Source organism: Schistosoma haematobium, chromosome ZW, assembly GCF_000699445.3.
Source record: "Schistosoma haematobium chromosome ZW, whole genome shotgun sequence".
Classification (NCBI taxonomy): domain Eukaryota; kingdom Metazoa; phylum Platyhelminthes; class Trematoda; order Strigeidida; family Schistosomatidae; genus Schistosoma; species Schistosoma haematobium.
This window is the reverse complement of record NC_067195.1, coordinates 49,850,736-49,983,591: the sequence shown is the minus strand read 5'-3', so window position 1 is coordinate 49,983,591 and position 132,856 is coordinate 49,850,736. Positions and strand designations below refer to the sequence as shown.

General features: G+C 31.3%; 4 protein-coding genes across 4 annotated transcripts; 2 read left to right on the top strand and 2 right to left on the bottom strand.

The window, feature by feature from the left end:
• Window positions 1-14,030: 14,030 nt before the first annotated feature.
• MS3_00003788 (uncharacterized protein) lies at window positions 14,031-18,224 on the bottom strand. Its single transcript, XM_051211649.1, has one exon. The coding sequence runs from the start codon at window positions 16,174-16,176 to the stop codon at window positions 14,101-14,103; it is 2,076 nt and encodes a 691-aa protein (XP_051071734.1). The 5' UTR covers window positions 16,177-18,224; the 3' UTR covers window positions 14,031-14,100.
• Window positions 18,225-48,779: 30,555 nt separating this feature from the next.
• On the bottom strand, window positions 48,780-50,778 carry MS3_00003787 (uncharacterized protein; the record flags this gene model as incomplete). Its single annotated transcript, XM_012938723.2, has 1 exon — window positions 48,780-50,778. One exon carries the CDS (start codon window positions 50,776-50,778, stop codon window positions 49,516-49,518), a length of 1,263 nt encoding a protein of 420 aa, XP_012794177.1. The 3' UTR covers window positions 48,780-49,515.
• Window positions 50,779-56,933: 6,155 nt separating this feature from the next.
• Window positions 56,934-72,971, top strand: MS3_00010413 (uncharacterized protein; the record flags this gene model as incomplete). Its single annotated transcript, XM_051218779.1, has 6 exons — window positions 56,934-56,936; window positions 57,910-58,205; window positions 64,600-64,791; window positions 65,871-66,289; window positions 71,771-71,995; window positions 72,943-72,971. 6 exons carry the CDS (start codon window positions 56,934-56,936, stop codon window positions 72,969-72,971), a joined length of 1,164 nt encoding a protein of 387 aa, XP_051071733.1.
• Window positions 72,972-78,080: 5,109 nt separating this feature from the next.
• On the top strand, window positions 78,081-132,635 carry MS3_00010412 (uncharacterized protein; the record flags this gene model as incomplete). Its single annotated transcript, XM_012938732.2, has 13 exons — window positions 78,081-78,325; window positions 86,669-86,701; window positions 89,863-90,073; window positions 94,201-98,727; window positions 100,459-100,681; window positions 101,155-101,231; window positions 113,296-113,530; window positions 117,326-117,501; window positions 119,118-119,507; window positions 125,419-125,554; window positions 126,555-126,742; window positions 127,930-128,223; window positions 132,564-132,635. 13 exons carry the CDS (start codon window positions 78,081-78,083, stop codon window positions 132,633-132,635), a joined length of 6,807 nt encoding a protein of 2,268 aa, XP_012794186.2.
• Between the last annotated feature and the right edge of the window lie 221 nt (window positions 132,636-132,856).

The following is a 132,856-nucleotide window of genomic DNA, read 5'->3' as shown; positions in this document are numbered from 1 at the left end:
TCAAATGGCTCATGATTCCAACCAGTGAACTTTCTAAAATCTTCACAAAACCCCCTCTGATAATTAATCATAAACTAATATTATATGACTATTACGTAATTATATTATATGTATATTCATATTCCCTTTATTATAAGCTTTTATTGGACCGATTGATTATTATCATACGATTTACTATTTTCGAGATATTCCCAATTTATTAGTCACGATCTCCTACGATCATAGACACTTTTTGTTAGATTTTGTACATGTTATTTTCTATATTATGATGTGATGTGGTCTGATTTGTTTGTATATAAACTCATTATGTTTGAAATATGTGATTCATATCACGAAGTCGGAGATTGGTGTTCTGGACTTAAGAGGAAAAAACACCAATCGGAACTTCATACTACTCGTAATGGTGTATACGTCATTAGTTTGGTCGTGTTAATCGTATAAGCTAAGAACGGAATATTTATCTTTTCGATGACATTACAATTGGCACTACAGATAAATATAATTTGAGATGGTTAGGGGGAGTTTATAAATTAAAACTTCACTCGATGATCAGAATTTGTGTGTAGTATAGGATAATTAGTTTAAAAATAATCACAAGGCAAATATTTGTACAAATCATTTCAGTTTGTATTGTTTAAAGGCTGCTATGGTTAAACGTTACTTAATAATTGTATGAAATTAAAAGTTCCTTTACATTAATCTCTGAGATTTATGTGTGTTCTTTTAAATTGACTATCACCTTAAACATAGTTAAATTTTCAATTAGCGAAATTCCGAAATAACAAAAAGTAGTGAAAGCAATAAAGTTTTCTTATTTGACCTAAAAAAAATGGAGAAGTTTTACTAGGTTTTAATGAGTAATTGGTATTGAGAAAAACTATGATTACAGTCAATTAGGTACAAAGTATTTTTAACATTTGAAAAGGTTTTATTAATAAAATAATGGTGAAATTTTCTAAGTAATATGTTATGTAATTACTGAATTTGACCATTTATTTTTCCATTCATTAGGTTTCATTTTTAAAATTTATTTACATAATGGATAGTTTTTTCATATATGGACTAAAAATTTATTCGTAACTATAATCCTATGCATCAAGCTAAGGTATACTAACATGTCCATAAAAGTTAATTGTTGATAACCGTAGATGTAATGAAGAGTTTGTTGAAAATTACACACTAATAATATGACATTAAATGAAGGAGAAAATGGTTGAAGATGCTATATTTAATGAAGTACATGAACATAGAAAACATAATGAATGACCTCAACTTTCAGATATTAAATCTGATAACTAATTACTGATTCCTTTTTCTTCCTCTTTTCACTGCTAAAAGTTATTACTACCACTTATAATGAAAGGTTAACTGACTTAAAAACTAAGTCAGGTATACATACTATACATTCTAAATATTTCAACATTTACAAACACTGAACTTATTAATAAATGTACGATCATATCGTGTTTTCTAGAAAAAATGCATTTAGATTTAAACTTTACAATGACTTTTGATTAGTAAATTTAATTTATATCATAAAAACATGATGACAATATCTTAAAATGAATATTTTTCTCTCATTTAACTGCAAAACATTTTTTACCAGAAAAGGGTTTTGTGGATATTATGGTAATTTAGAGATTTACTTCATGGGTCAATTGAAGTTAGACCTCGGAGCACTAAATAACCTTTTCGTCCTAATGTGGGACTCCTCAACAATGCACACGGCATTCGAACGCAGGACCTATCGGTCTCGCACGCGAACGCTTAACAGATAGATCACTGAGCCAGCATCCAACTGTGTTACTGTTTAACTCCAACCAATCCACGAAATTGAGTCACCATCCACCTATTTCCTTCAGTGAATTACTATATCACAACAGATACGGCTTAGTGGCCTAGAGATTAAGCGCTTGCACTCGTGACTGAAAAGTCCTGCGTTCGAATCTCGCTTAGTAGGATCGTGGATGCGCAGTGCTGAGAAGTCCCACAGTGAGACGAAACGGCTGTCCAATGCTCCCATATTTTTCATAATGGTCTCGTTTAAATTGACTCATGAACTTAACGAAAACTTTTACAGATAAATTTTTATTTTATTTTTTGATTATTTTTCATTACCAATATAGTCATTAAAAACCCTCCAGACTATTGCAAACATTGGTAAAATTTTATCTTCTCAAAAAATCATTTCCCTTTTTCAAAAAATTTTAATTGATTATAAAATGGAATATAATGATGATTTACGATTATATTTTGGGCAAATAATTGATCATTTTCGATGTGAACAAAATGTAGATGTAAGTTTATTTTAACTACTAATGTTTTTTGTTGTTGTTAATTTTCTTTACACAATTTTTCTTTCGAATACCTTTTTCTGTTATTCAACATGGTGTTTTCATAAACGAATATTTAATGTTCATTGGATTGATAATAAAAATTTATGATCAGATAGGGGGTTAGTGGATATTATAGTAATTTAATAGTCGAGTTGATGCGTAAATTGAAGTTAGACCACCATGGAAAACCTGGAAGCACTGGATAGCCATTTTGTCCCAGTATGTAACTCTTCAGCAAAATGCATCCCCTATCCCGCCTCGCCAGACTCGAACACAGGACCTATCGATCTCACGTGCGAGCGTTTACTTTACAATAAGACAATAACGGCCATCCAGTTTTTCCAGGTTTTCCATAATGGTCTAACTTTATTCGACTCACGAATTCAACTATTAAATTGCTTAGGCTTCAATCCAACCACAGCACAACTCAATTATTTATTACTTACTTACGCCTGTTACTCCCAATGGAGCATAGGCCGCCGACCAGCATTCTCCAATCCACTCTGTCCTGGGCCTTCTTTTCTAGTTCCATCCAATTCTTGTTCATTTCTCTCATGTCTATCTCCATTTCTCGGCGTAATGTGTTGTTTGGTCTTCTTCCTCCCCTTTGGACTTGAGGATTCCATGTGAGGGCTTGTCTTGTGACGCAGTTCGGTGCTTCCCTCAATGTGTGTCCTATCCACTTCCAGCGCTTCTTCCTGATTTCTTCCTCCGCTGGGATCTGGTTTGTTCTCTCGCACAGTAGGTTGTTGCTAATAGTGTCTGGCCAACAGACCTGAAGTATTTTGCGTAGACAGCTGTTAATTGATATGGAATGTCCTAATAAACAATGAATAAAACCTGCCGTATAGTAAGACATAACTTTTGATAGAATTTATTACTTTCAATTTATATAAAGTATATTATGTTCAATTGAAATAACTCAATATCCCGTTCGTCAATCGAAAATAATTAATATTTTAGTTGATGAAAAACTGTGAGCTCATCATAATTCTTGTAAGTGTTTCGTTTTATTTTATGATTCACATAGATTCAACATTATTATTATTACCAGTATTAGTATCATTATTTTCTATGAAATAATCAGTAAAATATAAATTAAAATAGGGGGTTAAGTTATTCTTAACAAAATAATTTTCTGGAGCGGATTCATTTTTTTTCTCTTGATTAAATAATGCATGAAAATACAAACAAACAAACTACTCAGTTTTGTTTTAGCTTAAATATCTGTCGTTTTGTTTTCTCTTCTTTGCCCCTCTCTCTTTATATGAAAACAAAAATTACTAGAATATTCTATGGAATGTATTTTTGAATACTACTGAATCAAATGAATTAAGAATTACAATTTTTAATTCGTATATTAAATGTTTAACGGATGAAAAAATGAAAAAAATCATGAAAATTTTAAATAAATCTTTAGATATTCAAGTAAGTTTTATAGATTTCAATATAGATTTTGTTGTTTTTTTGTTTAAACTTCTAAATTTTAAGAAAATTGAAAGAATTTAATTATTGAACTCATGAGTCAATTAAAGGTAGATCATCATTGAAAACCTGGAAGCGCTGGATGAAAGTTTCATCTTAGTATGGGACTTCTCGGAAGTGTGCACTCACGATCCTGCCCCGCCAGATTCGAATAAGGGACCTAACGGTCTTGCACGCGAAGGCTTAACCTCGAGACCATTGAGCCGATATCCAACGATGTTAATGTCTAAATGCAACCAATCCATGAAATCGCGACATTGTCCATCATTGTTTTCAGTGAATTACTATCTCATATCAGACCCAGTTGAACTCCACTGGTCACTGCTTCCCACCAGAACTCCAGGAAATACCTCTTGAAGCTTGTCACTAGTGAGCATATGTTGATCAATATCAGAAGGGATTTTTGTGGATATTATAGAAATTTAATAGTTGAATTCATGAGTCGATTGAAGGTAGGCCACCATGGAAAACCTGGAAGTACTGGACGACGAACTTTTCATACTTGTATAGGACTCCATAGTAGTGCTCATCCAAGATCCCGCCACGCGAGATTCGAATCCAGGATCTATCAGTCCTGAAATATTTTTTTAAAAACTACGTTTGGTCAAATATTTTGAGATATCTGAAATGAAACTAAATCTATCGGTAATTAACAGAGAATTATTGTTCTGTCCTATAAATTATTGATTAACATTAACATTTACAGTTTTTCTATTGTTGTTCAAAAAAATCTGTTGGTTGGGGCTTTAGAATATAAATCAGTTTTGGCAGTGAAAAAGAAACAGGAAGTGATGAGATTTGGAAACAGATTACCAGTTTTGTTAACAAGTGTGAACCATATCATTATTGGAAAGTGCTTAATGAAATAAACATTTTAAGAGTTGCTTTCTATATAACATATTAAATGTCAAAGATGTTGTGTAAGCATGAAATTGATATTTAAACACTCGCATATTTTATTATTCGAATATTGGATATTAGTATACATTTAAATGTGACAGACCTTTATAGTTAATTTATGTCCAGTGATTTATACCTGTTACTAATGATTAATTGTACCTAAAATGTTTTTCATAATTCTTCTAATTGAACGCTAGATTCGGTTCCTTATCTCTTTCATTAACCTCCAAGCTACACAGTGACTTGAACACGAGAAAAAAGGAGCTAAATATAGGAGGAATGCTTCACTCCAAGTTTTTTTCATTTACAAAAAATCTAGGGTTTTTATAGTATTTTTGATGGTCTTGAGTTTCCGGAAAATTATATAACGCTACTGAATAGAGTATAGGTAATCATCCAATCAGAAACTCGACATTTAATGTTTCACTTTCTAGATGTTCCTGGCAAGACTTCTAGTGAATGCTGATTGGATAAGATGCTTCTCAGCGTTTTTAAAGCCTTTTTGGCTTTTTTCGAGGAGTTTTCTTGATCTCGCCAACAGTTTTTTTATTTCAAAATGTTCACCATCATTCTGATCAGAGACAACACACTAATTTAAAAGAAAATGAATTTCGCAGCTACAAAATAACTTACTTCATTAATTTTGATAATCTGTTAGTGTCTAGTCACGACTGTACATTGAAAAATATGTAGCTGAACCAGTCAACAGACATCTTCTTCAGATCCTAAAATAAAGATTTAATTTTGTAACTAGATAAGACTGGGATAAGTAAGGACTTTTTTATGAGATTAATCACGCATTTTGATAATTTTAAGGCAGTGACAAGTTCTAGTGAAAAGTCATGACCAGTGGAGCTAATCCGTGTTGAGTAGAGACAGGTATCTATCTCAGTAGAATGAAAGGTGGTCGCACAACTTCGTGGATTGTTTGAAGTTAGACACTATCGCCGTCGGATGTCGGTTTGGTGGTCCAAAGTTTGGGCGCTTGGGCACGCGAGTCCAAACATTTTGAGTTCGAACCCCGAGCGCGGAATTATAGATGTGCACTGCTGAATAGTCTCATACTAGAACGAAACGACCATCCAGTGCTCCCAGGTTTTCAATAGTGTTCTAAAGTCAATTGGCCTATGGTCCAAATTAAAAAATAGTTTGGGTAAAATAGAAGAATAGGAACCACAGTGTGCATTATTGTGACTGTCAACTTGTAGAGGAGTAGTTTTAAAGGTTATTCTTTATCTATTTTTCACTCTCAAATAGTGTGGCAACTAGATATAATAAATGAAGTTGAAATAGATTATTATTATCAGTTTGTTAAACTATGGATTGAATTCCGATCAGGCTGAGTAATATCAGGGTATTTGTTTACTTTAAGTTAATTTATTGCGATTGATTTAAGCTTTGTACCAATTATCATTTCATCGGCAAAACAATTTTATACTAATAATTGTCCTGAATTTTAACAATTGAGGATGTTGCTGTTCAGCTGTTAGGATACCAATATCGAGTATGAATTAAGTGAATATCAACTGGTATTCTCAGCTATTGATAGAGAAAATTTTATAACTCGGTTAATATTTCTATATCTTCATTCATTTTGAAGACCATGTTTAGTATGAACGGGTTTCGGGACATTGTTTAATTTAATGGCTTACATCATCAAATTATTTGAGTTAGATAGCGACTGAATATCGGGAAACATTAGACAGATGTTTCGCCATGGCATAGGAATCACTGATAATATGCACCCACAAGCCAGGGTCTTCGATAGCGTATGCGTACGCTTTAGATTAAGACCACTGAGCTGACATCTAATGGTATACACGTCTAGTTTCAATAAATTACTCATACTGAATGACCAAATTTCATTACCTGCGAAGGATAATTGTCTCAAACACGAAATGGTTCAACTCTATCAGTCATGTTAGCCACGAGTCTGTGAGTCCTAGGTTCGATTATCGATTGGTTGATGATGTCCTCTGATAAGATTTCTTATATGGGAATGAGACAACTATCCAGTGCTTTCTGAATTTTATTAGTTATCTGACTAAAATCAGTCTCTGATTTAAACTATCAAAAAACCATTTTTATTATTGTTGTTGTAATGTTTTTTTTGTCATTGAAACCAAATATCTATATGATTTTATATACAGTTTCTAATGTTAAAATAACAAGGTAAGAGTATATTTATGTAATCACAAGTGTAAATGACTTAAATTCTGTATGTTTGTATTAATTAAATAGGATTAGAAACCCAACAACAACAAAGAACACAAAAATACTTGTAACATATAATGCATAGAAATGTTACATACTGTCTAAGAAATATGATTAATTCTACCTAAGAGATAATTAATATTTATGAAGATAAGAGATCTAGAAAATTAACAGTATCTTAAATGACTCTTTTCTGTTCTATATATTTCATAATTTAAGTTATCTGTTATAATCTTGAATAAGTATGTGATTAATTTTGCCAAGAATATTGAATTGGATTGTTGTTATGACTACTAAACAATGTTCCTTTCATAATGACTGAAGAGTTTAACAAAAGAAGGTATTTCCTGGAGTTCTAGTTAGAATCATTGACCAGTGGAGTTCGACCGGGTCTGCTGTGAGATAGTAACTCATTGAAGACAATGGTGGATGTGTCGCTCAATTTCGTGGATTATTTGAAGTTGGATATTAACATTGTTCGATGTTGGCTCAGTGGTCTTGAGGAGAAGCGTTAGCTCGCGATACCGATAAATCCTGTTTTCGAATCTGGCGGGGCGGGATCTTGGATGCAAACGTCTGTGAAGTCCCACAATAGGACGAAAAGGAAGTGCTTCCAGGTTTTCTATGTTGATCTAGCTTCAATTGACTCATGATCTCAACTATTACCGAGATTTACATAAAGCCAACGGAATAAGAGCATATTTGAATAGATAAATATAAGAGATTTATGTTGATAATAGATTGTGTTTTATTTTTATCTGATAACCAAATCCACTCTCAACAATCTTAACAATTCTGAATCAACCAGAATAATGTTCCAATGGATGAATGAAATGTATGAAGGGTCGGCGTGAAATATCTCAATCCAATCTAAATTTTATTAAAATATACTGGAATAACTTGATCTTCCGCAAACTCTTAGTTACTCATTAATAAGCAATTCCTATAGACGGACTAAGTCGTTATTCTTTGTTCATAAGCTTTTATTACTTTGCCAACTGAAAGCAATATGACAAAATGCAACATATGCGTATTCGCAAATGTTGTTGGCTGAATCAGTATGAAATGTTTATATTTAACCGAAACTGAAATAATGACTCAAAACATCAAAAATATCAAAAAATGATTTGATTAGGCATGTAAACCTTTATATCTATACAGATCAATCATATTATAACAAATAAAAATCAGTCATTTAGAATATTCTCATTTGTATAGGACAGGGGTTTTCTTGAATCATTCATTTTTAGTAAACAGTTCTTAATAGTCTGTTTTTCAAATAGAACAATTTCTAGTGTAGAGTATAAAACTGATGGTTACCGTTTGAAAGGAAAATCAAGAAATTTGATACGTGATAATACGTAAATAGGTTTCTCGATTTTTAGTCAGCTTTACTGATTTTTCAAACAAATTAATGACTTCACTCTGATTTAGGATCAAATAAAACAGTGATTAACTACCTGTACATGCACAGTATGCACATAAGTAAATTTTGTTTAGAATTTGTTTATTTCAGAGAACAGCTCATAGTGAATGGAAAAACCCGCTTCTCACATGCAAAAAATTAGCTAAGTTTAACGTCTCACTGAACGTATATTACATTATCTTAGTTTTAATCTTATCTTTTCTGTTCATATTAATACTAGTAAACATTCCGTTTGACAACATATTTCTCATCTAAATTTATTTTTGAATCCACTTATGCATATACTCATTTTTAACCTTAATCCTAACATTTCTAGCCAAAATGAATTTTAACATTTGTCTTTCCTACTTTTACATCTTCATTGAAGAAGTTTAAGTGGTAGTATTTTGAACATTCTTATATATTTCTGCCATCAGTGAATAAACTAACAAAAAAAATAAGGAAAAAAAAGAATTGAAACGTTTTGCCAGTATTACAATAGTACTTACTATATATTACTATATTTTCAGAAACACAGTATATTCTTATGGAGTAGTACAACTATTAACATGCATTTATGTGAAAATATTGTTGAAAAAACCCCATATTGTTAGTTCAATTATTATGGAAATCTACGTCAATTTATATACAGAATGTTTTCAAGTGTTATATAGTAAATTTACAATAAGAATGATTTAAAAAATTCTCTAAACCATTACAGTTATTCGGTTAACATTTAAATGGATATAATTTCTGATAAGATGAATGATTGGTTTGAATAAGTTATTCTACTACTGCTTCATTAAACAAGGAAGCTAACTCAAAATATCTGAGTTATCTGTTCCTATCACCAGAAAATTTCAACAAGTTATCTGTTTTTCTTGTTTGTTTTAACACATCTTTATGCATATTAGTCCCATAAACTATTCAAGAGTGTCTGTGAAAAGTTGACGACACTTCACTGTACAATTTACATAACAGCCCAATTAAAGATATTGTGGTTGCTGACAATATGCATCGAAAAGAATATACATTATTCAGATGTCGATTCCTGAACTGCTAATATCTAACTGGTGACCACTCAATATTTGTCTCAAGGACCGATCATGAAATAAGAAATAGAAACCTGTTGAAATAATTTGTGCTGAAGATTCCGTTTTACACCAAGAATATAATACTGAATGAGACCACTAATAATAATAATAATAATACAAAACATATATATATATATATATATATATAACTAAAGCTTTGTTTTCATTCAAATCTCATTAAAACTTCTATATTGGTCACTATTTCCACTAACTAGTACAAAAATTTTGGCGGTAACTTTATTTCAGCAGTATATTGGAAACATTTTCAACGTCGTCTTGATATCTTAATGAGATGACATGAAATTTTAGAACATACCATTTAAAGTTGAATTCACCTTAAAGAAAGCAAGGATATTTACATAATTGCTCTGCTGTTCCAGTTTGATAATTGCTGCACTATCAATAAACACACAAAAGACCTAGATAAATTTATTGTTTAAGAATAGTTTTCAGTTAACAAATATATTTATCATGATAGTAAACTTTACGACACATTATTGTAATACCAATGTAATATACCAATAACTCATGATGTATATCGTTACATCATCAGCTGCAAATCTCAACTTACTAGTGATTTTTTATAAACTATTAATTTATTAGTAACATATAGATACATAATAAAACTGATTATAAGCTAATTAGTAACTATTCTACCATGAAATAGAAAAGGATGGCCAGGTAACTGTGTCTGTTGTTTTTATTTATTTATATTTTCTCTGAAAGTAAATAAAGAAAGTGGAATATCAAAATTATTTATTAATGTTTTCTAAAGAAATTGATTTCCTGAAATTTTCTTTAAATCTTACTTCCTTTCAAAACGTCATTCATTTTACCGATTTATTTATTTATTTATTTTCATTGTTCTCAGATTCGATCATATATGATATGTAAACTGGTTAGTTTATTCAAAACACATGATCCTTCTAAAAAGCATTTACAATTAATAGTTTATAAATATGAAAATGAAATTATTCAATTAAATAAAGATAATGGATTTCTCTTTATCATCAGAAATTCTGGATATTATGAATGGATTCAAAAAACCAAATATGTAGGTTCTTTTATATTATATTTTTATTTCTGAATTTGTATCTATCTATTTAGCAAACTAAACTCTTGGAAATAATCAAAATAACCCATAGTGTCATTGAATAAGAAAAAGAGAATTCAGCGGAGAAAGTTTTCTTTTCGACGTAATCATTTATTTAAGCTGTACATTGGTGATGCAATTTTTTTCCTATCCTCTTATAGACATACATTTTCCATAAAACTATATATACGAATGTTCAGCTTAAGTAAACGATTTTGTCGAAAAGAAAATTTTCTTCGCTAAACTCTTTGAAATAATCCAAATTTAAATATTTTGTTTTATGGAAAAAAAAATCTATATGATTACAATATTAAAACAGATAAGATTCTATATCTAAACATTCATTAAGTACTTTAGTGTACTAAACGTGTGTAACCTATGCAGAAAGTATTCATCACTGCTATGATGGGAAGAAAAGTCAAAATTCGATTGATTTACTCATTATGAGTTTTGTTCAAGATTACTCCCGTTTTGATTCAATGTGACGATTATTCAGTGTAGTATTTCATTTGTTTTCTCATATGATACTTTATTCTGTATAATATACGATATACTTGGATGTCGGCTCAGTGGTCTAGTGGTTAAGTGCTCGGGCGCGAAACCAGTAGGTCCCGGGTTCGAATCTCGCAGGGGCGAGGTCGTGGATGCGCACTGCTGAGGAGTCCCACAATAAGACGAAACGGCCGTCCAGTGCTTCCAGGTTTTCCATGGTGGTCTAGCTTCAACTGACTCAGGATCTTAACCATTAAAATTACTACAATCTCCACAAAAACCCATCTGATACTTGTATTTAATTGACATGAACTATGCTCAGTATGTGATTTGTTATAACTGAGTATTTTTCATATATGTGACTTCATCCTAATTAATAATCATCAAAGTGTGTGTACAATCAATATATAAATGAATGTGCTTTCGACTACGGTTGTCGTCGTTGTGTTTTGAAATTAATAAATCTTCACTTATACCAGTCCTGATGTTCTTACTTTTGCGTCGTGGGAATTGCAGAGGTCCCTCGTTCCGAGTAAAAGTGATAGGCGTTTCCGACACAGTCAGCGACGACCAGATATAACAAGTAAGCATTCCATTCACAAGTTATAACAATTACGAACTCTGATAAGTAAATAACTTAATAGTAATTCATTACTGACTAAAATACTTATAGATCAATCAAGATAGGAGTATATTTCAGAGACAGGTGAACTTTTCTTGAACAGTAAAATATGATTTAATGTTATTTGTTGATGTTGATTGTACATATTTTATCAAAAACGAACTGTATTATATTCAGTAATACAGTGAACTTTAACTTATATTAATCTATAAAGAACAATACTAACTATCATAGAATAATAACTAGTTTATTTCACTGGCTGTTGTTTTCAAAGTGCATTTTTTTATTTATAAATCAACTGTTAGACAAATTGATCAAAAATATATTGAAAATTGAAACGAAATTTTCGCGATTTCGAATTACGGTAATCACTTAGCTTCGTTAAGACACATCAAGACAAAAGCTATTAATAGGATTCGAGTACATATGTACATAGGGAAAAGAATGAATCGACGAGTGATATTTTAACTATCAACATTTAAGCTAGAAGGAGATATGTGCGTAGGCTGTTACATGTGATCAAGCGTACATGCTTATAAAAACAAGATAGTGATCATAATAGTACAAAGAAATAGATGAATTGCTACTGATCGAATAACATTGTCTGTTAAGTTAATAAAAAGGCTTAACAAAAAATTAACCATAATCGAAATTAATTTTGGGAGAGTTGCTATAGTATTACCGCTGTTTTAAAATACTGAATTCGTTATTTAAAGATCAACTGATTAACTGTCGAAATATATTTTTAGATAACAATTTCTGAGAAGGTAATCATCACTAAATTGACTTAATAATTATTTTAATAAATGAATACACATATTTACTAGGGTTTTGTTGACGGAATTATAATCAGAAAATGGTAACTTATGGCATTTTGATGCTCTGAATGTACAAACAAATCTTTAATCCAAACTTATATTTCATACATAGCATAAGTGTTGTATTGAACTTTTCAAACTCATTGCTAAATGTAAAATATTTCATCAGTTGCTTTGAACATTAACAGATTAATAAAGAACAGCTTATAAGTGATTTCTATCGCTAAAAACTTCTGTACAAGATTGATTTTTGTATTATATTCTACTTTCTAATAGAACACACCACTGTCACATTGGATCAAATTATAGACATTTATGATTGACTACCTTCAGTGACAAACTATTCTGAATTCAGTGACCACTAAATAAGGTTTGAAATTTACTATTAGTTATTGATGAGATAGGAGGAAACAGTAATATCTATTTCTGGTCGTTTCACTTAATCTTTATTCGGTGTTTGAGTGTCTTACCAAATATTTTCTTTACAAAGTAATGAGTTCATTTAAACAGCTTTTTAATGAAACATTCCTTAAAACATTCTAGTAACTTTAAACTGTGTAGTTCACTGTACTTTATTATTGAAAACTTTTCTGGACAAAACAGTTTTTCTAATTATGTAGAAAAGCAAATGTTCTGAATTTATATATCTTACAGTAAATACATTTAGAAACTTACAGTTTATTTTGTTACAATGATAATTACCAATAACGTTTCTATATAAAATGACTCCAGTTCAAAGTTTCCAAGCAAAATATTACTTTTCTGTAATGATCACAGACGTCAAATGAAGATAAATATTTATATAACCAATGTTTATACCAGATCGAGTATACAAAAATTCCTACTAAGTTATGCATTCTTCAGGACAAACTAAATCCCATCGATTATACTGAAAGATGAAAAATCACTATCGAGATGTTCATTATGTACTGTTTAATAGTTGGATGAAATCTGCTATTAAAAAAAAATCCGTCTAAACTCTTTGGTGAACACTGAGGACTACAGATAAACACTACGAAGGAGTAAATGTTTTTCTTCACACATTTACTTCAGTTGTCGTACTATACTATTCTACTTGAAATGGTTCTTTTTATTCACTAAATCTTCTTAAGCTACTTATTTGCATAAAACTTAAAATCATCATAACTAATATTGAGTGATTCTTATTAAGTACTATAATAACATAAAAATGGGATTTAATCAGTTATTAACCACAAAATAAAAGGTTTTAATACAGGCACTTCTAATCCCTCATTTCTCCTAACCATTTTTTTAAAATGATTGTTCACAGTCGAAAAAACCTTAATAACTATTCATATTTAAACCAATCGAAAAACATACAACATAATAAAATAGTTGAGTTTATGAGTCAATTAAAGCTAGACCACCATGGAAAACCTGAAACCACTGAACAGCCATTTCGTTCCATAATATGGGATCGCTCAGCTATGCGCATCCATAATCCCGTTTGCGCACAAAACCGAAGGTCCTGTATTCAAATCTATAGTATTCTAATTGTCGTATGAATTAGGAATTCCAGGATTAACGCAATTGAATTAAGAAGACACAGGCACAACGAATGTACTGTATTTAGAATTCGAAATCAAACATTCAACCAGTACCAAGGTATCATTGGTTCATTCAAACACCACATCCGCCACAGCTTAAATTGGAGTCTAGGTGTTTGTAATCAATCGTACGTCTTCTTCTCAAATTCATCCTGAGTCTGTCTGACATTGTATTGGATAAGGATTCTGTATTATCTAGAATATGCTCATTAGCACTAGAATTAACAATCGAAATTGGAACTGACTCACCTGGTACCTGAAATTGTATTTGATCTACATGTCGACTGTGTGTACTTAAGTCATCAATGTCTAGAATTCTCACCATCGATTTTCCGACATTCTTCAGAACAATACCCGTAGATGGTCGAAGATCATTTCCTCGATAGTACGTAACTTCTGCAGACTCCAAACATCTCATATTCGACCGAAGAATTCTTCCTTTCAATAGCTTCGCTGGAGTCTCCTTCGTCACCGAATGTTTGGCATTTCTATATTGCAATAGAAAGGTATCTACCCCCCTGTCCAGCTCATTAAATGTTGAGGGGGCTATAGAATCAATAGCAGTCTTTAATGTCCTAACAAAATTCTCTGCCTGACCATTAGAACGCGGATGTCTGGGAGCAATAAATAGATGTTTGCACCCTATACCGTTCAACCAGGTAGTGACTGCATCTGCAGCAAAATGTGAGCCATTATCAGTCACCAACACCAAGGGAACCCCTTCTCGACTAAACACCTTTCTTAATGCTTGTATTGTGAAATCAGAATTTGGTGAAGTTGTGAAAAAAACTTCAGGCCACTTTGAAAAAGAATCAATGACTACTAGTGCGTAGTATTTACCAAGAAATGGTCCACAATAGTCAGCATGAATCCTCTGCCAGGCCTCAGACGATACTGGCCATGGCACCCACTTCGAAGGATGATTTTTCAACTGATGACATTTCTCACAATTGTTTGCCGTACGACATATATCTGCATTTATCTCTGGCCACCAGCATGTGAGCCTTGCCAAGGACTTCATTTTCTCAACACCTAAATGACCACTATGAAGATCTTCAAGAACAGATTTACGCAATGAAGGAGGAATGACAACACGATCATTTAAACACAGAATACCATCAGGAGTAGTAGATAACTCATCCCGCTTTGAAAAATAGATAGGAAATCTCCGTTTCAAATTAGCATTCCAACCTTTCCTTATAGCACTGAGTATACATCCAAAATATCTACGCGTTTCTCTAATGAGATCTGAACGTCTCACTGGTAAAGGTTGCACTAACAAACAATCCGAAGTATTAATAGGTTTATCTTGTAATGACTGTCGAGAAATGTAATCAACATGTTGAATCTGTTTGGCACTTCTGTGCTGAACCGTATAGTCATATGCACTCAAAGCAATACTCCATCGCTGAACCATAGCTGCTGAGGAACGTGCTAAGGATTTTTCAGGATGATAAATAAACTTTAAAGCTTCATGATCAGTAACAATAGTGAATTTCTTTCCGAATAAATATTTATGAAGTCTTTTAACAGCCCAAAACACAGCTAATGCTTCTCGCTGAGTCTGTGAATAACCTTGTTCAGTAACAGTAAGTTTGCGTGAAACACAAATAACTGGTCTACCTTCCTGTTCCAAAACTGCACCAATTCCCACAGGTGATGCATCAGTAATAAGCACAGAATGTACATTAGGGGAGTACGTTCGAAGAACAGCATCACTTTGAAGAAACTTCAGCAGACTTCGTAAGCATGACTCTTGTTCCTCACTCCATTTGAATGAACTGGATGTTAAAATATTAAACAAACAATTTGCACGACAAGAAAAATTAGGAATAAAACGGGAATAGTATTGAAGAGCACCCACTAGTGAACGTAATTCTGTAAGATTTTTCGGAGACGGTGCATTAGTCAGTGGAGCTAGTCGTTTCATATCTGGTCTAAAACCATTACCATCAACTAGGTATCCAAGGCATTCAAAACTAGATACACAAAATGAACACTTATTTGGATTCACTGTTATATTCTTCTCAATTAAACGACGCAATAAAGCAATAAGTCTCTGGTCATGAACTACCTTATTAGAGCCATGAACAATGAGATCATCTTGATAAACTTCAACACCTTCAAGATCACTAACTACTTTATTCATAACTTCCTGAAATATGGCTGGAGAACAACTTAGACCAAATGGAAGGAAATTGTATTTGAACAGACCAAAAGGAGTGTTAATTGTCGTCAAAATAGATGAAGATTCATCTAAAGGAATTTGAAGATAAGCATCGTTTAGGTCAACTTTCGAGAACACTTTAGAACCATGAAGTCGATTTAGAATATCTTCAGCTTCTACCGTCGTGCACGTTTGCTTCAACAAACGGGAGTTCGGAGTTAATCTATAGTCACCGCAAATTCTAGGGGTCTTGCCGTCCGACTTCAGTGGCGTAACGATAGGAGTACCCCATGCTGAAGACTGAATTGGTTCAATTATGCCTTTCACACACAAATCGTTTAATGTCTTATGTACTGCTTCTCGAAGACCATAAGGAATTATTCGTCTTTTAAGAAAGTTTTATAGGCTTAATTTTCATACCTCCACTGCACTTAGCACACATAGCTATCAAATCTTTAAGTAAAGTATCAGAATTTTCTTTAGAAACTAAGAAGGACAACTCCACCTTAAGCCTTTTCAAATTCTTTAAACCCAATATTGACAGTCCTGTTTCGCTAACTAAAAATTCACAAGGTATGTATGAAGAATTATCATCTCTGATTAGCAATTCACAACATCCTCGTATGGGCAGTCTGTGTCCAGTAATCCCCAGTATTGATACTTCAGTGGGTCGTACAACAACGTTAGGATCTAAAGCTTTCAAGTTCTTGAATGAAATAATGGACTCTATACTACCTGTGTCCAGAATAAAGTCATGAAATGAACCAAGCGATGTATATAATCGCTTCTGAATATGAGCATTACCTTTCGAAATAGTGGACAAAGACAAATGATCACTAGAAACATCCGAATTATTGAAATTTAAATTACAAGATTTAGTACAGCTCGAAGCAAAATGAACAGTAGCTTTGCATACTGACTGAATGTGTCCTACCTTACCACATTTAAAACATTTAGCATTACGAAATACACATGAATTGCGAGCGTGAAACTTTCCACATGATAAACATTTACCAAACTTCATCTCACCTTTGTGATTTGCTTTGTAATTCCTCGTTGAAACACCTTTCATATTTACACGAGAATAGGAATCACTGTTAAATGAACGCAAGTTTGATTGACCCTGAGATTGTAGTTCATCACGACGACCAAGCAAAGTATTGGAAATCTTCATCGACTGGATATCAAGTTCATTGACTGCTTCGTAGTTAATACATGCAGTTCTAGCATCTTGAAAGGAACAGTTTGGCATTCTTAACAGCTCTCTTTCCAAACTCGGTATGTTAATTCCTGCAATTAATCGATCTCTCAGTTGCACATGAAGTTGATCACCGAAATTACACTTGGCAGCTTGTTTCTGTAATTCAAGGATGAATTCCCGAACCTTTTGGTCATTTTGACGAACCGTCTTATGAAACTTCGCCCTTTCACGGCATTCAAAACTGGTGCATTTTACATGACTTAACAATAGCTCTTTAAGAGTTGTATAAGGGAGTGAGATAGGTTTTTCTGGATATGCCAAAGTTTTTAATAAGCTGTACGCTTCTCTCCCAATGAATGTCAGAAAATGTGCCACAATTTTCTCACCTTTAACATCTTTCTTGGTCATGCTCCAAATTTCGAACCTTTCCAAATAATCCTCAATAGCTTCAGGAGTTGAATGAATATCCAACTTTTCCATTGCAGGTTCCATCACGACGCCAATATAGTATTCTAATTGTCGTATGAATTAGGAATTCCAGGATTAACGCAATTGAATTAAGAAGACACAGGCACAACGAATGTACTGTATTTAGAATTCGAAATCAAACATTCAACCAGTACCAAGGTATCATTGGTTCATTCAAACACCACAAGATGGATATATATTGGTGAGAAGTCCCACACTAAGACAAAACGGTCATCCAATGCTTCCATGTTTTCCATAGTGATCTACCATTGATTAACTTATGAACTCAACCATTTAATTATTACAATCTTCACAAAATCCCTTTCTTTTAATATAACATAATCATCAAGTGATAAATTGTTATTTAACTTTATTCATAAATGAAATATATGTTAACAAGTCAAATGTGTATAATTGAATCTATCAATTAAATATATTTGATTGTTTGACACATAAAACAAGTCATATTGTATATAAACTTTATTTATATTTCAAGTCATAAAAGTCCTTTAATTAGTTCGATTAAAATGAGGATCGATTAATAAGTTTATATTATTTTATTGAACTTCCTTTTAAAAACTAATCGTTAGATTCAAAAATAAAGTAATCAATATAATAATAATATTAATGAAAAATCAATAAAATATATCGATATTTACTATATAATCTATCATTTTATGTATGATCAATTTACTGTATAACTAACTGAGTTGATGATGCAATCACATTAGATGCTAGAAATGTATTTTATTGTGATAACGTACCTTAGTATAAAAATTCTAAAAAAAAGCATTTTTATTGGGATCAAAATTATACATTGTAGTGCTAAGGAATCTCATATAGTTTATTCTACCTCTAAGGCAAACCACTCGATCCATTCTCCATGAGCTACATTTTAACCTTGTTAATTATTCTCTTATCAACCTTGACTGTTTTTATGTAAGCGTATATATGTGCATTTCTTATCTTACTCATCACATGCCTGTAACTTATTTTTGTGTGACTACAATTATCGATTAATTTTAGTTGGCATACGTGATTTCTCCACCGCGTGTCATTTTGCTTCGCTATCTTCTATTTGCTTCATTTACTTCATTTCTCTGATTGTCTATCCAGATCGATGTGAGTGCAAAATATACGTCTTCAAAAATCTATTCTCGTATTTAATTCCATTATTCACTAACACGATTTAAGCATTAGCTACAGTAATCATTTCAATAACGATCCGAAACGACTTAAACTGGAGGCAGATCCAAAGCCATTGAAACATAGTCGGAGAAATAATGAAAGTCAAAATAACGAATAATTGTTAGTTATATTCAAAAATCAGTTTTCTTATAACAACGAAACAAGTTGCTTAGATATTTTAAGTGAATTTTGATCTTTGAGTATATGATCAATTATACATATATGTTTTGATAGTTGATTCAGGGTTTTAATGTCGGATTTCTTTACAACTGCGTAAACTGTAGTCATTGTTTCTGTAAACATATGTATATATTAGAACAACACATATAAGCGAACAATAGTTTTCAATTAGATCGTCATCAGGCTTTACTCTAATATACATGAATATTTATACGAAAATTTTAAACCAATCAAGGCAATATGGGTCAATAATCACTATGAAATAGAATAAGTCACTACACATAATAGGTAAAAGTACAAGTTGATAGGAACTTGAATTTATCAACAACTCACTGACCGAGATCGGCTACCCCAGCGCGTTCATTAAGAAGTACATGCAGGATATAATAAAGAAGTCGGAGATTCCGACTGTTCGTAAGAAACCTTTATACATGAAAGTGCAATTCAACGGGGATGTGGCTAGTGACACTCTGAAATATAGGTTAACCAAAGTAATCACCAGGACATTCTACGCAGCCAATCTTGCGTTGACCTTCTCTTGTCGACCAGCGATATCTACTCAAACGAAGGATAAGTTACCTGAGTTGGCCTCTTCCATGTGCATTTAGAAATTCAGCTGCTCCTGTGGAGATAGCTATATAGGGCGTACTACCAGGCAACTTAACCAACGAATGAGTGAACATCTACCAACTTGGTACATAAAGGGTCAGAGAAAAACTATTCGCAGTTCTATATTGGCACATCTTATTGATAGCGGTCATGCTGTAGATAAATCGAAATCATTTCGAGTTATCTATCGTATACCTCCATCATTTCCCGACGGAGTTCGTTCCCGCCTCCTACATATAGCTGAAGCCATTGGAATTCGTACATATAACCCCAATTTATGTGTACAGAAGAAATACGTGACTCCCTATCCCTTCCATGGCCAGTTATAACTTAACTAACAATTTTTTTTAAATTTATTTTCATTATTATTATTTTTATTTTAAAATTTTATTATTATCATTATTTATTTTATTCTGTGTTATCGTTAACCTTATTTCCACATCCATTATTTGTTTGTAATTTTCCGCCTCTTTGTATTCTTCACTATCTAATTATTTACACACATCTTATTACGTAATGATTTTTAATGTTTTGTGATTACTATTCCTAGTCTATTTACCCATGTTTATTTGACCTTCTATTTCCAACGATTAACTATTGATAAGAGTTTTGTTATTGCATTTTTATTATTCTCACTATTATCAGTTCACCTGTCTTCCTACTACTATCAACTTGTACTTTTACCTATTATGTGTAGTGACTTATTCTATTTCATAGTGATTATTGACCCATATTGCCTTGATTGGTTTTAAAATTTTCGTATAAATATTCATGTATATTAGAGTAAAGCCTGATGACGATCTAATTGAAAACTATTGTTCGCTTATACGTGTTGTTCTAATTTTCACAATGGGAATCTTTAATACATGCATATATAATAATGACTGGATAAAGTTTCCATTTATTTATAAAGTGAATCCGTTAAACACTATAGTACTGAGTAGGACTTGGACAAAAATATTTACACATTAAATCTTCGTAGTAAATCAGAATAAATTACAATCAATTAATCTGAGAATATTTCCCGCTCTATTTAAGTTTATCAATCATAATAATGCATAGAAATAAAATTGTTGTAATCATTATCGATATAATTTTCGAAATCCATGATCGTATTTCATTAGTATAGTTTTATAACTGAAGAAATATTTCCTTATCAAGTTATGTATACATGACTCAAAGTCTTTTATGTTTCGTTGTTGTCTATACATTTCCAATTATACTCTAAGAATGTTAAAGTAATTAGTATTTTTTTTCGGGGGGTATAATGAAACCAATAATCACTTGTAGTTATTCTTAATTCCATTAATTATTCTATTATTTATTTAAACATGGGATTTGGAGATTTCTTCACGGTAGACCTTGAATAGGATCAGTAATTTATTATCTGTTAATGTCAAACATTATTTAGGTATAAAATTCTAATCTTATAATGTTTCATATATTATTTCCTTAAATTTTTAGAGGCTGTTAAATGTTAAAATTGATTTAATTTTGAGAAGAATGTTTTTTTAGAAAAAGTAATGACGAGCTGTCCAGTTTTATAACTTTTTTTTCATCGATAAATCTATAAATTTTAACAGTTGAGATCATGAGTCAGTTGAAGCTAAACCACCATGGAAAACCTGGATGCACTGGATGGCCGTTCCGTTCTATTGTGGGACTCCTCAGCAGTGCGCATCCACGACCCCGCCTCGCGGGATTCGAACACAGGACCTATCAGTCCCGCGCCAGGCGCTTAACCAACTAGACCACTGGGCCGGCATCCAACGGTGTTAGTGTCTAACTGCAACTAATCCACGAAATTGAGCGACACATCCACCATTGTCATCAGTAAGTTACTATTTCACACCTGACCCAGTTGAACTCCACTGGTCAATGATTCTCACTAGAACTCCAGGATATATCTCTTGAAGCCAGTCACTAGTGATCATATGTTGATTAGTATCAGAAACGGCCTTCCAGTGCTTCCAGGTTTTCCATGGTGGTCCAGCTTCAATTGGCTCATGATGTCAACTGTTGAAATTGCTACAATCTCCACAAAACCCCTTTCTGATACAAGTCTATAAATGATCGAAACAATTATTAACTCCTTCTTTATCCTAAAAACCATATATTTCGAGGAAATATCTAACTGAAAAAGGTGTATCTGTATTTAAAATTTATAAAATATCACGAAACAGTAAAATGTTGATTCTATTCTACAACTTTGTATATAGTCTGCGATAAGCGTTAAAGTGGAAACTCACATAATAATAAATGAGATACTCATTCCATTTTACCCTGATAGTTTTTTTCCTTTTGATATAAGTCATTAAACAAAACGAACTTTCAAGACAATGAATTGAATTTAGCATTTGTATCAAAACAATATATACGTATGATTGAATAAAGTTCGATCAATGTTACCACTATCATTTCTTTCTTTATATCAACTAAATTTTGATTCATTTCCTTAACACATTAACTTAAATGAAAAGGAAATGTACTCGCTTGTATATAATACTAATTATTTATAATAAATAGTATATATAAAAAAAACATAAAATAATAACGAAAATCATAATGATTTGTAATAATTTCTATAAATAAATATTTTTTTATTGTCTTATTGATATTTTCGGTTTGTTTGTTTGTTTGTTTGTTTGTTTGTCTGTTTGTTATGTCAAATGCTTTTCATTAAAAATTAATCAATTATAACCGGAACATTTGAGAAATAATATATTTTCTCCTAGACTAAAAATATTGAAATAAGAAAGAAAAACACAACAATTTATTATTGACTCAAAATAAGAGATACTTTAATTTCTAAATTTAGTGCAATACATCTCTTTTTATATTTACATATTGTACAAATGGACAAGGTAAAAGATGGCGGTATTTGGAATAGTTGAAGATTTTCTTTAAAAAAATTTTATGTAACATTCTTATATGCAGAACAAATTACTATTATTAAATACATAAAACATTGTATGCGGTATTGAACATGTTTTATAGCATAGTTTATATTCTAACCCAAGACCTATCAGTCCTTGCGGGATCGTGAGTGTGCACTGCTGAGGAGTCTTATACTAGGACAAAACGGCCGTCCAGTGCTTCCAGGTTTTCCATGTTTCAACCAGTGAGATTTCTAAACTGTCCACAAAACTCTTTTTGATAGCTTATATTGTTGTATTTGTATAATTGTAATCTGGTCAAACGACTAATTAAGTATATTTTTACATTCTGAGTAAAAAAATATTTAAACTAAGAGATGTTGCACACGAATATTATTATACCTCAAAATATATATACATTAAGGAATAAGGTAAGATGAAAATCAACATCAGAATGTTGTTATATACTCTGTGAATAGCAGTTCAAATGTAGAAACCTCACAAAGTATATTTTGAACAGAATACAATTAGACAAATTTTAATTTGAGTGAGTTTAAGAAACACACTACTAATTATGTTTTAAAATTATAAGACAGTTAGATAAATAACCAGGTTTTCTATGGTGGTCTAGCTTCAATTGACTCATGATCTCAACTATTGAAATTACCATAAAATCCATAAAACCCCTTCTGGTACACATAATTATTTCTTTGAAACTTCATGTTCTGAAGAAAATATGAATGTACTAAAATAATTCAGTTATAAGCTTCAATTTAATCTTTTTTATAAACATCAAAAATAATTATTATTTCTTCGAATTGATAATCCGAAGCGCATCTCATCTCCTGTCGACTAGCTTGACAGTCCAATATGACTAGTGAGCTTTCCAAAAGTGTTTAAAGTGAAAATCCAGATGAAAAGCTTGATTCAATCAGCCTATCTTTATTTCTCAATATCAAGATAAAACTATCATAAAATAGGGCTTTTTGTATGGATTCATTATGTATTTTCTACAGAGATTCGTATGATATCCGAGTTCCTTTTTTCTATCAATGTTACCCTCGAACTATGCTGAAGCACAGTTAATCTCACTAAGCAGAGACGGGGAAATAGAGATTTTGCACATGCTACTCCATATGTATACATGCTTGAATACATTTGGATTGATAGTATGAATACTCACCATTTATTTTTTTCACTGATCTTTCCTCTTTTGGATCCAAAATAAGATTACTAGCTGTGTATTTGATCAGATTTCTAGAAATAGCACATAAACTTTTCCAAAACAATTAGACCTTCATGCTGTTAATTAATTTACTTCATATTGTGGTGTGTGCTACTGATGTCAACAGACATAATAATATGTATCGTCAGTCGAAATTAAAGTGTCTGATGGCAGAAGATTAAGAAGATCGAATAAAAAAGAACGAGAACAGAGAGTGATTGGTGTGAAAACGAAAGAACAATGAAGTCTGAGATGACTGATTGGCATTTTTCAAACAAAGTATTTATTGTATGGATCGCAGATCTGACGAAGATGTTCTGTAATTTTCCATTCAAACACAATCGATTGTCCCCACTTGTGTTTCCGTTCACTACAATGTGACGTACTTCAATGTTTTCAGCAACGCATAACATACATTAAGTGACTTATCACTTCTTATTTTTTTTCCAAGTATAACTTACATTAAGGCTGATTAAAATCTAACTGAAAATTATATTCTTCGCTTATATGTTTTATCAAATCTATAATTACGCGAGAACTTATCACAAATCTTAGTATATATAGTAGCAAATTGTATCAGGATTTGTTAAATCGTAATAGTAATGTATCCACTGTATGCTGTATGCACTTCGTTTTTAGTAAACTTTATTCAAAATCTTTAATATTCATAAAAATACTTCAAGTAAATGTTTACCTATTTTAAAACTTATTAATGATTAACAATACAGCTAATCTTCTTCTTTTGTTATTGAAGATTCTGTTTTCCTTCTTCTATAATGTAGTTATTACAAATTAAGAATGTAGAAAATCTAGATCATTTGTGTTGATTATCTTATTATTCTATAATCAAATCTTGTTAAATAACATTTATTGAATTTCATTATATTTTGATGAAATATTTTTTCTTGTATTTTTTATTCTTTGAACATCTTCATTGAAGTAATACTTAAAGGCGTATATTATATAAGTAGTAATATTTGTGAAGTATAATTTATAATGATTCATTCAGAGGTTCAATATCATAAATAACTTAATTTCTTTTTTTATTTATTACTATTATTAGTGGCTTTATTCAATATTATATTCTTGGTATAATATAGAATTCTCAGCACAATGTACTTGAACAAGTTCCCTTTTCTTATTTCTTGATCGATCCTCGCGATAAATACTGAGTTGTCACCAGTTAGATATTAGAAGTTCAGGAATCGACATCTGAGTAATGTATATTCTTTTCGATGCACATTGCCAGCGACCACGATATCTCTTATTGGTCTGTTGTAATGTCGTAAACTTTTCACAAGTGCACCTGAATAGGTTATGCGACTAATATGCATAAAGATATGTTAAAACAAACAAGAAAGACAGGTAACTTGTTGAAATATCCAGGTGCTAGGAACAGGTAGCTCAAATATACAAACATTTTCAATGTCCACAAATATCAAACAAATCAATTAATCAGTAAAGATAACTGAAGTAACTAAATAATGCAAATGATAAAAATCAATGTCCTGTAACTATGTTTCTAATAATAATAAAAACTGTTTACCATTAATTATCTTTATTCAACCTTTTATTATCGCTAAGTTATTGTTAAAATGTTTATAATTCAATCAAATTATTTTCTTATTTAATATCAATATTAATTGTTTGAATTAAAAGTGTATCGCCCTTTTTTCTTTCAACTTACAATTAATGATGATGATGTTGATGTTGTTGATGATGATAAGACAAAAATAGAAAAAAACAACATTTTTTTCCTAGAATCATTGATAATTAAAAACAAAATATCTTTTATAAAATGGTAAAATAAAACTTAATTAACCTCAATTTGTATAAAGTTTAGGTTGAATAATTTGTTTGTCTAAAAAATAGGAAGTTTTAAAAAGACTAGATTATCTATTAGATAGTCAGAATTAAAGGATGGAAACAATTAATTAATGTTAAATAACGTTAATAAAACACTTATTGACAGATAATTCCTATTTAAACATTAGAAATTAAGAATATGAAGTTCAGCGAAAAGATCTCTTTTTAATGATTTTATTATCAAGCTGTACATATATATATATATATATATATATATATATATACGATTGTACAGCTTGATCACATGATATTCGTGTTGTTCTGTTGTACAACTTAAACTTGGATTAATTTTTATTTGGTTATTTATTCTTCGATGAAGTGGCTTACACTGATTCACGAAACGTCAGAAAACCTAATTTTTCTGTTCATTGGGATATTACAAATACATTGTTTATTTGTAACAATCTACCCAATGCTCAATTTATTCGAAATTATGAAATCAAACCTTGATAATGATACCTACATGTTATGAAAATAATAAGAGAAACTCATAAATTATAACGATGTGAATTATTGAAAATCTTTAAACGAAACACGTCACTTCTCTTTGCCTTTACTTTGAATAACAACAAAAAAGACAAAAGAAAATTATCAGTATAAGTGTTGTGGAGATTATAAAGTTTTTGATTAAGATCATAAACCAATTGACGTTCGGTTCATGATCTCACTCAAAAAAGAACATTATATTAGAACTAATTCAATTTACATCTTATGAATGATCAAAATTATTAATTTCAGTTATTGAACTAATAATAAAACTTTCACTATTGAAGATATAATTTTTGAATATTTAGAATCTTGAATATATGTTAAAATGATATTTGTTTTCATTTTGAATGAGTAATAATGAAATTGACAGTGATGAATCAAATTAATAAAATATGAAAGACTATTCATTGGTATGAATTTTTGTTTCAACAATTACATTCACTTGGGAAGTCGACTAATTGCCTATGTAGAAAGTGACTGATGTTGAATAATTTGAAGAGTCATAGTAGCAATTTTTTTAATAATTGAATTAATGAGTCAATTAAACCTAGGCCACCACGGAAAACCTGGAAGAACTGGATGGCCGTTTTCTCCTAGTATGAGACTTTTCAGCAGTGTGCATCCACGATCCAGCCTCGCGAGATTCGAACACTTAACATTTAGACCACTGAGCCGGTATCCAACAGTGTTTATGGTAATGTTAACTTCAACTAATCCGCGAAGTTGAGCGAAACATCACTCAGGAGTCTCAGTGGTTTAAACATTCATATGCGAGACTGATAGGTCCTGTGTTTGAATCTCGCGAGGCGGGATCGTGAATGTGAACTATTGAGGAGTCTCATACTAGGATGTAGCGGCCGTTCAGTGCTTCCAGGTTTTCCATGGTGGTCTAGCTTTATTTGACTCAGGAATGAGTTATTAAAAAAATACCTCAATCTCCACAAAACCCCTCTGTATTTACAGTAGCATTATACCATGAATTGGTTACAATAATCCGATAATAAAAAGATGTCATGTAGTAATTTGATGGCTGATAAAACATCTCAAGGTGAAAATAAATGTCCACTGGATTAATATTAACAGCAGATTAACTAAACGTTAAAATAATATCTAATTAATAGTTGTGTAAAATAATTGTATAGAATTCGAAAAAGCTATAGATTATGGTAGATCAAAAAGGAGATTAAGATTATGTTAGAATGAAGAATCGAACAGATTTTTTTCGCGTACAAGGTTTACAGTCGAATTGATAGATAAATAGATATAACCTCCACTGTATATAAACATTTCAATTTTATTCCTTTAGAACTGAGTTTTCCGGCTATATGAATGATTTTAAACAATGGTTCTGGTAGGGTTATTGTTGTTGTTGATAATATTATCACTTATCGACTATAAGTGTGGTGTGTGCTAATTACGTCGACAAGTATAAGTAGCATGTAACAACAGTCTGAAAATGAAAATATGGAAGCACGGTCTAAGAAGATCTAGATGAAGAAAAGACAGAAACAGTAATAGAAAGGAATTGTCACTTGAGAGTATCATACAGAATGTAAAAGACAAATAATGAAAATTCGCAAATGAAATATTCATTATATGATTTTCATATTTTAACAACAATTTCTATAATTTTGTATTAAAGAATCTTTGGTTATTCGTTCATTACATTAATAGTCTTCCCACTTTCATCATGTCATTACACATCAAAGTCAAATTAAAACTCTTGATAATTTACTTTAAAACAAATATATGTAGTTCATCTTATTTGAATACTGAGTTGTGATGAAATCACCATTCATTGGTCAAATTCTTCTCTTCTTTTTATCGATAGGGTAACTTCTTTGTAGAATTAACAATAATATACGAATCATACAGTATATTACCGAACACTATTAGGATGAAATTAAAATATCAAAATAAAGCAAAATTATCTAATATTATCGATGTTTTATATCAATATGGCAGTGAAACATTCCTTTACAAATTTCTAATCAATCTAATCAAAACAATCACATCAACTTATGTTCCATGGATGAAAGACTATACAGCAAATATTGATAATCAGGTAAACTATATTTATTGGTTATATATGAATTTTATTAATGCAAATATAAATATTTTATGAGTTCATGATAAACACCTCTATCTTTCATAGTTCAATTCATGTATTGATTGAAGCTAAACCATCATGAAAAACCTTGAAGAACCGGATGGCCGTTTCGTTCTATTGTTTGACTCTTCAGCAATGCACAACCACAATCTCGTCGCAGGATTCGAACCCACGACCTTTGGTCTCATGCGTCAACGCTTCATTTCTGGACCACTGGCATTCAACGGTGTTAATGTCTAGCTTTAACCAACTCACTTCTATCTCTGTTTGTTCAGTCAATTTATTCAAGTCGCGTCCTATATAAAGTATATACACTTGGTACATATAAATTTAAATTGTAAACAGCTGAAGAAAATTCAGAATATTAATGAATCCATATTGTTTTGCTATGAGATTTATTCTTGGAGAGATTGTACAAGACAGTTTATTTGTAAAGTTTACATTGTCATTCCGGGTTATATTACAAATTAAAGTAATTTATTTAAAACTGATTCACCTTTTAAAAATCCTGTCCAAGCAATATAACAATATATATATGAAGACTAGTTTCTTGAAAGACTTATATAAGTTAAATTACGTTTGAAAAAAAAGATTTTAACAATTACATCATACTCATTGAAAAATAAGTTTCATAACTAATCTCTTTTAACTACAGGCAGCATAAAGATTCCAAGTTTTATTTCTCATACAATCAAATATTGCACGGTTAAATAGTCTGAAAATAAGGTAAAAAACATAATGACAATAAGCTAATACGTTCTAGTATTTATTAGTTTTACAGTTGATTTAACTGAACGATCAATAATTCAAAGAAACATATTTTGACAGTCCACTTAACATGAATTTAATTTTTTCATTAATAATGTCATATTAAAATACAAATAATAATTTTACACTTGGAGTAATATTGTTTCTAAGTAGAAAAACATCCTAGTAACTATTGACTAGTTGTTTTTGTATTCAAATATACTTGGTTGTCCCCAACTGTTTTCTCGTTCTCTACAGTAGTAATATTCATTTAAAATAACTCAGTTCTCCTTCACTTAATTGATTCACTTAATGTCAATAAGACATGTTATTTATACTAATTAAGAAACATATGATTAATCACCTATACATAAAATATCTGATTATTTGTAAGATTACAAACGTAATTTATTACAATTTGAGTCTTTTATATAATCAGTCTGCAAGTTTGATATTAGCTCGTATTTACATTTTTGCTAATAGTTTTGAGTACAAGTTATACTCACAAAATGTATAGTTTAGGGTTTTGGAGGTTGTAGAATTTCATTGAAATCATGAACTTATCAACGTTAGACTACCATTGAAAACCCCGAAGCACTGAACAGGCATTTTCTTTTAGTATGGAACTACAAAGCAGTGCGTATCTATGATCCCGACACATAGCTTACTGCTGCTATTTTGTTCAATAGTCACTCATGTCAACCCTATTAAACGATCTCATTGCACACTAGAGTACATAATAATGGAACGAGTATAGAACACTGTAGTCGTCAGTTTGCCCATTGGATTTTTTTATTCAGGATTCTTTTCTAAATCAAAGTATTGAGCACACTTGTGTACATAGTAAATAAAGCTTATCAATAGTAGTGATGAAGTATCTTTATCTTACTATTTAAATATTTATATTAGGAATTCTCATAGTTTACAAACCTGTGAATTGTTAGTAAACTGTACAATACATAACATTATATGTTTATAATGTTCAACAAATGAAACGAAAATCAACCTTAATTACTCGATAAAAAATTTCATGTACTTCAATTTTGAAAGCTTTATTTCACATTAAATATGTTTACTTTTATTTAAAACGAAAAAAACGAATTATTTATCCATTCAATTGTTTATTCGTTGCTATAGAAACGGTTATTATAAACTGATTGATCTTCAAAATGTTGAATCAACCTACACACAAAAATGTTATCTCTGTAAAAAAATAAAATCATAATTACCGAATTACGGATATGTGTTGTATAAAGTTAGCGCCATAAAAAAACAATAACACTGTAAAACCAATGAGTTAGATGACTACATTTTATTTCATAATGATCGTTCTATATCAACTTTGGTGCCAACATTTATAAGGTACATTTAAATCTTTAATAATTTTAAAATAATCGCCAATATTATTAGGAATTAAACGTGTATGGAGAGAGTGATAGTAGCAGTTAGTTTGATTTGATTCTGTAAACCAATAAAGATCTTCGATATCAATGATATTAGGCTCATTTAATCAATATGGACACTTTATGAATAGTTAGATCCTAAACTTGGAACAGATAAGCAAGTAAATCGGGCGAAAGAGCTATTACTCAAATAATAATCACAAAAGTAACCCTTTGTTTTATAATCAGTGAACGTCTCTTTTTTTCTTTTTATAAATAAATCATTTAACATAATGCTTGAAAACAGTGATAAAATTAATTTCAATCCTCAATTCCTTTACTAAAACACGATAAGAAACCAGAGAGAATTTTTGATTGGATAGCTAAGATAAACAATATAATTTTTAGAAAAGGTATTATTAGTAAAAATGTTGTTTTATAAATTATAAAGTGAGTAATGCCATACGAAGAATCTTCCAGTGTCTACATTTGTTAATAAACTTGATTTAAATTTAACTAGTGAAGCTTAACCAAGGATGAAAGATGATTGCGCATTGTCGTGGACTGGTTAGAGTTTGACATTAACACCGTTGGGTTCGGAATCAATAGTCCATAGGTTAAAAGTTCACGTACGAGACCGAAGGTCCGGAATTCAATTCCTTCGTGCAAATTCATGGATGTTCACTTTCGAGCTCTAAGCTAGGACAAGACAATCTCCAATGCTTCTAGATTTTCAATAGTGATCTAACTTATGTCGGTTCATGATATCAATGAACATGCAACCTTTTAAAATTTTTGTGCTGTAATGGCTTTCAGCTTACCTGTTTTGATTAATATGTTACGCTGTTTATGTATTTATCAAACTCATTTTCTCAAGTCATTATAGGTGATTTTACTATGTGGATGGGATTACAGTGCAAAAACTTGATGTTCTAGTGAACTGAATGAAATTTATCTCACATAATTTGTCTGCACTCGTTGTATTTGTAGCTTATTGATGTTACCCAATCACTCAAACAAGTGTTTCTATGAAATATGATATACTGAAGCTACATGTCTTGAATAATAATATAATCTACTGAATGACTTGTTGAATGAAGTTTATTGTGATCAAGTACAACATGATTACCTCACGGAAACTGGATTTATTCACTCATTAATAGATAATGCAAGCTCTTGGTTTATGTTTAAACTTGGTTAATTTCTTTAACCGAAGGCATATTTAATATAGTTTTTTAAAGCTAAATAAATTCAACTAGTTAAATAAAAAATCGATTATTAAACTTAAATATTTAAAACTAAAATACAATATATGCATACATATGTAAACATACTTTTGAGTCGAAGGGAGGACTGAACTATAAAATGGTCATAAATAAATAAGTAAAGTGGTCAGTTTATAAGAAAAAAAAACTTGAACAGGGCAATATTTAATTTTCCATAGTTTCTGTCCATTTCGAATAGTTTATTGAAGCCTTGACTATTCGTAAATTTAGCCTCCCTCCTTATGTGTACAAAATCAATTTATTGTTATTTTGAATTCACTCTGGTAATCCTTAAATCATTTTATGGCTTAGCAAAGTGATGTAAGAAATGTTTCTCTCCCCTTCGTTACGTTTTTTACTTGAACTTCCATTCAATTAACCTTTATTAATTTTCATATAAAATATTTTGACAAGTATAAATGTGACCAGATTGTTCAAATTGGATAGCGCAAATTACATCATATTTTTTCAGATCAACTACGTCTTCTTATTGCTCTATTGAATTTTATTAAAGAGACTAATTACTTTAAACAATATATAATTGTCTGATCTTCAAAGGTTATTCATATTATATCTTTATCTAATTACCGGTTAGTAAATACAGACCGAATCACATTTTAAATTTATCACAGTAAATATGATCAAGTTAGAATACTTAAATGTTTCGATAAATGAATAAATAAATGTCATATTTAAGGAATTTTAGTAACCAGTTACATTCTGAATTAAATAATAATAAAGTATAATGGTGAACAAAGTATATTTACATATTTATAACATTTAATAATATAGTTATGTAACGAAACTGCAAGTTGTATTATATATATATATATATATATATTATAAACTATCTAAATGATAAAGACAATAGACAAGTTAAATGTTGGTCTCAATATTGATTCTTGTATTTAATTCAACATAACGGTACTTTATAACTAGTTTAACATTTTCTAATAAGACAAAACGTATGTCTTTTGTTTTATATCTTAATATAGTAAAAATGTCCTGTAAATGTTTCTATTGCTTTAATGTATATAACTTCTAAAGGTTATTCATTCTGTTCATTATATTTTTTTTATTATCTTTTTATATCATTTATTAGACCTATAGGCTTAAAATATCACTTCATAACTATTGTAGTAAATAAATTTATCAGGGTAATTATGTGGTAAATGTTTATTATTGTTTAGAGATAATCGGTCTTTTGCTTATCATGATCACTGATATCATATAAATACAAGCTAAAAGTCAATAAACATAATAAACCGAAGTGCGATTCAGAATATATCACGAAAGAATAAGTATTTATACTTTTCATAATAATACTGATTATTCACATCTTCATTCTCTTCATATACTTGAAAACTGTTACAAGTAATAACTTCCACAAATTGTTATACCTTTATGATAATATACGTGAGAAGCGAATTACTACTAGGTTTTTAATAAGATATATTCATGTTCTTAATGAAAGTGATACTTTCTACTAATAGAAGAAGCAGATACTGAGCAGTTAATAATATGATACAATGAAATAATTCATGGGAAGTAAAATGAACATTGCACAATGTAGTGGTCGTGTGGACTCAGTAGCTAAGTGGATAGTGCAATGGCGTTTGAGTCTCGGAGTGAACCCCAACTCTGGGATGAAAATATATCTAGTTGACAACTCTTAAATGGGATAACAGGCACGTCCTAGATTCCACTGCTAACCACTATCCACCTTTGCTTAAAAAGCTTTTGATTTAAAGCTATATCGAGGCAATCTACATAGGATGCACAAATGTCAACAAGCAATTGATCAATTACAGTTCTAAATAACATTGGGAAGATACAAGTAAAATAACACCAAGTTCATGTATGAACATATTTTTATTTTCAATCAAACAAATGTACTAACACAATCCATTCTGTTTTCGATTATAGTTATCTCCAGTTTTTTTTCTATTGTTTATATTAACCATGTTATTTGCTTTCATTTATCCTCATAAAGAATGTCATTTTGTTTGTTTGATTGTTTGGTAAATCTGTTAATGTCAACATTCTGTGTTTCTATTGTTCAATATAATCTATCAATCAAATAATTTTCTTGATTTATATATTGACAGAAAACTAGAATAATAACAAACAATGTTTATGAACGATTCTAAGATTTCAAAAATAACCAGGAAATAGTTAATTTTATCACATGTAACTATCAAATATCGTTTTCTATGGAAAAAATGATGTTACATGACATTAGAGTTTAATTTATATTGTGAAAATTAACATTAACCAGTCATATCATGTGCTTTATCTTTGAAATAATTTAAATTGCCTATTACAATATAAATTATATCAAAATAATTGCCATTGAGAACGGAAAACGAGGAAATAGAGTTTTCTAAGAATTGTCATTACTATAAATTTCATTTTACACAGAGATATATACTACTAATTTCAATAGATGTAAGTAGTATGTATCATCAATTGAAAGTGAAATGTCTAATGGCAGAGAGTTAAGAAGATCAAAGAAAAGAGAAAAAGAACAGAAAGTGAATACTGTGGAAACGCAAGAACAATCAAGTCTGAGACCATTGATTGATATTTTGCAAATGACGTATTTCTCGTATGGTTCTCAGATTTTATTAAGATATTCTGTAATTTTGTATTCAATTACATTTCGTTGTCACTGCCTATATTCTTGTTCACTAAAACACTATTTAAAAACTATACAATGCATCACAATAAATAAATTTATGGCTTGACGTTTAGCAATCAAACAGTTCTCAAACTAATAGTTGAATTCATCAGTTAATTGAAGCTAGACCATCATGGAAAACATGGAGGCACTGGACAGCCGTTTCGTTATAGTATGAAACTCCTCAACAGTGCGCATCCACGACCCCACCTTGCGAGCTTTGAACCCGGGGCATATCACTCTCGCGCGCGAGCGTTTAACCACCGGTCGTCTAGTGCTTCCAGATTTCTCATGGTGTTATAGTTTCAATTAACTCATGGATTCAACTATTACATTACTATAATATCCAAAAGGTCCCTCTCTGATTATTATTTTATGTTGGAGCTTTAAAAGAGTAACATATACTTTCACGATTTTTCAGTAAACTAATGATTCTTTTTACGTTTTTGTTTTAAAATATTAACAATAGCCTTTATTTTAAATAAAGTAGATTGATTAACTGGAAAGTGGCAATAGTTACTATTACAATTGTAATAAATATAAACTATATGTTTACAATGATAATTTATATTTATGACAACAATTATTTATCAAATATATTGAACTATTGAACAGGACGAAACGCGCGTCCTGGATTCCACTGCTAGTCACTATCCATCTTTGCTTATAATGCTTGCTTTTAGACTTTATTTTATCCATCTGCTAGAAATTATATTTCTCTTGTTTTCCGTATGTATATTTCCAGACTAATTAAATTACAAACTCGTGTGCCATTAAAAATAAACTGACCATGTAACTAAAAAGGCAAGTCACTAATGGTAATAATAAATCAATTACTTTTATCAGCAAACATGGAACGTATTTATCGAATTGCTTACAGCGGTTTTTTTTTCTTTTTTTAGTTCATATTTCATGATTAAATGTTGAAGATCTGTCTACTTACTTACACGTATTACACCAAGTTATAGTCTCAAGTATCATGACCAAGATTCAAATAAGTTAAGCATGAGAGGATTAGTTATAAAAAAAGATATTCTAATGAATAAAAATAGAATTTTTTATGTTTCATAACTTTGTGTAGTTCGCCTCTTCAGAAAATACATAAAAAACAATTAAATTGACATGATTTTAGATAACAATGAAATAAAGCAAAATATTAAGACTAATCAAAACAATTTTTTCAAGCCAATGTATGTGATAATGTATAGGATGATAATAATTAAGAAATGAAAACTACTTTATTTCGATAATGCAATGAGAAGACGAAGTTTATCAGAATTATGTGATATATTTACGCAATACATTCCGAACAATCTGATCACACATATACTTATTTAGACATTTTTATGTGAAAATTACAAGGTCATCTAGACAGGTTTAAGGTAAGGTAATAATAAGGTACACAAGAAAAATGTGATAGCTACTCTTGGTAATAAATCAGCATTACCAGGGTAGGTTGAGGTTAAGAACAAATTGTTTTGAACACATAAAAGGGGTTTCAGTTTCCGTGTAGCCAAGGCTTCAATGAAGGCTTTAATACAACACTACAAATGCTAACCAGTCTCAATCAAATGTCTCGCAACGGAGGATGATATCTGTCTATCCTGTGATCTTATTTAACCATTGGAATACATTTGCTTCTGCAACCATTTTGGTATGTGGTCACTCACTCTTTGTCTTCTCATTGCATTATCGAAATCTACCAAAGGGACTAACTGTTTTAGTCACTGTTAAAAAATGTGTTACTTTTTAGTGTGAAAGTGTAAGGATCCGAATCCAGAGACTATCAGCCCCGTGCGCGAATGCTTAACCACTAGAACACTAAGACGGCATTCAACGGTACTCATACTATTATTTGTATAAATAATTTACCCAATTTTTTGTTCTTACGTAATATAGAAAAAAACTTTAAATGTTCTGAGATGAATATTCAACAAACAAAGCCAGCTCAGTGGTCTAATGGTTAAGTGCCAGTAGGTCCTGGGTTCAAACCCCGCGGGTGTGGGGCCGTGGATGCGCACTGCTGAGGAGTCCCATACTAGGACGAAACGTGCGGCCAGTGCTTCCAGGTTTCCCATGGTGGTCTAGCTTCAAATGACTCATGATTTCGACCTGTGAAGGATAATTAAGTTTATCCGTGGGTTGAATATAAGCCCATGAACTCTTTGTACGAATTATAACATAAATGATAGCTTAAAATTGTTTTTTTTGTTTGACTAATGTAATTTAGATTGATCATAAATAGAAAACGGTTATTTTAAGGAAATGAAAGAGCTTACAAAATATTTGAATAAATAACTTATTTGAACCACTATCTTATAAAAACTTTAGACATATTGAACTGGTCGATAGACTTCATATTCATGAACACCATATGATCCAATTATTATCAACAGTCCTGTTTAGAATGTACTAACAACTTGTTCTTTATTTCCTACAACTACTTATAAACTAAGATTTAAACTTGGCATATTTGACACAATTGATTAATTACACATTACATTTCCTGTCTACAACTAAACCTAGTAATTGTAGTGTTTTATCATTTAACAGTGGAAAAAAACATCGATCTAACTATTTTATTCATAATAAACTTTTTTTTCATTTTTTTCTTTTTTCTGCACTCACTTTATGGTATGTAATAAACCAAAAAGATGTTTGAATGATCAATCTAACTGCTTTTCAGACAAATATAAACTTAACAAGTGTGAAACACATATTCATCTTTGATAATAAAAATATTTCTATATTATTCAGTGTTGGAAATAGTTTAAGAAGAAGCATAGGGATTTAAAAGGTGATAAATGTTTTTCAACGACAATTATTGGTAAAATCAATGTATAGAAAGGTTCGAGTTAATTATAAAGTTATGTTTTATATTTTAATATCAGAAGGGATTTTGTGGATATTATTAGTAATTTTAATAGTTGGACACTTGAGTCAATTAAAATTAGACCACCTGGAAGCACTGTATGGCCGTTTCGTCCTACTGTGGGGCTCCTCATAAAATGAGCATCCGCGAGACTGATAGCTCCTGGATTCGAATTTCGCGAGGCATGGTCGTGGATAATTACTACTGAGGAGATTAATGGTTGGACGAAATGATCATACAATACTTTCAGGTTTTCCATTGTGGTCTATCTTCAAATGACTTATGATTTCAACTGTTAAAATGTCATCACTTTGACCAGAATTTCGACTTTGAATGAACTAAATTGAAATGAGCATTTAAATATACTAAGCAACCATTGATTTTATAAAAAAAGATATTAATCAAATGGTTGAGCTTTGATAAATTGAAAGAAAGTCTGGACAAACATATGTTCATAGATGAAAAACTAAGAATTTCAAGAATTCTAGAGTATGCGTTTCAACGGATTTTTTATTCAAGACAAAATATTTGAAGAATTTGAAATTTTATTCAGGAAATACATTGGTTGTGATATATTTTTTAGATATTTAGAGACCAAGTAACAAGATAAAAATAATTTCAATATCGATAGTCTTATAAGAAGACAAAGATTATCAGAACTATGTGATAGATTAGCGCAATACATTTCGAACAATCTGATTGCACGTAATATATTTGTTAAGAACATTTATATACAAAAATAAAAGACCGACTAGAAATGGGTTTGCAGGGTTAAGAGGAGACACAAATAATAAGGAAAATAATGTTAAAACAATTTGAAACATCACTCTGGATAATACGTTAATATTATCAGGGTACGTTTATGTTCAGAACAAACTGTTTTTGAATACCCTCCATTACCAGTCTAGTTAACCTTTTGTTCGCACTGCTGAGGAGTCCCACAATAGGACGAAACAGCCGTACAGCGCTTCGAGGTTCTTCATGTTGGTCTAGCTTCAATCGACTCATGATCTCAACTATTGAAGTTACTACAATCTCCACAAAGCCCCTTCTGATGCTAATCAGCGTATGCTCACTTGTGACTGGCTTCAAGAGGTATTTCCTGGAGTTCTAGTGAGAAGCAGTGACCGGTGGAGTTCAACTGGGTCTGTTGTGAGATAGTAACTCACTGATGAAAATGGTGGTTGCATCACTTAACTTCGTCTATTAGTTAAAGTCAGACATTAACACCGTTGGATACAGGCTAGATCAGTGGTCTAGAGGTTGTGCGTTCACTCACGAGAGTGATAGGCCTTGTGTTCGAATCCCGCGAGGTGTGACCGTGAATGCGCACTGCTGAAGATTCCGACAATATGACGAAACGGCCGTCCAGTGTTTTGAGGTTTGCCATGGTGTTCTGGCTTCAATTGACTCATGGTCTCAACCAATGAAATTACTATCATATCTACAAAAACCCCTTCTGACATTTTATATAAGTGTTCTTAACAGTTATATTATGTGATCAGATTGTTTGAAATGTAATGCACTAATATATCACATAGTTCTGATAATAATCGTCTTCTTATTATACAATCGAAATTTATCAAAATGACTGATTGCTTTGAATTTCAATATCGTTTAGATTAATTCACTTTTAACTATCCAGTAATTTTGTGGTTAAGTAAAATTTAAAATCACTAAATTCCTTTTAATACTCTAATATCATGTTTAGTAAACTAGTTGCTGAAGGTGTTCAGGTTATTTCAATAGTCTGTATGACTGCTGAAATAATTTATAAGTGTTTGTCATTTCAGTTATGAGAAAGGAGTAAACAATTCTTATATTAAAGTTTTACTCATTATTTAATCAATTCACTATATATTTCTTAAAAGTGCTGATTAACTCAACGAAAGTACTTATTCATTTGTTACAGTTTTGATTTACACACACAGGCTATCGTTAGATCAGTTGTACCCATAACAAACATCCTTATAAAATCATCTGAAATTATGAGCCGAGGTATATTTGATGAGATAATAAATATTGTACAATAAACAAGTTATAATCTTCAAGAACCATATTTCATCTACATCACTTTCACCACTTTTAGTCCCAGTAGTTCAGATTAATTTTAAAATGGTTTCTACTTAAATGGAGAGAAATGAAACAAAATAATCTTTTTAATAGCAAGTTTATATTCCGTATCGATCTAAATTATGGTAACTTAGAAAGTTAGTGATTTTTGACAGTTAACGCTTAATGTTTGAATAGCTTTTTATAGTAATACTACAAATACAACTACACAATATACGTATGATATACGGCGTTAATAAAGACATTACCGTTAGAAACTGTAGTTCATTTGATTAGTTGTTATAAAAAAAATTGACGTTTGTTAATATCATTTCATAAAACGTGAACTATACACATGTGACATTTGTAAACGTGGAAATTATTACAGAAAATTTCCCTTCATTATGTTAGACAAAAATAGATTCAGTAAAACATTATATTTTGCGTTAAATTTTGTTTGAATTACTTTTTCTCGTCAACGTTTTTTTAGCGAGTTAGTTTTTCATGGGATAGGCTCCAGGCGGAGCCTTGAGCGGAAACTTGGAGAATTACGAAGGCAATCATCCAGAAAATACAGGTGTTTATTAACAGTTGTCTACGCGAAATACTTCGGATCTGTTGGCCAGACACTATTAGCAACAACCTACTGTGGGAGAGAACAAGCCAGATCCCAGCGGAGGATGAAATCTGGAAGAAGCGCTGGAAGTGGATAGGACACACATCGAGGAAAGCACCCAACTGAGCCACAAGACAAGCCCTCACATGGAATCCTCAAGGCTAAACAAAGGAGAAAAAGAAGACCAAACAACACATTACGTCGAGAAATGGAGACATATATGGGAAGAATGAATAACATTTGGATGGAACTAGAAAGGAAGGTTGTGGACAGAGTGGATTGGAGAATGCTGGCACAAAGCAAAATCACTAAAATATGCGTTTAACTTCCGTCTTATTTTTATAACGCAAAATGAAGTCGTTGACATTTTATTTTACTTAGATATTTTGAGAATAATTAATTTTAGATATACTATACTGTTCTTCGCTTGTAGTCAACTAAAAAAAATTACATAATTATCCATCCCATTTAATTTCAAAATTTGTTATATTTTTAAAATTGTCATTATCAGCAGTATGTTCCGATTTTCAATGAAAAACGCTAAGTTCAAAATGAATTTTACTGCACAAATGTTTTTGAAGTACCATCATTTAGTGTCTTCTTTCTTTCATATTTTGTATGGGTAAATATTTTAAATAGTGCCCAATCTCTTCTCTTTTGGTTGGAAATTAGTTCATTTTTTATCACATTTTCGTTATAGACTTGAAAAATTGATCTTAACTCTATGCTGAATATTCTTGACTAATCGAAATGAGGCAAAAACTGATGATTATCACTAATGATTATCCTATAAATATGAAGAGTGGAATTTTCCCCGAGTGGTCTATATATAACAAACTCTTTGTGAGATTTCTAGTTCTTATGTTCGATTTTATGATAGTATGCTAGGAAGTGTTGCCAGCCACGGTCAATCGCTAAAGAAATATGTCTAAAAACTTTCTGATCATTAAATAGCGCTTTTTAGCAAAGTTGTTTTTTACGGGGAGAGGTGGAAACTTTCATGTACCTGGTCATCCTTATCCATAAACAGGGAGGATATGACGGAGATGTAAAAGCAGTGATTGATAATGGAAGGGTGGCATTCCTACAACATCAAATTCGGAATCCTCAGTTCGGTCGTCAAGACAGTTCTGCTGTATGGAGTTGAAACTTTGAGAACTACTACAACCATTATCATGAAGATACAAGCATTTGTAAAGAATTTACTATAAAAGATGCTCAATGTCCATTGGCCAGACAACATCAAAAACGGCCTACTGTAAGAAAAGACAAACCAGATTCCGGCTGAAGGGGGAACTGGTAAAAGACGATGGAGGAGAGTAGGAAATACATTACCGAAATCATCAGACTGCATCACGAGTCAAACGTCAACTTGCAGTCTCGAAAAAGGGGAAGATCCAAGAACACATTGCATCATGCATCGTTAGCAAACATACAAAAGATGTAAAGCAACCGGAAAGAACTGTAAATAATTACCTAGGATAGAGTTGGATGGAGAATGCTGGTTAGCGGCCTATGCTCCTCTACGAGGTGTAACAGGTGTAATTAATAAATGAAAGTATCATCTGATATTTTGATGTGGTAATAGTTCTACTCAAAAATTAATATTAAACTTCTGTAAAATTTACCTGTTATGTTTGATGCAATTGTCTTAAATGTTTTTGATTGAGATCATGAACCGATTGATGTTAGACCACTATTGAAAACGTGGAAGCATTGGATGACCGTCTCGTACTATTGTGGGACTCCTCAGTAGTGCTCATCCGTAATCCCGCTCGCGAGGCTCGAACTCAGAGCCGTCAATCTCGCACGCGAACACTTAACATCTTATTAAATGTGCTTCATTTACTTCTAATAACTAGATGTTAAAAATGTATGTTTTTTGAAAACATACTTTATGTGATAAATAATTATTTCGATGACATTTTTAAAAAATAGAAAAACAAAATTTTTTATAATTAACAACTACATAATGTACTTTAAAAGAACTTAGAATTTGGGATAGAATAAGCAAGCGATAATGGATCATGTTTTCCCTTTGATAGACCTATCATTTAATATGTGGTTTTATAATATGAAACAAAATACATTGATCATGAAATTTATTAGATATTCCCAAAAAAAATTCAAAAAATCTTGTTACGTTTTTGTTGCTTCCTCTTTTCACATATTTGCCGCCTATATTTGTTCTTTTGATTATTCTATATTTTGACAGTTTTAGTTTACCTTTTCTATTACAAGAAAAAGCATCCATTGCTGATTGCGTTTTTAAAGTTATTTCTTAATTATTTTTAGTTTGTTCAAGTCTGTGTATTATAGTATTGTATATGGAAATATAATCATTTCAATGATTTTAAACTTAAAGTCGGTCAGTCAGCTACAATGTAGGACCAGGCACATATAGGCATCGGTCCAAGTTACCACATGTAATTAGTATAACAAGATGAACACCGAGTTCATAGAAGTGGTTACTTCGATGGTAGTAATATATGAAAGAAAGATTGTGTATAAGAATATAGTACGGAAAAGATGAATTAGAAAGAGAGATATAAAGTAATTTTAATCTCACAATTTAAAGGAAGACAAAGTGTGATTGTGGTCAAATCTGAGCCGTGTCACCAAGAGTCTCAAACCTTTGGTTACGACAGTCACGCGAACCTCAACCAAGTAGTTTACATCTATTAAGATGGCTCAGACTAGAACTTAGTGACTTCAAAGACTGATCCACGTTTTGGTTTGGCCGCCCCTAACTTTCTTCCAACCATCCTCAACACCGGTTAGAATTGCGCGTCGTGGTAAACGGTGTTCACGAATACGTGATACGTGGCTCAACCATCTTAGTGGATGAAGATTGACAATCTCACCAACTGATTTACCAACATTCCCTAATACCCTGCGTCTAATCTCATTATTAATAACCTGATGATTCTAGCAGATGAGAGCTATATTTCCAAGACATCTGTGGTTAAATACTGGTAGGTAACTAGTATCTCCTACTCTTAATAGCCATGTTTCGCAGCCGCAAAGTTGAACAGAACGAACTGCTGCATAGTATACTCGTCTTTTTGTTGATAGGCGAACATCTCGCCTTCGCCATAGATGACGTGGGTTGGCAAAAGCCAAACGAGCTTTCTGAATTCGTGCAGAGATTTGTTCAGACACCAATCCATTACAGCTGACCAGACTTCAAAGATAGGTTGTCGACGCGTTCGACTACTTCACTCCCTATCCTTAGTTTAGGTGTCAAATGAAGCAAGAATTAGCATTTCGAGGGGGAGAAGCACATCGCAAACATCCTGGCATTGTTTCTCAGTGTTATCAAGAGACTCTGCATTTTGTTAGCGTCCTCATCAAACAAGACTATCATCTGCGTATTCTAAGTCGATTAGTGGATCACCTGGTAGGAGATCAATGCCTGAGAATTCAGTCGACGAGAACGTTATTTCCACCAATATGTCTATGATAAAGTTGGACGAAAATAGTGATAGTGAACAGCCATGACGGACACTACGTGAGGTCGCAAGTAGTGTTTATTTTATTTTTGATAGATTAAATTTACTTGATAGTTTTTTGCAACCAATATGTAATAGTTCATATATTGACAAAATTTCTTGATGACCGTTCAAGGAATTACTGATTCTCACGTACTTTCTCATATTGTTGTAATCCTCATATCAATTAACCTCCTAGAACAATTTATAAATTATATTAATTTAAACGATTTCACCTTATATGTTTGCCCTTTCTTGTATAACCCTGATCATGTCAGTAAAGTAGAAGAGATTTTGTAATTATATCTAGAATATTGTAACTATTTCGTATAAGTATAGGTATAGAGATGGTTAAGTTTCAATTGATATCATGAACAGGTGAATATTATGCCATCAATTAATACCTGAAATCGCTGGATGGCCGTTTCGTCCTAGTGCGGCACTCCTCAGCAGTGCTCATCCACCACTCCGCCCCGCAAGATTCGAACCCAGGACCTATCAGTCTCGCGCGAGCGCTTAACCTCTAGACCACTGATCCGGCGTCCAACGTTGTTAACGTATAAATTATGTGGATAGAACTAGTTATACCATTAATGAATAAAATATATTTATCAAGTGATTCAAGTTTAATATAGAATCTGTTTATCAAATGAAATATTTAATGCCTTAAATGTTTTTTGTCTCTAAAAAAAGTTCCCTGAGAGCTATGCAAAGCTATTTCTACCGTATATTTTATGCGATACAAGTTATAAGTGATTGATTTTTTTTAACTTCTCTCAGAAACTAGTAAGTAGTTTTCTCAACATTAAATAACTAATCTCTTTGCCAAACTTATATCATGATCTTTATTGAATTTATTAAACTATTCACTGTTACATTATATTGTTAAAGAATATTGATTTGATCCAAAAAAGAAAACCATTATTAAATCTCAACCAGTTAGTTAAACAATAAAGGTTTTTCACTAGTTGAAATCATGAGTCAATTGAAGATAGACCACCATGGAAAACCTGAAAGCACTGGACGGCCGTTTTGTCCTACTGTGAGACTCCTCAGCAGTGCGTATCCACGATCCAGCCCCACGCGAGATTCGAACCCTGGACCTATCAGTCCCGCGCCAGGCGCTTAACCATTAGACCACTGAGTCGGCATCCAACAGTGTTAATATCTAACTTCAGCCGATCTACAAAATTGCGCCACCTACACCATTTTCTTCAATGAGCTGATGTCTCACAACAGACCCAGTTGAACTCCACTGGTCACTGCTTCTCACTAGAATTCCAGAAAATGCCTCTTGAACTCAGTCTCCAGTGAGCAGATGATGATTATAAAGATTTTAACAGAACATTTACTTATTTATTATATATTGAACTGATAGGTTTATTAGTTCGAAAACACGAAATATTCAGTAATCATGTCATGAAGCTCATTTATTAGTTATATATTTGACTTTCATTTAATATGTAATACATGTTTACACTTTTTACATACACAAAAAAATAATTCATGTGGTTATTTAGCTTTAGGTCTAAATTCACATTTACTTATTTCTGTAGATAAATTTACAACAACAACAATAACAACAAATACATATTTAATATCAAGTTGTTATAGATTTGAACGGAAATGTTTCAATTCATTTTCATGGTTAACATGGTAACTGATTAAAATCACTTTTAAACTAAAACCAATCACCATAAAAATCGTTGTAACAATCGATTGTAATCTATAAAACAAACTAGTTCATTATTAAATTAATGATCTATCGAACTTTATGTTGTTGTAAATAATCATTTTTCCTTCAATAATTCCCTTTCTTATTTCAAAATATATTTGGTTTGGTAATTATGTAAGAGTACTGAATTGTGTAATGTAAAATACTATCATCTTACTTACTTACGTACTTACTTACTTACGCCTGTTACTCCCAATGGAGCATAGGCCACCAACCAGCATTCTCCAACCCACTCTGTCCCCGACCTTCCTTTCTAGTTCCATCCAAATGTTATTCATTCTTCCCATATATGTCTCCATTTCTCGACGTAATGTGTTGTTTGGTCTTCTTTTTCTCCTTTGTTTAGCCTTGAGGATTCCATGTGAGGGCTTGTCTTGTGGATCAGTTGGGTGCTTTCCTCAATGTGTGTCCTATCCACTTCCAGCGCTTCTTCCAGATTTCATCCTCCGCTGGGATCTGGCTTGTTCTCTCCCACAGTAGGTTGTTGCTAATAGTGTCTGGCCAACAGATCCGAAGTATTTCGCGTAGACAACTGTTAATAAACACCTGTATTTTCTGGATGATTGCTTTCGTAGTTCTCCAGGTTTCTGCCCCATACAGTAGAACTGTCTTGACATTTGTATTGAAAATCCTGACCTTGGTTTTGGTTGACAGTTGTTTTGATTTCCAGATGTTTCTCAGTTGTAAATATGCTGCTCTTGCTTCGCGGATCCGCGCTTTCTCATCTGCATCAGATCCATCCTGTTCATCAGTGATGCTGCCCAAATATGTAAAGCTTTTTACATCTTCCAAATCTTCTTCGTCAATTGTGACTGGATTGGTGCTTGCTGTGTTGTATCGGAGGATTTTGCTTTTCCGTTTTTGTATATTTAGACCTACTGCTGCTCAGGCTGCTGCTACACTGGCCGTCTTCTCCTGAATTTGTTGTTGCGTGTGCGATAGAAAGGTCAGATCATCTGCGAAGTCTAGGTCATCTGATTGCATCCTAGATGTCCACTGTATCCTGTGCTTCCCTTCAGACATTGATGTCTTCATGATCCAGTCGGTCACCAGCAGAAAGAGAAAGGGTGAGAATAAGCAACCTTGCCTGACACCGGTCTTTATTTCGAACGACTTTGTCAACTGTCCTCCATGCACGATATTGCAGTGTGATCCATCATATGAATTCTGCATGATATTGACTATCTCCTCAAGCACACCGTAGTGTCGAAGAAGCTTCCATAGTGTTGTTCTGTCCACGCTATCAAATGCTTTTTCGTAGTCAACTGCTATTACATACACAGCAATAAATACTGCAAAAGACATCTAATGTAGGGCCGAGAATTACAAAAGAAAAAAGGACGATTCTGAACACCAATGCATTAGGCAGCAACTAAATCACGCTGGTTGGCGAAGCGCTGGAAGAGATGAAAGCGTTTAAATACATAGACAGCATAATGCCAAACAGAAAGGATATGATGCTAAGGTTGAAACACAAATAAGAGGGCAAAAAGCAGCATTTCTATAACTGGAAAATATCTGAAATTTAAAAGAACTGTCACCCAAGACAAAAGTCAGAATTTTCAACAATAATGTCTAAACAATTCTATGGCATGGTTTCGAGAACTTAAGCACAACCACAACCACCATCAGAATAGTAGAAGTTCTTACAAACATCAAACTATCAAATTGCATGATTGTGTATGCGTCCACTAGTAACCCTCATAGCAATGGGAATGAAGGCAGACCATAAAACAGACGATGTGTAAATTAAGGCGAAAAACTAAGAGCATGAGTAGAACTTGATAACACTTAGAAGGTAGAACCAAGAACAGATTTGTTTGGAGATTCTTGATTGAATTTCTATGCCTCAAAATGAGTAACTAGCTCAGATTAGTAGGTAAACGATAACTCCGACTCAATTAATAAAGCAAATTATATTTCCAGCGGGAAAAAAGAACAAATTATAAGCATTTTTACAATATCCTATAAAGATAGCTATATTTAGTCAGATTTGTAACTAATTATAATTAGATGATAAAAAAATACTTGCAGCTGGATTGCATCAACTAAATGTGTAGCATTTTCTAGACATTAGGTATTTTGCATTTTGTTTCGAGATATAAATTTTATTCAAGAAACAGCTTTTTGATGAGGTAATTATTAAAAATATACACTGTGAAGATGATACATTTCGACCAATCTTCTGTATTCTACAGTTCACACTTTTTAATCAGACACATTATGACCAGTGGACTCCAACAAGGTCTGTTGTGAGATAGTAACTCATTAATGACAATGGTGGATGTGTCGCTCAATTTCGTGGATTGATTGAAGATAGACATTAACACCGTTGGATGCTGGTTAAGTGGTTTAGAGGTTAAGCTTTCGCGCTCGAGACCGATAAGTCTTGGGTTCAAATCTCATGGGGCGGGATCGTTGGTGAGTACTTCTGTGGAGTCCCACAGCAGCACGAAACAGTCGTTCAGTGCTTTCAGGTTTTCCATGTTGGCCTAACTTCAATTGACTCATGATCTCAACTATTAAAATTACTATAATTATCCACGAAACCCCTTCTGATATTATGATTTAGCGCCATTCACATCCAAAGATACTGGTGCGTGACTCTCTGATTTCTGGCCTAGTTGATTGTATTAATCACAACTTCATTCAACTATACTGAATGCATTTTACCATATTAGTACAAAATATTACAGAATACATTTATGCTTACGTTCATCATTTAATAAGTCTTATTGTAAATTAGTTCTATTGACGTATTGAATAATATATAAATTCAATACAACCTTCATTTTATCCTTCAAAATTTTCTACATATACTACTTAAATCTATTTTGTTCACAAAATGAATATGAAGATTTTATGATCAAAAATTTCATTCTATGTAAAACCTAAATTTTTTATGTACACTTTATTTTCACTATATATTTACTATACAAAATTTGATTTTTTTTTATCTAGATGTAATGAGTTCATTGTGATACTGATCTGACACAACCAAAGATGGAGGAGAAAAACTAACAAACAAACAAGCATCAAACTAACATATTTTACTTTAAAAAAATGTATAAATAATGTATATGTGAATTTTCTAATATTTATTCACTTCGTTGAGATAAGATAGGGGTTAGAGATAGTCAACAGGAAACTAATCTACTTCGATACTAAATTTATGTTATTTTTTTTATTTTTAAAATAAAGTTTAATAATATCTGTTTATAGACTAGTATAGGATAATAATGTCTTAAAATAGTCATATTGTTAAACATTTACGTCATGTATTCTTTTCAGATTTAAGAATATACATTTCTGACCGATACTTCAAAATTATGCATAATCACTTAATACTATACTTTTGAAAATGACTCAATAAAGAATTAGTAGAGTTTAACTGGGTCTATTATAAGATAATAACTCACTGAATACAATGTTGGACGATGGCATAATTTCATGAATTGATTTAAGTTAAACAATAACATCGTTGAATACCGGATCAATGGTGTAGAGTTTAAGCGTTCACTCGCTAGACCGATAGGTTTTAATTGACTCATGAATTCAACCATTACAATTACTATGATATCCACAAAACTCCTTTCTGACTATATATTATAGTTTGTTAGATTATTCACAATATTATGATACATAAAAATCGAAAACAAAAACAACCAAACAATAAAGTCTTTTAATACAACACTTTAAATTCATTTCATTTTAATCATTACAAGCATTAGTTTTATTTAAAGTTTGGAAAGAGCAAATTTCAATGTAGTTTTGTGCTAGAAGAACGACAAATGAAATATATACAACCTATTTCAAAGTTATCCAAATATATTTTAAACCTCTTGTAAGAGTAATGCTGTCAACTAGATCATTATTATTATTATTATTATTATTATTGTGATCTAAACATTTACATATACTTATGATATAATAAACGTTTTATTGATCATAATTAGATAAACATATTTACCCTTACTTATTATGGAATGTTTTTATCATTGTATTTCTATATATTCAATATAATAAATGAAAAGAAAAAGTTATTTTCAATGTCATTTCTAAGCATGCAAATAATCAATGTATCAAATGATACTTTACATAAATATTCCCTGGAATGTTTGATACATTAAAGTAAAGATTCTCCTCTCATTGTAAGATTTTAGAAAAACAAAAAAAAGGAAAAGAAAAAGAAATATATATCATTTATCATTTAACTAACTAAAGTTACAAAACATTTCTATTCTAAATGATTTTGTAGCTTATTTGATTTTATACACCATTTAAATTACAATGTATTAGATTATTTGATGAATTTAATTGTAACGCATCATTTTGACTATTATTTCTTGGATAATCTAAATTTAATAAATGTGTACTAGCATCTAATGGAATTTCAGATATTGTTAATTTAGGTTTATCAGGATAATGTTTTGTTTGTTTTCTATTACGACACATTAACATATTTATAATATGTATACGAAAACGTGCACCAAATGCTAAATATAATATCCAATTATTTTGATTACCAAAATAAATTAATGAATTAAAAAATTGTCTTAATATCCATGATATACATAAATCACCAGTTAGTTTTGCTGCTGTACGTCCTTCACTACCTTCACCATCAAATAATTCGAATAATAAAAATAATGGATTAGTTAATAATGTTATAATATTCATTGTAAGTAATAATAAGGATGCACGACTTTCACGATTATATCCAATAGAACGATTTCTTTTTTGAATAATTGATGATATACGAGTTAAACGATTACGTTTACGACGTTGATAACGTACTAATGAAGCTATAACAGCTGATGAAATTAACATTGTTATAAATGGTATTACACGAAATACAATCAAATCTAAATTATAAACAAGTTTAGTTAGATCAATACTTTCATGTGTATTTCCAAATAATTCTGTAGAATTTCTTCGTTCACATGATACTAATGCTTCATAATCTATTGAATAATTAGTAATATTATTATTTGTTATCATAAAAATATTTGATGAAGATGGTTTAGATGATACTATTGTTATTAAAATACCAGATAAACATGAAAATGTTATTAATAAACTAATTGTATAACGTGTTACTTTACCAGTAAATATAATTCGTGTTTTTAATGGTGAAATAACTGATGCTAAACGTTCAATAGATAAACCAGTTTGTAATAAATTTGATGTCCATAATAAACAAACAATTGTTATCACACGAATTAAACATGTATAACGTCCAAATATATTACCTAATATAATATGATACATATGAGTAAATATTACTTCAGCATACATATCATTTGCAGCAATTAATAATATAAAAAAATCACTAGCTGTTAATGTGATAAACCATGCACGTGTAGTTGATGCAAATACACGTGGATGTTTTAATAATACTAAAAAGCATAAACCACTAAATATAATACCAATAATATTTGCTATAATCATATACCATGAAAAAAAATACCATATAAATCCATCAGCTACATAACGACTTGTATGATTGAATGGACAAAATTCTGATAACATTATGTAATAGTTTGTGTTGCTTGTTTGGTTTTCAATAATCAGTAACTAATTAATTCCGTATCAATCAAAAGTAATCCTTCTAATTAATATATATTTAGAAAATGATCTCTCTTTATTTGATGTTTATTATGATTCATGTATAGACAAATAAAGTCAAAGGGATTGATGTGAATAGATTTTATAAATAAATAAACAAAACTTCCTTTTTTGTCTTTCAAAATAACATTCATCTATTTGTTAACCAACAAAATTCTCTATATAATATTAATTGACCAATTAAAATTGTGGGAAATTTCTTCTTTTTTTTTAACTTTTAACTTAATAGTGATTGGTTGTAAGTAGAACATCAAAGATTATGTAAAGAATGAAAAATATTTTTGTAAAAAAATTATTTTTTTTGTTGAAGAAAAAATGATTCATTTCATTCACTTTGTATTTATATCTTACGATTGTTGTTTAGGGCTGTAATGAATCAATCGCTTGTTGGTATATATGCATTCTGTGAGGATTGTCTCTATATTAAGAGGCTGATTAATTGTAGTCCTAAACAATATCAAGTGGGTTAAACTTCAACTCAGTACACAAGCAAATGGCTAACAGAACTTAGTAGGTAAGTGGATAATGCGATAGCGTTTGAAGCAAACGTTATTCGGTTCGAATCCTGAAGTGAATATCAACTCTGCGATGCAGGTACATCGAACTCACAAGTCAGAAATAGGACAAAACGCGCATTAACCTAGATACCATTGCTAGCCACTATTCATATTTGCTTATAAATAATTAAGTTTTTTATTAATTTTTCTAAATAAGTATGTCATTGTAGCTTTGTATAAATAAAATTCAAAGTATCAGAAGGAGTTTTGTGAAGATTGTAGTAATTTCAATAGTTGAGATCATGATTCAATTGAAGATAGACTACCATGGAAAACCTGAAAGCACTGGACGGCCGTTTCGTCCTATTGTGGGACTTTTCAGCAGTGTGTAACCACTATCCCGATTCGCTAGATTCGAACACAAGATCTATCAGTCTCACGCGCGAGCGCTTAACCACTAGACCACTGAGTCGGCATTCAACGATGTTAATATGACTGCAACTAATCCACGAAATTGGGCGACACATCCACCTTTGTCATCAGTAAGTCACTATCTCACAACTGACCCGGATGATCTCCACCGGTCACTGCTTATCAGTAGAACTCCAGGAAATACCTCTTGAAGCCAGTCACTAGTGAGCAAGTGTTGACTAGTATCAGAAGGGGTTTTGTGAAGGCTGTAGTAATTTCAATTGTTAAGATCCCGCGAGCGGGATCGTGGATGTGCACTGCTGAGTAGTCTCACAACAGGACGAAACGACCGTCCAGTCTTTCAGGTTTTCCATGGTAATCTAGCTTCAACTGACTCATTAACTCAACTATCAAATTACTATAATATCCACAAAATTCCCCTTCTGATTAATTTATTATTTCGTCTGATTATTTTTTTTCTCAGTAAAGTATATCAACCTTGCTTTATATAAATAAAATCCAAAGTATATTATGTAGTTTTCTTTTCATGAAGACCTAAAATATAGCTGAACACTTATATTAATAGGTTATGACATGAAATCAAATTATACCAGTATAGAAGCCTCGAACGTGACGGTATGACTAATGAACAAAAGTAGCCAATACTGTAACGATAACAAGTCATTTTCTCATGATGAAATTCAACAAATCATTGATTTGTTGACAGACAATATTCAATTTCTTTACGTTATCAATAGAGTTTTAACGGAATTTATAGAATCTTGAACTTTCAAGGAACAACGAAATTAGAATTAATTTTTCACAGGTTGAAATCATGAGTCAATTGAAGCTAGACCAAATTGGAAAACCTCGGAGCACTGGACAGCCGTTTCGTCCTAGTATGGGACTCCTCAGCGGTGCGAAACCACAAACCCGCCCCCGCAGGATTCGAACCCAGGACCTACTGGCTTCGCGCGCGAGCACTTAACCATTAGACCACGGGGCCACAAAGCTCATCCTGATAATAATCAACTGCTCACTAGTGACTGACTTCAGAAGAACCTCCTGGAGCTCTAGTGAGAAGCCGTCACCAGTGGAGTTCAACCGGTCTGTTGTGAGATATCAGCTCACTGAAGACAATGGTGTTCGGTGGCGCAACTTCGTGGATTGGTTGAAGTTAGACATTAACGCCGTTGGATGTCGGCCCAGTGGTCTAATGGTTAAGTGCTCGCGCGCGAAGCCAGTAGGTCCTGGGCTCGAATCCTGCGGGGGGCGGGTTCGTGGATGCGCACCGCTGAGGAGTCCCATACTAGGACGAAACGGCTGTCCAGTGCTTCGAGGTTTTCTAATTTGGTCTAGCTTCAATTGACTCATGATTTCAACCTGTGAAATTTCCTAAAATCTCTACAAAACTCATTCTGATAATTAATTTTTCACTTACTACTTAATATAATTTCGGATTGTTATGTAATTTCTTTTTATTGGAAAAGAAATGTAATTCTGATTAATTACGAAAATGAATGATAAAAAGCTAACATTTACTGATGTACACACTTAGTCAGTACATAAAATCTGAATCAGCAAAAAGGTATTACAACTTAAGCTAACAGAACTTTTTATAAATTAATGAATTTAATACTAAGATCTCAAGACATTTATCATATAAAACTGTTTATCATAAGTCTAAACTTAACATAAAAGTAATTACATAATATAGTTACGTATATTAAGCAAAGGTTAATAGTGGATATAAATGGAATCCAGAACGCTCATATCGCCTCAGCTGGGTGTGCCTGGATCCCAGAGTTGACATTCATTCAGAGACTCTAATCCAGCACGTTTTGCACAAACATATGGTTAATTGGATTCAGGAGCTAGATGTAAAACATTATGGCTTTTTGGAGTGAACGGTAGTCGGCTTGAATCTCGTAATGAACATAAACTGTGATCCAGACAAGTTTAGTTGACAAGAAGGGAAAATCCGATCTCTGGATTCTACTGCTAGCCAACATTCATCTTTGCTTAAAATTGCATAATCAATCATTTGAAGGTCTTTTTAAAATATGTGACTCAGTTAGGATGTAAAATTTAGCATTCTTGGCTTTGTGCCACACTCATTGGTTGACAGTCATTTGTTCTTCAGGGCTGCTTAAATCGGGAAAGGTATAGCCTGATTTCTATGTATAAATCAGTGCTATTAAAAAAAGATCGTTACCATCATTTATTGTTCCCTACATTTTATTATTGTGATCTAAAAATGGAATTATTTGTATAATTTTTCTAGTACACACATGTACAAGTCAGATATTTTTTTATTATTTCTGAAGAATCTGCCTTATTTTCACTGACTTCCACTTGGAAATTATGATATTCATATTTAAACTAGAAACAATAACATTGTTGCGGATTTAGTTTATATAAAGTAAAAATGACGTGCAAATTAGCGCAAATATTTAAATATAATCAACAATGACAACAGAGATATAGAAAATATATTTTATTAAACCTATGAAACCATATGTTAATATATTTATTATTGATATTACATATGTTATTGTTTTTATCGACTTAATGTGAACTGTATTATCATGTGCATTGGTGTTTATACTGATCGAAGCTATTTTCGTTTCTAACAAAACCTGATCTATTTGTCATATCTGTAACAATGCGTTTCATTTCATTTTTGTATTAATTGTTTGAATCTTCTCGTTGATGTTTAAGAAAGTTAACTGATCGGTTTCATATTGATACATGTGCTTCCTATGTGGATTGCCTCGATATTGCTTTAAGTCACAAGCAGGTACATTCATTTGACGAGTCCAAAGTAAGACGAAAAGTGGGTTATGGATTCCACTACTAGATACTATTAATTTATGCTTATAATGCTCGTAACTTAAAGCAATATCGAGGCAATTTACATAGGATGTATATATGCCAATGAGAGACTGATTAATTGCAGTCCGAATAATCATTGAGAAGATTCAAATAATCATTTCAAAATATGAATTAAAACTTAACCTTGATGCACAAAGTAGTAGGCATCTGAACTCAGCAGGTAAGCCGATAACTTGATGGTATTTGAAACAAAGAGTACTGGATTGGAGTGCTCGATTGGACATCAATTATCGGATGCAGGTTTATTCATCTGACGAGTCCCAAATAGGACGAAAAGTGGGTCATGGATTCCACTGCTAGCCACTATCCATCTTTGTTTATAATTTGATATAGATTTTACTAAATTGCCACAAATCTATAACATTAGTGTTGTTAACTACTGATCAACTAATTAAAATACAATCAATAAAAATGTCAATCACAATTTCTTAATAAACAAAATCTTAAGAACTTGTAATCATCTATTCCATTTTTTTGTGTGCGCTTTGGTTATTTACAGCAAAACTATAAAAACTAATTACTTTTATTTTATACACTGTCAGTTTTTACTTTTTTTCGTTTGTTTAAATCACATAACTGTACTTCACAGATAATGTGATTTTGACAGAGGATATGGGAGATTAAATTATTTACGAACAATCGACTGACATAATTATTTTTCAAGTTACTATATGTTACATTAATTTTACAAAATAGTAAATGCTTTTATGCTGATCAAAATAAATGTTGGATCACAAATTAGTAATAATAAAATTATATATTACCCTAATCAAAATATTTCGTGTTTTTAGAATAGAGGTTTTTGGAGATTGCAGTAATTTGAATGGTTGAAGTCCCACGTGCGAGATCGTGGATGCGCACTGCTGAAAAGTTCTGTACTAGAACGAAACCGCCGTCCAGAGCTTCCACGTTTCCAATGGTTATCTATCTTAGATCGACTCATAAATTCAACTTTTAAAATATTTCGTATTTAAGAAGTTTCCGTTACAAAACGTGACTCTACACTTTGTGTTACCTAAAACCTGATACAGACTTTGCAAATCTACTTAAATGCTACAGAGTCACAAAGAATTTAATCTCGCAACAATAGATACTTGTTAACCGAATAATATTATTTTAATTCCCTCTTATTCTATGGACAGAACAGTTTAATTAAAAGTTTTCTAATACACTGTCAATAACGTCAGAAGCGCGTTTTGATTATTTCATAAAATTTAAATTAGTCTATCATCATGATCGTAAATCTTAACTCTAACCCATAAACAAAACATGAAACAAAGTCACTAAAATCTGTAATAAAATTAGATTTTGATTATCACCTCAATCCATGACTTTCATTTCATCCTATTTGAAACAAATCAGCCGGATACCCTCATGAAATTTGGCTTCTATCTTCACACTGAAACTTAAATCAAGTACTTATCTCTTTGAAAATCAAAGCGTTACCCATTCATTTTGTGTGTCAAGGCAGCCTCTACATCCTTTAACGTATATGAACTTATATATAAAAACATAAGCTTTTGAATATTGTTACTATTGATGGTAAGAACTACATCTGTTCAGTTCCCATTTCCATACTTTTACCTTTAGCTGACAGTGGCTATCTGAACCCAGTAGTTCGGTAAATAATAAATTGGCCTACCAAAGAATATGTACTTGGTTTATTTCCCAGTGTGAATATTGATACTTGAATGCAAGTATACTCAGCTGTCGAGAACCGAATAGCACGAAATGGTTTTAGTAAATGTCAGTATAAACCTTTATGCAGCTTTACTCGAACTTACAACTAGAGACATCATCGGGATATTACGCTTATGATGTACATATACCATTAGAGTTTAATTAAATATAGTCTTCAGTATTAAGAACAGGAAAGCTCAACCTCTTGCATATTTATAGAATTATTTGTAGATATACAGCTTAACTTTATGTTCTAAAACAAAACTTAGCAATAACAAATCTTCGAATTTCTGAGGTGTTTATTATGCTCAAAATTAGGCAATTGAAATAATTAATAATGTGTATGAAACAAAATTATCAGGAGCCGGATACATTATTGTCACATCTGATCAAATCAATAATGATATATAACAATGGATTCTCAAAACATTCATAAAATTCATATTATTTCCTTTTATAAGCCATGAATTTAGTTCAGTACAATAATTATATGGTGTTTTGATGATATCATCTAACTGTAAAATACTTTTAGTGATGAAAATTAATTGATTGATCTCCGTGAAATTTGAAGTTGTTATGGTATGTAAATAATAACTTAAATCAAACCTAATATGTATGGAATTAGAGATTGATCAGTTGTTAATGGTGCAGAATATTTTTTTCATAATGTAAAACCCAAATAATTAATAACAACTATTCATTATATTGTATTCCAAACATTTGCTGAAAAAAAGTTGAATAGTTGGGAAGTAATTTTCCTCTTTTCAAATAAGATCATTAGACCATAATGTTATTTGATAATAGTAATAGAATAAACACTACAGATCTCATAAATGAACTCACATTGATAACCTGTTGATTATTGTTAATAGTTAGCTGTTAATCAAAGAGTACATCAAAATGTTAGTTTCACAAAATAAGAAATGTGACTATCTATTTCATTTAGTACATATAAATATGAACATTGTAAATAATTTACATCAGAAACTATTGTCAGTCAGTGAAATTGTTGATTGGTACAATTTTGACATTACAATCTGATAACCACCCTTAATCAAAAGACAGCTTTCTAACTTTCAATGATTCATTAATCCATGCTTATCTGTGATGACGACTAACCGAGAAATGAACAATCGCCAAACTTTTTTGATTTGTTAGCCAACTGATACTTTTTTAAATTATCCTAAGGTTGTTAATAATCATGTAAGTTTGACTGATGTAAGAATATACAACTTTTAAAGTTCAAGCAATCACTAGTATCAGAAGGCGTTTTAATAGTTGGATCATCAGTCAATTGAAGCTAGACCACCATGGAAAATCTAAAAGCACAATAGGACGAAACGGCCGTCCAGTGTTTTTAGGTTTTTCATGATGGTCTAGCTTCAACTGACTCATGATCTTAACTTATAAAATTACTAGTATAATTATACATCAATTATAAATCTTGGAACATTGATTTCGGTTTAATTATTAATTTCAATTTGATCAAGAACCGTTCACTTGCGTAACTCTCCTACTATTTAGTTTAATGTCACTTTCTTTATTATTTTAGACTCAAACATTGAGAAAATATGATTCGATTTTCATCGAATGGTTTGATGAGATTATATTTCACTCATCAAATATAAGTTATCAAATTCAGAATTGGTTTACTACTGAGAAGACTATCTTGAGTCAACCAATCAAACTGAATCATGCAAAACATCTATGGAAATCAAAAAATGAGCAACCATTATTAAGTGGATTCTATATTGAGTGGAAAACAAATGTTATTTCTTATATGAATTCCTATATGAATAGTGTGTACAGTTTGAATCCATATCAGTTTTCATTATTCATAAATCACAAGTAAGATCACATTCTCAAATTAACTTTGTTAGTTGTATACCTTTCTCCTCACAGACGTTTCATAAGGTTTGTTTAAACTAAATTCATGTCCTTCGCAATTAATGTAATGGAGAACAAACTCAACTTTACCTTAGCGTTGCATAAATTCAGTCGTTTTGATCAAGCATGTATAGTATAACAAGAGAGGTACCTGTGTTTGTTTAGATTTTCCTATATCTTCGGAAAACACTATTACTGTGAAACACTACCGTGCAAATAGTTCTTGTATAGATCTTGTATAGATAAATTTTGATGACAATTTTCATCACATATTCTAACTCAGTATTTTGAAAAATTGATATGTCAAGCTTAAAGCGCTTAATAAATCATTAATTCCTTTCAAAACATCCTTTGAATATAAATGGAGAAACGCCGACTAGACACGGCGAAACTATAATTTATGGACGGACCAATCAGATTTACGATAACAAGTCTTAGATTTTGGAGCGAAATTCATTCACTCATTTGGCTAAATAGAGTCTTGGTATTATAGCTGATATCATTTCGTGATGAAAACTTTAAATCTAATTCCTAACCCTAACCATAAGCTGTAAATCATAATCCTTATTCTTCAAACTTTTTTATAACTTCTTTATAAGCAGGTATACACTCTCAAGGCCACTTAAGCGTCGCCTAGTGTCGCCCACAAATTCTAGTCTCACTCTAGACACTAACAAACACAATACAATATTTCAGTATTATGACCAAGTAAATACATTAGTAATTGTTACATAATAAAACAAAACAGAAGTATTGAACATTGTAGTATTTTTTTACTAAATACTACATTTTACGTAATATATAATTGAATTATGGGATTTCCTTAATACAAAGTAGCATAGAAATAGGTTTATAAAATACAAATTAGTTAACTGTACCTAGATTATTTTAAATCTAACAATCTTGGCATAAAATGAACTCGATATCACTAATTAAATGTGTTGAAACTTATTATTGTATAGATTATCCTATTCTACTGGAGATTCTCTAATTATCGAAGATTAAGACTTTGGAAAACTATTTGTTAAGTATAAAGATTGTAAAACAGAATATCGAATTATTGTAATCAGATACCTAAAAAATTTCTCATGAAATTATTTTTACAAATGAAACAATTACGAGAATTTTTCTCAAACATTAAGAATGGATTGTAGGAACATTAGACCAATAATATTTTCAGAAATAGGGTTTCACGGAGATTCTGGTAATTTAATAGTTAAATTCATGAGTCAAATATAGCTAGATCACCATGGAGAACCTGGAAACACTGGACGGCCATTTCGTCCCAGTATGGGGCTCCTCAGCAGTTCCCATTCACGATCCTGCCTCGCAGGATTCGAACCCAGGACCTGTCGGTCTAGCGTGCGATTGCTCAACCTCTCGACCACTGAATAGGCATCCACCGGTGTTAATGTCTAACTTCAAAAAGCATCCACGATCCCGCATACGAGACTAAAACCCAGAACCTTTGGTCTGGCATGTGAACGCGTATGAAATGTATCAGAATTCGATTTGTATTCCGTAATGATAATATTTAGGAAATTTTCATCTGATATTTCAGTAGGCAAAAACGGAATATAAGTGGTTAGAATTATTTAATGCAAGTCACTAACCTGATAATGTTATTAGTGTACAACTTAGATCTATATGTTATTTATCAAATGTTCATGCATAAAGGTCTCTAAAATCTCCCAGCCTTTCTTTGCGTTTCCTCCGTTCAATATTTCGACGATTTCTTATATGAGCGAAATTACGTCATTTTGTTTGACAGCTAACTGGTGTTTATGTAGACGTAATATAGGAGGCGAGCCATTTTTTCGTATTCAGTATTTGTCACAGTTGTTACAGTTCATCTCCTAGATCATCTTTGGTTTGTTTTTGTTTTTCGTCGTGCTATTCGGTTTTACATAAAACTGTTCACAACGACTTTGATGGCTGATGGGCTACATTTATTCCTAGTGGTCTTATTAATCCGTTGGTGATCTGGAACATGTTTTTCATGTTGGGTGGAACTAAAAATTTGTTGATCTCTACTGTTGATTTTATATCTAATCATCCGTTGAATGAGCATTTTTTTGATGAAATTTTGCGGCTAACCATCTTTGGAGCTTTATTCATTGCGTATTTTCTATCATTTCTTTTTGCCACAGTAATGAAGCAATGCGTTTTTACTTTTGAATCTATATGGCTTACTTTGTGAGCCACCGGGTTTTAATGTAATAATTGAGAATTTGATCAGAGTAGGTTGGTATCAGATTAACTTGAGTCTCCGCATTTTCTCTGCTGGTTCTGGTGATCGGTTTGTGAAAAAAACGATAATTTAGTGTCTGAATCTACTTCTTGTAGTGTCCATTGCTATGTCAAGCTCACATAGCCTATTCTAGCTTTTGAGCTTGTTAATTATTCGTTTATCAACCATGACTGATTTTTATGTGTGTGCATTTCTTATTTTAATCATCCCATGTCTGTAACTTATTTTTGTGTGACTATAAATAATGATTCACGCTTGGCTAAATTAAGTTGGCTTACTTGCATTCTCCATCGCGCGTGATGTCGCTTCGCTTTCTTTTCTTTACTCCATATGCTTTGTTCCTCTGATTGTGTGCCCAGATCACTGAGTGTATAAAAGATGTGTATTCCAAAGTCTATTGTAGTATTTGACTTATTTAATTGCGTTAAGTCTATAATTTAATACGATGATTTATTATATATATATTTTAATAACAATCATTTTTACGATCCAGAGTCAGATTAAGAGCCACTAAAATCTAATGCAAATTTTATATCACCAAAAATACTTTATCAAGCTTTGAGTGTTTTCCAACTGATTCTTGTTGTTGTTGTTGTTGTCGTTGATGATGATGATGATGATGTATATGTTGTCTACATGAAGTATCCTTCGACTGAATCATGAAGACGTCAACATCTGAAGGTAAGCACGGCATACAGTGGACAGCTAGGATGCAGCAGGACGATCTGGACTTCGCAGATGACCTGGCCGTCCTATCACAAACGCAACAACAAATTCAGGAGAAGACGGCCAGTGTAGCAGCAGCCTGAGCAGCAGTAGGTCTCAATATACACAAAGGGAAAAGCAAGATTCTTTGATACAACACAGCATGCACCAATCGAATCACACTTGATGGAAAAGATTTCGAAGATGTAAAAAGCTTTACATGTTTGGGCATCATCACTGACGAATACGGTGGATCTGATGCAGATGTGAAGGCGTGGATCAGCAGTTACAGTTGTAGAACATCTGGAACTCAAGGCAACTGTCAAGCAACACCAAAGTAAGAATTTTTAATACAAGTGTCAAAACAGTTCTACTATATGGGGCAGAAACTTCGAAAACTACGAAAGCAATCATTCAGAAGATACAAGTGTTTATTAACAGTTGTATACGCAAAATACTTCGGATCTGTTGGCCAGACAATGTTAGCAACAACCTACTGTGGGAGAGAATAAACCAGATCCCAGCGGAGGAAGAAATCAGGAAGAAGCGATGGAAGTGGATAGGACATACATTGAGGGAAGCACCCAACTGTGTCACAAGGCAAGTCCTCACATGGAATCCTCAAGGCCAAAGGAAAAGAGAAAGACCAAAGAACACATTACGCCGAGAAACGGATATATATGAGAAGAATGAATAACATTTGGATGGAACTAGAAAGGAAGGTCGGGGACAGAGTGGGTTGAAGAATGCTGGTTGGCGGCCTATGCTCCACTGAGAGTAACAGGCGTAAATAAGTAAATAAGTAAGTACATGAAGTAACCTAATCTTTAGTTTAATCATCGTATTTAGAAAGTATACAATTATACATAGCATCATCTAGTGAACAGGAAGATGTAAGTATTTAAATAGTAATACAATTCTTTACCTGTGTCACACTTCCAAATTCAATCATATTTAATATCTAGGATTATTCAGTTGATAAATGAAAGATTTATTCATTTATTGTCAATTTAATAAACAAAACAAAACATTTAAACCTAAGAGTAAATAGCCTGTACAATACGTAGTTGATGTTATTTAACTCCAGTTATTTTTCACAATTCTATAAAATACATGTAATTTAAGAAAGAAAAAAATGTAATTTTTCAGATAAAATACCATCATCAATATTAAAACTGTTATTTAACTAATTACATTATGCGGTGAGACTATAATTTATGGACGCTAGACCGACCTTAAGAGTGTCCACCTAATAACCAAGATCAAATAAGGGTTATAAACCTGCATGAGAAATTAGAATTATGATTAACAGTTGATGAATAAGGTTAGAAATTAGATTTAAAGTTTTCATCACGAACTGATATCAGCTATAATGCTAATACTCTATTTATCCAAATGGATGAGTGAATTTCACGCCAATATCGGAGATCTGTTATCTTATACCTGATTAATTCGTCCATAAATTATAGTCTCGACCATTCGGCATATCAACAAATTCATTAAAGACAAAATTTAATAACTGAAAATAATTTTTAAAAAAACTGTACACAATATTAAATTTATTTGTCAAGTACTAATTATTATGGTTTATAGTGTTTGTTACCACGTGGTTATTGTGAAACGTTCAACACACAAGTAAATAATAAAATATATATTTTATCATTTTATTCCTTTATTTAATTAAAATCAGTTAAAATGTTTATCATATTCTCGAGGCTTAAATACTTTACAGTTATCTATTTAATATTAATCAAATTAATTCATCAATACACCTAGTGTATATTTATATTTGTATCCTATTACATTTCAATGCCTACTGTAAATATTCTATGCTTAATAAAATTAAAACATTGATAACAAATATATTTGATCAAATGTACATAACATGTTTAATTACTAAGTAAAATAGTGAAAAAAATCGAATGTAATTGGACAACAATTATATTGAAGGTAACATAGTAAAATAGGTTACTCAAATATTGAAAGAAAAACAAAAGCAACAAAGATAAACACATTCAGTGATAAAACATTTAATTCATATGATATACTAGTCTGCTACAAACATGTCTCTGGAACATGATTAATGATGCTTGATATAAGTTTATAAGCATAGATGGATAGTGGCTAACTGTGGAATCGATGGCGCATATTTCGTCCTATTTGTGACTCATCAGATTAATATGCCTGAATATACGAGTTGATGTTCACTCTGCCACTCTAAATCAGTACCATTTGCTTCAAATATCATCGCGTTGTCTACTTATTCACTGAGTCCATACAACCACTAGCTCGTGCATCAGTGTGAAGTTTAATTCACATTGTACTGGTTGCTTCAATCTTGTCATTGACGTTTAGGAATTTAACTGATTAGTCTCTTATTCGTATATGTGCATTCTTTTCGGATCGCCTCAATATTGCCTTACATTACAAGCATCCATCTATGGTTATATTGCTTTTGACTTAAGGCAATATCGAGGCAATCAACACAAGATGTATATATCTCAATAAAGAAGCAATCAAATGCATTCCTAATCGTCATTGAAAAATTCGAACAATCAATACGAAACGAATTATCAGTATAGGGTTGTGGAGATTGAGATCATGAAACGACTGATTTAAGATCACCACTGAAAACCTAGAAGCACTGAAAGGCTGCTTCGTCCTATTGTGGGACTCCTCAGCAGTGCACGTCCATGATCCCGCTAGCGGTATTAGTAACATCAATTAATACAGATGCTAGAATTGAAATGTAATCAACAATCTAGTCAATCAAAACCATAATAACTTCCACAATCTCATACTGATAATTATCATGTGCTCACTAATATCTAGCTTCGTAAGGAAATTCTCGGAGTTCTAATGAGAAGCCGTGAATAGTGGAGCTAATCCGTGTCGGGTAGAGACACGTGTCTACCTCAGTACAATGAAAGATGGTCGCATAACTTCGTGGATTGGTTGAGGTTAGACATTAACACCATTGGATGCCGACTCAGTGGTCTAGAGTTTAAGCATTTGCGCGCGACACTGAAGACCCTGTGTTCGAGTCATGAGAGCGGGATCGTGGATGCGCACTGCTGAGGAGTCTCACACTAGGGCGAAACAGTCATCCAGTGCTTCTAGGTTTTCAATAGTGGTCTGACATCAATCGATTCACGATCTAACTATTAACAGTTTTATTCTAAATCACCTCTGTTATTGATGAAGAAAAGTCAACTTATAATTTGATTCGTTTTCAAATGTATCATTTGACAAACTAGTTTTTATGAAGACAAATTCATTTACTTTACAACTTACTGGTTAAAATTGGAAAAATGTACTTTAGAAATTCTTTCTAAATATAGAATAATGTATCTTAGCAACATTTATTTATTTGGTATACATACGTTTATCATTTTATAGATCAAAATTTTATACTTCTCAAACAGTACAACTTATGAGTGGATCCTATGAAATTTTTGGTTATCAATCGGATAAACAAATTGATTGGAATTTTCATTTAAATAATAGTTTTAAACTTGCCACTGTTTCTAATTTGTCAATGGAAATATTATTTGATCCATGGAGTTATAATTATGAATTATTTAAATACATGTAAGTTTATAATTAAATAATTCACTACTGTTTTATCAGAAATATGATTATCCGAATTGTACGATATGAATTTTATCAGTTATCATATATCGAACTAATGAATATTCTTGTGGATCTTTACTAATTGAGGTGTTTGCAAAATGTTCCATACTTTCTTAACATATAATATTAACTTGAATAGAACTAGGTCGCAAGAATGCTGAGAGTGATTAATTTAAGATCGTAGTATCGGTTATTATGTTAAGCCTATACACCTTATACTAGCTTTCAGACAGGTCGATCTCTTCATTCTACCCGAGTCATATTTTGACCATGTTAATTATTCCCTTATCATTCTTGATTGTTTTTATATGAGCCGTATATGTATGTACATCTTATCGTACTTACTGCATGTCTGTAGCTTAATTGTTTGTGACTATAAACGTTGATTACCACTTGACTAAATAGAGTTGGCCCACATGCCTTCTCCACTGTGCGTCTTTTCGCTCTCTCTTCTTCCTTTTCATTCGCTACGTCTCTCTGATTATCTGTTCCGATCAACAATTGTATAAAATATATGTATTGGGAAATCTATTCTCGTATTTGACTCATTTAATTCCGTTATTCACTAATGTAGATTAAGTCGATAATTATACACCAGGAACGACCACATGTATATATTCGATAGTAATCAGAAATGATCAAACTGAAGTCAGATACATGTGCCACCAAATGACAACATATAAGATATTTATTGTTTACTTGACTTGTGTCGAAAAGTTAAGTCTTTCTATCTTGTACCACAATTGAATATCTCATTGAATAAGCAATTGGTAAATATTGCTTTTTATAACGTAAACAACAACAACAAAGCAGAAATTACACTTTTTATGAATCTTCCTTTTACTATAGTTTCTATTTAATGAAATAGAAAACAGATATGATGTATATTACACTTCAACATTAGGATATTTATTTTCTAAAATGCAATCAAGTAAATCCATAATAATTAGACATGCATATAAAAGAAAGTAACCTTTTTCAATGTTCCCATCTTAAATATTACCACTTTTTTTTCAATATTCAAATAAATTTTGTAGAAAAACTGATTTTTTCATGAAAAATGGTAAACCATATATCAATTCTCAATCATCAATATTAAATCATTCAATAGAAACAACAATTCATCCTTTTAATTGGTTACATTTAAATATTGAAAGATTATGTAATTCTGAAGACAAATACTTATCGATCCAATGGTTTCAAATCAACATCATTGAAATTAAAGGATTTTTATTTCAATTTAATTATTTATCTACTAGTCATGAAGAAACAAAAAACAATCTAACTAACACTAATCACTTTTTTATTCATCGATTAAATGTATCTATGCAACAGAATCATAATTTACAAAATAATATTTTCCAATTCAATATTAAGATAAAATATCAGAATAATAATTTACAATATGTTGATTTAAATTGTTTAGTATTTCAGAAAGATTTATATCATTTACAAAGTAAGTTTACACAATTTTATTTGTATAAATTTACTCCTCCACCACCACCACCACCACTCCCCCACACTTTTCTACATTTATGATTAAAAATGAATGAACAATTAATAGTGGATTAATTGTTTGAGTATTAAAGTGTTAACAAGGTATAAGTATCATCTAAGATAGATTATAAAATACTCGATTAATGAGATGGTGGTAGTGATGGTGCAAAAAACACTACAAAGTGGATGCCTTCTTCATCTTCGCCTAAACAAACATCAATTAATAGTTGAACGCTTTGATATATCCTCGTTTATATCAATGCATTTAGATCAACTACAGACACACATTCAACTGGGAAAATCTTGTGGGTTAGCATAGAAGCTTGACACCTAAGTAAATCAACAAAAACACATTGAAATCGATCAAAACTATCAACCAATCAGAAAAGTGGTGGACAAGTATAGAACCAGAAATCAAATCAATGAGAGATACAATTAAAATGAAGAAGTAGACAATGATAAGTTAAAGTTCAACAATAACCAATCAACATAAATGTCTACAGGACAAGCTGTGAGTTATATGTGGAAGAATTCGAACATTTCACCTGTACTTGAAGTTCGTGATGATGATGTTGTTCAAAAGAACGATGAAAGTTCCACGACTAAACCATTCAGCACAGAGAACAATATTTCACCAAAAATTCGATCAACGAATTAGGAAATGAACAAAAATAATCGTTAAAAGTTTCGTATTATATTAAAAAATATGTAAACGAAGAATAATCCTTTCAATAAGCTCTGTTCAGGTTTTACAACTAGATATATACATATTCAAATTAATCTTCCGAAAACTGATCAGGTTTAAGGCAAAATACATTGTCTAAAAACTACAGCACGTGGGTTTAAAAATGCAAAGTACGATTAACATGAAGTGAGATCGCATAGCAGAAATCACGTAATACGTAGAATAATGTGAATTAGGGACGAATTAGTAAAAAGGGGTGGATGCTGAGTGAGTTTATCAAAGAGTTTGCAAATGTTATAATTATAATAATAGTGACAATAACGATAATGATAGAATGTGCGATCAAGATAAGTTTGGGCTATGAAAATACAAAGAGGAAGATTGTATTCTAGATAATAGAATCACATCACCATATCATCAGAAGTCGGCCGAGGTAAAAAGAGAGGTTAGATATGTTGATTTGTTGACGCAAAGCTTCACTTTTTCTTGTCCGAATAGCTATTACTTCAACTGTCTGAAGGATTATTAATCAGACGGATTTGGGCAGATTATATATATTATTGTAAATCATTGCTCCATGTTGCCTGTATACTCTGTTTGTAATAAATGAGCTAAAAATCGAGCTGCTGTCAGTTTTAACTAAATCTTTGCTTAACCACACTATGAGATTAAACAATGGTGTAATTAACTTTTGGTTATCTGGATAGAATTCTGAAGTTTGTGCTGATGATGTCGTTCAGAAGAACGATGAAAGCTCCACGACCAAACCATCCAGCTCAGAGAACAAAACTCCATCAAAAATAACTAAATACACTAATTATAATTACAAGTTAAACTGTTGATAGTAAAAAAACCAAGAATAATGAAAATTATTGAAAAACGAAATGTTTGTTTTTTCTCTCTCAGAAAATATCACATTACAATGTTTATATTTAAAAGAAACCCCTCTTTAATTAAAACATAACTTTGATTCAATCATACAGTGTGAAAATAGACAAATTCATTATGAATATTATTATATAACATTTTGTTTGTTAGTTCAACAACAAAACTGTATTGTTACTAACGGCTTTGTGTGATATGTAAGTACAATAAAGAGATGATATCCCACGACTGATCATTGACTAAATATGGATCCATAAGTGTTCAATGTCAATTACAGTAAACGAACTCAGTTTAAATGAGACTGCATTTTTAATTAGAAAGCTAAATGTCTGAAAAAATAATAATAATACTAATCAGAATAAATTCCTTTCTACAAGAATAGAAAATTAAATGAGATAAAAAGTAACTGAAAAACAAAAAAAAAATAAGAAAATGAGACAAGTACACCACATTATCCAGGATATGACGAAAAAATCTATCTGATATTTGATATAAATAAATATGTCTGGAACAAAATATGTTTAAGAGTGTCAAATGGTTCCATCATAAATGAGAAAATGTTTGATAAAAACGAGAACGGTAGATCCTGGGTTCGAATCTTGCATGACGGGTCATGGATGCGCACTGCTGAGGAGAACCCCAACAGGTCGTTCAGTGGCTCCAGGTTTTCGATACTGATCTAGCTTCAACTGACTCTTGAATTCAACTATAAAATTAAATGAATTCTACAAAATTTTCATGTTTATGATGTACAAATTTGCAAAAATGTCATAATTTTATTTTTGGCATAATTTAAGTTACACTTGTTACTACACATGGAGAAGCATAGACTGCTCACTAGCATTCTCTGTCTAGCTCTGTTCTGATCAATCCTTTCCAGTTTCTATTCATCCTATCTATGTCTGCTTCCATTTCTCGGAGCAGCGTGTTCTTTGGCCTTCAGGATTCCAAATTAGCACTTATGCAGTTTGATGATTTCTTAAATATGTATCCTATTCACTTCCAACGTCTTTTCTTAATTTCCCCTCTCATCCAGAAGCTAAATATCAGCTAGTCTAAAGATTTAGTGAACATATATATGGAGATCACCATTCGTACAATTATTGAAAAGTACTGTAATATTTTGTTACAAAATGTTACAAGAAAATTTATTATTTATGCTTCAATTTAATCTCTGAGTTGTGCATAAAAAGTATAATTTAGCTTTGGTTTTTAAAAAATCTACATCGTCAATTGTTATGTACGTGTACTTATGCCTGAAAAATGAGGTACTACTGCGGTGAACAAGAACACAAGTGGGGACAACTGAATGCATTTATTATGAAATTACAGAGCATCTCAATGAACTCTGAGAACCATGTAGTAAATACTTAATTTACAAAATACCAATCCATAGTCTCAAACTTTACCGTTCCTTTTGCAAATAACAATCTGTTGTCTCAGATTTCATTATTCATGCGTTTTCATACTAATGGCTTTCCATTTTCGTTCTTTCCTCATCGATCTTCCACTGAAATACATCCTATGCTACTCATATGGATATAAGTAACCCACACCACACTACTACAATTCTGAAAACAAAAAGACCCTTATTAAAAATTCACTTATTTTTATATTGCTTTTTGATTTCTTCATTAATAATTAGGATAAAATCGCATATATAAAAAGTGCCCAGAATTATAACCAATCATATTCTACGTGTCATGTTAAGCATAGTTTATGTTCATTTAATTCAATGAAATACCCCATTCAAATAAATTAATCTCATACCAAATAAAATATCCCAACTGGAAAGCAAATACTACATAAGCATACTGAATCTTTTTTTTAAAATACGAAGGAAATAATGCTGAACAAAATCAACCCGATCCTATTAATTTATTTAATCAGTATGTTTAGTTAAACGTAGGTAATTTTAGATTTTCGTTTCTTTTTCTTTTCTATTTTTAATTGTAATCTATTATTTCGTATTTATATTCTACTCATTATCATCATCATCATCAGTAGCAGCAGCATCAACAACAACAGTAACAAAAAAAACAACTTTACACATTTGAATGAAAATACTTTTTTTTAATGCAAGAAATACAATTCCTCAAGTACAAATTATACATAGAATAATATGAATGGAATATTTTGTTATTTTCGTTTTTTTAAAAAAATGAATGTAACTATAATTAGAACCAATTCTTTCTTTTTTTATTTCTTTTTCTTTGAACATTCATTAAATGCGATCAAAATGTGGTAATGTCAGACGAAAAAGAATAAGAAACTAGCTCTAGTCAATACGGTTTATTTATAAACGCATTTTATAATCATAACTTGTGAAATCTACTTCCAAGATGATATATGTTAATTCATTATTATTATTATTATTATTTCTGATTGTGAAATTTATTCCAAAATTTTAAAATAACATTATTGGGTTTTCTTGTACTAAACATTCTTTTTTTGTATTGTCTGCATACATTATGGTTATAATGTTGAATATTATTTTAGAACTCCTGTGGTTTATTTTTACCTTTATACCTTTGTTTTTTTTCCATTTTACATATGCTTGATCTTTTCTAAATTGTTCTATTATTTTGACTAAACTTTTTGTACAACATAAACTAACATTCCAATTTACTCTTTTGATGTTATGTTTTGAAGAATATTGTAGTGAACGAGAACACCAATGGGGACAATCAAATGTACCTGAATATAAAACTTACAGAACATCTTAGTAAAATCTGAGAACTATACAGTAAATAATTCATTTGTAAAATGTCAACCAATTGTCTAAGACTTCATTATTCTTTTGTTACCACACCAATCACTCTCTGTTCTCTTTCTCTTTTCTTCGATCTTCTTAATCTTCTGCTGCTAGACATTTCACTTTCGATTGATGATATATAATACTTATATCTGTCGACATCAGTAACACATACAACAATATATTTCCAAAAAATATCCGTATGATATTAGACAAAATTGTTTTTTACTTCGCTAGAAAGTTTTAAATAAAATTATGGTAAAAATCATGACGTACCTATCATGAAAGTGGATAAAAATGTTTGTAAACGTTTATTTATATGATATAATTTCGAATGTTTATATATTTTGGTGAAGTTTTGTTCTCTGAGCTGCATTCATTGGTCGTGGAACTTTCATCGTTCTTCTGAACGACATCATCAGCACAAACTTCAGATAGAAGCGAAGCGTTCGAATTTATTTAGTTTTATTTCCCATACAACCAAAACAAAGAAGTAAACAATGACAAGTTTAAGGTCAACAAGAACCAATCAACATCGAGGTCTAAAGGACAATCTGTGAACCACATATAGAGAAATTCGAACACTTCACTTCTATCTGAAGTTTGTGAAGATGATGTCGTTCATGGGAACGATGAAGGCTCCACGACCAAATCATCCATCTCACAGAACAAAACTCCATCAAAATCATCCACCTGAGCTACAAATTTTCCCCACCATCTCAACGTTTATATATATATATATATGTATATCTATATATTTATATATATGAAGCAGAAGATAGGCAATCAGACACATGTAAGTTCATTTGACAATAAGCTTGTAAATCAAGATAATATCGAGGCAATATGCACAGCATGCATATATACCAATAACAGACTGATCAATCGCAGTCTTAAACCTCAACGGGAAGATTCAGACAAACAATATCAAGTGAACAAGCTAAATCGTCTCATTAATTTATAACTGTATTGAATTTCATTAAATATACTTTCATGTAATATCAAGTTGTGTATTTGAGTTACTATTATTTATCAACTTTATTTACGGGAAACATGTTTTACTATTTTATAAAAGTTTAATCTTGCAATTCTCACAATTTTATACTATCTTGTAGTTGACATTACTCAAGACGGTTTAATACAAGCGATAGGCTACTTTAATGAACAAAGAATGATCAAAGCAAATGGAAGTTTAGAGGTTCAAGGAAACGATACAAATGCAAGGATACAGCTTCATAATCCTTCCATATTTTTAAATGTTAGTTTTAAAAAATACCACAATTCTCTTCTCGTTGTACGAGCAATTAGTCAAGCTGATCATTACCCATTCCAATTCAGTTGTAAGTAAAATTTGCTAAACTATTATTATTATATATTGGTGGGTGTGTAATATGAGAGGATTATTCATCCGTATTTAGTCAAAGTTATAATATATGTAACAATCTCCTTTTTAGGTTTGATTTGAACCATTCACATATTTTGCAGTTAGCAATTATTATTTCATATCAACTACCAGGTAATTTAATGTATGATGTAATTCTAATTATGTAAGTTAAAACCGATTTAATCAAAATACCCAATCACTTTAACTAATGTTTATATTACAAGTTTGATCAAAGAATTCAATCAAAACTAATAACAAAACAATCAATTATGGATTATTATCAAATGAATGATCAACTTAATTATAAACTGAAATGATCTAATTTATTCATACTGGTTTATATAACTTTAATAACTGAGACAAACGTTATTTGATCAAATTATAAACTGATAATAATATAAAAAAAGGGCTAAGATTCTGTTTATTGTAGTGATTACATATATACAGTATATATGCTTTCTGAACAAGATATTCTTACAATGTTTAATTCTGTATAATGGCCCTATACACTGTATATCGTTTACATTATTATATAATTTGTCTGGAATTGACAGATAATATAAACACAATTAGAATAACATCTAAAACCTAATTTCCTTTTTTTTCTTCTTAGGAAACAAACAAAACTTAAGTGAATATAACGATGTATAATGTTTAATACAAATGTTTACAATTTATACTACTAATACTAAGTGTTTTCTCTAAATGATATTTTTATTTTTTTTATTATTATTCTGGACGGTAATTTCTCTAAAAACAAAAATGCGAAACAAAACAGTAATTAAAGTATCAGTCTTGTCTATAGAACACTTTTTTTTCTAAAAAAAACAACTATTATGTTGAAACATCCGTAAAAGTCGGCTTAAAGAACTTACAATTAGTATTTCTTATTACATTTTTTAGATGAAAGACTATTCTTCATCATTCAATGATGAGCTGATTTGAAAGTGGATTTTATCTTTGACTTACCAAAGTAAACTAATAAATAATAATGCACCAAATAGAAAGAAACAAACCTTTCTCTATGTGAAAAAAACACACATATTTTGTAAGTAAACAATACATTTTGTATGTAAGTACATTTAACCAAAAGAAGTACTGTTTTAATAAAATGGTTTAAAAATAAAAAACATAAACACACACACTTAATAAAGTGCTCGTTAAGTGAAAATATTTTAATCATTGATAAGAAACGATTGCACAATTGTTTCGAGGCTCATTTTTCCATTTCTGACTAAAAATTTTGAAAAGTAGAAGATATTAAATAACCATTTTACCTTATCTTCAAATGGTATTTTTATCATTATTTGTTTATGTGATCATAGTGATTCTGATCTACAATTTTAAAGAGTAAAGTAAGCTTGATATGTTCACACTAATAAGTGAAATTATCTTTGGTTCATATGTATGTACATAGACTAAAGACAATATGTAATATATTTTATATATAATCTGATTCTTAGTAGTAAATCAGTTGTTGTTCGTTAACTTTTATTCTGTCAATAACAAATGGTGTCTAGCCAAAGTGCACTTTTATGAAGCTCAGAAATTATGTTTAAACAATTTGGTGGATATCATATTGGGAATTATCGAGAAGAACCTCATATAAATGAATACTCGAGGAAAAAACTGTCCCTTAATGGAGAATATATTTCAGGAGGATATGATGAGAAAATCATAATGGTATTGAAAAAATCTTCATTATGGCTCAATTAGTTTCTCTGTGCAACAATAAATGTCCATTATGTTGCTCAGAAATAGCACGCTTCCAGTTGCATTTTATAAATTTAAACGTGACTACAGTAGGTGTACGAGAAGGGTAGGGTAGAGAGTTTCTAACATGTTATCCAAACGTGCTTCCTGAAACTTGTGTGGAATAGCCAGGTACTTGATAAATGGTGGACATAATGTGGAAATATATGAAGCACTTAAAATTATTTAAAAATAAAACTTACATCACTTTTACTTCGTTTTTGAGCGGCAACTGCAATCACGTTTTCCCGACTTGATATTTGTATACGGAAGGAAAGAATGATATACCTTTCTTTGCTATGGTGATTACACTCGCAATCAGGTAATTCTTTGGTTTGCAAAAACTCGTATTGATACTCACATATCAACTTGATTTGGTTTCTAATTACGTCTAATAATTATGCAATCATATATTAATTTCATTTATACCATTTAGTTCGCTTTTTCTACTTCATTATTATTATTAACTATAAAACCAGTTGTACTCAGTAAAATGATTTTTTTCTAACATATAAACACGCATCAATCCTAACGACGTTCAACCACATACAATTTCTGCTCTTTTCCTAATAATTTTCTGTTTCATTGTAAGCAGAGAATCGTAGGGGAACCTAGGAAGCGCATTTTGTCCTATTTTGAAACTGGTCAGCTAGATGTACCTGAACCCCAGAGCTGGTGTTCGTTCTGGGACTCAAACCCAGTATCAGCATCGTAAATGCGCATTTCTGAGGAGTCTTATATTGGGACGAGACAGCTTTCCTGTGCTTTCTCGTTTTTGTTGGTTCTTTATCAATAATTCGCTCTTTGTATTCCTCCAGACATTGAGTTAAAGTATCACTTCATATATTTTCTTTTGTTTTTTTCAAACTATATTCTCACTCTTTTGCTTATTTAGTATTACTGCTAACAAATTAATTCGATTCCCTTATTTATTTTGTTGACTTCATCTCCTTACAATAAAGTGATACGGCAACGTGACCCAACCAATATCTGTGCTAAGCTCTATGTTAATTAGAATCGATATATTACATAATGTTTTGTCTAAATGCAATAGTTTATGCACAGGATTAATGATCACACTTTCTTTGAAATTACATAACTTACTGATTAAATGCTTATGTAACTATCTATTCGAGTTTCAGTTTGAAGCTGCTTGTTACTAATGTCTCTCGATGAGATTTCTTAAGATATAATTAGTGCATTTTACAAAACATGATGAGGAAACCTTTTTCAAATAAGGAAATTAATATAATTTTAATAGAGACGGAGATGGTATATACTTACATCAAAACACTGAGATGAGCATTTCAAAAATATCTAACCTAAATGATCTTAAACAGAAACAAAAACGAAACACCTACAATTCACAGTACTATAAAAAGATATTACATTTAGGATGTTTTTTTTAAAGATTAAGACGTGTATTTTGTCTATAGTTTAAATTACAAAACAAACATGAATTGTCATAGTTAACTGTAATCCCAATCTGTTATTTGATATAAGGTTTGGAGAAGAGTTTCTATGAGCAAACCAAAATAATAATATGAAGTTAATAGATAATCAGTAGTAGATAGGTAGATTAGTAATTAATAGATACAGTACATCTTATATCAAAAGAGGTTATAATCATTCTCAATTTTCTTTATCTCTAAATAAATCCCAATATATTTCATATATTTCAATAAAGCTATCATTTAGATATATTGTCGTTATAAAATTATTATTATTGATGGTAGATTATATTTAAAAATCGAAATGTCCAAGATCTTTGATAGATCCTTAGTTGATTATTTAACAAGACTATGATTTATGAACCAACTAATCAGAAGAGAGCAGATCATGGATTTTGGCACGAAATTCATTCACTCATTTAGCCAAATATCATTTTGACATTATAAATAATGTCAGTTCTTGATGAAAATATTAAATCTAATTACTAAACCTAACATTCAACTACAAATCTTAATTCCTCGCGTTAATATATAACCCTCATTTAACCATAGTAAGTAGGTGGATATTCTAAAGTCATTTTATTGTTGCTCAAAGATTATCCATAAATTATAGTCTCACCCATTATTTAATATAAAACCTTTAATACTATAAATAAATGACTAAGGCAACAGAAAAATTACAGTATTTATTGAAAGTAAACTCTTCATTAGACATTTAGATGCAAAGCGACAAAAGACAAATTGAATACATTTCACAACAATAAAAAGTTTATCACATTTTTCAATGGTCAACTTAAATATTGTGCATCTTTTTGAACGTTTCTCTTTTAATTGTCACGCTTATTAACGTGAGACTTTTCTAATTAAACTTTTCACTGACCCTCTTATCTATGGATACCGTTTTCCTTGAGGTTCATATATATTCTGTAGATAAATGCAACTTCTTCTGATCGTCTTAAAGAGGCTCGAAACTATGACAGTATAATGAGTAATGTATAAGTACGTATATATTGTTTTTCTGAAGCGTCTAATTTTAGAGGAAAATGCATTTTTACTGGTTGTTTGATTATTATACCACAAAAGTTAATAAACAATACAAATGGATGTATTAATTTTTTTAGAACCCAAAGAGAGAATCCTTCCTCGTGACTGAAGACAAGAACAATAAATGAGTGCAAAGCTTGACGATAATTGACTTCACTACCTGCAATGAGAAAACTTAGTTCACTGTCATTTCGAGACTATTGACTACATGTAAATCTCATCCTCAGAATCCATTCAGTACTGAAAGATCAAGTGTCCAACAGTCATCCCTATTCATTATTAAGTCAGTGTATCCGTCCAAATCCATGAAGAGGAGACCTGAAAATTGGGTGGCCGTGATAGGATAAGGCTCGAATATTTTATGTAGTGGCAGTTATGAGTTAATAATCATGTCCAAGATATATTGATTACATGTTGTCATCTATCATTAGAGACCTAAGAAAAATAAAAGGAAAAACACATTGTTGATAAGTAAAAAACCAGTTTGATTTAAGACTACATAAAAATTTATCATTAATTCATCATTCTGTAGTGACCAACTTCATTTCTGTCTATTCCTTTGATAGTGATAGAATTCTGTCGATCAAGATTCATAGTGATCGATAGTTCAAGTGGATTTATATAAAATGTACTATTCCAAAAGTAATCAAGCCACTTAGGCTACTGATCACACTAAACTCCAATTGATACAATTCTGTCATCACTAAAGGACTGGATAAACATGACATTAACCAATATTCAGTAATAAGTTACTTGTAAACAATCTCAGTACTGTGAAAGGAGACCATTCCCGTCTCAAACTCTTGAGCTTGGTCACGTGTCATTAAATTCACCAGAGATCACCAATTCCTTCCAGATTACAAATACATTTGACTGAAAAATTTCAAACAACATACAACCTAGGTCCGAATTTTCCTATCTTTTACATATAACCACCCTACTATATAAAAATATTCACTGTAATAACTGTCTCATAAACTAATATTATAAATATTTCCTTGAAAAAGCTTGGATCAGATTGCCAGACGAAACGTTGAATTTACTTCAAAATTCATTCGCTAAGACTTTACAAATACATTCTTCTTCTTTAATGTTCCACATTAACTCGGCGCCAAAATATTGTGAAACTATTCGATCAAATTTAAAAGAAAATTCTTATTTAATATTATAAATATATATATTACTATTAATAATATTGTTTTTATAAAGAATCCCTAACAAAAATCTAATTCATTCTAATCATTAATTTTAATCCTTTAAAGAAAAAAATTAGATTACATTTTCCCTATTACTATTGAAATCAAGAAAATCAATTCATCATTGAAAGAATTCAACATTCAAGTTTTAAATGTTCCTCATTTATTTTTTTATTTCTTCCAAAAATTAATTAATCTGATGCTAATTAATAAAAATAATTCTTTCAATGATTAAGATCATGAGTCAATTGAAGCTAGACCACCATGGAAAACCTGGAAGCACTGGACGGCCGTTTCGTCCCGTTGTGGGACTCCTCAACAGTGCGCATCCACGACTTCGCCCCTGCGAGATTCGAACCCAAGACCTACTGGTTTCGCACGCGAGCACTTAACCACAATAGGACGAAACGGCCGTCCAGTGCTTTCAGGTTTTTCATGGTGGTCTAGCTTCAATTAACTCATGATCTTAACCATTGAAATTACTATGATATCAACCAAACCCATCTGATATTAAGAATAATTATGTTTATTTCCATTTTATTTTCTTAATTTTTTCTCAATAGTGATTAATTATGTAATCAATCAACAACATCTTAAAATGTTAACAATCAATACATTTCAAACAGTATTGTCTTTGAATGTATCCAACTTTTTGAAAATATATTGGAGTATTAGTTTAAATTCTACAGAAGATAATAACTTACCTTCATATTATAGTAAAATGTTATTCAATATAACAATATTTCAACATTTCCTAATTTATCAAAGCTCAGTCTATTGGAATGAAACTTCAATTAATAATACTAATGTGAATACAAATGAAAATGATAAAAATATAACAATGTAAGATTAATTTTAGTTTTAAATATGCATATCATTACTTATACCTAGTTTTATATATAGTATAACTATTCTTAAAAGATTAGTAATTAAACAAAGAATATTCTTAGAAGGGGTATTGTGGAGATTTTAGTAATTTTAATAGTTGAAATCATGAGTCGATCGAAGTCAGACCAACATGAAAAATCTGGATGCACTGGACGGCCGTTTCGTCTTAGTGTGGGACTCCTCAGCAGTGCGCATCCACGATCCCGACCCCTGCGATATTTAAATCCAGGACCTATCAGTCTCGCGCGTGAGCGCCTAATAATTAGATCACTGAACCGGCATCCAACAGTGTTAATATCTAACTTCAACAAATACACGAAATTGCGCCACCGTACTCCATTGTCTTCAGTGAGCTGATATCTCACAATAGATCTGGTCATTTTGTCTTGGCATCGGACTCCTAAGCAATGTGTATTCATACTAGGACGAAATGACGGTCCAGTGATCCCGGGTTTTCAACAATGATCTAAGATGGATCGATCCATTATCTTAATCAAAACTCAACATTCTCCACAACCCTATACTAATAATATAATATTTGTTGTATCTCAATCACCGAATAGAAAATGGATATATATTTTAATCGTTTAAAGATCCCCATCATATTAAAAGACTAGTATTTGAACGAAGAATATTCTTTTCGATAAATTCTCTTCAGGTTCTACAGTTATATATCCAAATTAATAATCCAAAAAATGGTCAGTTTAAGGGAAAAGTACATCTTTTAAAGTGTGTGAATTTAGGATTGTTAAACAACATACAATCAAATTGTTAATGTTGATATGACTCAGATAGAATGTTAACTTGAATCTGTGTATATGCTAAGTGAAATTTAAGATCCATGATCAGAATAAATATGGGTCAGATAGGCTGAGAGATATAATAGTGCAATTACAATTCGGTCAAATGTTTAGTGGAAGGCTATATTGTGTGAAAAATTAGTAAAACATAATAAGGAGGAATGAATGCGGAGTGAACATGTATAGAGGAGATTAATAATGATGTTTAACCAATAATAATAATACAAAGATTTGTGAATAAAGATGACAGAGACAATTACAATTACTAGTATAGGGGTTGTGGAGATTATTAAGTTTTTGATTGAGATCATGAACCGATTGATGTTAGACCACAATTACAATTGACTACGAAAGGTCGTAGTCAAATTAGGTCACTCAATAGCTAAGATTACTATTAATTAACTGGCTTTGATGTTGGCCAGGGGGGGAAGAGTGCTTGAAGATATTTCTTCTGTACATCACCCTAAAACTTCCCCAAAGTTTGCTACACTGGCTTCCCCAAAATGGGTCAAATTCTCCCCAAAATTGGGAGCTCGTGTATTTATTAGTTGTTATAATAGATTTAATTATAATTCGTCATTTATTGAATGAAGTATCTAAGAGAACTAATTGTTTATTAATTCATATAATCAAAATGTAAATTGAGTTTAATCACTGTTTGTTTATTTATTTTCTATTATTAAAATTAAATAAAGATCTTAAAAACATCTTTAATCTATTTTTAAAATGATTCCTATTACTCTTAATTATAAATTAGGAAATTAGACATTTTCAAATGAAAATACAACTAGCATTTTAACTATACACTTACAAGTATTACGTAAGCAGGTAAGGTTGTTAATCTAATGAAATCTTCAATGTTACCTCATAAAATATTTCACTATATTATAGAATCAGATTTATGACATAGTTTTTTAGTGGCCCTATATCTGACTCCAATTCGATCGTATGAATAATTGTCAAAATATACATCCTAGCTATCCTCGTATATAATTATCGACTTAAATCACGTTAGTGAATAATGGAATTAAAATAAGTCAAATACGAGAATGAATTTCGAATATGTATGTTTTGTACACTCATCTACCTGAACAGACATTCAGAGTGATGAAGCGAAGAGAAGAGATGGAAGCAAAATGATGTGCGCTGATGAAGGATTGTGAGCCAACTCGATTTAGTCAAGCGTTCATTAATAATTATAGCCAGATAAAAATAGGTTACAGAAATGTGATGAACAGGATGAAAGGTTTACACACATATACGCTCATATAAAAACAGTTCGGGTTGATAAATGAATAATTAACAAGGTCAAAACGTGACTCAAGAAGAATGGATAAATTGGCCTGACCAGAAGCTAGAATAAGGTATGTAAGCTTAACATAGTAACCGACACTACAAGTTAATTGTCTAATTTAAATGATACATTTTAGAAAGTTTCAGTATTTTTGTAAAAAATATATTTTTGTACTCAATATCGTTTGAAAATGAATATTAATCGTTAACCTCTTTATGAAGACTGGACAAATGAATTCAATTTAGAGGAGGTTTTCCCAAGTACAATTATAAATCAACTCAAGTAGGTTGGATTTGCTAGCACATCACCTATAAAAATAGAAATAATTTATTTTCATCATGTTGCGGATAAAATGTCTATTTCATACTGGGACTATTGTTGCGTTTGAAAGGCTTTATGTGTTTCTAATATTTTAGATACGCTTAAAGCTTCATTACTTTTCAAGATTTAGTTTGAATAAGTAAAAGCTTCAACCTCAGTCCAAACAACTGGGTTGATTCAGCCTTACAAGGCGTCCTGCTATGATTCCTCACTGAAGTGTTTCAAGAGTACTAGACCTTCGTAGCTAATGTTGAACGTTGATGTAATCCGTGACAATGATTTCACTTTCAATGTTTGTTTTATGTAACCACGTTTGAATCTGAAAGATGTTAGTAATGCAAACTGATTTTAAATAACACAACTGTTAATTGAATGTATAGTACTTAATAAACACCTAACTAACGAAATATATTACAGAACGAAATTAGGTTTTAAAATAGCTTTTTACTGCTAAGATAAATTCGAAGTATGTGTAAGTTTCCTCTGTTTTTAAGTGCTCTGAACTCAAATACGAGTTTAGATACAGAGAAATATTTATTTCAGAATGAAATCAGAAATTATCAGATTAACACACAGATAGATAGATATTCAGAATCCACATACATCGATAGGAGTGAAGTGCCGTCATGGCATTTAGTAACCAAGCTTCTCAGCTTCACTTATGTTTACGTCATCCATATCTGTTGAGAAATTCAATATCTTCAGCTAAATTTCTTTCGCAGGCGAAAGATTTAATGAATTTATGCATTTTATCAGGTATCCTCTAAATATTCCACACACATACTCAGAATGAAAAACAATTTATTTAACAGTATTTGTTGTTTAATATCAGATGGGTTTTTGGGATATTATAGTAATTTCAGTGGTTAAGATCATGAGTCAGTCGAAGCTAGACCACCATGGAAAACCTGGATCTTAACCATTGAAATTATTATAATATCCACCAAACGCATCTGATATTAACCAACATATACTCACTAGTGACCGGCTTCAAGAGGTATATCCTGGGGTTCTAGTGAGAAGTGGTAACCAGTAGAGTTTAACCAGGTCTGTTGTGAGATAGTAACTCACTGAAGACAGTAGTGGATGTGTCGCTCAATTTCATGGATTAGCTGAAGTTAGACATTAACACCGTTGGATGCCGGCTCAGTGGTCTAGTGGTTAAGTGCTCGCACGCGAAACCAGTGTGTCCTGGGTTCGAATCTCGTAGGGAGCGATGTCGTGGATGCGCACTGCTTAGGAGTCCCACAATAGAACGAGTCGCTCGTCCAGTGTTTTGAGGTTTTCTATTGTGGTCTAGCTTCAACTGACTCATGATCTTAACCATTGAAATATTTGTTGTTTTAGGTGTATACAAGTTTATCAATCAAACTTGTTACATAAATTCACAAAATTAACAGTCACTTTACAGTCTAGTTTCAAATAACACAATGAACAACAACTGGTGTTAGAAATATATACCACTGTAATCCAACTCTATTGTTTGAAGTTAACGATATTTAAATTATCAAAGTTTAAGGTTCTGTTCTTAATGATGTTGAGGATGTACATTTCAACAAGATCCTTAATAACTCGTTCCTCATTCTTGCTTTTAGCTAATCATACCATTTCGTATCAATATTTAAATAAAGACATGGAAATATACAACAAAATACTTTCTAATTTAAGTTGTAGATCCCTTTTTGTATTATTATTATCATCATAAACGGCAACACTATTAGTAGTGATTGCTTTGTTTGACGATGTAGTTATCCATTCAAAATTATAAATATATACATAATTATACACCTACTTATTATTATTATTATTATTAGTATCTAATAGAGTTTTTCCATTCAGTTGTTTTGTTTTAGTAACGTAGATATGATCAGTATTCAGAATATCGTATTATTTCATTTTATTAATATTGACTATTCAGTTAGTATCATTTTAATTTTTGTATAAAATCAATCCATCTAACTAATGAGTGTATAGTGTTCGAATTTTAATTCGCTATATTTATATAACATCTTTGGTATTATTAAATGTTACCGTGTACTAATATGGCTCGTTAGTATGAATACTGAATAAAGAGATTGTAAAGAATATTGAATTTATTCTAACATAATACTTCTAAGTTGAATATAAGTTAATCTTCATAATAATCGCCGTTGATCAATTTCAAAGAAAATTATTATGTAATGTTAATGTATAATATGAAAGTTTTTTTCCTACTTTCTAGATCACTTTTTGTAAACGTAATTACTAGTGTCATTTATACGTTTACATATTTTAATATTGATTGTTAGTTAAAGTGGCAGTCAGTCAGTAACAACGTAGAACTTTGTTCATCAGTTCGAGTTGCCATACCACATTAGCACATAGATACAATTGTCGACTCAAATTCCGTAGTGGTAGAGGTAGTATGAATATTAGCAGTAATTGGAAAGATTAGCGTTTGAAGATGTTATTCAGGCATTATAATCCAGTGAAATAAATTTGGAAAGAGAAAAAAGAAAGGGATATGAAGAATTCAGAAGATTAGAATTTGAAAGAACACAAAGAGTGAATGCACCTGCGCCATTGCAAACGACTTCGAGCCATGTCATTCAAGGTCTCTAACCATCGGTTGCTATCATGTCACTGATCCCAACCAGGTAGTCTACACCTACCAACATGACTCAGTCCACTTGTCAGTGACTTCATGGATTTGTGCCATGTTTTGGTCTGGCCTCCCCTAGCTTTCCCCAACCGACTCCTATACCATAAAACATCACACGTCGGGGCATTCGGTGGTTGGGCATACGTAACGCGTGTCCCAGCCATCTCAACTGATGAAGTTTCACTAGGTCATCAATTGATTTGCCATCCTTACCTAGTACCCGTTTCCTAACAACTGCATTATTTACTCGATGATCCCAGAATATACGAGCAATGTTTTGAAGACACCTATGATCGGATACTAGTAACCTACGAATATCCTCTACTCTTACCGATCATGTTTCACTGCCATAAAGTAGGACGGAACGAACTGCTGCACAGTAAACCCATCTTTTGGTTGGTAGACGGATACCTCGCCTACGTCATAAATGACGCAAGTTGGTAAAAGCTAGTCGAGCCTTCTGTATCCGTGCTGATTTCGTCACACACCAGACCACAAGGGCTGATGAGACTTCCCAGATAAGTGAAGCGGTCGACATGCTCAACTACTTCACTCCCTATCATTAGTTCGGGTGTCGAAGCAATCCAATCCTGAAGCAACATTTTGCATTTCGAGGGGGAGAATCGCATCCCGAACATGCTTGCATTGTTTCTTATAGTGGTCAGAAGACTGCTCTTCGTCAGCGTCTTCACCAAATAGAACTGTTATCTGTGTATTCTAGTTCAAAAAGTGAATTTCACGGTAGATGAGAAAACTGTTATCTCCAAAAGCTCGTCTACGATAAAGTTAAACAAGAATGGTGAGAATTGACAACCCTGACAAACACCACTTGAAGTAACCAATTCTGATGACAATTCGCTATAAGCTCTCATTCGGTAGTTAAAGTGTACCAAAAGTATATCAGCCGAGTAAGTGATAATGAATTTCATTGTTTGGAGTAAAACTTCGAATAGAATACTGACCATCAATTTCGGGATGAGTAGTTTTGAAGATGACATCTTTTTAGTTTATTGAAATACAATTGATGAGATGAAGTTCACTTTGTGAATAGGAAAAAGAATAACAGCTGTAACGACAGACTAAAATACATAATTAAGCAAATGTAAAATGTTTGTTGCCCAAGTATTTTCTTCATTTCAACATATAACTTTTCGAAATTTTAATACAGAAGCGTTCGAATGAAAGTTGAAGTTTCAATAATTTTATAGTATTTACCGACTAAGGCAACATATAGTACTGATCACTAAAATGAATCAACTTGGTTCAATCACATTTTGTCTTCCTGTTAACCAGCTTATTCAAACGTTTAGGGAATGCAAGGTCGTTTAAAAATAATTAAACATCATCTCACAGCCAGCGAAAATAGATTAACTTTAAAGAGAAGGACGGTTCATCCACTAAATTTACTGATGGTTAAATACATTATCACTAAACGTGAAAAGTACACAAACTAAATCAGTATTGTTTACATCTTTTGATCTCGTTACCACTTTACTAACCATATCCTAGCATAACTGACTGTGTTATCACTTATTAATAAAGAGGACCCGATTATTCAGAAGTAATTGAAGTTTAGCAGGATAACTTACTTGTGTTTGAGTATAATAGAGTCAAATTCATTTGTTCTACTCATTTATTTCCTTAATAAATAAATAAAAATGAGTTGGAATTGACAGTTATTGATAAAATTCATTCACTTAATAATTCTCATCTTTGTTTGACTAATTTGATTAAGTATTTAGTTGTTATGAGATTATAAAGTTATGGAGTATTACATAGTTAAGCCGAAAAATGTTTTACAGCTAAATGAGCTACCAAAAATTTCATGCTTTATTGATACTTGGGTGGTCAAATTTCTATGAAATTTTATTCCATTAACTTGTTTAATTTTGCAATAAATATTGTAATACAATATTACCTACATTTGCTAAATGTCTTTAGGAATATATGTTGCATGTTTTCATCAAGTTGAATATTTAATATCTAACTTTAGAAATATCTATTAACTTTCTCAAGTGTAATATATAGCTTACACTACTTTCTACAATGTAATTATCCGTTCATCATAACGGCAATAATTTAAGGCCTTTAGTGGGATCAAACTCAGCGACTGTAAATCTTATAATAAATCAGACAATGACTCAAGCCGGAGTCATAATTCCATGATAGCCGTATCTTAAATTAGTTAATTTAACAAGTAAAATAATCAGCATTCATGGTTAAGTAACTGCCTTATTTCTAGTGTGATCTTTAAAGAATACACTTTGTCAATAATATTACAAGATGATGATCTCCAAATGATCAAATGATGATTGGTCAATATTGTTAAGTATTTCAAATCGAGTGAAAACGTCAATCTTCGTTATTGCTGTAATTAATGCCCGTACATTATAAAAATAATGTAAGTAGTTATGTATATATGTATGACCTTCTTGATACATATTTGCTAGTTAGGTTAGTTAGAGAATAAATGGGACTATTTGAACATCAAGTGAACCGTAAGAAGGTATATGGGATTATTTAAATACTTATTTTAATAGTTCTAATGTCTGTTGAAAATTTCAAAGACTGTTAAACGTCTACTAAAATTTATATTCAGAAATTAGAGTGAACGTATTACAAAGTAACTGAAGAATTCTCAAAATAAATATCATGCAATCGGAAGAATGATGAGTAAATTGCAGATTAGTTGAATTTGATAACAACCACTGAAATCACTATTTTGTCATTTAAAAAAAAGTAGTAGATAAAACAAACTAATTTCGTGTAGTTGCTCAAATGTTATCAGCGAAATTATAAATTATAGCCGAACCAATCAGATATAAGTTAATGAGTCACGAATTTTGACGAGAAATTCATTCATTCATTTGGCTAGATAGACTTTTGGCACTATAGTTGATGTCAGTTCGTGATGAAATCCTTAAATCTAATTTTTAACCCTAACCACCAACTGTAAATAAGAATTCTAACTGCTTAATAACCCTAATTTAGTCCTAATCACCAGATGTTCACTTTAAAGGTCACTTCAGAGTCGCTCAAAGGTCGTCCATTTAATTATAGTCTCACCATGTTATCATCTCCTGTACACTCTAATATATCAATCCAAACTCATATTTTGTAAATAATTCTAATATTTTGTTTTTATACAGTTAAATCGCTATACATTAACAAATAAGATCATTTTGATCAGTTCACTATACAATATTTAACAATGCATATTTTTACTAATTTTATTATTACAGTAAAACAAAAGCTGAAAGCTCAGCATCCAATCAGTAAGTTAAAACGCTATTTATATACTTTATTTCAAGTTTCTCTAACGAATATTTTTGTCATTTTAATAAACCACAATTTTTCAGTTTTAGTTGTCATATAAAAAGTATGTTTTAAATGAATGTTTCTATTAGACAATAACGTCATCTATCTCAATTAGATACTAAAAACGACTGTATAAATATACAGACATTACCTTTTGTGTAGAAAAATCTTCCCACAAACTTTTTTGTGAATTCATTTTGATTTATTTTACTGAAGTGGCTACTTATTTAATCCACGTACTATTCTGTTTTACTCACAGTTACTCAGACAGCATATATATACTTCAATGAATGATGAAACAGATCTGGAATATTCTCAAATTATTACCATAGTGATAAACATGTTAGAAAAATGTTTAGATTGTAGTAGAAAATTTATTTAGATTATTCAAATTTAACGAGTCTAATAAAAGACACAACAATTGCAATATGAAATAAGGAAAAGTGAATATGTTTATGGAGTGAGCATAAACTATTATAAACTGTTTTCAAATTGTATAAAAAAGCTGATCAAAGCAACAACAACAAAGATTAACTAAATCAAGATGGAAAGAAAATGATAACATTTCCACTTTGAATGGGCTTTTTGTTTTATGTTAACCATTCCAATAAATGAAAATTAACTTGACATTTCTTTTTCCAAGTTGATTACTACAGATAATATAAGTGTAGTGGAGGAAAACTCAGATGAGGATGACCGAATTATTTGAGCACAAAATTACAAAACATCTCATTAAAATCTGAGAACCGTATTGTGAATATACCAATCAATTGTCTCAAACTTGACTATTCCTTTTGCAAATATCAATCCATCGTCTCATATTTCCTTGTTCATGTATTTCCATACCAATTGCTCTCCGTTCTCGCTCTTTCCATCTCGAACTTCCACTGAAATACATTCTATACCTGACCATCGTTATATACTACTTGTGTGGATATAAGTAGAGCACACCACATAAGTATTAAAATACTTTAGAAAAGTAACCTGTTCGAGTTTGAATCTTTGAAATACATATTCTGTATAAAGCCAATAGTTATTTCTTATATAACAAGTCATAATAATTCATTGCAATTTACAATGATTTAGATGAATACGATTTAGATTTATTAAAATATTTCATAATCATTCATGTTTCAGACTGATGTATTTCAAACTATATTGGGATAGTAGAGAAGATTTGTAGCTCATGTGGGTGATTTTGATGGAGTCTTGTTTTCTGAGCTGGATGAAAGCTCCATGACCAAACAAGACTCCATCAAAATCACCCACATGAGCTACAAATCTTCTCTACCATCCCAATATAGTTTGAAATACATCAGTCTGAAACATGAATGATTATGAAATATTGTAATAAATCTAAATCGTATTCATCTAAATCATTGTAAATAACAATGAATTATTATGCCTTGTTATATAAGAAATAACTATTGGCTTTATACAGAATCTTAGCTTTTGATTAGTAGTTTACTGTAAAATGTCAATTAAAAAAAGACAACTGGGTAATCTTTTAAGAATATCATCATTTCTTTGATCAATAGAATTAAAGTTGCTTTCACAGAGCAGCTATACAAAAAACGTTTTCTTTAAAGAAACAATACAGGAGAATATTTGATAAAAAGGATTAATAACTGAAGTTGGGAAAGCATAAAGTAGGACCAGAACAATAAAATAAGTTGTTGAAAAAAGGCTACTAACCAATGTGCAAATTATTCACTTATTTCATTGTGATCAGAAACTGATCAAAGTTAGACGGTCAATGAAAACATGGAAGCAGAAGACTACCATTTCATCCTAGTATGAGACTCCTCAGATATGAGGATCTACAAACCATCCAACCAAAAGTCCAACCAAAGATCCTCGGTCTCACAAACGGCTACTCGACTTCTAAATCACTGAACTGGGATCCAGTGATGGGAAAGCCTAATTTTAATCAATCTGCCAAATTCCTCTATCATCTTTCATTGCCTTCGTAGGGTATCTTCCTCCTGTCTAATTTCAATGGAATTCAACAGTCTCCCCAATATCAGACTGACAAGAATCGCATATTTTCTATACTATAAGTTCACACCCACCTCAAAAAGCCTCATATTCCCTTTTGAAATGTAAGACATGCATTAGACGGCTACAACTGTTCATTACAAATGGTAGAAAGGTGCTATTTCCAAATCTAACAGTATTTCATCAAATCACTCAAGTATTTATCGCAACTACTTGTTCGCATAGATCTTCCGAAAGAATTCTTAACTCCAAAATATCTGTTAACTCTTGATATATAAAACTCTTAAATGAAAATTATGTGAGTGCCTTAATTTATAATTCAAAAACTACATAGAGTGAAGTGACTATCTACTATTGCCATCACTTGTATCTAATGCAATAAAACCCTGTTAAACACTAGATTTGGACATTCATTTGTGAAGATTATTGATAAACTAACTGGCAATTAGATAAAGTGTTTTACTTCAGCCCACCGCTTAGAACCAAAAATATCTTTCATACGAAACACCAACATTACAATACGAAATTCGTTTATATTCACTAAGCTTTTGATTTTCTTTGACTGGTTGAATTCAGCAGTAATAATCAAACGAACCGATTTTTTTACATCGAAGAATAGTTTTGGTAACAATGAGTTATTTTAATCATTTACCTATTATCTCAAGTCAACCAGATTTATTAAAACAAGTACAATTTATCTGTAGGATAGTTAATAGTATGAACAATCATCGTCAATCTGAATCTAGGGTTTAATTACTGCTAAAAAACACACAGAGTTCACTTAATTGTAACATTTCTGAAGACATTTACCGACTCAAAATATTGGAGCTCAAAGTAAATAATGAAATATGTCATTAGTAGTACTACGATGGTCTTCGCTAATTAGTAGCAAATCATCATCTAAGTGTTTCGCTAAAATTAACAACACAAAAAGTAGATAAAATTTTTAAAACTGATCAATAAAATTGTTTAACGCTATCGGCAGTATATAAATGACATTTATATTCTTTGCGTGGCTTGATATAGATTGAGTAATATGATCTCTATGTATACACTGGAATTTGAAGTCTATTATTTCTCATATGAGTATTAACTATATATTTTTTTCAACTTTTTCTAGCTTCAATTTCGAATGTACCATCAATATGTTTAAAACGAAAACATTTCTGACTCCGTATTATGGACAGCCGACTAAATTTCATATTCATATTAAATTTGTGTCTCCAAATAAAAATAGTCTTCGCGAATTCTCCTTAATGACTCATTATGAGGTTAATGTTCAGCAATTAAGGAGTATTAAAACGTCAGTCACCTCCACTTTTGCTGATGAAGTAAGATTTTGACTGATCCATTTTCCGAATTAATAATTTTATTCCTTTTATATAAAAAGCATATCATCAAAGTGTTATTCATTGATTCATAAATTTATTAGTTGTTACACCAAAAACTGGTTGTTAAAATCTTTAACAGAAGTTTACAGAATGCTTTGAAAAACATACTGACCAAAAACAACTTATTATGAAGTTGTTTCAGTTCTTCTCGAAGTTTTATAAACTCATGGCGATTTTTATATTGTGCCCACCTGAATATATTTAAGTTAATGTATAATGATATTTTAGCAGAATTAACAAAGGTCTCTTTGTCTACAGATGGTTATAAGCCTTTTAAATCATGTATAATTGTCATTATATTTAACAATTTATCCTTGTTTTCATTGTAATTTTGAAAAGAGAAGTTAGTTTGTTTTTAAATTGCAGCATATAGTCTAGCACGACATCAGAACTTTCAAAGGGTCATAAAAAATTCAAATCATTCACTTCTTCAACGAAAAAGCTTACTTAATTTATTAAATAACATCATACAAGTATGAAATTTCAGTCTACATAACTGTGCGATAATCACCTACTCTAGTCGTTTACCGCAGTGAAACTTCTAAATCACCAACCTGTTGTTTAAATATGAAATATTACTACCGACATATATGTTCTCCTTTTCCTTCAGTTCACATGTAGTTTGAAACTAGAGTCAGTCTTTTGATATTTGCTACACTCTCATACCCCATAATTTAAATATGCTACCTCTAACACTCAATAAATAATTACTAAACTAAGTATGAATAAACTGAAAAAAAAAACGAAAGATAATTTTGTCTACAACTAATCAGAAATATCAGTCACATTGCTTAAAACTGTACATTTGGTTTAAAAATTATTGAAATGATCTAAGTGGTTGAACGAATGGTTTTCTTGCAAGATATATTAATATCTCGCGGCTAAACAGTCGATAGAAAATAGAATCAATGAATAATTGTTAGTATATATATAATCCAGTAGAAAGAAGGTCAAGTGTTTATGGTAAAAAGGATTAACATTGTGTCGTTAAGTTACTTACCGAATAACAAATAATAAATCAAAAATGAAAATAAAGATGATATAGATATCACTGAAGCTGAACTTTAACTGTGCTATTATTTACAAACATTAGAGATAAATTACATTTGAGCTGTGAACACATACGTTAAGAAAGCAGTGATGAAAACATAAAGAAGCGAAACGGTTTCGTCAACTCTCTTTTGAATGTATTACATCTAACAATTATTGATGTAATGTTTTACTGATTTAAAAAAAGTTATAAATCTTGATAACTCGTCAATAACCGTATTTCCACAATTCAATTCATGAGTTGGTCTAAGCTAGACCACAATTAAAAACCTGGAAGCACTGAACAGTCGTTTCGTTCTAGTTTTCGACTTCTCAGTAGTGCTCATTTACGATCCAGCACTCAGGACTCGTGCCTAGAACCTTCGGCTATTCAATACTTCCAGGTTATCAACGGCAGTCTTTTGGTGGGGCCCTTTAGTTTGTCGTCATTTAGATCGGACGTTGATTTCAAAGAGCTCTCCACTTTAGTGGCCCGGGATCTTACACCGTTCAGATAGTATGAATGATTGTTATTGAATGAATGTTGTCAAAATGTATATGTCGCCTATCCTCGTATATAATCATCGACATAATTCGCGTTAGTCAATAACAGGACTAAATAAGTCAAATACGAGAATGGACTTTTGGATACATATATTTTGTATATGAAGCGAATGGAAGAGAGCGAATCGAAACGACGCGCAGTGAATATGATGGGTAAGACAACTCCCTTTAGTCATTTATTTTTATTTATTTATTTGAACACATAAATATTGTTACAAGGTGGCACCAAATATATATCCGCCACACAAAACAATGAGAATGGAAAGAGAAGAAAAAAAGAAGGTAAGTAGCGTTAAAAAAAGAAAGAATAATAACGACCACAGATTAATGTAAGGTAGTTTAGTAATAGCGATAATAATAATGAAGGAAACCGAAAAGTAAAACCAGAAGAATTCTTTCAGTTACGGAAGATACAACCACGTTTTGTGAAGAAAGTAAAAGAAGGTTACAGCCATATCTGATAACGTCTCTAGCCACTGTGTTGCACCATCTCTAGGACCCCAACCAGGAAGTTGTGAAGGACCAACAGAAGCCAGCCTTTTACAGCTTTCTTTCATACCACGACACCATGTCATGCACTGACCACCTCTCCGCTTCTTCCAACCAGTCCCAGAGTCGGCAAATAATGCACGACGTGGAATTCTCTAGGACGACATTCATAGAACATGTCCAAGCCACCGAAGTCGGTGTTTCAAGATGGTGACACCAATCGTATTATCGTCTCTTCACCCGAACACACGATGCCGAACCTCTGCATTACCAACATGGTGTTGCCACTGGATGTCAGCAATCCTTCGGAGACAGCAATGATCAAGCAAAGAGAGTCGTCTAACATCCTAAACTCGGACAGGCCAGGTTTCACAAGCATAGAGCAAAACTGCTCTCACCGACGCGTTGTAGATCCGACCTTTTACAGCCAGGCTAACATCACGAAGGCGCCAAAGGTGGCCCAGATTGGCATAAGCCGCTCTGGCTTTCACTATTCGTGCATTGATCTCATCACTCACACCCCCACCAGCACTTATGCAGCTACCCAGATACACGAACTTCTCGACTACTTCTATCTGCTCACCATCCAAGGTGAGTACAGGATTAGAATCCTGCCAGTCTTGTAGAAGTACTTTGCACTTCGAAGGTGCAAAGCACATACCATACCTACGGACACTGATTGCCAACTGATTAAGTGCGGATTGCATGCCTTGGGCATTATCGCACAGTAAGACAATATCATTCTCATACTCAAGGTCGAGAAGTCTTTCTCCAGGCAACAGATCTACACCGCCATTACTTACATCCATTGGAGCTGTTTCCAGAATGTCATCGATGGCAAAGTTGAAGAGGAATGGTGAGATTGGGCAACCCTGCCTAACCCCACTGCTCGAATGGAACAATGGAGAGAGGTGGTTGTATGCCCTCACTCTGCCTGAGGTGTTTGTATATAGGGCTTTTAAGATGTTAATAAACTTCTCAGGCACACCCTTCTTCAATAGACAATCCCAGAGAACAGTGCTATCCAACGAATCGAAGGCAGCCCTGATGTCAAGAAACACTACGATTGTTGGCCTTTGATAAGTATGGCGGTGTTCTAACATTTGGCGAAGGGTGAAGATATGATCAATACATCCTCAACCAGAACGAAACCCAGCCTGCTCCTCGCGAGTCAATCTTTCTCGGGTTTTGAACAACCTACGAAGTATGACGGAGGCCAATAGCTTGGACGCAATCGGAAGTAGACTTATCCCCTGATAGTTGTTACAGGAACGACGTGAACCCTTTTTAAAGATAGGGACAACTATCGACTCATTTCATGACGTTGGTACACTCTCTAGTTCCCAAACCTTTGTAAACAACGTCGTCAATTCCTTAGTCAAAAAGTCACCACCATCTTTAAAAAGAGCCGGAGGTAAGTCATCTGGGCCAGGTGATTTGTAACGATTCAAGAGTTGGAGTTCCTTGCGGACTTCCTCCTCGTTTGGTGGACCAGTCGTCACCGGCCATGGAGGGCAGGACAGTCTGACCGATGTTGCCGGGGCAGCAGGTCAGTTGAACTGCCCTTCGAAAAATTCTGCCCATCGTCCAAGACGTCGATGGATGTTAGTGATTGGCATCTCATCATCCTCGCAGATTGTTTCACTCACACCAGACTTCTTGCTGCCAGTGGCTCGGATGAGTTGGAAGAGCTTCCGGTAGTTACCAGATGCAGCTGCTGCTTCCAGCTCATCATCACGCTCCGGCCACTAGGCTTCTCGGTCCTTATGCAAGCTTTGCCAGATTTTATTAGGTGACAGCCCTCGTTTGTGGTCTTGACAATAATAACCGACACTACAATCTAACTTAGATCGACTCGTAAACTCAACTATGAAAATACTACAATCTCCACAAATCCTCAAACTATATATACAATAACTCAACTGATACTTTTAATCTTCAGTTAATTTTCGTTTTAATTTATTTTATTTCATTTTTTAAATTAGAAGATTGGTTTCATTCTAAACAATCAACTAGAATGGAAATTAACTAATATTGGAATGATAAATAGATTATACAGTACAACTAATATTTATTCTAAATTAATGAATGAATCTATTAAATTAATTTTATTGCATAATATTGAAAATCAATTATTATCATTAATACTTATGGAATATAATAATCAATATGGACAAAAAATTTATTCCATTAAAAGTTGGTTACAACCATGGCGTAATTTACATGAATTTATATTACAATGGCCAAATTTAAAATTACTGCAAATTATAACTATATATGATATTATACCAATAGATTTATATAGTGGAATAACATTAGATCATTTAATCTACTTTAATCATATAAAATATTTTATTATAAAAAATCAAATCATGTTTAAATTAGATGAACAAAAATTATCTATTTTATATCAAATCAAAAGATTTAATGCATCAAATACTACTGAATTAACTTTCATTAAAAGTAATATAACACAAAATGAGGAAATTATTTTACAATTAGAATTCATTATACAATTATATTACCATATAAAATTATTACCATTATATATTCAACTGATATGTGAAAGCAAAATTCATTTTTATTTATCTAATTATAAAATAAATAAAAATATGATGGGTAAATTAAAATTGAATATAGAAAAATTAAAAAGTGATATACATTTTGAATTATTAAATGATTATTTAAATAATCAATTCAATAATGATATTCAATTACAAATGAATTATGATTTTAATAATAAATCAATAATTCATCTAAGTTTTAAAACAAACACACAATTGAATATACAAAATAATTTAATGATTTATTGGAAATCAATAAATCATTCACAATATTTAATCATAAATTGTATGATTCCATCATATGGTAAATTTATTTATCATTTTAAACATAAATGGAATCATATTTATTCTTTTGAAGGTTCTAATATGTTGTCAATTCAATCATTTATAATAAATAATTGGTTGAATGGATTTTATTTAAATAATAATTATATTTTACAATTAAATACAAATGAAAAGTTATTTGAAATATATATTGAATATAATACAAATAATTCATTAGGTCCTGGTACACCAATACGTATAAGAATAATGTTTAAACATGATGAATATTATAAACATGGTAATTTAGAAATTAGTTTAAATTCACAATTAATTGGTTATTATATTGGATATGAAATGATGAATAGTATGATTCAATATCATTTGGATACAAGTAATAATGAGAAATCAATAGATTTTATTAGTCATTGTATCATTGGATATCGTTTTTATGAAGGTCGGGGTACAAAAGGTTATCAAATTGAATTATTTATTATACAATATATAAATAATGATCAACTTGATATTTTATTTAAAATTGGACAACCTGGTCTAGTTAATCATAATATAATAGAATATAATCATTTATTACAAAGGAATCAAACAAAATTTCAGATTACTACTGTTTATTTAAATAATCCTTATTTTCATCTACATTTTGATATTCAATATATTGAGAATTTATTATTACCTATTTATTCAAATATTAGTCTATTTATTCCATGGAATCATTTAAGATTAACAATACAAGAACAATTAAAAATCAATAAATCTTCTTCTACCATTTATGAAAATCTATTAGTTTCAATGAATCAATCAACAATATTTTATTATTTTAATCAATCATTTATATATGAAAATAAGTTAATTAAATCTTTAAATATACTTCAGAATATATGTTTACAATGGAATACAAATGTATATCGTACACATTATTATATATTATCTTATAAATGTTTACAAAATACTATGAATACTGAATATCATGAGCAATTTATAGGTAATTGGAATTCATCTATCTATTTAACATGGATTCATAATCATTTCAATAATAATTTAAATATTTATTATAATTTAACTGATCATATATGGAATAATAGAATTGATGGAAATATGACTGAAATCACTAAAATCAAATCGAATACTACTATATATCAATATAATTATTATGGTAATATTATCATTTCATTTTATCATATTGATATTAAACTTATAAATACAACATATATTTATAAAAAACAGTTATATAATTCAATGATATGGAATTATATTGAATTTAGTTATTGTCAAAATCAAACAATTCATACTGGATATTTAATAGAATCTATATATAAACAACAAACTGATTTGATTTCTTATCAATTTTATAATAAAATAAATAATAATACAATTTCAAATGTTTATTTACAATTAAAAGATTTTGATAATTTTCAGGTTATTATAAACATTATTCCAATTAATTTTACTAATATTCAATTTATTGATATTCAATTAACAAGTAGTATATCTGTAAGTAATATTGATTGGATGTTAAATGGTACAATGGAAATTCAGCCATATTTACCTAAAATTTTGATGCTAATCAAAATATACCCAATTACGTTACATTTCAATAATAATAATAATACATTACGTGTTCATTCTAAACCATTACAATATTTTATTATAATGAAAAATATAGATAAATATAGTGAATGGAAACTTTTTAATATGTCTTATATACAAACATTTGACAATGAAACTAATATACAAGCTAAAACTGTATCTATTCAATTAATAACACCATTAATAATATTGCCTTATATTACAGTGACAGTAAATAAATCCATTCAACGTATAACTACTAATGAAACATTGAACAATTTAATTGAATTTAATCATACTACTAATTATAATCAGTCAATTAATATTCAAATGAATTCAATACAAATCAATAATAATAATTTAACGATTTTAATTAATATTCATAAAAAATATAAATTATTATTAGACATTAGAAAAATTATAAAAAATTCTTTATATTGCCATTTTATAAATATTTCATTATTTAATAAACAAAAACAATTAAATAATTTTGTACAAACTTTCGAAATAAATCAATTAAATAAACAATTTAACACTTATCAATTAAAACAACATTTACAAATACTCAATAATAATAATGATAGTTGTTATTATAATTTATTATTCAATTTAATTCATTCAAATGAAGACAAAAGTAATTTGTTTAATTTATTTAATTTACATTTTAATTCAAATATACCAATATTAATTAAACAACAAATAAATGAAATGAATATATATTTTGAAAATAATAATAGTATTATTGATAATCAGTTTAGTTTTAAAACAATATTTAATTATTCATTAAATAGTATTCAATTAATTTATTATCAATTACAAATTAAATTAATTAAAAGTAACTATTTATTATTATTTTTAAAATATGAAATATATTCAAACAATAAATGGATAAAATTTAAACAAACTCAAAATTGTTTTATCGAATTTCATATTTATAAACAATCTAATTATTCAATTATATTTAATTATAATGAAAAATATTCAACCATAAATTATGATGTATCACAGTCCTTATTTATATTGAACATTGAAAAGTTTATATTTTTTAAAACAAATATCATGAAATTTATTTTATTATTATTATATAATACTACTAATCATTTGAATTATACAAAACAAAATATACAACAGATTACCAATAAAACTTTATTTACAAATAATGAAAATAATTTAATCGATTTTATCGTAATAATTCCTAACCTTATTGATTTCATATTTAAATTTCAATTATATAATACTATTGAATTTCAACAAATTTATCAAATTTCAATAATAAACATGAATGTATCTACTAATTTATCATTTATTCCATCTATCAATTATATTATTTCAATGAAGAAACAAAATATTTCATTCAAACAATTAATAACCAGCTTGGATTATTATGGATGTATTAAGAATTTATTATATAATGGTAATATTAATCAATCAAATCTTATATCACAGGCGAATAGTATAAATAATCAAAATAAAATTATGATAATCAAAAGTTATCTACAAATATATAAAAATACTACTTATAACATCAATACACATGTGAATCTTAATCCTATAACTAAAACAATCATTCGATATATTATTGATATGAATATGAATAAAATAAATGATGATTCAAAAAATCTCTATATTCAAGTTTATACAAAATATGATTTAATAAATCAAAACAATTTCATTTCTATATTAAATTTAAAAAATAAACAAAAATTAATCAATTTCACTATATTAATAAATTATTTACATAAAAATCAATTTATCAGTTTATTGATTTCGAACATTTCAAATAATAATAATAGTGAAATAAATATTGAATACTTATCAGAAAATGGGAAAAAATCAATAATTATTCGAACATTTTTAAGGAAATTAACTTATTCTATTGAATCAAATCAATTTATAGTAAATGAAACGAATAATATTTATAAAAATAAAACAATCATATATGAATCAATTAATATGACAAATCTTAATAGAAAAAATAATATTCGAATTAAATTTACTACTTATCAGAATTATTATATTCTGTATACTGGTGAGAAAACAGATGAACACATGGAAAGATTGCAACATATTGGTTTTAATCTAGAAACAAACATTTTGAAACAAGTAGATTATTTTCATTTTAAATGCTGTTAAACTGGATTGTTATTAATATTGGAAAATGTTTTTACAGCTGAATGAAAAACTGGACATTTATTACTTACTTACTTACTTACCTGGTTACTTACTTTCGTCTTTTACTCCAAATAGAGCATAGGCCATCGACTAGCATTATCCATCCCACTCTGTCCTGAGCCTTCTTTTCTAGTTCTATACAACTGTTGTTCATTTTTATCTTATATGTGTCCATTTCTCGGTGTAATTGTTCTTTGGTCTTCCTCTTCTCCTTTGGCCTTGAGGATTCTAAGTGAGGACTTGCCTTATGACGTAGTTGGGTACTTTCTTCAATGGGTGTCCTATCAACTTCCATCGCTTCTTCGTGATTTCTTCCTTCGCTGGAATCTAGTTTATTCCCTCACACAGTAGGTTGTTGCTGATAGTATTTGGACAACAGATCCGAAGTATTCTGCGTAGAGAGCTGTGAATAAACACTTCTGGATGATTGCTTTCGTAGTTTTTCAAGTCCCCGCCCAATATAGTAGAGAAAATAACTCAACTCGAAACTTATGAATTTCAACAAGCTACTCGGACTTTATAATTGTCATTAGAAATTTGTGTTAGCTTTCATTAAGACGAGGTGATCATAAGCGTTGAAATGCATGTGATCAATTGGTATCATATGTAAGGACATATGCCTGCTTATAAGATGAAAAAATGTGTTTTATTTGTCTCGTTTTCAATGGTGAACCAATTCTATCGACCCCTGGTCTTAATAAGTAGACTTTATTAGCAGTAGTATAAAACTGATCTGTACTTATGTTATGTGAACTTATTACACTGAATTTATAATCCTTAAAAGGAAATAAAATAAATAAACCAACTGAATTTTGATAAATTCACTTTCATTCATTTATGTGAGATATTGTGACAAATAAATATTTTGTGTTAGCATTCATGTGTAATGAATAAACCTAACTCGAAACATTAGGGTTGATACGGAGCTAAAGGTGAAAAACACAACAACGACAAGAGGAAAGAGTCAGACATGATTTCGCAATTAGATGAATGGAGATCATTTTAAATAAGAGTGGAAATTGATTAATGATAATATAATAATAATTGGTTGAAGTTAAACGTTAACACCATTAGACGCCGGCTCAGTGGTCTAGAAGTTAAGCACTCGTGCGTGAGACCGATAGGTCCTGGGTTCGAATCCCGCTTGCTGGACCGTAGGTGCTCACTGCTGAAGAGTTCCATATTAGAACGAAACGGCCATCTAGCGCTTCCAGGTTCTCAATGGTAGTCTAAGATCAATTGATTCATGAACCCAACCAAATAATAGTAAAATTTAAACAAATAATACTAATGAAGATTTTGTTGAATAAATTCTTAAAGAAAATAACAAGGAAAAAACAGGAAAATAATTATATAAAGCAAATACATTTATTAACGCTGAAAGCTAAACATATGTAAATTTCAGGTCAGTAATGAAAGGTATGGAGTAATATCAAACTGACAATACAGCTGAACCGATTTTGAATTATGTCACCTAATGTCTAAAACCACTGGTTGATACCTATCATACTAAACCCGATCAGAAAATTTAAACTCAATTTTTTTAGTTATAAATCAGCTATATTTCTTAATGAATGGTAATAGAACTCGGACATTTGATTTCGTTTATCACATTTCACAATTGGTTCCTTCACTCCTTTTACATTTTTTTTCAAAATATAGGGTTCTATAAATATTCTAAGCAAAATATCCAAATCTACAAGTAACACTCAGCTGATAGTAACCATGAATCATGGGTATAATTCAACTGCCGATCATCAACTTATTGTTACATGGCCACATGTTTTCGAGGAGGAACATTATCCTTTATTATTTCTAAAAACTTCGAACAAGTCTTTGAATCTAACTGTTAGTTATTTCCAACAACCGGGTATATTAAATACATGTGAGTAACTGATAAGTGTACTTTTCGATCAATAAGGTAAACCATTGCATGTTGACCTAATTTTCTACTGTAATATTTTATCTAATTTGCTTTAAAAAAATTTTCATCATTCACTAGCCACAATAAGTTCAATAAATTTTACTCAGTGAGGAAATGATATAAAATATTTTGAGTTAACTAGCATAACATTAGCACCATCGGATGCCGGCTCAGTGGTCTAGTTGGTTAAGCGCCTGGAGCGAGACTGACAGGTCCTGTGTTCGAATCCCGCGAGGCGGGATCGTGGATGCGCACTGTTGAGGAGTCCCACAATAGGACGGAACGGCCGTCCAGTGTTTTGAGGTTTTCCATGGTGGTCTGGTTTCAAATGACTCACGATCTCAACTGTTGAATAAGTAAGTTTATGCTTATTATCTAAGTAATCGTTTTTATTTCACTAAGTAACACATGTCTTTATACCTACTGTTCTATAGCCCTTCAGATTATAACAAATGAACACCACACACAATGTAAATTCTATTGGAAAAAATGGAATTCTATTCACCTACTGGTAAGTTTCAACTTTGATTAATTATAAAAATTTCTGAAATAGCTAAAGTTTTTACAATGTGTGGTAGACTAAATTAATAAAAATGAAGGTTTATTAAGGTATACATCCATAGCAAATAATCTTCTAAATCAAACTATTCATTACTCATAACGAAGATGGTTTACATTAAATCTATCCCAATGCATCTGAGATTAAATCTTTTGCTAACGATAATTTCCTGTATAGGAGCTAAATTCACTTTAAGGTTGGTGAATTGAAAGAACACATCAAACCGCTTATTAGTTTGCTTTCTTTTAAGACACTTCAATTTAAATTGAATTCGAAATGACAGAGTTCATTTATGTCTGAAGATGTGCATGTTGGTTTTGTGTTCTCTAATCTGAATGATGCAGTTGTGAAGGTCTCATCGTTTTATTAGACATCGTCACCAGTACATGCTTCAGTGGGAAGTGAGCTATTAGAATTTCTCCACAATAGGCCAACAATTTATTCTGCTGACCTAGAGTTTTATCGGTTGTTATCTATGATTGTATGCCTATTGTTTGTGTTGATTTAATCGTTTTTTTTACTAAACTTATTCCTGAATTTTCACTGATCAGTCCTTCCTCTTATTGGCTGATAGATTTGGTTGATGTATAAAATGTCCATAAATTGATACTAAACCAGGGATCCCAGGCGTCTAAAACCTCCCTAGTTTACTTTTAGACTCATCTATCGAATACTTCAAAATTTTTGGAGTCGAAATCATATCTAACGTTTTCCATATCCATATGAGTAAAACCATATCGTTGCGTTTCACAGCTAACTGGTGCTCAAATAAACAAGTGAGAGGTTACTTTGTCCTTTGTAGCATTTGTCGCAGTTACTGCAATTTACACTGCCTACGGTATTTCTAGACAACAACCAACTAAACTCTGGGTCAGTAGAATAAGTTGTTTGCCTATTGTGGAAAAATTCTAATATTTCACTTTTCTCTGAAGTATGTGCTGGTGACGATGTCAAATAAGACAATGAAACCTTCACAACTACATGAACCCAGAGAGCATAACACTACCAAATAAGTAAAATTTCCACTTTTCTTCAATGTAGACAGTTTGATCCAATAAACGTCTATACTCTTGTTGGGATGAGTTATTAGTAAATCTCTAATTTATTTTGTTTATTTAAAATGTTCACGTGCTTACTTTTTAGAATTATAAAAATATTTATAATTTGAGTCAAAACACTGTTGATTTAAATTGAGAACTCCTTAAATAACAAAAAAAATACTATTATCTTTTTGACATTAGGGATTTAAATGGATTCTCATTTTATCCTGCTAATCTTCAATCATTATATCTCAAGTGGAGTAAATACTCTTCAAAATAAGATGATTAAATCGTGGGAAGTTTCGACAGATTTCATACTCTCTCTGGGTCACATGATAAGCTCGAGGCAAGTGTTTGGCGGTCATTTTAACTGGATTATTCGCCCAACCAATATCGCTCTCTAGATTTTCCTATCTGCCCAAATCTGTACACTTTCATCAAATCATGAATTGTAAGGAAAGATATTCGGCTTTTCGTACCAAACCTTCCTACATAGTCCTCTCCCTCATAGCTGCTTGGTGAAACATAGAAGAGCATATTATTGGATGGACAAAGTCGTAGAACATAATAGTCTATAGACCTGATGACTTTAAAGTTTATAGTATTAAACTAGAAATGTAACGTTGTTTACAAATATTTGGTCTAAGTTCAATTCCTTCTTCCGATTTCGCTAACCACGTTTTGTGAAACCGAACGCGAAGGGTTTCTTGGTCTACTAATAATGAAAAGTATCACCAGTAAATATTTCACTTAACAATATGTAGAGTGACTGTAGTACAAATAATTCATTTCCAAAGGGGTATAAATAAAAGGAACCTAGTGTGGAGAACATCCAGCTCAGAGAACAAAACTCCACCGGAACCTAGTGTATAATCCAATAATACGTAGGAAGATCAATTATAATGATGCAGTTTCAAGGCTTGGTTTGAATTTCAACTTTAACAATTACCGTAATTTTTAAAATTAAATACATCGTATTTATCTAACAAACTTGTAATTATTTTCATTTGAAGAAGGGATTTCAAACGGTTCTGTAGAACAAAACATGTCGGGTTAAAAAGAATCTTAGTTACTTACTTGCTTACGCCTGTTACTTCTCGTGAAGGAGTACAGGCCGCCCACCATCACTCTACATCCAACCCTGTCCTGGGCAATCCTTTCCAGCTCCTTCCAGTTGTTATTCATACTTTTCATATCTGCTTCTATTTCTTGACATAATGTGTTCCTCAGCCTTCCTATTTTCCGCTTCTCTTCAGGATTCCAAGTTAGGGATTGCCTCGTGATGCAGTTTGGTGATTTCTACAATGTATGTCCTAACCATTTCCATCATCTTTTCCTAATTTCCTCTTCAGCTGGAAGCTGGTTTGCTCTCTCCCACAGAAGGCTGTTGCTGATGGTATCCTGCCAACGACGGACATTGAGTATCTTGTGTAGACAATTGTTTGTAAATACTTGTACCTTCTTGATGATGGTTGTTGTAGTTCTCCAAGTTTCAGCTCCGTACATTAGAACTATCTTCACGTTCGTATTAAAGATTCTCACTTTGATATTGGTTGGAAGTTGTTTTGAGTTCCATATGTTCTTCAATTGTGTAGGGATGCGGCCCTTGCTTTGCCGATCCTCACCTTTACGTCTATATCTGATCCTCCTTGTTCATCGACGGTGCTTCCCAGATACGTGGAGGATTCTACATCGTCCAGAGTTTCGCCATTAAGTGTGAATGCGTTAGTGTTCTCTGTGTTGTATTTGGGGATTTTAGTTTCCCCCTTGTGTAGGTTGAGGCCTACTAATGCAGAGTCTGCTGCTACACTGGCTGTCTTCATTTTCATTTGTTCGTGTGTGTGCGATAGGAGAGCTGGGTCATCTGCGAAGTTCAAATCGTCTAATTGGTTCTGAGCTGTTCATTGTATTCCGTGTTTCCCTTCAGATGTCGAGGTCTTCACAATCCAGTCGACCACCAGAAGAAAGAGGAAGGGAGAGAGTAAACAGCCTTGTCTGACTTCGGTCCTTACTGGAAACGCATCTGTCAGCTGTCCTCCATGCACGACCTTGCACTGTAGTCTGTCGTATGAGTTCCGGATAATATTGACAATCTTCTCAGGAACTCCTTAGTGTCGAAGAAGTTTCCATAATGTCCTCCTATCTACACTGTCGAATGCCTTTTCATAATCAATGAAGTTGATGTATAGTGATGAGTTCCACTCAACTGATTGTTCGACGATGATCCGTAGTGTTGCAATTTGGTCTGTGCACAACCGATCCTTAAGGAATCCAGCTTGTTGATCTCGAAGTTGGGCGTCTACTGCATCCTCCATCCAGTTCAGCAACAATCTGTTGAAGACTTTCCCTGGTATTGACAGTAGTGTAATGCCTCTGTAGTTCTCACATTTGCTCAGATCTCCTTTCCTTGGAATCTTGACGAGGTGTCCTTCTTTCCAGTCCATCGGCACTTGTTCCTCCTCCCAAATCTTCTTGAATAGAAGGCGAAGCATGTTTGTAGTTACTTCGATGTCTGACTTCAGTGCTTCAGCTGGTATATTGTCAGGTCCTGCTGCTTTCCCGCTCTCGATTTGTCTGACGGCCATTCTGATTTCTTCCATCGTTGGTGGATTGACATCTATAGGAAGATCTGTGTGCTGCTTCAATGTCTGGTGGATTCATTGGAGTCGACCTATTCAGGATTTTTTGAAGTACTCTACCCATCTGTCCCGCTGTTTTTGAGTTTCAGTGATTGGCCTGCCTTCTCTGTCTTTGACCGGTCTCTCGGGTTTACTATATTTCCCTGCTAGTTTCTTCATTGTATCATAAAGTTGTTTCATATTTCCTTCCCTTGCAGCTTTTTCCTCCATCGTTGCTAGTTCTTCCACGTATTTCTGCTTGTCGGCTCTAATGCACTTCTTCACTTGCTTGTTTGCATCTATGTACTCAGCTTGTGCTTGGACTTTCTTTGCTCGTATTCGGCTGTTGTTAATTGCTGTCTTCTCGTTCTTCCTTTAGTTGATCCTACCCAGTGTTCCTATAAAGATCCATTCCTTATGATGATGCTTCTTTAGGCCCAGAACCTCTTGACACGTTGAAGTTAATGCGTCTTTGATACCTTTCCAGTTTTCCTCTATAGTAGTTTCTTCTTCTTTCAGTAGATCTTGTACGCTTGGAACCTGATGTTGAGAGCTATCTTGAATTAGCTGAGTTTGTTAGTATCTCGGAGGAAGGCTGTATTGAACCTTTGTAGTGCTGTTTGTCCAGTTGTCCAGTTTTTTTAGCTTCAGTTCTAAATTGGCCACGACTAGGTGGTGATCTGAAGCTATATCAGCTCCTCTCCTGGTTCTCACATCTTCCATCGTCCTTCGGAATTTTTTATTGATACAAATATGATCTATCTGGTTCTCTGTAGTGTGGTCCGGTGAGATCCATGTAGCTTTGTGTATACGTTTATGTGGAAATATTGTGCAGCCTATGACCAATTTGTTGAATGCACACAGATTTGCAAATCTTTCTCCATTTTCGTTTCTCTCGCCCAGTCCATGTTGTCCCATGATATATGGTGTTGTCCATTCCGACTTTGGCGTTTAGATCTCACATCAGAATGATTAGGTCGTTTCTTGGGCATTTCTCTATGACTGACTGCAGCTGCTCGTAGAATTGATCTTTAATGTGGTCGTTGCTCTCATTGGAGGGTGCATAACATTGGATAATATTCACTGTGATCCCCTCCTTCTTTGTTTTGAATGATGCTTTGATGATTCTGAATCCGTGAGATTCTCATCCTACAAGTGCATTTCGTGCTACTTTGTACAGCATCAGAGCAACTCCCTGAGTGTGTGGAGCATTTTTCTCTTCGTTACCGGAGTATGGCGGCAACTCTCCCGTATCTAGACTTTGCTGTCCAGCTTGGGTCCAGTGCGATTCTCTGATTCCTAGTACTGCCAATTTGTATCTCCTCATTTTCGTTGCTATTTGACTGGTCTTCCCGGTCTCCCACATTATCAGGACGTTCCATGTGCTTATAAAAGTTGTTACTCTGGTTGTTAAAAGAGGCATAGGCCACAAGACTTCCGAAAGAACTCGGCTTTCAATATGAAGCGCTATAACTCTTATAAATGAAGGCCTTTTAACTCCTAGCGCAAAGTTTAAATGATATGAATTATTTCTTCTGGTTAGCGTTTCTTTAGCGAGTTAGTTCTCCACAAGATGGAGTCGCTTACCCCATGCACAACCCTCCCCATTTACCCAGGCTTGGGACCTGCAGTAACTCTAGAAGAGATACAGATGGAGTTAAAAATAATCTACTGATTCGGTAATGTTTAGGAGAGTTCACCTTAATGAAGGATTTCAGAAGTGCTTTTTATGGAATATCAGAGTAATTTCAATAGTTGAGATCATGATTCAATTGATACCAAGCAGCCATGAAAAACCTTGATACACTGGACGGCCATTTCATTTTATTGTGATACTCATCAGAGGTGCGAACCCACGATCCCGCTTCGAGAGATTAGAACCAAGAACCTACCGGCCTCGCGAGCGAACGCTTAACCACTAGACCAATGTGTCGGTATTCAACGGTGTTAATCTCTAATTTCAACTAATCCACGAAATTGGGCTACATATCCACCATTTTCATCAGTGAGATACTATCTCACAACAGACCCAGTTGAACTCCACCGGTTACTTCGTTCACGCGCGAGATCGATGGGTCCTGAGTCGGAATCTCGCGAGGCGGGATCATGGGTGCGCACTGTTGAGGAGTCCCACAATAGGACGGAACGGCCGTCTTGTGCTTCCATATTTTCCATGGTGTTCTAGCTTTAAATGACTCATGATCTTAACTATTGAAATTAATGAGGAATGTATATTAAAATTCCAATTCATTGTCTTGTCAATAATCTTGATACCATGATAGTTAAGAATTCACCAACACATTATTGATGCTTATAGGCCAGAGAATGTACAAATTTCTTAAAAAGTCAAATAACTCAAGGATTCTATCCATGTTAAACATCATCTTGTCTTGTATTCTGAATTTTAAAAAAATTTAAATAAATAAATTCTGCATAATATTTTAACCTTGAGATTTGCCTATAAGAAGAAACTTTACAAAATTAAGATAAAACTTGAAGTTTAGTTGTCAAGACAACATAACGATTCCTTTTTAAAAAAAATTATTATTCAACTTTCATGAAAGTAATTGTTTTTCTTTTCTATGACAAGATGTTACGATCATGTCGGTTTAGTTATGTTTACATAAAACATTAACACTTACTAATATTGGGAAAATTCTATCAATAAATAAAACATTTGACGTACATGTTTCACTAGAATTCTTAGATTGTTTTTCTTAAAAAGAAATAATAAACTTAACATTAAAAGGTTTATCAACTCGAGATGTGTAAAACTGACAGTTACATATTGATCATTTGATATTTTCATTTACGAAATAAAGAATGGCTGTTAAAATATTTTCAAATGTTTACACTCAATGATCACATATAAAAACATCTTCAAAACATTTAGGTATACTGTCAGCTTAGGCGTCGAGTACTACAATATTTGATTTTGAAGCTTATACTAGGATTGTCGCCAAGTGACGTCACTGGTTTTAAATATTTGGTTTTTCTTGACTTTCAAAGATTCTTCAGATAATACTAGATTATGATTTCATTGATATTCTAGTACAAACAAATAATTTCTTCGAGATTAAAGGTTTTTATAAGACAATTATTAGCGTTATGCTAACAATAAAATCATTAAAACCATAGAGGGATAGTGACTAACAGTGGAATCCAAGACGCATATTTCTTTCTGTTTGAAAATCGTCATCTGAATGTATCTGCATTACAGAGTTGATGTTCACTCTGTCCGTTTCAAACGCCATTGTGTTATCCACTTAACTACCGAGTCCAGTTAGCCACTAGATTGTGCAATTGAATGAAGTTTGAATTCTTTTTTGTATTGTTTGTAATATTTGATAAATATTCACTAAATAATTCTTCGTGATTTTACATGTTCTTATTGTAGGCTGTCTTTCGAGTTACTAGTTGTTATAATGATCTTCATAGTGAACTTATCAAAACATTTTATTGCATGACTTTAGATCCTCCATATTCTAGTAATAATTTCATAGAGTCAATAACTGATGTGTTCAAGTCTTTCGTTTTACTTACATAATCATGTAAGTTCTGCATGTAAATAATACATCTGACTATGACCATATTTCTGGTCTTAAAGTGATCTGATTGAATATTTCAAAAAGACGCTAACACTGAACTATTAAACAGAAATCAATCGACCCTTCAGTTATCTTTAAAAGCTTATAGTCAAACTCTCCAATAAAATCCAAATAATTCAAACATTTCAAATATAAACATACTGCGATAATGATTATTAAAAAATTGAAAACTGTCCTAAAAAATAAATCTGATCAAAACTGCCCCCAAGAGGTTTATGCTTCGATTTTATGACTTATATTTTTCATTCCATATTGAGTTACATAGATAAATTGACATTTCAGTTATACAGTTAAAGTTGAGATTAATTTACATTGTTCGAACACAAAAGTCTACTTAATCAGTTCAACAGAGGCGGCGATTTCGTACAAAACTAATGACGGCTATCAGGACTCAGTAGATAACACGATGGCATTTGAAGTGAACGGTACTGGGTTCGAGTCGCAGAGGGAATATCCATTTTGTGATGCTGGTACATCCAGCTGATGTGTTCTGATTTCCACCACCAGCCACCATCTATCTTTGCTCATAAAGCTTTTGACTTAAGGCAATATCGAAGCAATCCACACAGGATGCAATTGTGAAGCTGATTTTGTTTCATGAATAAAGTTCCGCTGAATATATTTACTTACTTTATTATGCATTTGCTATTCACCTGTTACTTTACTCTAAATATCTCAACATTTTAACAGAATTCAATGATTTATCGAGTTGAACAAGTCAAGAGTGAGGATAATGACAAATAACGATAATCGATCGTTAATATCACAGACTGATCCTAGCGAAATAGCTATTGAAAACTAACAAGTGTTGGACAGTTGATTCATTATAGCATAAAGCTCAGCAGAGAACACTGGCAACTTCTGAGGACCTTCAGGTCTCACGATGAGCACTTGACCTTGAGTGCAGGGTGCTATCATCCACTTGTTTGATTGTCTGACTTCAATCAGCTCTCTGTACTTCGAAACCGTCTGACATTTGAGATGGCTAGACTTTATTGATAACAGCTTTTCGAATCGTAGATGCGCACTGCTGAGGAGTCCCACAGTAGGACGAAACGGCCGTCCGATGCTTCCAGGTTTTAAATAGTGATCTAACAACAATCAACTCATGATCCCAATCAAAAACTTAATAATCTCCATAACCCTATACTAATAATTACCATGTGCTCATTAGTGACTAGATTCGTGGGGGAATTCTCGGATTTCTAGTGGAAATCCGTGATCAGTGGAGCTAATCTACGTCAGGTAGATACCGGTGTCTTCCTCAGTACAATGGAAGATGGTCACTCAATTTCGTGGATTGATTGAGGTTAGACATTAACATTGTTGGATGCCGGCTCAATGGTCTAGAGTTTAAACGTTTGCGCGCGAGATCGAAGGCTCTGGGTTCGAATCTCGAGATGCAGGATTGTGGATGCACACTGCTGAGAACTCTCACAATAAGGCGAAACGGTCATCCACTACTTCCAGGTTTTTAATGATGGTCAGACATCAATTGGTTCATAATCTCAATCCAAAAAGCTAATTATTAGCTAAATTCACAGATTAATATGAAATGTCAGATGGGTTTTGTGGAGATTGTAGTAATTTCAATGGTTAAGATTATCAGTCACTTGAAGCTAGACCACCATGGAAAACCTGAAAGCACAGGACGGCCGTTTCGTCCTATTGTTGGACTCCTCAGAAGTCCGCATCCACGACCTCGCCCCCTGCGAGATTCCAGCTTAGGACCTACTGGTTTCGCGAGCGGGCACTTAACCACTAGATCACTGAGCCGGCATCCAACGGCGCTAATGTCTAACTTCAACTAATACACGAAATTGAGCGACACATCTACCACTGTCTTCAGTGAGTCACTATCTCACAACAGACCTGGTTGGACTCCACTGGTCACAGCTTCTCACTAGAACTTCGGGATATACCTCGTGAAGCCAGTCACTAGTGAGCATATGTTGATTAATATGAAATGTTTTCATTTTATTACCTGAATGAGATAATTAATAAGTACGATATTCAGGGTTAAAAGAAATTATTTAGTTAGCTTGCTTTAGAGATTATTTTTTGTAAGTTATAACAGAGAAAACAGGTATTTATTCCCTTCTCTTATTTATAATGTTAGAAAAGTTATGTTAATTATTTATCTATATTAAGTTAAAGAAAACAAAGGAATAATTTTTAACACAAATTGTTAGATAACTATACAGATTATTAGTTTATTGTAATAATATATCTTTTACAACCCTCTGATACCATGTCCCAACAGGATTTAACCGGAAGTGTAGATAATTCTTCAAGTATAATTTAGTCATATTTCATCATGAACTTTTGAATGAAAATCCACAAAACTCAAATATTTATTTACATCTCATACACAAATAGTTTCATTTATAGTTCGGTCAATACAATCATAAAATGATAACAATTTTAATTAATCCCATGTTGGAAACACTACTATACGATCTAGTTTCTTATGGTTCTTCTATGAATGCATATATTTATTAAATCACCATAAACACAACTATACAGCTTCGGTAAATAATATCGTGGAATAAAGTTTTCTGAGCAGAATTGCCTTTATTCTTTATTAAACGAAACAATAGATATTTTTCATCAATTACTTCTATCGCGATTGATCTACTATCAGTAAAAGTAGGATATTCACTCTGATTATCTACACATTGTTTTAGATATAGCAACCTCTTAACTGATATTCATCAGATAGACATAGTTATATCAAGCTCATGAGTTATTATTTAGTGATTTATATATACGAATATCTATACAAAACTTAACATTCTCTGTAGATAGTTGCATTTCGCCTAATGAAAGAGTCTATGTTCGTGTATTTTTTTTCATTGAACATTGAGGTTTCTTGGACTGATGATGACAGTGAAATTTGATCTTCGCAAGAAGATAAGTACCAAAAAACAAGATAAAATGACGTTATTAGATAATATTCAGTAGTCAGTCAGTGTTTTCTTTAGAAATATTTATCGTAGGAACTAAGAATATGAAGATTTATCTATATCATTAAAACAGACCAACTAATAAAGTACAATATCACCAAAGCAAAATCGAAACTGGACTTAATCATAAAATGATGGTTGTAGATAGTCAACAGGAAACCCTGGACCCGGATTTCGTGCTATTTCGCACATGTCAACAAGGTGTACCTGTAATCATAAGGATTTGACACATATGACATTGATCACCACCCAGTAATCAATCAATTGTGGATTTAATCATGTATTACATAGAAAAACTGTTTCAAATCTTTTATATATGTTATTTCCAAGTAGAAATTGAAGAATTTATACGGTGATTCAGTGCATTATTTGAATTCACTCAATCTTTATATAATTTCATAATTCTTATATTTCCACAAATTATATTTGACTGAACAAAATAGATTGTTTGCTTGGAATTCTGATAAATCTTGGTATTTTTGCCGGATGATTAGACAAAAGTAGATATAATCAATTGATAGAACGTTTGTAGTTAGTTCACTCCATACTATTGTAGGATCATTATCCAAAAATACAACAATAATAAAATGAAATCCTTAAAAATAAAACATACCGCAGAACTATAGTATTAAAGGTGAAATTTTAAGAAAATGTATACATTTATGCTGGTAAGGTTGTTAATTCTATCTTATTTAGAATGTTAATACAATTGACACTGTAGTGTCGGTTATTATGTTAAGCCCATATACCTTATTTTAGCTTTCAGATAGGTTAATCTATTTATTCTACTTAAGTCATATTTTGACCTTGTTAATTATTCGCTTATCAATCTTGACTGTTTTTGTATGACCGCATATGTGAGTGCCCTTCTTATCCCATTCATCACATGTCTGTAACCTATTTTTGTGTAACTATAAATATTGATTAACGCTTGATTAAATGGAGTTGGCTTATGTGCCTTCTCCACTCTGCGTCGTTTCGCTTCTCTCTCTTCCATTCGCTTCATATACGGAATATATGTATTCGAAAGTCCATTCTCGTTATTTGACTTATTTAGTCCTGTTATTGACTAACGCGAATTATGTCGATGATTATATACGAGGATAGGCTATAACAAACCATCATACTATGTAATTGGAATCAGATCCCGGGCCATTAAAACAGCAATCTACAATACAAATAACTTACAAAAACGAACATATTTCACTTTGTGACTTTAAAACACAATCATTTCATATAGTTAACTCATAAATCTTTTATTGTATCAACCTTAAAGACAAACACAGATCATTTTTATTTAAATAAGAACAAATAAACAGATAATTTGATATACTATAATTAAGATACTACAGCAAATGGAAATATATAACCTTTCATTATCTCTTGTATTCTTTTCTCTCCATTTTCTTTGCCATTCGGATTGTTTGTGTGAAGAAGTAAAGAAGTCATTTCCTGATAAGATAGTTTTGATTTGTGAGTAAACAGATTCATACACACGCACACACACACATACACAAACGAATATACACGTTGAAAACGTTTTAATAATCAAGTAAATAAATTAAGTTGTACTTATTAAGTCAATATTTTCGTTGATTATCATATTTTGTATTTCCTATCTTTATTCAGTAAAAATAATGATAAAAATAAGTAAAACACTATTATTTACTCATTATTTCTTCGTTATTTTTCTCTTTTTATTTCTTTTTTTCATGTATCTATGTCAATCTATTTACAAATTGGATATAAAAACAAAATCTCAATGAATTGATAACAAAATTAAGATTGAAAATTATCTGGAATTCAATTACAATCTTATTTATCAAAATTATAATAATAAAATTTCTCATATTAATTATGATTACCATGATATTTTTCAAATAATCTACCAGTTATATAGTCAAAATAAATCATTCAATTTTAGTTATATAATTTCAATGAATTATCAAGATAAGAATATGTTTGTTAATAATGCTGATTTGTTAGATATTAAGTCAGTAATCGGTTCCAATGAACACAGTGAGTAATTTATATATATGTATATATTTGCTCATAAAGCTTGTGACTTAAAGCAATATCGAGTCAGTCCACAAAGGATTCACACATACCAACAACAGACTTATCAATTACAGTACTAAACAACATTGGAAAAATACAAGCAAACAACATCAAGTGGATTGAAAACTTTACGCAATTGCACAAACGAGTGTCTTTCAGGACTCTGTAGTCAAGTTGATAACACGATGGTGTTTGAAGCGAATGGTATTGGGTTCGAGTCCCAGAGTGATCATCAATTCTGTGATTCAGGCGTATCCATCTGACATGTCCCAAATAAGACGAAATGTACGTCCTGATTTCCGTTACTAGCCACTATCCATCCTTGCTTATAAAGCTTGTGTCTTGAAGTAATATCAAGTCAATCCACACAGGATTCATATACGCCAACAAGAGACTGATCAAATCAAGTTCTAAATAACATTAGGAAGATACAAGCAAACATCATCAAGTGAATATATATATATATATATATATTCGAATTTTGTTACCATACTACATTAATTACCCATAAACTGAATACTTCTGCTGTACTGTCTATTGAAAATAAACAAGGATTCCAGGCACAAATCTAACTCACATATATGACACAGAATCATAATGTAAAATTAATTCCCAATTACTTAATAATGTACAAGAAAAAAAGAATGTAATGTGTATCTGTTTTTCTTTTTAGAGAGCCGATAATATATCATAAAGAAAACTGTTTATGTATATTAGTACTAGAAGAAATATAATATAAAATGGAAACCCAGTAAAATGAAAACAAACATTGAATATCTATTTTGTTTATAATTTATCCATTATAATTATTCAATTACTAATTCTATCATGTCACCTATCTAATCACTATTAATCAATCATTTTATATATAAATTAGGTTACAATTGCCAAATGTCAATATTATTTTATTATCCATAAGATCATTCATTATGGAACAACATAATTGTTGCCTAAACTTACAAATTCTAATTATAAAAATTAATTATGATAAAATAAATCAGTGATAATACACCATGAGAAATTAATTTCATTATTAGTTATATTTCTTAATGATAGTGATAATTTATAATTAAAGATGTCATAATCAATAAATGAATGATTGTTTTTTCTTGAGATTACATTGAATTATGTAAAGAAAAATTCAACTTGACTAGATTTCTTCCTGTTGTTGTGTCAGTTACTATGTTAAGCCTATATAATTTATTCTAGATTCCAGGCAGGCTGATCTATTCATCCTTCTTGAGTCATGTTTTGACTCACGTATATGGGAGTATGTGTGTGTGTGCACTTCTAATCCTACTCATCACATGTCTATAGCTTATTTTTTTGTGACTATAAATAATGATGAACGCTAGGTTAAATCGAGTTGGCTTACGTGCCTTCTTTATTGCGTATCATCTTGCTTCGCTATTTTCGCTTCGTTTCTTCAATCATTTGTCTGGATCAACGATTATATGAATATACGTGTATTCGTAATTCATTCTCGTATTTGACTTATTTGATTCTGTTATTCACGAATGTCATTTAAGCCGATAATTTTATACGAAAATTGACGATATGTATATTTTAACAACATTCACTCATACGTTTAAATTCATTTGGTGTTGTTTGCTTGTATCTTCCCAATGTTATTTAGAACTTGATTTGATCAGTCTCTTGTTGGCATATGTGAACCCTGTGTGGATTGACTCGATATTGTCTTAAGACACAAGCTTTATGAGCAAAAATCGATGGTGTCCACCAGTGAGATCCAGTTTGATGCGCGTTTCGTTCTATTTGGGACAGGTCAGATGGATGTACCTGCATCACAGAATTGATGATCACTCTGGGACTCGAACCCAATACCATTCGCTTCAAACACCATCGTGTTATCAACTTGACTACAGAGTCCTGAAAGACACTCGTTTGTGCAATTGAGTATAGTTTTCAATTCACTTGATGTTGTTTTCTTGTATCCTACCATTGTTGTTTGGGACTGTAATTGATATATGTGAATCCTGTGATGATAGCCTCGTTATTGCCCTAAGTCAAAAGCTTTTTTAATTAAAGTAAGATATAAGGCCACAAAACTCGATTGAAAATCAATTTAATTCATCATTTGTAATTTTCTTATTCTGTTAGTTTTTCTTCCTTTTTCCTCTTTTTTTCTTCTTTCTCCTTTTTTTTCAGTACATTAATTATTCATTTTATATTAAAATTCATAATGAAGTTTTTTTAACTTAAAAATTAGAAAAATTGTCAAGTAATCTATTATTGTTCTATTCACAATAATAAGACAATTTGCTTAATATAAACTCAAATTAATTATTGATAGTATGACCTGAATAAAAATTTAAAAAAACTTTAGTAGTTCATGAATCAATTAAAGGTAGACTACTATGAAAAACCTGAAAACACTGAACAACCATTTTCTATGGTGATTGACTCATGAATTTAACTAATATATCGCTAAAATCTACATAAAACCCCTTTCTGATAAGAAAAAAGTAAGATTAACTGAATTATGATATGTTTTTTTTCTATGTAATGCTCATTTTATAACAAGATTAAAAATCCTTTCAAAAAGAAAAAAAAGACAGAAAAAAATAAGTTCCCATCATGATGAAGTTTTTTTCTCTGAGCTGGATGGTTTGATCGTGGAGCTTTCATCGTTCTTCTGAACGACATCATCAGCAGAAACTTCAGATAGAACTGAAGCGTTCGAATTTCTCCATATGTGGTTCACACCTTGTCCTGTAGACTTCGATGTTGATTGGTTCTTGTTGACCTTAAACTTGTCATTGTTTACGTCTTTGTTTTGGTTATATCTCCCATTGGTTTGATTTTTGTTCCTATGTTTATGAATAATTTTCCAACCACTCCATCAAATCCCCCACACAATTCTTGGATCAAATTAAGAACATTCAAATCAACAACGATGAGCTGATGATATCCTTCGATGTAACAGCGTTATTAACCTCAATTGAACCAAGGTTAGCAATGGAAATTATATCCCTTCTTCTCACCAACGACACAAATCTCACAAAGCACACGAAGATTCAAATTCAAAGTCTACTAGAACTCATCGATTTATGCCTAACAACATATGGTCAATTCAACGACAAAATTTACGAACAAACAAAAGGGACACCGATGGGGTCACCTATATCAGGACTGATCGCAGAAGCAGTGATGCAGAGACCTGAGGTTACAGTGAACTGAAAAAAGAAAAATCTTGCTATAGATGGTAACCTTAAAACTAGTCATATGTAGTAAAACCGGAGTCTATTTCATCGAATATATTGTGGAACACTAAGAGCTACACTGTGATGTATGAAAAAATTTTATTATTTGTAATTGCAGACGTATTTTTGTTACAATAATGAAATTTATGTATTAAACTCATAAGTTTACTGATGTTTAACTGTATTTAAATATAGAAACATGCCTGTACGCCATGTATAATTTTAGAAACCCTTTGAAATATCATGACATGTTATAAAACGTAATTTTGGGTTTAAACTTTCGAAGAATAACCAATCCATATTTTAGCCACTATTTATGACAAATATTTTATATGTAGACTCAGGAAACAAATTGATTGTAAAAGCTTTTAAATTATAGTCTTTACCATTTGACAAGAACAGTCATTGTTTGAATTCATTCAATAAACGTTTACACTAATCTTAATAAGACTAAATAGAGTTTGTATCAACATAAACTGAAACATGTGAATCTATGATGTGTACTAGATAATTAAATATATTTGATTCACAGATACAATACTGCAAATCAAATTAACCAAGAATTATGGCGCCATGTTACAAGTAATCAGTCATCATCAGTCAATCAATCAAAGTAATTTGAATGGTCGTTTAATAGTACACTTAGATCATTCAAACATTCTTCATTTATTTTCGTACTGGAGACCAGAAATAAGTGAAGATTTATCAGTGAGTATGTGTAAAATTCTTTTTGATTTATGCAAATGTCTAGTTTATAGGATGAAGATAATGAATGATGAATGCGATTATCATCATTTTAGTTCATTTAAATTTAATTGATGAGTAACAAACCAAATTAAACACACCCGCAGTTTGTTGTATCTTTAATTCTGGCTAGTTATCACGCAATTCATTCGCTAATCAAAATACGACTTAAACGTTCTTGTAGTGTACTAAACCAATGACGTTCGTTCGGTCTGATCAGCCTAGCGTCCTATTGGTCCATTGCTCACCTAGCCCGTCCAGATGAGTCCAGAGTGCTAATAACAGCCTCCACTAGACGAATCATTTATTCTAATAATAATGTTTATATATCAACCAAACGGCCCGCAACGCACCGTAAAATAGAAAATAACATTTATACGCAATAAAGCCAAAATGTGGCTGTGAACGTGTAACTTAAGAACAGTAAATCGTACAATAATAATCTATAGGTCAAAATAAAGCTTATAATAAGGGAAATATAGGTATACATAATCTTATTACTGAGTAGCTATACCGTAATAATATATAGATAATATTTGTCCATTAATAGGTCTCAGAAGTTACTCGTAATTTAATCTTTGCTATGACATAACAAAATTACGTTACTTAACATCTTTACAAACTCCGACACTACTATTATTATACAGGAGCGACAAAAAGTTGACGTGGGATTAACAAATAGCATATTTTTGAAAACAACTGTCGATAGACCTATATAGTAACAAAAATTAACGTTTAACATAGAATATATGTACATATAACCAATAAATTAATTAATACATATTTTTAGCATCTTAACAAGAATGAAATTGTCTTATATGAATAATTAAAACAATTGGTTTTCAGTAATCTAATTCAAAACTTCTTTACTTCACACTTCCTTCATCTGATACATTATAATATTTAAAAATTGAATTTAAGTATATATATCATTAATTCCATAGTCTTCGTAAAATAAAACTCATTTTCAAGTCTACTATATTCTAATTTCAATTAAATTGTTAAATAGCATGTTTAGAATCCAACATAAATTAAGGATTATGTAAAATGATATTATAAACAATAAGTTATGTTGTAGTGAACAAGAAAACCGGTGGGGACAATCGAATGTATTCAACACAGAATTAAAGGAATTGTTAATAATATCCAACAATCAAATATTAAACACGTAATTTGCAAAATGTCCATCAGTTGCCTCTTGATGACTCAGACTTCATTGTCCTTGCATTTTCATACAAATTGCATTCTGTTCCCATTCTTTACTGTTCGATCCTCTTGTCTCTCTGATGCCAGACCTCCTGTTCACGAGTAACGTTATATACTACTTATGTCAATATAAGTAGCACACACCACAATGTATGAACTAATGAATGCATACATGAAATTTTATTAACATTTTCATCTATGCTATCATTGTTTATGATTGGTAAGTTTTATAATTAGTTTAATAGGATAACTTTTCTTCAAAAAAATCAATATGAACATAATTATCTGTTTCTATATTTAAAGAGGAAAAAAATGTTATCTAATCACTCTTTCCTCCTTTTTTTTCTTTCTTTCAATATTTTTCTTATATCAAGTTATCTATGAATGGATTACCTAAACAAATCAATTCTATAATTCAATTTAGTTTTTCTAAAATATATCAATATGGACAACAATTCATTATTATGTTTACAAATAATTTAATGAATTCTATAGATCAAATACAATCTAATCAACTTATTAATATAATTTATTCTGATTTAGAATATACTACTTATTTACTTATATATTGGATAAATAATGAATCTGTTTTTATTGAATCAATCAATATTCCAATAATTAAAAATATATTATCAATGAATTTAAATATAACAAAATTAAATTTTTTGGAAAAATGGCATGGATACAATAAAATGTTCAATAATTTAATTCAATCTAAATTCAATTTAATAAAATATTTTGATAACATTTATAAACATTTAATGGTAAGTTAATATAATATAGTACAATGTCAATATCTTTCATTTAATGTGTGTTTTTTTTGCTTTTGTTGGTGTTGCTCTTGTTGTTGTTGTTGCTTGAGATCATGAATTGATTCATGTTAAATAATCATCATTGAGATTCTAAATCAAAAATTTAATGATCTCCATAATTCCATAGTGATAATTTAATTTCGTATTATGCAATGAGAAGATGAATTTTATCAGTATTATGTATTATATTTACGCAATACATTTCGAACAATCTAACCACATGTAATATACTTGTTAAGACATTTTTGTATGAAAATTAAAAAATCAACTAGATAGAATAAAGGTAAGCTGTAAGGAAGAAGGAAAATAAAGTACACAAAAACAATGTGATAACCGCTCTAGATAATAAATCAGTATTACCAGGGTAGGTTAAGGTTAAGGACAAATTGTTTTTGAACACATAAAGGAGGTTTCACTTTCCGTATAGCCAAGGCTTCAATAAACCCTAGTATATGTCCTTGAAGGCTTTTGTACAACACTACAAATGCTGACTTGATAGGTCCTGGCTTCGAATCTCGCGGGGGGGCAGGATCTTGGAGTGCCACAATAGGACGAAACGGCCGTCCAGGGCTTCCAGGTTTTCCATAGTTGTCTACCTTCAACTGACTCATGATTTCAACTATTGAAATTACTAAAATCTTCACAAATCCCCTTCTGGTAAGTCTTATGATCAGTCTTAATCAAATGTTTCGCAATAAAGGAAAATACCAGTCTATCCTGTGATCTTATTTGACCATGGGAATTCATTTGTTTATGTTTAATTGAATTGTTCGGTTACTATATACCGTATTTTTATAATGGTGAATATGTATTTCAGACTGTCATTTGTGACAAAAATGATTAACACTTATCTTGGAGTAACCCTAATATAATTTAATTTAATTTCAATCATAACAACTAACTATATAGAATTAATTTGTAGATGAACTAAATTTCTTGTCAGATATTGTGATTGATAGAAAGTAATTATGAGAAATGTATGTTGAATAAAACAAGACATGGTCAAAACACAAAATGAACATGCTATGATTTTGTCTAAGTTAGTAACAATAGGTTCACAGACAGAGCTTATATATATAAATTGCTCAGTCCCAAAATATCAATCAGAACAAACGAGAGAACATCCAAGTACTTTGTATTATTCTGTCTCATTCAAGCATGAAAAATACAAGATCGTGATGCAACATAGCTAATTAGTCTCAACTTCTACATCACTAAGACATATGTAGTACGAATCAAAGCAACAAGTATATTATCAATGAACTATAATTTATGAACCTGAAAAGGGCATGGATATCGTCTAATACCGTCAAATAAACGTCTGCTATCAGAACAAGATAGAACATACCATAAACCAATCATTTAATCAATAAACATAAGAAGTATGTATATTGATTATTCAGAGGATTTTCATGTTTTTAGATATTTAATCAATCTTGACAAAGTGATATTTAAATCCTCAGTGTTGTTCATCGTTACATTTTCAATAATACGTGAAATAAGTTTCCAAAAGTATTGGATTGATTGTTACGAAAAGACTAGACAATGTATCAATTACTTAACTATACCAATAATATATAACAGAAATAACCGAGATTAAGAGTAATCTAGACATTAATTATTTGTGAATCGAAAGTGATTGGGAATTACTCAATATTTTGACTGAGCTAATACATTACAATTTTGTATTGATCAGTTGAAAGGGTGCTTTGAAATTAATGTTTATGGTTTTGACCATCTCAGTGATGTATTATCACAGTCAATAAAGCAATTGTGTTGCTTGTAAGAGTATTTCATTAGCTACCATGAAGCTATAAATTCTATATTTACCTACCATGTTATTCCAGATAGTCGTACATGGATACAATACAGCAAATTGTAAATAATATTAACAGTTTATTCTTATAAAACGTGGTGGTCATGACCATTTTGACAAACCTTTAACTGGCTCAGAAAGAAGGTTTAAAGTTCATTTTTGATCAACTTTAAACAATCAAATGTGTATTTCACTGATTCTTGGTAGACTTTTAACGAAAATATAAAATTACAATGCAAGAATACTCAAACGTTATTCTACTACAAGAAAGACTTAGTTTTATTTGAAGAAAATATGCATTCCGCATGATTATGATTGTTTTTCGCACAAAAAACAAATGTTTTGCATTCAACATTTTATCAATTTTAACGTTAGCATCTATTTCTGTTGGCATATAATCAGTTAGTTCTTATCAAACACTATAGAAATAAGAATGTCTCGACACTAACGATTTCCCTATTCTATCTAATTAAAGACATTAGTCGTTTTTTAAACTAAAATTCAATGTTTTAAATGTTTTCATAGTTTAAGTCATGAACCGTTCTTAACTCGACCACCACTGAAGACCTGGAAGCACTGAACGGCCGTTTCGTTCTGGTGTAAGACTCGTCAGCGGTGTGTAGCCATTACCTCACATCCGTGAATTGAACCTAGGACCTTCGCTTTGGTGTGAAAACGATTAATCTCTTGATCACTAAGCTGTAACCAAATGTTACATTGATGCGCAATCCTGATCTATTGCCTTCATACATTTATTTGAAAAACACACAATTTCATAAATATGACAGTTCAAACTATTGCTGTTAAGTATAATCTAGATTAGCTTACTCTTCTTCAGTTATTCATTATTATATAATCGGATAGAATAACATTTTTACTTATAACTTTTAGTTTAAAATTCTTGTTTCAATTATGCTAATAAATCATGAAATATACTTTATTAAAACAAAAATAATTTAGTTATAGTTTAGTTTTTATTTTGATAATCAAACAGAAATAGAAATCCTGTTTCATTTCAACTGGTACATGAATGAAATGAAGTAATGTCTACTTTTTATATGTGACAAACGATAGAAAATCAAAATAAGAAACAAGTGAAACGCGTTTATTGTTTGTTTATTTTTTATGTTATACAAATATATTTCGTTTTTATATTTTGTTTAGTGAAGTTTTGTGTAGATAGTAGAAGATTTGAATAAATCATTTCGTATGACAAAATATATAATAGAAGAAAGGATTAAAATTATTAACAGATAATTAGTTAATTTTAATAGTTGGGACCATGAGTCAATTGAAGGTAGACCACTATGGAAAACCTCGAAACACTGAATGGCCATTTCTTCCTATTGTGGGACTCCTCAACAGTGCGCATCCACGATCCCGCCTCGCGAGATTTCTTCATGGTGCTCTAGCTTTAATTCACTCATGATTTCAACTAATAAAGTTATTATATTATCCACAAAACCCCTTCTGATACTAATTAGTTAATTACTAAGATTATGTTTCAGTAAATGACATAAACCACTTTACGATGTGATGGGCTAATTTTGTAAAACAGGAAAAGAATTTTCTTAACATTGCATAAAGGTTTCATTGTTTTCTGAATAGTAAACCAAAACAAGCTTCAGATAGAAATTAACTATTAAATTTTCACCACATGCAACTAACCTGGTTATTCTGTCTCATACACACGTACAAATGCCGATGAAGACAACTAGTGTAGCAGAAGCCTCTGCGTCAGTAGGCTTCAACGTACACAAGGGAAAAACAAGATCCTCAAGTACAACATAAAAAGCACTAACACAATCACACTTGGTGGAGTAACTCTGGAAGATCTGGAATCGTTCACTTACCAGATAAGCATCATCAATGAACGTGGAAGATCTGAATCAGACGTAAAGGCGAGGACTGCTAAAGTAAGGACCACATTCCTACAATTAGAGAATATATGAAACTCAAAACAATTGTTTGCAAACCAACAGCGGTGTCAGAATCTTTAATACGAACGTAAAAGCAGTTCTACTGTATGGAGCTGGAACGTGAAGAACTACCACAACCATCATCAAGAAGGTACAAGTATTTATAAATAGTTGTCTACCCAAGATACCCCGTTGACCGGATATCACCAGTAACAGCCTACTGTTAGAGATAACAATTCATATTACAGCTGAAAAGGAAAAGATGCTGCAAATGAATAGGATATATGTTACGGAAATCGTCAAACTGCATCACGAGGCAAACGATTACAAGGAAAAGAGGGAGGCCAAAGAACAAACTACGTCGGGAGTCGGTAGCAGACGTGTAAAGGATGTAAAGCAACTAGAAAGAACTAGAAAAAATTTCCCAAGACAAAGTTCTATGTAGAATGTTAGTGGGTGGTCTGTGCTACCTCACAAGGGTAACAGGATTAAGTAAGTAAGTAAGAACATGTAACTGACAGCTTGTTTTGCCAACAATGACTGGATGCTATCAACATCTGCCCGGTAACTAATTGTATATTTTTTTGACGGTCTTCCAACTTGGCCCGATTTTCGGTTTTATAGTTGTATATGATAATTTCTAATTAGTAAATGAATTGGATCAATTTCTATACGTTTATTGACTGCGTTTAGTCTGAATGCCAAGCTTCTGAAATTTCCCTAGTTTTATTTGTATTCCCTTTTTCAACTATTACATTTCCCAGTGAAATATCGAAATGTTTCACGATCAATGCAGAGAAATAGATAGTTTAGTGTCGAAGGGAACGTAAGATATTAGTGATTTTAATTGATTAAAAATTCTGAATCTGTTGAAAATCTCCTTAACATGAAAACAACCGACTACAGTACATTTTAGACATTTTAGACTTCTACACATATCCAGTAGACATATCTTATTATTCATAATTTCACGAATATTGTACAAACAATATCAATAAAATACAAATTGAAGAATTTGAGCATTGATTAGAATCAATATTGAATAAGTAAACTGATTAGACAACTGTGCTAGCGTTTTTTAATCACCAGAAAAATCTTAGTAATACTGACAAGATGTTTCGGTTCATCAACTGGCTGCCTTGAGAATTTTTCTAAAGATATAAAAGAGTACTCAAACTTTAGACAGAAAGAAAGAAAGAAGGAGAAATAGAAGATATGATGACTTTTTTTCTCCACTCAACTCAGAAAACTATAGTAGTCTTTAATATAGTGAGTAATTTAATAAAGAACGGAAAAATACCCATGAGGAATACGTTGACTGAATTACTCATTTGCCAGTAAAGCTAATAAGATGATAACTCTTTTGAATATTGTGAGGTTTGAATTCACAGGACATTTGTCTTACTTATTATACCTTGTTCAACTTGACTGTGAAACATTTTCGAAGTGTAAAAACACTTAGAAATACCAGCTAGATTTTCAAGAATCTTAGAGTGACGAGAGATATTGGTCACAGATGATATTTTGTGAAAGATTGCATGAATAATCAGATCGAATTAGGTAAATACATCGACATCAGACGGGAATATACAATTCCCTGTGATAAGGGTGTGCGCGAAAGAGCTATCAGAAAGATGTTAGACTATTTTCTTGGAATAGCACCCAAAAAGAATGTTCCCATTTAGACAAATTAAACTTCCCGTGGGGATGGAGATAGAAGACACAAAAGCCTGTATTTGAGTTTTATGAATGTTGACAGCCGTCAGCAAGGCATATTTGTAACTAAAGGACCAGACAAACACAACGCTAACCATCATCCAGTGATCAGCCCATTGTAAATATCTTAGTCCTGCGAGAGGTTAGTAACAGACCAAACAGTCCAATGGTAGTCTCAGACAACAAAGCTGGGTGATGTTGGTTTTAATTCACCAAAAAATATTAACCCCTCGAAGATTACAGACTTACCTTTGTGATGAGTACCAATTATCAAGGAACTTAGGTTCGAGGTATTTCCCCAACTTATTTTGGTTAGGCATTTTTTTAATTACCACTTCCTTACTCACCTTTAATAAAATCATAAATGATATTTTTTTTCTTAAATGAAATACACTAATTTATATAATTTCAGATATATATAGAATCAAATATACAACATAATTCTTTCCAAAAATTAATAGACAATATTAATCCATTTCTTAATTATTTGGTGAATAAAACGATCGAGAAATCAGAAGATTTTTCCAAAGATTCAATCAAAGGTTTAAGTAAGTGTGAATATGATGTAACAATATAAAATACTATTGATAATATCTTCATGACTTTTTACTAATATAATTGCGTGTAACATATAAAAGGATTCATTCGAATTAAGAAGCAATCTGAAATAATAATAGTAATATAGGTTTTTACGCATTAATTTGTTTAGTTTTCCAATCAAAAGAAATCTACTGAACAGAATCATGTATTTATTAATTTATGATGATGCATTCATACTAGTAAAATATCATTAATTTAAAGTAGTGAATAATAATGTTCAATTTGAGCTTATGATTTACAGACTTAATCTACGTACTGAAAATGAAACTAACTTTATTCTGTGTTTTTATTTGAAATTCTAATTGTTTTATAATCACGGTTTGTGACTCACGTTGTCTAGTTTATTCTTTAGCAATCTTGATTGTAAATTAGTATTAACATTATAACTTAAGCTATGACCTAAGCAAAAAACGTATTTACGCATAAAGTTATGTAAATAATGATCTGAAAATACTTCTTTTTCAATAGTTATTCTGTGTTAGATAACCGGTGCAAAACACTTGAACCTAAAATTACGGATTCATAATGACAAATTAAACCGTTATTTGGTAAAACATGAATACCATACATTCAATAATTTAATTGTATGATGTCTATCGATCATCTCAGACTTTGTTGTTTCTTCGTTTCCATACCAATCAGTATCTGTTCCAATTCTCTTCTATTCGGTCTTCTCTACTTACTGCTGCCAGACATTTCACTTTCGATTGGTGGTAGATATGTTACTTACATCTGTCGACATAAGTACTACACACCACAGTATTACTTTAAAATGAAAAATAATGATGTTAGACAAGATTGGGAAAAAAAGATGAGAGCATTTTATTCACTTGTTTTATTTCATTATTAATATTTGATAATTTTTAAATTAGCTAAATCATCGTTTTAAAAATGGCATCATTTTATGCCATTTAAATTTATTTTGTTTTTTTTTATGTTTTAAACAAGAAATAAGTTTCAATGCTTTTGATTCTTTTTGGTATTCTATGGTCGAAATCTACAATATATGGATAAAAATGCCATCAAAGATCAGTGAAAATATATACAATCTCCTTGTTAATGATGCCAGAAATTCTGCGAAACTAGAAAATATTACAGTTTATTTAAAACAGGTGAATGAACGATTAAAAATCTCTGTGAGTATTTTAAATTGGCTAGTATTTCGATATAATTTGAATGTGTATCCCTTAATAATGAGTAATCCCTTACTAAACAACATAAACATAACATAAAGGTATGGATTTAAATAAACGATACCCTTCGTTCTCTATGTGTGAAAATCAGTGTTAATACAACGCTGAAACAGAAGAAACATAGCTGTATCTAGGATGTCGAATGTACTGATTGCATTATTGTTCTGATCAGTACGTATCGTCAGAATATGATATTAATTTTCAGTAGATGAATATAACACAGTTTTAAAGTTGATCGTGTTTTAATTCAAATATGTGACAATTTTTCCCAATACAATACTGAATAAAGTGAGAACATAATAGATATTAGTGAATATTTTATCCTTAAATCCTCGATATTATTTTAATGAAACCTTCTATACATTAGAACTACAAGCCTACTTTGCCGACGCGTACGCTTTTTGTATCAAAGCCATGTTCTCTGTAATTCATTTGTTTCACAGTATATATTTCGAAGTCACTGACAAAGGATATATAACTTCCGACATGAGAAGAATTGCAGTTTGCTACTGAAGTAACTTTTCCTACGTATATCTGATTATTTTCACTTGGGTATTCCCGATAAATGCAAGCACATTTGCATCAATGTCACATTATCCAGCAATTCTCTAGTTTTTACTGATGAGGAAACCATATAATAAACTACTCTGGTAATAATGACTTTCAACCTGAAATTAACAGTCCTGTTGTCTATATTTTCCTTACCGTCCTAATTGTTCTCTTCAACCAATTAGTCTTGTTTGGCTTTTCTTTTGTCATATAAATATCTTGACAAGTTGGTATGTGATCAGGTTGATTGAAATGTAATGGGCTAATATATCACTTAGCTCCGATGAATCAATTTTTTTCATTTCATTGTCAAACTGGATCACAGCAATCCACTCGTGGTGTAGGTACTGGCCTAATTAACTCAATAATTCAGTGCCGAGTCTTTGATACTTGGTGGTAATATTTCTGAGACATGCAATAATATGAGACCCTATCATATGGAGACCATTAATTCCAAAATGATTGCAGATAACCCTCTTTGAAGCATGCTTTTATGTACTACTTATGATTTTGAGTTATATATATGCACTAAATACTACTCACTTTCTTTCTTCCCTCATTTATAAATTGATTTCATTCAGTATAGTTTATTTGAAAGCATTCGAAACAATGTTAGCACTATGGGGCAATGTGCCAGTGATAGAATCAGTGAACAATGGTGGAATGAAAATTCCAATTATGAACAACTGAATCAGTTCATCCAACTAATTAAACAGAAGGAAATAGAAGAATCTTACACGATACTATTCAAACCACATTTGAGGACTTTCACCAAATCAATGGATAAAAATCAATATTATTTTAAAATATATATTCCACAGTTAGTCAAGATATTTACCTACTACGTACCGAAAATTTGGCCTTATTACCTACAGGTATAAAAATAATAATATTGAACACTTTGGATGTTTTCATTTTTCAGTGTACCTTATAATTTAAAAATATACACAACTGATTGAATAGATTGTGGATAACTACGACTTTTTTTATATATTCCGTCATGTTCATACATCATATTATTCTGCTCAGCTATAATGTATATCCAGTTTGTTAGTTACTATGTTCAACGTAGCTATGTAAGTTAAACTTTTCCTCATAGACTTTGTGGGACAATATAAGCATATGAGGTTTATTTATTGTCAACCTATAATTTTTGGACGACCTTTGAGCAACGCTAAAATGATATTGAAAATATCCACCTACTAACTAGGACTAAATGAGGGGTATAAAGTAGTGTGAGGAATTGTAATTATGATTTTCAGTTGATGGTTAGGGTTAGGAATTAGATTTAGAGTTTTCATCATGAACTGACATCAGCTATAATGCCAAAATAGTATTTAGTGTGTATGAATTTTCCGCTAAAATCCTAGACCTATTATCTTAAATCTGACTGGTTCGTCCACAAATTATAGTCTCACCCCACCAGCCATATGAAAGTCATAACTAAGTATTACCTACACCTTAATGAAGCTTTAGGAAGTTAGTCATATTGCCCTACTTGTAGATATCATAAAATAAATTCAGTCATGATGTTCCCTTATTATAATGAGCAATCTCGTTCTTTGTTTTCAAGTGCTTGTTTAATTTTTCCATGACTCCTCATTTAATTCCTAAACATTTTACAACAGTACTACACTATACTTAAAGAAATATACATTTTGTATCATATTGTCAGGTTCCAAAATTATTATCAGTTTTTCCCTTAATTCTAGATGAACTGAGATTCCATCGGTCTAGAAAGAATATTTTAAATGAAACTTATTCTACAAGACAGCTATAATTTATTCTGGCTGCCTTATCTCTTAAGTTGTAGCAATCATCTATTATCTTGAGTAAAATTTTTATGATAGGTTCAGTTGACAGTACACTCTAACAGTGTTTCGAGACATTACTTTTTCAGTTTATGCCATAGAAAATGATGACAACTACAGAATTTAATTATTTGACACTATGTGAAGTAGTCATGTAATCTATAACACTAATCAAATACTATAAACTAGGTCATATTCTATTAAATTCAATTATTCAACACCACTGTGTTAGTTTGACAACAAGCTATAGATACCTAGACTTACTATAACCAAATAAGTCATGGACTCATGTAATGTAGAATATTTGGTGGAGTTTTGTTCTCTGAGCTAGATCATTTGGTCGTGGAGAAATTCGAACACTTCTCTTCTACCTAACTTTTGTGCTGATGGTATTGTTCAGAAGAACGATCATTCACCTCAGAACACATTAACTCCACCAAAATCATCCACTTGAGCTACAAACTTTCTCCATCTCAGTGTAGTATATTCATTTACTATAGTATTTACTAAACAGAATAAAAACAGATTATCACTTCTCATTCATTTCATATGTATCCAAAGATAGTTTTGTTCGACCCAACAATTCCTTCGTTATGTTTTCATAGGTACATCAACTGTAACGAAGACCACTTAGATATTATTCTTGTCACTGTTATTATCGCTGTCATTGTAATCACATCACTACTACTAATATTTCTAAATGGTTCTAATTTTATCTCTTAGTCTAGTTTATGGACAATAATTCATAAATGTTTCTTACAATTGACCAAGTTATAGATTATCTCGCTTATTCTGTTCTGAAATAAATTCTACTTGTCTATTTGTGAAATATTTTTAACTGTTTCTCAAGAAACTAAGTTTGAACAAATGATTTTCTGTAGTAACTTTTACCCCTGCTTTATAAAACTACTATGTAATGATAGTGTGAGGTATGCTTAATACCGCAGTTACATCTTATATTAAACTCTTTATATGGACAGTTGTTTTCTTAAGTGGTAGTCTGAACGTTTGGAAACCAGAAGGCACTAGCTGACGACTGGACAAAATTGCAAACTAACTAAAGTTGAAATTGAGATCAACTGGATATCAACTCAATACAATTGGTCAACAAGCTCTCCTCCAGATCTGAAGGTACTGGACTATTCCATTGTTGAGATGTATACTGATGAAAACATTCACACTAGGACAAAACCTATGACCAATACTTCGTGATTTTGAATGGTCGTCTAGACAAAATAATAAGATGATGTATTTAGAAAGATAGTAGTAGTATTGATAAAGCGTTTGGTATGTGATCAGCACCATAGAAAGATGGACAGATAGATAAATATACAATTAGCTAGAACTGTTCACCATGTATATTACATTTCATCATTGAATATAGTAACATCATGTTTCTGTCTATAAATCAGTTTACCACCTATTGTGAATTCGTTAAGATTTTTATATTTTTTAAGAAAATTTTTTTTAAATTTTCTTTCTGAATATACTCGTTTAACTTTTCATATATTACTTAATTATTTTAATAATTACACAATTAAGACCATTTAAGTAGTATAACAATCTATATAAATGCTTGATGTATGGGGATTCCTTTTATCATTATTTTTTTCTCTGATAAAAATTTTCCAAAAACGTTAGAATAAAATTTTAATTATCGATATTTTAAGTAGAATAAACTGACAACTTGTACATTATCTTTCATAAAATTGAAGTTGGTTCGAAATATTGTTCACTATTGCGAAATTCAATAGTTTGCATATTGCGTTGTTAAAATAAAATTGTTTGTTCTTTCACTTTTGACTGACTAAAGAATAATCATTGAAATAGAATTATAATGTAAAGTACGCGCCTTTTAGTTGGATTAAAAAAACAGGTGAGACTTTAATTTATGGACGATCTTTGAGCGATACTAAAGTGACCTTGACAGTGTTCACCTAATAACTAGGACTAAATGAGGGTTATCAACCATCCTGAGGAATTAGAATTATGATTTACAGTTGATGGCTAGGGTTAGAAATTAGATTTAGAGTTTTCATCACAAACTGACATCGGCTATAATGCCAAAATTTTATTTAGTCAAATGGATGGGTGAATTACGCACCAAAATTTGAGACCTGTTATCTTACACTTAATTGGTCCGTCCACAAATTATAGTCTCGTCTAGTGTTATTCACTATGAAGTAGTAATTTGATAAAATTTTGTTAATAAGATGATTAGATTTAGTCTGTATCATAGTGTGTAACTGTTACTTTTTGTGCGATTATCCGTTCATTGGTTTATTTATTTTGAAATGCAACTATTGATTCATGTTTTCAAATTGCTTAGACCTCTCTTTTCTTTCTAAACCATACAGAGTTGATCCATTAGAAGATATAGTTTATTTTCAGAATGAATTAAACTTAAGACTGAATTATTCCTATGGACATTTGATTTGATGTGAGCTAGTAGTAGGATCCAAGACGTGCGGTTTGTACTATTTGAGACTCACTAACTGGATATACTTACATCTCAGTGTTGGTGTTCACATTGAGACTCAAACCATGTACCTTTCGCTCCAACATACTATATTACCTAATAAGCTATCAAGTTCAGATAACTATTAGATTGCTCAAAGAATATAGTATTTACATTATTATTGATAATCCTTTAAATTATCCGGTTCTTCATATTCAAGACTGGACATATCTTCATCGTGAATAGAATGACTTTGAAAAAAACAAATGAATGGATAATTAATTACTTAACTTCTTGATCTCAGTCAGTGACATAATAAACTCCACAGCCCTATACTGATAATAACCATATGCTCACTGATGACTAGCTTCGTGAGGTAATTCTCAGAGTTCTAGTGAGAAGCTGTGACCAGTGGAGCTAATCCATGTCGGGTGGAGACAGATATCTACCTCAGTACAATAGAAGATGGTCGCGCAATCTCGTGGATTGGTTAAGGTTAAACATTAACACCATTGGATGCTGGATCAATGGTCTAGTAGGTTGGGCTTTCACACGCGAAACAGAAGGCCCTGGGTTTGAATCTTGCGAGCTGGATCGTGGATGCGCACTGCTGAGGTGTCTCACAATAGGAAGAAACAGCCATCCAGTGCTTCTAGGTTTTTAATAGTGGTGTAACATCAATCAGTTCTTGATTTGAATCAATAATATCATTTATAACTCAATGCTGTAAACATTTTTTTAAACTTTGAAACTCATTCTTGTTACTTTTATAAAATTAGCTAACAGCTTCCTTCCATAAGGAACAGTTTATTGACTGTATTGTTTCATTTATCTCTTTACCATAACATATAACTCTATCATATAATCATATATTTATTTAATGTCAAATATAACCGCTCTTTTTTTAATCTTATTTTCATACATTTTCTTTCAATATTCATATTAGATCTTAGAAGAACAATCAAAAATGAAATCACAAGTAAATCAACTAACAACAGAATCTAACAATTTTGTATGAACAATATTTCTTTTTCTATTATAAATATCATAATGGAATGCTTTTTTCTTCTTCCTTAATCCTAATGATAATGAATTCATACTACTGTTATATACATAATACAAAAAAGAATTGGCAAAATATTTGTGAACTTATGACCATGTCTTTTGCTTTGTTTTAATGTTTTTTTATTTGATGAATAAAATAAATGATGAAAGACGATTGACGAAAACACGCAGAAA

Coding starts and splice junctions, on each gene's coding strand:
- MS3_00003788 (XM_051211649.1), bottom strand. CDS start 16,176: ATGAATAAAGTAGTTAGTGATCTTGAAGGTGTTGAAGTTTATCAAGAT.